The sequence below is a fragment of the Eulemur rufifrons genome, chromosome 30 (genome assembly GCF_041146395.1).
Source record: "Eulemur rufifrons isolate Redbay chromosome 30, OSU_ERuf_1, whole genome shotgun sequence".
NCBI lineage: Eukaryota > Metazoa > Chordata > Mammalia > Primates > Lemuridae > Eulemur > Eulemur rufifrons.
In genome coordinates, this window is record NC_091012.1 from 39,087,177 (window position 1) to 39,221,692 (window position 134,516).

Below are 134,516 nucleotides of genomic sequence, written 5' to 3' on the forward strand. Positions count from 1 at the left end.
CTATCCAGTTATTCGGAGAGTGATATTGAAATCTTCAACTACAATTGTTGATTTGTCTACTTTTCCTCACAGTTCTACCATTTATGCTTCATGTATTTTGATGCTCTTTTAAGTACATAAATATTTAGGATTATTATGTCTTCCTGATAAATTGACCTCTTTTATCAAGGTAAAATGACCTTTTTTACTAGCAGTATTCATTGCTCTGAAATCTATATCAGTTACTAACAGTGTCACTCCTGTTTTCTTTTTTAACTCTTTTTTTTTTTTTTTTTTTTTTTTGAGACAGAGTCTCATTCTGTTGCCCGGGCTAGAGTGCCGTGGTGTCAGCCTAGCTCACAGCAACCTCAAACTCCTGGGCTCAAGCGATCCTTCTGCCTCAGCCTCCCAAGTAGCTGGGACTACAGGCATGAGCCACCATGCCTGGCTAAGTTTTTTTTCTATATATATTTTTTTAGCTGTCCAGATCATTTCTTTCTATTTTTAGTAGAGATGGGGTCTCGCTCTTGCTCAGGCTGGTCTGGAACTCCTGACCTCGAGCGATCCTCCCGCCTCAGCCTCCCAGAGTGCTAGGATTACAAGCATGAGCCACCACGCCCGGCCTCCTGTTTTCTTTTGATCATTGTTAGCATATATCTCTTTCTACTTTTTTACTTTTAATATTCCTTTTTTTTTTTTTTGAGACACAGTCTTGCTCTGTCACCCTGGCTAGAGTGCAGTGGCGTCATCATAGCTCACAGCAACCTGAAACTCCTGGGCTCAAGCAATCCTCCTGCCTCAGCCTCCCGAGTAGCTGGGACTATAGGCATGAACCACCATGCCCAGCTAATTTTTCTATTTTTTGTAGAGATGGGGTCTTGCTCTTGCTCAGGCTGGTCTCAAATTCTTGAGCTTAAGCTATCCTCATGCCTCAGCCTTCCAAAGTGCTAGGTTTACAGGCATGAGCCACCGTGCCCAGCCTTACTTTTAATATTCTTAACCAAAAAAAAAAAAGGAGGAAGAAGAGCAGTCGCACAGTATGCTATTATTTGCATTATAAAGGCAGAAATATGTATGTATATATTTGCTTGTATATACCTAAAATAGCTCTGGAAGTGAGAAAAACTAAGTTTATTGGTGGACTGTTGAGAAGTGCACTGGTTAAATGGGAAAAGGGGATGGGAAGGAAACTTCACAGTGTATCTTTTTACACTTTAAAAATTTTGAATTATGCAAAAACATTACCCATTCAAAAATTGAATTAAAACATAAAAAAGAGAAACAAACATACAGTTCTCTCATAAAAAACATTATATCAGAAAAGGTAAAACAACCAAGTAAATAGCAGATGAAAAAGACACACTTCGTCCAGTGAGTGGGTTAGTTGCTTGGGCTGCCATAACACGTACCGCAGACTGGGTACTGGCTTAAACAAGAGACATTTACTTTCTCACAGTTCTGCAAAATAGAAATCGGAGATCAAGGTGTAAGCAGGGTTGGTTTTGTCTGAAATCTCTCTGATAGGCTTGTAGAAGACTGGCTGTCTCCTCCTTCTGTCTTCACAAGGTCTTCCTTCTGCGTGTATCTGTGTCCTAATTTCCTCTTCTTATAAGGACACCAGTCATGTTGGATTAGACTCCACCCTAATGACCTCATTAATTAAATGACTTCATTGATTAATGATCTCATTAATTAAGTTATAATTACTTCTTTAAAGACCCTATCTTCAAATACAGTCACTTTCTGAGATACTGTGGGTTAGGACCTCGGCATATAAATTTGGCGGGGGCAGGGGGGGGGGGTTGGGGACAGGATTCATCCCCTAACGGTGAGTCACCAGAAAGATTTACACAACTCAATAGCAGACTATACTATTAATAATAGGTAAGATTTATTACAGCAGAAGATACAGGGGGAAAAAGCAGCAGGAAAGAGACACACATCAGAGGAGTCCAGAGAACCCCAGCCCAGGTTTGCAGTGTCCCTCTTCATGTGAGGTGAAGCCACACAGGATGTGCTGTCTTCCTGTCTAGCAGCAAGCCACAGGGCACGCACACGGTGCCTCTGTCCAGGGAGGCCTGTTTTGAGTCTCAGGGTCTGAGGCTCAGGTGGGGGCTGGTCACATATATATTAATACATCCTGCTAGCAACTGGCCATGGCAACTGCAACTCAGGACCCCAACAATGAAACCAGGTTCACACACATCATCAATCTTCGCTGTGTGCAAAGCAACCCTGACAAGCAGGTGTAGTATGGTTTATTGCTCCAGGTGTACACAACAAAATCACTAGTGACAGAAAGAACACTCTGAGGGCCACGTTCCCAGTGGATAGCTGGGGGTCGGTCATGGTTCCCTTGGAGACATGCAAGAAATATGGCAGCAGACCTGCTTTGTTAACTCTTTCCTCACAGCACCCAAACATAAGATTGCTCTATTCCTTCCCACACCACTTGCAAATTGGAGCTGAGGTACAGGATTTAGGGATGGGGAGTCGGGGAGTGGGAGAGCTAGGGATGGGGCACCATTTGGCCTGCAGATTATATATACCAGGAGTCATTTGATTCAATGGAAAGTATTTCCTTCACCATTAAAAAGTATGAAGAATGGATACCTCTACTTTTGTAGGCTTTCTTCCTAATTATGTCAACCTTTCCAGTGCTTAGAATAGAATCCAAAGTCCTTCCCATGACACACCAAACCCTACATGATCTCCCCACCCCCGTTACCTCTGCGACCTCATCTCCCACTGCTCTCCTCCCTCATCCCTCTGCTCCAGCCAGGCTGGTAACCTTGAGGTTCCTCATGTGCACACACACACACACACACACACACACGCCAGGCCCCCTCCTGCTTCAGAGCCTTTGCTGTAGCTGTTCTCTTTGCATGGAGTGTTCTCAGAGGTCCTCAGCGCTCACCCCCTCACTTCCTGCATGCCTGTCCTCAAAGATCAGCTCCTGGGAGGCTCCCTGGGCACTGCATCTAAAACAGCAGCCCCTGCCATTCTCCACACTCTTTCCCGGCCTCAGCTATCTTCACACCTGGAAATATATCCTTAACCTGGATATTCACCTGCCCCTCCCACATCCCCCAAAGAGAATGTCTGCACCGTGGGGGCAGGGACTGCTTCTAGTTCACTGCTGGGGCCCGAGGCCTGGCACCGTGCCTGGCACACAATCGGGGCTCAGTAATTGGATATAGACAGACACTGGGTGGAAGAAGGAAAACATCTGGAGCACAGTAAGAGGAGTCCTTACTTTTAGCTCTAGACTATAAGAGGAAATACTCAACTGAATTATTAACTTTTCTCTCAGGATTTGAAATACAAATATTATAATGACTATAATAAAATTTCTTTTAGAAAGATGATTTTCATTTCCCTGTAAGAGGCTAACCTTGGCTGGGAGCGGTGACTCATGCCTGTAATCCTAGTATTTTGGGCAGCTAGAAGTGGGAGGATCACTTGAGGCCAAGAGTTTGAGACCAGCCTGGGCAATATAGCAATATTGCCACCTCTGTACTTAAAAAGAAGCTAACTCTAACAGTTTCATTCTTTTTTTCTCATTACAAGTAACATATGGTTTTTTTCTTCTGTTTTTTTTTTGTTGTTGTTGTTGGTGGTGGTGTTGTTTTCTTCTTTTTACAAGCAACATATCTGCAAAAGAAAATTAATGCAGAAAGGAATAAAGTAGAAAGTGAAAGTCCTCTAGCCGGGAGGTTAGCAGGAGAGGAGGGCCAGGGATCACACCTTTTCACTAAGGCAGCTGTGACATTGGCTGCATCATAGCAGCTGTATCAGCAGGGCTCATCAACGTCCCCAGGGGTGAATTGGCCACATCATACTGTCTTGCTTTGCTCTTTACGTCCTTTGCCTATTTTTCTAGAAAAATATCTTTGAATGTATATATTTTTTTAAAGTTCTTGCTATATTTAAAAAAATCTTTTGTCTGTCAAATGTTACTAATGTTTTTCTCCAGATTATTACTTCACTTCTAATTTTATGGTGTTTTCCACGATTCAGAAGGGATTTTTATTGTATGGTAAATTAAAAAACATTTTAAGAGACAGGGTCTTACTCTGCCACCCAGGCTGGAGTGCAGTGGCATGATCATAGCTCACTGGAATCTTGAAATCCTAGGCTCAAGGAATCCTCCAGCCTCAGCCTCCTGAGTAGCTGGGACTAGGTGCATGCCACACCTGGCTCATTTTTAAATTTTTTGTGGAGATGAGGTCTCACTACGTTGCCCAGGCTGGTCTCAAACTCCTGGCCCCAAGCAATCATCCTGCCTTGGCCTCCCAAAGTGCTGGGATTACAGGCGTGAGCCACCAGGCCCGGCCTGTATGGCCAATTCTGTCAATCCTTTGCCTTTATTGTTTCTGCTTTAATAGCATGCTTAGAAAGGTCTTCTCCACCCCAGGATTAGAAAAGCATTCACCTGCATTTTCTTCTAGTACTGTCTTGATTTGATTTTATTTTTCATTTAAATTTTCAAGGCACCTGGACTTTATTTGGTGATAACAGACATTTATTGAGTGCTTATGATGTGCCAGGCTCTGTTCCAAGCACCTTACATTGATCATCTCATTTGAAAGCTCAGTAACGCCAGAGGTAGGTGCTGGGAGAAACCTTGTTTTCACAAGTGAGGAAACTTAGGGACAGGGAGGGTGGGCACTTACCCAAGGCCACACAGCTGGTGAAACCTGGTCCATCTAATGCTAAGGCCTACACAGGGTTGTCGTAAGGACTAGAGTTGGTATATGTAAAAATTTCTGGAATATAGTAGGTAGTCAATATATATGATAGGGTTTAATATTATTGCATAGTTCTCATAAACAATTTTTATGGCTACAGATCATTTTTAAAAAATGATTATCTTTTTAAGTTATTTCTAAACTATTATTCCTTCACAAGTATGAAAAGCCTTTAGAACTCCATGGAAATAAATGAAAGTTTTATTTCAAGAAAGAGCTGTCGGCTGGGTGCGGTGGCTCACGCCTGTAATCCTAGCACTCTGGGAGGCTGAGGCGGGTGGATCGCTCGAGGTCAGGAGTTCGAGACCAGCCTAAACAAGAGCGAGACCCCCATCTCTACTAAAAATAGAAAGAAATTAGCTGGACAGCTAAAAATATATACAGAAAAAAAAATTAGTCGGGCATGGTGGCACATGCCTGTAGTCCCAGCTGCTCGGGAGGCTGAGGCAGAAGGATCGCTTGAGCCCAGGAGTTTGAGGTTGCTGTGAGCAAGGCTGACGCCACGGCACTCTAGCCTGGGCAACAGAGTGAGACTCTGTACCCCCCCCCAAAAAAAAAGAAAGAGCTGTCATAAGAAAAAATTTTGGAAGGGTGTACACCAACATGTTTAGTTTCACTGGGTAATAGAATTCCAGGGTTTAAAAAAAATGGTCTCTGTATACCAGTTTTCTAAAAGAGTGTGTGTATATATATATATATATTTTTTTTTTTTTTTTTTTTGAGACAGAGTCTCGCTCTGTTGCCCGGGCTAGAGTGCCATGGGGTCAGCCTAGCTCACAGCAACCTCAAACTCCTGGGCTCAAGCGATCCTCCTGCCTCAGCCTCCCGAGTAGCTGGGACTACAGGCATGCACCACCATGCCTGGCTAATTTTTTCTATATATTTTTAGTTGTCCAGATAATTTCTTTCCATTTTTAGTAGATATGGGGGTCTTGCTCTTGCTCAGGCTGGTCTCGAACTCCTGACCTGGAGCCATCCACCCGCCTCGGCCTCCCAGAGTGCTAGGATTACAGGCATGAGCCATCATGCCCGGCCTAAAAGAGTATATTTTTAAAAAATTTTTCTGATCAAACAGCAACATAACTGCTATATATAATTTCTGACCACAGAGGATTTCTATAGCAAATAAATAAATAAATATAATTTTAAAAGGCTATGAATGGAAGGAGATTCGGTAGTATCTAGAGGGTGACACAGAGTTACAAGGCTTTTTTTTTTTTTGGACCCTGGGAAGAACAGTGGATAGGAAGGATAACATGGAGAGGGTGGCTCTCCAGGGGCAGCAAGGGGGCATGGGGGAGGGAGCGAGGTCTACAAGGAGGCAGCAGGTAAGACGGGGATTATGCACCACTTATACAATTATATGAAAGATAAGGCTGGGTGTGATAGCTCACGCCTGTAATCCTAGCACTTTGGGAGGCCAAGGCAGGAGGATCGCTTGAGCTCAGGAGTTTGATGTCACAATGAGCTATGATTGGGTTATTGCACGCCAGCCTGGGCGACAGAGAGAGACTCTTAAAAAATTAATTCAAAAATTTAAATTTGGCTGGGCTCGGTGGCTCACGCCTGTAATCCTAGAACTCTGGGAGGCCGAGGTGGGTGGATAGCTCGAGGTCAGGAGTTCGAGATCAGCTTGAGCAAGAGCGAGACCCCGTCTCTACTAAAAAATAGAAAGAAATTAACTGGACAACTAAAAATATATAGAAAAAATTAGCCGGGCATGGTGGCACATGCCTGTAGTCCCAGCTACTCGGGAGGCTGAGGCAGGAGGCGTGCCTGAGCCCAGGAGTTCGAGGTTGCAGTGAGCTACGATCGCGCCACTGCACTCCAGCCCCAGCAACAGAGCGAGACCTGGTCTCAAAAAAAAAAAAAAAAAAAAGATGGAAAGACTGGAAGGAAAGATGTAAAAATGTTAACCCTGGTATTAGGGGTAATGGTTGCATTTTATTTTTTCTGTATTTTTATCTTGTGTATGTTTTCTATTCCCTTTATATATTCCTTTTCCCTCTATACAGATCCCTAACTTTTAATATCAGGGGGAAATGTTATTTATCATGAAACAAAAGTAGAAAATGTATTTCCCAGTGCAGGAGGATCATACATTAGAGGCAGCCAGGGATGCCAACTCTAGCACAGAGGCCAGCCTGGAAGAGCATGTGACAGGAACATGCATTTTGCAAAACTTCCTCTCTGCAAACTTCCTCTCTCCAGCGTCCTGTTCTCCAGTGCCCTCCTGCTGCTACTTTCTCTGTCATGCCCTTGATCCATTCCACCTCCCCCTTCTGATTGGCCGTAATTATAGAATTACCCATTGCTTCTAAGAGGGAGACTTACATTTTAATATCTCAGACACTGAGATACCCCTACATCAGTAGCATGTTGTAGTGGACAATGTGGCATGCCACGAGGTCCCCCCTCCTGGACAGCTTTTACTTCCATAGTGGCTGAAAATGCTGCCAGCAGACAACCCTCAGTGAGTGGCCAACTGTCTTTGGAATCACCTCGGTTAAAGAAAGCCACCTCAGCTGAAGAAATGCCCATGCCTGAGGTATCCCACATCCAGTCACCGGTCAAAATGGATATAAAGACACAGCTGACTCACCACAATGCAGGGCTGTGCTGAAGGACCATCCCAGCTTCTCGAGCTCCCTGTGGGGTTGGCTGAGGCCTTTGTTGTGACTACATGGCAGCCCGACCTCTCCCTGTGCTCCACCAACACTGCTCCCTTCTCTCCCCGCAGGAGTGTTGTTCCCAAGAGCTCTCGCTCATAAACTTCCTGCACGCTCACCTCCTTCTTTGAGCCTGCTTCCCACAGAACCCAACCTGCAACGCATCCTAGCTTTGTTGGCAGCATTTTCCCTTTCTTAGTGGTACCTAAAATAATGACACATCTCATTTCTTGGCACTTGAGGCCATCGAGTTATTGCTGGTTGCCTACCCAACACCAGTTCCCACTTCTTCCTCATCGAATACTAATTCTGTTCATTGTGTCCCAAGGGAAATTGCTCTCAGCTTAGCTCCAGAAGTGCACCTGATTGGGCAAAGGGCAATCCCAGCTCCAACCGCCAGTGACTGGTTAAGAAATGGGCATGTGGGCCCACTCTGGCCAGTGAGACTTAAGGAGAGATTTTTCACTTTTTTTTTTTTAGACCAAGTCTCTGACCCCTTCTCAGTCTGGATCTTCTTGAAGCTTGGTACTTCTGAAGTCACCTTTCTGAAAACATTCTGGTAACTGTTGGATCCCTTGTTCCAGTTATTCACGTGTTCTGTGTGGTTTTAACACAAGCTTCACAACGGGCCAACTGGCCTTCAGAACTTGGAGGCAAGAGGCTGCCTTCACAGTTGATTCCCCCATTTCAAAACGTTGGTTTACATATGTTACTTGCAAATCAGGAGCCATAACCATTCCTCGAGCCTTCATAGAAAACAATTGTCTGGGGTCACACAGGTTAAAGGAGCAACCACATGCAGCACTGCCGCTGTTCAGTAGATAATTCTGGGGCCTTCCTGTGTCTCAGGTCCTGTGCTAGTTGTCTGAGGGCTTTGGGTGAATGCTGACTGTGCCTGCCCTCAAGGGGCTTAAGTTCAGGTGACTGTAATGCAAGGCAAGGCTGCATTCAGTGCTGTGAGAAGAGGGCATACCTAATGCTTTGGGAATTCACAGAGGAAGATATCAGACCAGGGAGGGGGAAACTACAGGGGTCACTGTGGGAGAAGCCTCAGGGAAAAGCAACATTTAAAATGAGACTTTGGCGACTGGGGAAGGTTTTGACTGGTAGATAAAGAGGAAGGAAGGCTTGGGGAAAGGTTGCATTCAGCCAGGTCTGCTTGGGCAAAGGTGTCACTAAAAAAAATCACAGGGCAATGTGGGGGACGGTGAGTAGTCTAAGTTGGTTGTGGCACAGAGGATATAGAGGGGAGTGATAAGGGAGAAAGCAGGACAGGTAGATTGAGGTCATCTTCAGGGTCTTTGTACCAGTTTGGATGTTCTAGACTTCCAGCATCACCCTGCTCAAACTGGCTTAGACAATAAGGGGGTTTATTGGCTACCCACGTTAACTGGGAAGTCCAGAGGTAGCCTGATCAGTTTGATCAACTGCTCCTTTCTGATGCCCAGGACTCATGTGATTTCCATCCCAATACTCTGCTGTCCACAGTGCCACCTTCATCCTAAGGCCAGTCCTTGTGGTCAAGGGAGGGCTGCCAATAGTAGTCTGAGTGAAATTTTCCTTGAGAAAGTTTTTCTGTGTCAACTCTCTTAAAAGTAGTGAAAAATCGAGCCGGGCAGTGGCTCACGCTTGTAATCCTAGCAGTCTGGGAGGCCAAGGTGGGAAGATTGCTTGTGCTCAGGAGTTCAAGACCAGCCTGAGCAAATGTGAGACCCTGTCTCTACTAAAAATAGAAAAATTAGCCGGGCATGGTGGTGCATGTCTGTAGTCCCAGCTACTCGGGAGGCTGAGGCAGGAGGATCACCGGAGCCCAGGAGTTTGAGGTTGCTGTGAGCTACACTGACACCACAGCACTCTAGTCCAGGCAACAGAGTGAGACTGTGTCTCAAAAAAAAAAAATGAGCACTTTGACTGTAAAGGCCTGTGGGGGCCCATCATGACAAGGGTCCAGCAGTTTGTATGCACGAGTTAATTTTCCAGGACGACATCAAGCCAGGTTCCGAAGCTATAAACAGGTATTTGGCTTATGGGTGCTGTGAACACTGAAGCAATACATGCCAAGTGCCTACACATAGTAAATGCTTGGTGAAAATGTAACTGCCATGAAAAACGGAATATGGTACTTACAGGGTGGGTGGGAAAAGGAGTAGAAAGTAGGGGTAGTGGGAACAGGATAGGCGGGAACAAAACGCCTCTGAGTAGACCTTTCTGTACAGCTCTGACTCTTACTATGTTTCACTATAATAATTAATTAAAACTAGGATATGTGGGCTGAGGGCCTAATTGGAAATACAAACACTAATGAACCAAACTGCATTATAAATAACAGCCACACTGAAAGAGATGAGGAAGAAAATAAGTAATTTTGGAAAACAGTATTGTGACTGCATATTGTCGGGCTTAGGCCAAAAAGATCTGTACACAATGGAGTCTCGCTGGTAAATCTGTTACAGGCACATGTAACTACTTTATGGTACTAGGGTTGAACAAACAAATGAATAAAATGCACATAACAAGAGCCACATTTCCCACTGTTGAAGAAGTGACAAATAAGGAAAAGGGTAAGATGAAATCAGTGGTGTGGATTAGAGAGGAGACCTGTTTATTTTAATATGTACACAGACAGATAAAGAAATAGATGATGTGTGTGCATGCATGGGTTAGTATGCATGCTTCTATCTCCTAGCTCTGTCCCCTGGGAGGAACTACAAGCAACGACACCCCAGTAGCAATTAGCACAGACCCTGGTTTCTAACAGCATTCTCCAATAAAGGAACCAGGGCTCCTTGGAGTAATGGCTGATTCTGGACCAGGACAGGGAAAATATAATACTAGATGAACCTGTAAAATCTTGTGGTGCCAGAAAATAGGGAAGTGGTTGAAAAAGGGTGGAGGAATGACAAGAGGACACAGGAGGTGATGGGAAGATATGGGGCAAGAAGTTCCAGGCAGAGGAAGGCACGTACGTGCAAAATAACTGAACCTTTGACTTATGTTCGGAGCTCTCGGATATTGTCATAATTAAAGGAACAGAAAAAAATGTTAGGAAAGGAAGTTCTACTGAAAAACTACCAAGTTTGAAAGTCATTTCAGTCATTAATCATGATGACGTCCATTATTAAGTGCACCCATATTGAGTAAAGAGAAAACTTGAAACTTGACGGTGTTTATCAGTAATGCTTGAAGTTTCAAATAATGAAAAACCATTAAAAATCATTACTCTTTCAAGTGGTTTGAAGTGTCTATAAAATTCACATTTAAAAATGGCAGAGCACACATAATCCTTCATGCCAGAAAATTATTTTGTCTGAAGCTGCCCACAGGATCGTAAACTAAACCAGCAGAAAAATTTGAAGAGCGTATTGGAGAAACTATGCAACAGTCTTTGAAGATGTTTTCTAGTGCCAGAGGAAGTCGGTTTACATTCTTAAAGATCAGCTGTGACCTTAAAAAGCTGTGTTTAATGTACAAGTCATTTGGAATTATTACCTTCAAAGAGCTTAATGTTCTCCATGTTATCAGTGTATTCCCTTTTACATAAGAGCTGGGTGGGCACTATGGGTTAAGTGGCAATGAATGAAGAGGGCAGATTCTGGAATAAAATTTCCTGGGTTCAAATTCCTCATCTGCCGCTATCTGTGTGATCCTGGGCAAGTTATGCAACCTCTCTGAACCTGCACGTCTTCATCTGGGATGAAGTTGGGATGATTAAAGAAAACCCAAACAACCTACCTTATTGGGGTTATCATAAGGATTCAAAAGTGCTTAGTACACTCTATTGCATATAGTAATAACTCGATAAATGCTAGCTATTCTTTATAACAAAGGTTTTTTGCTCAACCTGAAATATATATTTTGCTTCTAATTCTAGGGAATACAGATACTATAATTTTCATTTTAATTGCTTTTTAACTTCCTATCATTTATCCAACAAATTTATCCAGCACTACAATTTTTCCAGGCACTCCTGTAAGTGCTGGGGATATAGCAGTGAACAAGACTGGCAAGGTCCTGCCCTCATGGAGGAGGGACAGACAGTAAATAAGTAAAGAAATAAAGGGAAAGACTAATTTGGTGGGTGGCTCCACCATGGATGTCTCCACATAGGCCACACAGACAAGGTCAACTGCAGTCTGACCTGTCTTGGAGAAACGACGCCGTGTGATCCTGCCGGGAACATGGTAACATAAGCAGTCTTGTGAAGTGCTGTCCCAAGCCCATTCGTTACCTCCCTGTGCTGTGGCAGCTGCCATGAGGCAGTTTCTCATCTGCCTCCCTGGTTCCAGTAAGGCATGGGACTTTCAACATTGCCTCCCCACTCAGGGCAGAGCTGTAGGCTATAAAATCATTTAGCTGGAGTTTGGAGCTGATTCCTCCACGACAGAGCAACCCCGTTCATGTCATTTGTGTAAATTATATAGCATGTTATTAGGTTATGCCACTCCAAACTGTCAGCTGCCAACTATTTTTTTTTACCTACAAATATGGTAATTTCATATGGTTCAACCTGATAGAAGGCAGTAAATAAAACCGAGAAAAAGAGAAGGGTAAAGAGGCTCAGCGGTGGGAGGCAGGATACAGTATTAAATAGGGTAGCTGGGTGGACCCCAGTGAGGTGACATTTTGGGGGAAGGAGAGGACTCAGGAGTTATTGTGGATATTGCACTCACATGTGGTAACATCTACCTCAAACTTACAGTGTTATAAAGATCAAATGAAATAACAGAAGTTAAAATGTTTCGTAAGCTAGGAAGTTCTAGCACTATAACAAGTTAATGTTTAGTATTAAAATTTCTTACTTTGTTGCTGGGAATTACAGCAAATTTTTAAAGGAATAAATATAGCTAGATGGCTCACAAATTGCTGTTCATACCTCACTTGGAGCAGAGAAGCAATTAAGATTTTGGCTTAAAACTTTTCTCCTGCTCCCAGAAAATAAAAGGTTTTGTTGTTGTTCTCTGGTCAATAAAGCATTATTTACCCAAAGAAGGTAACACGACATGTCTGAAAACAATCTGTTGAGATGTAGCAGAGAATACAATCCGAACAATTTAACAGAATTCCAAGAGAAAGCCATGTTATTTTAGTGTAATAAAATGTAATAAAGTGTACCATGTGCCTGAAATTGAACGTCCCTGAAATAAGTAAGAATTTTGCTAACTCCCCCAACCCATTCTAACATACAATCATCATTTGCTGTGTTTGGTAAAGATTATAATTAAACTAGCTGCTAAAACTTAACAAACAAGGAAAACATAACCAACAGAAAACTATACTAGGTTAATCTGTAGAGAAATAATAGGTATGCATAGTTTCTTTTAAAGAGACAGCCCTTATTTTAAAGATTTTTACACTGAAAAATTCAAAAAGCGGCAAATTTTTTTAAATTTATTGATTTGCATTTAAAAGTAACTGCTGACAAAGATCTCACTGGTAATAATCTGAACAAGTGGGAAAATACAGTCAACACTACTGAAACACTACTAAAATAATTCTGGGACACCGGTTTATTCAACAGAACTAAACCTCTTAGATGCCGTCACTGATGCAAAAACTGCTTCTTACTTGTCTGAACACATGGTGGTATAATTAAGGATATTCAATCACTTCTGTTCTTTCTTTAATATGTAAAAAATTAAAATACCAATTAAAAAACTAAAATATCTTCTCTTTAAGTGTTTCTTACAGATACAATTTCAATATTTCCTTCAATAGTGGTGTGGTTTAAGAGATTTTTCTCATTCACTAAACAACAGTCCATCCAAAGGGAACTGATAGTCTATAGACTCATAGTGCAAATAAAGAGTTCAGGAATGCAGCAACTGACATTTCTAAAGTACAAAACAGATAAAATTCTTAGAAGGTACATGCAAAAAGCTCTACTAAGCAGCTGGCCACAGAACTAGAACGTTTGATAATTTTACTGGCGATGTCAATAGGACTCCAGATGTTTCCAAACTCAACTTGAACTTTCATCTTAGGCTTTGTATTTTGCTTTTCCAGTTTCACTAATGACACAAACATGCTATAAAAGAAAAATCCAAAAATTCACATTAAAAAACTATATTCTAAAACGAAAGGCAAGAATAGTATTTTGTATATAAGAATAGTATTATGCTGCCAGGGTTCTTGCTAAACAAATAGAGGTAACACTACTACACTTTAGACTAGTAACTTTTCAGGAGTGTGTCTTTTGAAAAGCAGTAGTTTGTCCCATTAGTTTGATTTGTTTCTTGTCAATATGTTAATTTTGAAAGACAAATAAGGTAGAGAATTTTACGCATATCAAAGTAGGGAGCCAAGGTAGTAAAAAAGATTTGGAGTCAAAAACCTGCTTTAGATAGTGCTGATGGTGCAGTCTTCCTAAATCTTCCTCAACCAAGTTCATAAATGCATCCATAGGACTCCTGCCTCCAGAGTAAGAGGCAGGTATTCAAAGAAGAGTGAATTAAAAGACTTAAACTTGATCATTTATTTCTTACTTATGACCACATTTATCATCTGGAATAATAATGGGACAGTTATTGTACATTAAAGCTGTTCAACTATTTCAGCCAGCAAGAAGCGTCACCCTAGCCTGGCCAAGTTCCAGTTCTAAGGACGTCTGTACTTGACTATAGCTTTATGTGACTAATGGGAACCATCAGTCTATTCAAATTATGAGGTGCTGGAAGGAGAAAACAATTCTTCTCTTTCGTAAATTTTCATGTGGGTTTTGAAAAATGAGAGTGAGAAAAAGAAGCATTACTTACATTCAAATCCCTGAAGTATTCATTATAGTCAAGGGCATATCCTACAACAAACTTGTCGGGAATTTCAAATCCAACAACTAAAAAGAATCATAATTCATCATTTAGATACAAAAAACATCACTTTCAAATCTAATACTTACAAATGTGCCTTCTCTACAAATATTCTCTATGTTTTGTTAGGTTAAAGACGGTTAAATAATTGACAAAAAGTAATTCACTTACAGTCTGGCCTATATCCAACACTTCGAGGGGTCCTTTTCACCAGCAAGCTGTTAATTACAAAACATGACACGTGACACATGGAGAGACTACGGAGCATTACAAAACAGAACATTAATGTTTCGAAATACTGTTTCATCTGCACTGAGCATAGCATGGTCACTTTTAACATACCCAAGAGTTAAACCATGGGGATCACTGGGAAGGGGCAGCAATGAGTTCACACTGCAGATGAGGCCCTTGGTTATCTCCACTCGCAATCTATTGATAGACGGTTGCCGCACCCTGACTACTACCCACTTGTCCATGGAAGGGCAGCGAATCAGGAGGATGAATGGGTGGGGAGTGCCAATGAGCAAAGATGAGAAGATAGGGCTCTCAGTCCAGAATCCCTGGAAATACAGTCCCTAAGCTGTAAAGGGTGTGGGAGAAGTGAGCATTACCTTTTATCACAACTTTTACTACTTGGCTTACAAAGAGGAACTTTAGGCTAAAAAATAACTAGTGTGCCAGAGGAACCAGTACTTTTTTGAAAGTAAGAAGTTAGAGGTGAGGTAAGTCAATTCTACCAAAAGCTAATTTTATAACCCAAATGCTACCTGTTGAAAAATTTTCAACCATTAAAAAAAGCTGTAGAAGGTGCTTTGAAAGCCTAATATATGCTAACAGCAGTCCCAATAAAATTTATGATTTCATATCTTCCTAGATATACACATTAGAGCTAGAAAAGGCCTAAAGTGATTCTCAACCTGGGCTTCACATCAGAATCACCTGGGAGCTTTAAAACAAAAAAAAAAACTCTGATACCTAGACCTAGGCTGTTTTTTTAACTCAGGTGATTCCAATGTGCAGTCAAAGTTGAGACCCATTGGCCTAAGCCTTAGGCTCAAAGGGATCATCTAATCAAGTGCCTCATGATTCTCTTTCATTAATTAAGATAGAGGATACACTTCAACTCAATTTCCATTTAGAAAGAAAATAATCCATCATAGCAAAAACACTTCCCTTCACTTGAACTCAGGAACACTCCAGAAAAGATATCACTAAACTCAGTGCAAGCTGTACTAGGAGTTCAGGGGAACTCAGCACCTCACATGCCTATAGATCTGAATGTTTAATAAAGCTCCATCTGTAAGGAATGATTGTAGTTGATTTCTGAAGCATTTCCATACTTTAAATGGGTAACCTCACTGAATGAGATATATGCAAATGGCCAATAAGTGGTTGAAAAGATGCTCAACATCATTAGTCATCAGAGAAATGCAAATCAAAACCACAATGAGATACCACATCATACTCACTAAGACAGCTATAATGAAAGATCGACAATAAAGTGTTGTCAAGGATATGGAGAAGATATTGGAACTCTCTTATTGGTTCCACTGCTGGTAGGAATGTAAAATGGTGCGTATGCCTTGTTAAACAGTCTGGAAGTTCCTCAAAATGTTAAACATATTACCATATGACCTAGTAATTATATATGCCCAAGAGAATTGAAAACAGGTATTCAAACTTGTACGTGAATATTCAAATCAACATTATTCATAAGAGCAAAGAAGCAGAAACTCAAATGTTCATCAATAGATGAACAAACAAAATGTGGTATATTTGTACAATGGAATGTAATTTAGCCATAGTAAGGGATGAAGTACTGATACATGCTACAACATAGGTGAACCCTGAAAACATTTTTCTAAGTGAAAGAAGCCAGATATTGCACAAGTCCATTTATATGAAATGTCCAGAAGAGGCAAATCTGTACAGTCTTTCTGTAGAAAGTAAATTAGTGGTTGCCATAGGCTGGGGGAAGGGAAAATGACTGCTAATGGGTACAGGTTTTTTTTTTGAGGTGATGACAACATTCTATAATTAGATAGTGGTGATCAATACACAACTCTGAAAATACTAAGACCCCACTGGTTTTAGTATATATATTTAAACCCACAACTTTAAAACAGTGAATCTTATGGTATGTGACTCATATCTCCATAAAAAAGAGTAATCATTTCCAGAACCAGCTACATATAACATACTAAAAATCTTACTATCCTCCCTACATTCTAAAAGGTACAATTAAGAAGCTGCTCACTACAGTGAGATTCATCACACTATAACCAAGAGTGAAACAGTGCTTTGCAGTTAAAAAGATTTTCAAAAAAAAAAAAAAAAAAAAGATTTTCAAATACCTTATCTCCTTGAATCACACCGTCTCCCTATGAGAACAAAATATAATAATGACCCCCATTTAAAGATGAGTAAATAAATATGTTCAGAGAGTTTAAGTACGGGAAGGTTGCTCTGGTTAAGTGGGAGTGAAATATCAGACTGATATCCCAAGTCTATCCCTTTCTCACTCTACTGCTCTGCCCAGAACCTGAAAACTAAAAAAGGGAACAGCCTTAGAAGTCATCTAGGCCATTCATTCTCAACAGAAGAGATACTGCCTCCAAGGAAGCCAAAACTAATACTCGGCAGGGAGGGCAAACAACTTAGACATTACAGTGATTTATGACCCTCCAAAACTCAACCCTACCTGACAATCTTATTCCTTAGTATTTAATTTCTCTCTTTGAATTCTCTTGGGTATCATATGATCAGCACTGACATGAAGTTCACAGAAGATACATGAAATGTATGCGAGATCAGTGCTACAAAACTATGGTGAACAGATGGCTGTGCTTAGGAGGACTTTCTCTCATCCACTGCTCTATCATGAAGTTATTGTGAGAGGTACTCTGCGGGTGTTTATTGGCTGCCTTGTGGATGTTGTTTATTTTTTTTTATCTTGAGTCTATATTATTTAATTCCACAAAAGTTATTTGTCCCATCATTAGTTATGTCAAGTGCAGTCATGCACTGCTTAACAACAGGGATATATTCTGAGAAACGCATCATTAGGCAATTTCACCATTGTGCAAACATCATAGACTGTATTTACACAAACCTAAATGGTATAGCCCACTACATACGTAGGCTATATGGTATAGCCTATTGCTCGTACCTACAAACCTGTACAGAATGTTACTGTACTGAATATTGTATGCCACTGTAACACAACGGTATTTGTGTAGCTAAACATCAAAAAGGTACAGTATAAATGTGGTATTATCATCTTATAGGACCATTGTCATATACATGTGGTCTATCGCTGACCAGAAACATTGCTATATAGTATATGACTGTAAAGAAAAAAATGTCAACAAAATATCAATGAATATCTAGAAGTTAATTTTTAAGAAATTAAAATTTTATTTGTTTAACTCTTGCTGGAAACAACAGTTTTGAATCATTTTTTTAAAAATCTGATTATACTTCTATTACTAGGTATTTATATAAATTGCTAATTTGCATATATAATTTGATATATTTACATAAGTAAACAAGTTATATTAAAAGTGACTCAGTAAATAAAAAGTACAAGGTTTTTCAAAATTTTTGGTTTGAAATATTGATTCACAGGAAGTTATAAAAAAATGCATAAGGGAGATCCCATATGTCCTTTATCTAATTTCCTCCAATGATAAAATCTCACATACCTATAGTACATTATTACAACTAGGACACTGATGTTGGTGAACTGACCTTATCCAGATTTCACCTGCTTTACATATGTATGTGTATAGTTCTATCCAATTTTATCACAGGTGGATTCACGTAACCACCACCACAATAAAGATATTATTATACTTTGCATCACATAGGCTTCCTTTTTGCACCCACTAACCCCTGGCAACCACTAATCAGTTCTCCATTTCTATAATTTTGTCATTTCAAGAATGTTGTATAAATGGAATCATACAGCACATAACTTTTTTGTGTTTGTTTTGTTTTGTTTTTTGAGACAGAGTCTCACTCTGTTGCCCTGAGTAGAGTGCCGTGGCATCAGCATAGCTCACAGCAACCTCAAACTCCTGGGCTCAAGTAATCCTCCTGCCTCAGCCTCCCAAGTAGCTGGGACTACAGGCATGCGCCACCATGCCCGGCTAATTTTTCTATTTTTAGTAGAGACAGGGTCTCACTCTTGCTCAGGCTGGTCTCAAACTCCTGAGCTCAAGCAATCCTCCCACCTTGGCCTCCCAGAGTGCTAGCATTTACAGGTGCGAGCCACCACACCTGGCCAATACAGCACATAACTTTTTGATACTGGATTTTATCAGCACAATTCCCTTGAGGCTCATCTAGATTGCTGTGTGTATCAATAGTTTGTTCCTTTTACTGCTGAGTGGTATCGCATGGCATAGGTGTACCACAGTTTAACCATTCATCTGTTGAAGGGCATTTTGGTTGCTTCCAGTTTGGGGCTATTACAAATGAAGCTGCTACGAATATTCACGTACAAGTTTTTGTGTGGATATGTTTTCACTTCTCTAGGATAAATGCCCAGTAGTGCAACTTCTGGGGGTCTTATGGTAGTTATATGTTTAATTTTTAAAGAAACTGCCAAATTGTATTCTAGAGTAGCCATGCCATTTTACATTCCTATCATTTAACAGCTTTTTAATTCTTTAAGTTTAAAAGTTTAGTCACTCTTAATTCTGCATTGAATAAAAAGAATAACCTTTATACTTACCCTTTTCACACATAAAACACAGATACACATATACGACATAATCAGATATATAATGTATCTGTGATATTAAAATTTCATGGTAGAAGAGAGATTAGGAAAAAAAGGTTGAGAATTACTGATTTATGCCAACTGCATTACTAAGAAATGACCCAAGTATTCTTTGAGCATAAACCACCTCCAGCAACACAAAATACCTATCTCAATTCCATAGCACACTCCAGGAAAAATAACAAAAGAGTATCTGGATTATTAAATTCTATGCCACAGTAGGTTGACATTTAAAACCCTAAAGAGAACATAGAGAAATCAAGTACACCAATTGGTTTAAAGAATACTTAGTGGCCTATAATGCATCACACACTTACATAGTGCATGTCCCAAATCCATTTGACACATTAACTGCCATGTGAGTTGTATTTAACTCACACTAGTTTTGAGCCCAGGGCCGTGAAGCTTATGTAACTCACACATCTCTTCACCTTGGGGGCCACATATACTATTTTTCAAGTTGCATATAACTCACACACAGAAAACAATAAAAAATAACAAATTTTTCATTAAATTAGAACGGATCATTTTGTTTTTGAAGTTTTCATTCTATTTTTGTAATAAAGCACCATGTTCCCAAGGAAGAAAATTTTTTTCTAGTGTGGCAATGTGTTAAAAGAAAAACTCAATGACATACACTTGTACCAGCTATTAGCAAAGCCTATAAGTGTGAGCTGACTGTCATGTTCTGATTTGGAAAAAAGAAGAAAAAAATAAAAGCCCATAAGGATAAACGGCTGACATATGAGTCATTAATAGGCTTACTCTGATTCAAAGACACTTGACAGATCCTGTGAACCTTTAAAAGAGGTTTATGGAAACCTGTTAATCATTTAGGAATAAAATAAAAGATCACTACCTGGCCCCTAAACAAAAATTGCAGATTGATCAAAGATTTAAAAATAAAAAAGTGAGCTGGGTGTGGTGGTACACTCTTATACTCCCAGCTACTCAGGAGGCTGAGGTAAAAGGATCACTTGCACCCAGGAGTTTGAGGCCAGCCTGGGCAACACAGTGAGACCCTGTCCCTTAAATCAATTAAGCAATTAATTAATTAAGAAATAAATTATAAAACCAAAAACAAAACAAATTTTGCTGTTTGTTTGATGTTACTATACTAAAAACTTAAGGTACTTTACATGAACTCTGAGCCAGGTTCCCTGGGTTCAAATTTCATTTCTATAGCTTACTAGATCTGTGCCTTTGGGCAATTCCTCATGTCTCAATATCCTTACAGGCAAAGCGGGAATAATAATGCTACCTTGGAGTTGTTAGGGAATAAAATTAAAATTAAGAATAAACACAGGTAGAACTACAAAAAGCAAAAGCCAAACAATATAGGTAAGCAGAAGAGGTGAGGCTGACTTAGACAAAAAGCAAGCAGGCATTGTAAAATTTCACCATGGACACAAAACAAGATACAACATACATCACTCAATTCCAGGAGCTCCAGATCTTCAAGGACCACCACTTCCTACCCCTTCCTCACCCCACTTTGGGATCCTTAGTCTCAATTTTGCAAGGAGGTCCAAAATCCTCTGCCATGCTACTCAGGACAAGTTCACATAATTAGCATGCTGAAAAACTAAGGAGGTGGCAGTAATGAAGGGCTTTATTAACACACAACAAAATTATTTAAAAGGATTATTTCCTGAGTCTCAGTTGCGATTACATTGCTTTTTGAAAATAAAAGAACAGTTGAGAACATTTATCCTTCCAAAGAAGTAATCACTTTATCTTCCTTTAAATGAAGAAAATATCCTATGTCAAAATGTCATACATACCTTGCGACCTTGACCATCTTTGGATTATACTGCTTGACCAAGGAAAGCAAGGTTTGCATTGTTTTGCCAGTGTCAATTATATCCTTTCAAAAAAAAGACATTTAAATGGTAAATAAAACAAGCATAGCTTTAAAGTTCAGAGTCACTATAACTGGAATACTGCCATTGTTTTCAGTGCAGTAATTCTCACCAGAATTCACACACAGATACTCTGAAATCTATAAATCATCTGGCCCTTAGCAGTTATACAAGATCATTGTGGCAGGCTGGAGCAAGCTTCTCCTGCTAGTTTTGAAGAAGTCAGCTGCCATGTTGTGAGAGGGTCATATGCCAGGACATAAGGACAGCCTTTAAGCAGCTGAGAGTGACCCCTGGCCAATAGCCAGTGAGAAAATGGGCCCTCAGTCCTACAATCCTAAGAAACTAAATTCTGCCAACAACTTGAATTTACTTGGAAGACCATGAGCCCCAGCAAGACACCTTGATTCAGCCTAATGAGACCCTGAGCAGAGGACCCAGCTAACGTGTACTTGGGAAGTATAAAAAACATGCATGAGAATGATTATATATATACATATATGTATATACGTGTGTATATATAAGTAACTTTAAGGATACTTGTCATACCTCTAAGAATGAAGGGAAGGTGAAGAAATGAGGCTTTAGCTGTATTATGATGTTTAATTGCTTTAAAAAAAATAAGATCTGAAGCAAATATGGCAAAATGTTAATATTTTGTGATGGGTACACAGGTGTTGAGCATATCCTTTTCTGAGTTCAAAATATTTCATAATTAAAATTAAATGTAGCCAGGTGCAGTGGCTCATGCCTGTAATCCTAGCACTCTGGGAGGCCGAGGTGGGAAGATCGCTTGAGCTCAGGAGTTTGAGACCAGCCTGAGCAAGAGCGAGACCCTGTCTCTACTAAAAGTAGAAAAATTAGCCAGGCGTGGTGTCGCAGGCCTGTAGTCCCAGCTACTCTGGAGGCTGAGGCAGGAGGATCGCTTGAGCCCAGGAGTTAGATGTTGCTGTGAGCTAGGCTGACACCATGGCACTCTACTCAGGGCAACAGAGTGAGAATGTCTCCAAATAAAGTAACAAAATTAATAAAGTTAAATGACATGAAATGCAAAAGGTTCAAGTGAGTTGAGGAAGAAAAGGATATCAGGAAAGGCTTTGTGGAAGTGACTTTTGAGCTGGGTCTGAAAGCATTTAAACATGGAATAGGAGGACATTTCAGGTACAAGAAATAAGCAAAGAGTGGAAACAAACTAAGTGCCTATCAACCAATGAATGGATAAAGAAAATGTAGTACAGACAGTGCCCAGCTTACAATGGTTTGACTTATGATTTTTTACTTTACAATGGGTTTATTGGGGTATTAAATGCATCTTCAACTTAGGATATTTTCAACTTATGACAGGTTTATCAGGATGCAGCCCCATCATCAAGTTGAGGAACATCTGTATATTCATACAGTGAAATACTGCTTGGCAATGGAAAGGAATGAGTACTGACACATTGCACAATATAAATGAACCTTGAAAATTTTGAGCTAAGTGAAAAGAAGCCAGGCACAAAAGGACACATATTGTATGATTTTATAGGCAAATCTTATAGAGCGAGCAAGTAGATTATCAGTTTGCTTGGTGCTAGGGAAAGGGGAAATGGGGAGCGATGGCTAAGGGGATCAGGTTTCTTTGTGAGGCAATGAAAATATTCTAAAATTGAATGTGGCGATGATGGTGCAATGCTGTGAATATAATATAAACCATTGAACTGTACACTTTAAATGGGTGATGGTACGATATGTGAATTATATCTCAATAAAGCTGTTCTTTTAAAAAAGAAATAAGGAGCAAAGAACCAGGGGCAGAAAAATAGAGGTACAGGCTCTGGAAAGCAGTGAAAAGTCTAGACAAAAATGAAAGAAAGTTACTGGAGAATGAGGCTGGTATTGCATATTGAGGTCACACTGAAAAACTAAAGAATTTAGTCTAAAGACTAAAGTATGGAAGAATAGGGTCTGAGTAGGAGCCATGATCACAAGCTGTGCTTTAGAAGTTTGTAGAATTCAGTAAGGCAAAATGATTTGAATAGGAAGACCATAGATGATAAAAATGTGTGTATATATATATGTGGGCTATTAGACAGTGGTAAGTGATCAGGAAAATAAAAGTATTGAAGAGGGGTAGGAAGTTGACAGGGTGGTAATGTGAGATTTTGTATAGGATAGCCAAAGAAGACCTTAATGAGAAAGTGACTTATGAATAAATTCAAGGGCGCTTAAAGCTTAGCATGCATCAGAATCACCTGGAGACTTGTTAAAGCATAGCTTGCTGGGCCTCATCACAGAGATTTTGATCCAGTAGGTTCCTGGCTGATACTTTTTGTCTAGGGACCACACTTTGAAAACCACCGAGCTAAAGGAAGTAAAGATTTGAATCTTCATTCCACCTAACCTCAGGAAACTGCTTAACCTCTCTGTCCTTATTTCTTTAGCACTTAGGAGGGTGTCTGGCAAAGTAAGCAATGGATAAATGTGGCCATTATTATACAAAATACTTTACGACATAATAGCAAATGGAAAATATTAATAGTATTACATAAGATAATATTTAAGTAAGATAATTTCTATACACATATATAGCTATAACATGTTTATAAAGAAAAAATTCAAACCTAAAAGAAAGAGGTAGGAAATACACCAAAACTTTCTATTATCACTAAAAACAAATTACTATGTAGTCTTTACAAAAAACTAGTCTTGCTCCTTTAGAACACAAGCCCACCATTAAAATTGACAAAGAGGAATTTCTTACCCTGGCTTACCTTTAGCATGGTAAACACTAAGTTAGAAAACCATAAACACTATATTAAAAGTAAATGTAGAACTTACTTCAACAATCAAGACATTCTAGAAGAAAAAAGAAATGAAAATCAGTACAGTGAATCAGACAGCATTTCCAATTATAAGTCAAATCACATCATAACAACTCTAAGGAATTATTCAAATTTTTGTTTTTAGATATTTTACCACATCAAACCCCTGCTTTAAACAAGTGGGCCACCTGCTGGGATTTGGAAATCTTTAATACTGAAATTTTCATTGCAATGGAATTTTTAAAAATATAATTTGACTCATGTATTTTTAAAAAGCTTTCATTACTTAACAGGAAGTCTAATCTTGGGTAAGTCTTGAAATTTCTCTGGGCCTTAGTTTCCCATGTGTAAAATGAGAAACTTGAATTAGCCTCTTATTAATATTCTAAGAACTATAATTTGTACAATAACTCCAAAATCACTTAATTTAACTTACCATACGGAATCCAATTCAAAACCCATTTTCTCATTAGGCTAAAACTGATCTGCGTTTCCTGGATGTGTCCATATTCTTGGGCTACACTAAAGAAAACACCAATACTTCCTCCCACCATAAGCCCTCACCCCTCTTTCTGCATCTCAGAATTTTATAGCTGGAAGAGTCTTTAAGAGAAAATACCATGTAATAATAACCTCTGAAAGTTTCTAGAGAAAGGTCCTATTTGTTCTTATGATAGTTATAGGAATGAGGCAGCATTTCACATATTGGTTATAAACATTGCCACAAGAAGATTCATACTATATTATTTATTTGTAGTTCTCATCATACTGTCATATAACTATAGCATCAGAATTTTAAAGTTCTGCATATTATTCTAAGACAGTGATTACCAAGGGAGGGCACACAAGATCCATTGTGTTGCAAGAGCAATTACAACTTTTTTTTTTTTTTTTTTGAGACAGAGTCTTACTCCATTGCCCTGTGTAGAGTGCTGTGGCATGATCACAGCTCACAGCAACCTCAAGCTCCTGGGTTCAAGTGATCCTCCTGCCTGTTTCCCAAGTAGGGGGGACTATAGGTGCACACCACGATGCCTGGCTAATTTTTCTATTTTTAGTAGAGGCGGGGTCTCGCTCTTGCTAAGGCTGGTCTCAAACTCCTGAGCTCAAGCAATCCTCCCACCTTGGCCTCCCAAAGTGCTAGGATTATAGGTGTGAGGCACTGCGCCCGGCCTACAACTTTTTTTTTTAACCTCACCTTGTTTAATCTATATTTTTGTATGTATTTTACAACATATATAATATTACTACTATAATTCATATATAATTTACAAATATATATATTAGGGGCAAATGCTCAAAAAACCTTTTTATAGATTGGGCATGCAAATAAGTTTGGAGATCACTGCTCTAGGTATTAAAAGTAAATGTATAGCCAAGTAAAGCTTCAACCTTTCCATGTCTTGAAGCAGTTTATCACTGCAAGCAAGATCTCTCACAAACCTGAATAGGACCAAGTACAGAATGAAGTAAGGCTAGCCCATAACTTTTGGCAAGCAATTCACACTACTTATTTCACTCTGACCCATTCTCAGTGGAGCAGCTACTACAGACAACTACAGCCTATTGGTAGCCTATTTTACAAGCAGAAAAAAATTACTTTTTATTCAAAGTGGAGCTCGGGAAAAGGAGAGAAAACAGATAGCAAAAATTGGAGCAATCCAAAGGCATATAGCAAAAGGCATAACATAATTCCGTTTTTTCAATTTATTATTATTTTTTTAGAGATAGGGTCTTGCTATATTGCCCAGGCTGGTCTTGAACTCCTGGCCTCAAGCAATCCTCCTGCCTCAGCCTCCCAAAGTGTTAGGATTACACGTATAAGCCACCACACCCAGCCCATTTTTTCAATTTTTATGAGGCTCCATACGATGAAAAAAAGCCACATAACTGTTCAAATGAATCTCACTATAGTGCAAGGAGTGGATACTAGAGTTAGACACTTCTTGATTCAAACTGTGGTTCTGCCATCTAACAGTTGTATGACTTTGAGTTTCAATTTCCTGATCTACAGAATAGGGATGATAATATCTTCTTCATAGGGCAACCATGAGGATTAAATGAAACATAGTAATATGGCAATAGATGCTTAAGAAGTTAGTCGCCTTCCTTTCCTTATATCACAACTAATTTGTCTCTTCAAAAGATACTGCAATTTAAATCTTTAGCAAAACTGAATATAATCAATTAATGGATCAATAATTGTTTTACCACCTACTATGTGGTTCTTTCTCAACATTTACTCTACCCTAGCTAGCATATCCAAAGTATAACATATTCCCACTAGTAACTGTGGCTCAATGCAACAGTGATTTGCACAATGGGATGGAGTTATAGTTTGAAAAACAGTACTGAATTATGAGACAGAGAAACTGAATTCTAGTTTTGGCTCTAACACTAAGTAGCTACATGACCTTGATTAAGTCATAACCGCAGACCTTCTTAGTATAAGACAGTTTACACAAACAAAAGTCTAGAGAGTTTAAATATTTGTCTAATACAAAACTGTAGTATCTAGAGTATAATCCTAATACTGTTTTTAAAATAAAACAATGAGAATTGCTACAACTGTTGACAGTTTATTTTATGTCAAGTAGCTATATCCCTACTTAACAAATGAAAAAAATGTGGCTCACAGGTCAAATGACTTGCCTAAAGTCATAAAAATAGCCAAATAGTAGTAGAGTACAGATTTGAACAGAAGTGTATTCAGGATCCAAAGCCCATATTTTCAAGTACTAACTGAAGGGAAAAAAATTATATGCATATGTATCTGCACACACATAAAATAAATATCCCAAAAAGATAAAAGTAACAAAGTTCAAGTAATCCCATAATCTCACCACCAAGAAATAACTTCACTCAATTTGTATTTATTGATTTTTCCACAAAAAAGTGATTTACCGTGACTATCATGAAAAAAAAAGTTATTTTAGAAACAAATACCTGTCTAAGATCACACAGCTACATAGTAGGAGAAGACATTAGGTGGGAAAGACAAGGTCAAACTAAATCACAGGAAGCCTTGAAGGCTAGGTCCTTTCTAGCACTACAAACTGATTATAGGAGTATGGGATTCAGATGGCTTCTAAATACAGACAAAGCATGCTGAAAGGGAAGGAGGACAGGTCTGGCAGCGGTATACAGAATGGACAGGAGGGGGAAAGAGTCAGTAGAGTCTTATTTCTCCTCTGAAGTTTTCAAAAGATACTGAGGATAACAACATTAGCTTGGTATGACACTGATCCGGGACCACAGAATTTCACACAAGTTTTATATGTTAAAGTTTTCTCATACTTAGTAAGGTAAGATGTGAACATCAAAATCTAAAAGCTAGAAGAAGAAAAGCGCTTTGAAGTCAGACATATCTGCATTTAAATTCAAGCTCTACCACCTACTCGTAGTGTGATTTTGGGCAAGTCCTTCAACCCTGCTAAGCCTTAATTCCTTGATCTGTAAAATGGTGATATCATCTACCTCACAAAATTAATGTGAAACTTTTATGAAATTAATGCCTGCCTGCCATCTATCCATCCATTCACTCATTTAGAGACAGAGTCATTCATTCATTCATTCATTTATTTATTTAGAGACAGTGTCTTGCTCTGTTGCCCAGACTAGAGTGCAGTGGCATCATCATAGCTCACCATAACCTCAAACTCCTGGACTCAAGCAGTCCTCCTGCCTCAGCTTCCTGAGCAGCTGAGACTACAGGTGCGTACCATCATGCCCAGCTAATTGTTAAAAAGGTTTTTGTAGAGATGGCATCTTGCTATGTTACTCAGGCTGGTCTCAAATTTCTGGACTAAAGCGATCTTCCCACCCTGGCCTCCCAAAGTGCTAGGATTACAGGTGTGGGCCACCACGTCCAGCTGAGATTAACGCCTTTATGTTTGGTACAGTGTTAAGTAAACAACAGTGTTAAGCTACCAATAACTGGCAGCTTTTAAAAAAAAGCAGCATTCCATCATTTATCATTGGTTACTCAAAAATCTTTTCAATGTATCATAAGAATATTCAAATATCTTAATATCTCTATTGTTTTCAATTAAATAACATGCTCCTGAACAACCAAAGAGCCAAAGATAAAATCAAAAGAGAAATTAAAAAGTATCTTGAGACAAACCACAACAGAAACACAAATACTGGAATAATTGTAATGTGCTAAGAAAACTGAGATTTCTTAAAATGATAGTATGTTTGAATTTATTGAGTGCATTTATTTACCAGAAACTGTTGTTAAGAGTCCTACATGCATTATATCGCTCAATCCTCATAACTCCATGAGGTGGCTGCCATTATCACCCCCACCCTGCTTATATATGGGACACAGAGAGGTTAAGTAACTTGCCCAAGGTTGCAGAGTTAGGAAGTGCTAAGCCAGGCTTGGAATCAAAGCTGTCAGGCTCCTGAACCCACCATCAGCCACTACATGATACTGCCTTGCTATCTTATAAGAAACTGTGTGTGAGTCTATTTTTTAAAAGAAGGCTTTTTCCCCATCTATATTTTTTGAAGAATCCCAAATTAGACTCCCACAGAGGTAGACAGCAATACTTGGCCATATGGATTTTTAAGTTTAATATTGGATTCTGCTTTTTGCTATATGACCTAGGGAAAGATAATTAACCTAGATTGTTTCCAAGGGTTAAATAGTGCTGTTTAGTTATACTATCTAAACTGTCTCTTAGTGATTGATTGAAAGCACAGTGTTACTAACTGACTCTTGGTATGAAGTGCTCTTTTCTTCCCCTTCGAGATACATACCTTTCCAGTTAAAGTTGAGAGATCATCTCCACCAATCACTTTTATGTCCCCTGTTGACTGGTCATTCTAGTGGATAAAAAAACAAAGTATGTATAAGTATATCCTTATGTATATACACCTCAAATTATCCAATGGGAACTAGAAGATTTAAAAAGTTAGCTATCTAAAGTCCATAGCATTATGATATTCTAAATGGTATGAATTATAAGAATTGTGTTTCCAGAAATAAATGACTAGGTAACTTTCAAGGAGAGATTAGTAAAAATTAAAAAGTCCTAATTGGCCTGAACTGATTTAATATTTTTAAGAATCCTAAAAATAGGGTACACCCATTTTTATGTGGGCTGTATTATAGCAGCCACTCATCTTCACTCATGGTGACTTCTGAATCCTGAGGGAAGTTATTAGCAAGACAGGTGTCTGGTTCTGACCCTGTAGCATTCCCGTGAGTCAAGCAAGTTGTAGGGGGTGGTCTATATTCACACCTAACCCCAACGATATGTTCCTCAAAAGTCTAGTCCAGGGCCAGGTCATCTTCAGCATTGTCTGGGAAACCAGGTCTTATTATCAATAGTCCCTTAATGCACACCTCTTAGGCTCCCACTTTTCTGCTATCACAGAATCCAGTAGAAACCCTTACCAGAGTTTCCACAGGGAATGCTCAATACCCACTGTAGCTGGTGGTGATAATGACTATAATTTGGCAGTGCTGGATTCAAGACAGAAAATTGGTGTGAAAGAGCAGGTGAACAAAAGAGCTTAGACTTGCCCTACCAAACAGCAAACCATACCATAGAGTTGTGGCAATCACAACAGTGTAGTACCAGCACAGTAATTGACAAAGAGATCAAGAACAAAGTAGAGCCCAGAAACAGACCCAGAAATATATGAGGATTTAGTATACAATAAAGATGGTATTTCGAGTCAGTAAGGAAAAGATGAATTATTCAATAAATGATGTTTGGTCAACTAGTTATCCATTTGGGGAAAAATTAAAGCATGGCCCCTACCTCATAGCATACATAAAAATTAATTCCAGATGGATTAAAATCTAAATGTAAAAAATAAAGCCATAAGTAAACTGAAAGAAAATATCAGAGAATTTTTTTTACATTCTTAGGGTAAAAACCTAAGCATGACATAAACCCAAACTGAAGGAAAAGATCTTCTTTTCTTTCAGTAACAAATATTCCTATTAAATATTGGGCTCCAACAATAAGAACCCATAGGAAAATGGAGAATGAACACAAATAGGCCATTTATAGAAGAAAAAGCCATAATATGTAAAATGATACCTGTCTGAAAAACAAAGACTAAAAACAGTGTGATTCTACTGTTGACCCATACACAGTGGCAAAACTTAAGCCTGATACGTTGAGGGGAAACAAGCACTCCTGTTGGTGAGAGAGTATAAATTGGTACAGCCTCTTCTGAAAATGATATAGCAATACCTATTAAAACTGTAAATATGCATGCCATTTCACCCAGCAACCCCATTTCCAGAAATCAATGCTACAAAAACACTTACAAGTATGCAAAGGTACATTCAAGAATGTTCACTGCATCAACTGTTCAAAAAAATCAATGTGTCTATTAACAGGGAACTATTTAATCAAGTTCACTCGTATAATAATATTATGCAGCTATTAAAAAGAATCTGGTGGCCGGGCGCGGTGGCTCACATCTGTAATCCTAAGCACTCTGGGAGGCCGAGGCAGGTGGATTGATTGAGCTCAGGAGTTCGAGACCAGCCTGAGCAAGAGCGAGACCCCCGTCTCTACTAAAAATAGAAAGAAATTAGCCAGACAACTAAAAATATATATAGAAAAACTTAGCCGGGCATGCTGGCTCATGCCTGTAGTCCCAGCTACTCAGGAGACTGAAGCAGGAGGATCGCTCAAACCCAGGAGTTTGAGGTTGCTGTGAGCTAGGCTGACGCCACGGCACTCTAGCCTGGGCAACAGAGTGAGACTCTGTCTCCAAAAAAAAAAAAATCTGGTAATCTAATGCACGTCAACATGGAATGAAGCTTATTAAAAACACCAAGCAGTATAATAATATGTTACCTATGAAACCACTTTTATTAAGCATTTTGAAAAATTTAGAATAGCAATTACCTCTGAGTAGTGAGAATGGGGATAACATGACTTTTTACTTTTATATACTTTCATTTTTGTTATATGCTTCTACATACATGTCCAATTTTAGGGAATGTTATTTATGAAAAACACAACTGGGCCAATATTATTCAGTGATGCAAACTAAATATATGACTTCCAATATCAAACAAACAAACAAACAAAAAAAACCCAAAAAAACTCTTGTATATTACTGCTCATCTTAGGGAAATTACAAACATCCCTTATTCTAACTAATTTAAAACCCAGCATTTCAAATGTACAGAATTGATTAACGGAAAAAGATACTTCAGATGAGAGTGAACATGTTAAATGAGTTACACTGTAAATCTTGTTAAACACTGACATCTTCTGTAAAAACTTGGTATTACAGTCTAATTCCAGTTGATCTTTTTTACAGAGGAAAGGAGAGGAGTAAATACCTGAGAACTGAAAAGTGTGGAGTCATACACACATACATGGAAAAATTGCCGTGATCCAAAGGCTATGGTGATAGGGCAATAGACAAGAGAACTCTAAGCACCAAGACACTGTTGCTCTAGGAGCATCCAAATCTTCGTATTCCTGTTTGTCTGAAGGTTTTTAGCTGAAGTCTCTTCCGAGGCTTTTTTTCATGCAAACAGCCACCTTTTAAATGGAGGCTAATAAAGAAGATTCATTTAAGAGTTAATGGTATAGTCTACTGTTCTGGAATACAGGTATAAGTACCCAGACTGTGCACAAATGGTATCCATGGATAAATTACCCCACCTGGGTGGCCAGAGGAACTGTATGAACCTCCCTTCCTTCCTTCTTGTCTGGAACAAGTTTTCTTTCCACAGTATCCCTTTACTGAGTGCTTCTTATATGGCTCCTTTTTAATTATGGTGAAGTCTGGGATAACAGGACTGGCATGGGTGAGGGGAGAGCCCCCTCCACAGTTGTTCTACCGTCCCATCTCCTCACTCCTTTCAACCACAGTCCAATCTGTCCTTAATTCAGAGTGTCACTGTCAACTACAAAAAATTCCCAGAGAAGTTCTTTGGGTCTACAAATACATATCATTACCATTTATGTTTCTATTTTGTCTACCTCTCCAGTCTAGGTGAAAAATGAGAAGAATAATAGGAAAGAACTTTGTATATGCCTATTTGTCCATCCCTAGGAATTTTGAAAACCTCTAGGTACAAACAAGAAGTGCAGCTTGGTATAGGAAAACAGGAGGAAAAGCTGTGTAAAACTACATAATGAATGGGCTGGAAAAGAACTGCTTGGAACAAATAGGTAGGTTGACATTGTAAGAAGAGAGGCCAGTCACCAAGGCTGGATTCACAAGAGGGCATGACTAAGGTAGGAGGTCCTGGCTCTACATTACCTTAGCACCATATAGCTTGCTTTTGCAATGAACTTCAGATCATTCTTTAAAGACTCTGGAATGGAGTTTCTTATTGGGAAACAGTCATTCTCTCAATTTGCAGCTAGGCCTCAAGTTGATCACACTCAATCATATTTTCTCTTCACATCATAATCTCTCAACCATTCCCTGTCCTTTGTCTTTCTACACCCTGATCAAATACCAACAAAAGTGAAAATATTAGAGTCATATACTTTTAGAGGTAGACTGTGCCTCAGATGAAAATGGCAGATATTCCATTTTCTAAAATATATGCACAGAAAAAACATGTCTGGAAGGATATATGCTCAGGTAATAATTCATTTACCTGTATTTTATGAATTATTTTAAATAAACACATTGCCTCTTTAAAAAAATAAATAGAAGACTGTTATCAGTTTTAAAATGATGCTGATAAAAACAGGGCCCTTACAGATCATCTAGTTCTGCCCTGTCCAATACAGTAACCACTAGCCACATGTCGCAATTTAAATTACTTAAATATTCAGTTCCTGTGTTGCACAAGACATATTTCAAGTGCTCAACAGCCACATGTGGCTAGTGACTCTGTACCAGACAGCATAGACATAAAACATTTCCATTATCGCAGAAAGTTCTGGCCAGGCACGGTGGCTCATGCCTGTAATCCTAGCACTCTGGGAGGCCCAGGTGGGTGGATAGCTCGAGGTCAGGAGTTTGAGACCAGCCTGAGTAAGAGTGAGACCCTGTCTTTAAAAAAAAAAAGAAAGAAAGAAAGTTCCATTGAACAGCACTGCTCTGATTAAATCAAAGACACCATTTAAACGGCATAGTAATAGAAAAGATTGAAGAGGTAGTGCTGATACTTAAAAACCTGGTATTTTCAAATACACTATTCTCAAACCTTCAGAAATTACTACATCACATCTTCATGCTTTTCATTCCATGCTTGGTTTGGGATTAGGATCTGATACAATAAACATGTTCAATATTCAACACAACTACTTCTCATGGCCTAAGATAGTGCCTTGCATACAACAGATGATCAAAATGTGTTTTCTCAAGGAATTAATCAATCTTCTTAATTTTTAAACAAAATTTGTGGTTTTGCAGGACCAAATTTGAACACTACTTCTATATGTTCTAAGACTCGGGGTGCTTATATAAAACCTCAGTTGCTGGATAAGGATTACATGAAAGTGAAAAGCCATAAGAAACAACTAGAAAGTGTATTTTTGATCCTAGTTGTGTTAAAGTTTCTTTATACCACAGATAACACGCCGCCTCATTCCTGTCAAATTCTTACCCTTACTCCTGTCCATGATCGCAATTTAATAAGTAGGAGAAAGGCATGAATCACTTCATTTACACTCTCTCTCTCTCTCTCTGTGTGTACACACACACACACACACACACACACAGAGAGAGAGAGAGAGAGAGAGAGAAACATAGATATAGATAGATTTATAGAAGATAAGGTCTAGGCCGGGCGCGGTGGCTCACGCCTGTAATCCTAGCACTCTGGGAGGCCGAGGTGGGCAGATCGTTTGAGCTCAGGAGTTTGAGACCAGCCTGAGCAAGAGCGAGACCCCATCTCTACTAAAAATAGAAAAGAAATTATATGGACAGCTAGAAATATATATAGAAAAAATTAGCCGGGCATGGTGGTGCATGCCTGTAGTCCCAACTACTCGGGAGGCTGAGACAGGAGGATCCCTTGAGCTCAGGAGTTTGAGGTTGCTGTGAGCTAGGCTGATGCCATGGCACTCACTCTAGCCTGGGCAGCAAAGTGAGACTCTGTCTCAAAAAAAAAAAAAAAAAAAAAGAAAAGAAAAAAAAAAGAAGATAAGGTCTAGATAATCTAGTGTCAACATCAAACTGGTATTCCTACATTTAAAACTTTATTCTGGAGAGAAAAAGCATACTTCAAAGAAATTGACTAAATACATACAGAGGAAAAGGTTAAGCTGAAAGCTACTAACCTCTTATAAGTGTCTCTTATGAAATACAAAAAATACGAGTAAAAAGATAAATAAAGAAACTACTAGGGGCAGGCAGGTGAGGAAATGGGGAGATATAGGTCTGTGGACATAAAGCAGATATGTAGGATGAACAAGTCTAGAGATACAATGTATAACATGAGGACTATAGTTGTACTGTATTTGGGACTCAGGCTAAATGAGATTTTAGCTGCTCTTGTCACCAAAACAAACAAAAAAAATGGTAACTATGTGAGTTGACAGATATGTTAATTTCCTTCATGGTAGTAACCTGTTTGCTCTCTATGTGTATCCCATAACATCACGTTATATATCTTAAATATACACAATAAAATTTGTTTGAAATAAATAAGAAACTACCAATATTTTCTGCATTTTTCTTTAATATGCTCAAAAAAGTCTATGAATTTGCATGTTTGATATGTTAAACACATAGCCTAATCAAGTGACTATCAAGATTAAGACAGAAAGTTAAAGACATGAACCTTGACTGCAACCAAGGAAAAGTCCCATAATTGGCAAAATGAATTCTGTCCACTTGCAAAAGTTCTGACTAGTGGAGAATGAAGAAGTAATAGGAAGCCCATATTAGAGGATCCACATAAGTTAAAAAATCTTCCCAAATAAGACTGCCCTGGGCCAGGTAGAGTGGCTCACGCCTGTAATCCCAGCACTTTGGGAGGCCAAAGTAGGAGGATCACTTGAGACCAGGAGTTCGAGGTTGCAGTGAGCTATGATTATGCCACTGCACTCCAGCCTCAGAAACGGAGCAAAACTCTGTCTTAAAAAACAAACAAAAAAAAGACTGCCCTCAACTGAGAGAAGAGGTTTCAGATGAGAAGAAAAGAGCAAAATAACTCTGGCAACATGAAAAAACAAGTTTGACACCCTCAGGGGATCAAAATGGATCTACAGAAATGGACCCCAACAAAAAGGAAATTGTCAAAATGTCAGGAGTGGAATTCAGAATATAGATGGCAAATAAGATGAATGGGCTTGAGGAGAAAGTTGAAAACCAACACAAGCCAAGCTGTGTGTTTGAAAGAATGAGGATGTATCTTCACAATAAAAATAAAACAAGAGTCAAAGTGAAACTTCAGAGATATCAACTGTCAGACTTAGTACTTAAGGAAATCGGACATTTCATACTTAATAACCTAGTAGCAGTCATTGGAATCCAAGAAGGGGGGAGGGTGAGAGGGGGTAAGGGGTAAAAACTTACCCATTGGGTAAAATGTGCACTATTCTGGTCATAGGCACACTAAAACATTTGTACCCCCTTAACATTTTGAAGAAAACAAAAAACTACGGGAGAAAAAATTAACAATTCAAAATAATAAAATATTGGAAAAAAAAAGTGGTAGTGATATTTGGGATAACTTAATTTCTTTGTAATTTTCCGCAGTTGTATTTTTTAAATGAACATGTATTTTTTTAATCAGAAAAATGCAATTTTTATTTTGAAGACAAAAATAGATGTGTGTGTTGACACTGTAATGCTTCTTTATACATTCTGGAAACATTTAATAGTTCATAGAGCATTTCTTTAGGATTAGTACAGATCAGCCAGCCTTTAATTCACTGTTTCAAATTGGTCAAGATCAGCAAGTAAAATTCATTCTAACACCAATGTTACTGATACTGCAAACAATTTAAAATTTCCATTTTATGGTTTTATCAAATTAAGCTGCCTAGTTTTTTATATGCATATGTGAATATCTTCCATGACAAGCTGTTGAATTATTAAATAGGGTAGAAATGTTACTTCAAATCAACAGATAGTATTCTGGAGTGGTTTCCTGATTTCTACCACTTAATAGTAAATCTACACAGAATTTCATATAAAATATAACATTTTTTCTATGTGAAATTAACCTAAAAACATGCTTTGCTTATGTTTAAGATTTCATGCTTTTAATCAATTGAGGAGTTCAGCTTAATAATCCTCTAAGATCTAAAACTAAGTCAGGAAAAAAACCTAAAGTAGAAAATGGAATTAAAATGTCAAAGTGTTTCTACCACTCCAAATTGCTCTTATAATTATAAAATACTTTTAGAAAGAGAATATTAAAGTCTCCCTGTTTTTTTTTTTTTTGCTTGTTTCTGTTTTTCAAAGAAAGAACATTCTGTGCAAATCCCCAGAGATGAGTCATAAAGTACTGAGTCTGATTAAGATTGATTTGCAGGGTGGGGGGTTGAGAGGGAAGCTACAGAAGACCCAAAAGATAAATCACACCATGTATTGTAAGTACATGTTTCGCTGCATTAAAGGCTGGCCAGCTATAATACCAGAAGCTATACTGACTAGAATTAAGTCCTAGTGTAAACCACCAGTCAATAAATCACTTCTGAACAAAAATTGCAATTTTATATTTAAATAAGTCTTTAATTCAAGTATGACTTTGACAAGTTAAAAGGAACTTCTAAGTAGGAAGTAATGTTATGACACATGGGCATAAAGGGTTTTAATGGGATAGGGAAAATGTCTATGATAATACTTAAATGGTTTGCCCAATCACCCACAGGACTGATGGAAACATGGAAAAGGTCAAAGACTTGGGTCATTCAAACAGATGATTAATAGTGAGAATGAAGGTTCGAAGTTAAATGTAGATAAGTGGTCTTATTCTCAATAGAAATGTGAACATAAGGTAAGTTTCCACAAAAGATGGACTGCAACAATGAATCATGAAACAGCAGAGACACTGGACATTTATTCTAATCTTCAAAGAAGCTAGGAGAAATTCCTATTTTAAAGGAAACGAATAAGTCATAGGAAATACCATCACAACATGAAACCAGAAACAAAGTAATAGGTGAACTAATAAAAATCAAACATTCACAAGATCAAAGAAATTGTGGATTAAATTCACTTGTAAAGATCATACTGATTTTGTTTTATCCCAGAATGTCAATATTCTGATGCATTTCAGATTGTGTGACATGGGCAGAGTGACTGTGGGTCAATAGTGGTTTCTTCAATTTGCCAATGCTCTAGCTCCATGTGTGCTTTCTGGGAAACAAGTGTTGACCCACCTTATTTATCACACCTATCTCCAAATGACTTATAACCCCCCCCAACCAATCTAGCTCTGGGAAGGATATTTGCCACCAGAAAGTATGTATAGTCAAAAAAGCATCCCAAGTCCCAACATCAATTTCTAAAAGGAGTTTAAAGATACCTTTAAAACAAGTATATAGCCTCCAAGGTGAGCAGCTTGGAAAAGACAATATTCACTTTGGTGTAAAATACTACTGAATCTGTTATAAAAATCACACCGTAAGCAAGTGAAATGAATGTGTAAGTACAGTTTGCAGAGCTTCAAAGAATACCTATAGTTGCTACATTTTCTTAAAAAAAAAAATCACATATTAACATACGTACACAGTAGCTCTTCAGTCTGATAAAATCTACAGTCATAGGAATGGATCTATCACTATTTCTATTCAATGCTTTGATGTAATCCAGCAGGTCAGCAAAGAATTTATAGCCCCCCTTGAGCACACAGAGGGCTACGATGTGATGGCCTCCCATCTCCTTCATCACATCTCGAGCAAGTCGTTCAGTCCTACAGAAATAAAATCAGGAATTTAATAGAAAGTTTCATAAACTTTATAATAAACGTCTCTTAAGCATTAAACTTTGACAAACACACCCTTTGCCCCCATGAAGCTTTGCTTCATGAAACAAAAAAATTAATACTTTCAAAAAACCAAGTATACTATAACATCTATCATAAATTTAAAAAATACAAATAAAAACAAGATACCATTTTCATCTATCAGACTGGCAAACTCTGATCAAATGAGATTTTTCTGATAATATCAACATTGGAAGAGACTGACGAGAAGGGCACTCTCATATACCATTGGGAGTATAAAATGATACAACTTTTTGGAGAATAATTTGGCAGCACCAAAACATTCAATAAACACCTTCCCCTTGACCCAGAATTTCTACTTGGATATGGTTGAACAAGTGCTAAAATATGTGTAAAAGGATGTTCCCTTTAGTATAGTCTATAAGAGCAAAATGGTGGAGAGATCTTGAGTGTTTATCAATAATGGGCTGGTTAAATCAGTTATGGTATATCCATAAAATGGCATGCTATACAACTTTTAAAATATGAGATAGCTCTAGATGCACTAATATAAAAAAGTCCAATTATTTTTTTGAGACAAGGTCTCACTCTGTTGCCCCAGCTAGAGTGCAATGGTATCATAGTTCACTGCAACCTCAAACTCCTGGGCTCAAGCAATCCTCCTGCCTCAGCCTCCTGAGTAGCTGGGACTACAGGCATACACCACCATGCCCGGTTAATTTTTCTATTTTTTGTAGAGATGGGGTCTCACTCTGGCTCAGGCTGGTCCCAAACTCCTGACCTCAAACAATCCTCTCACCTCAGCCTCCCAAAGTGCTAGGATTATAGGCATGAGCCACTGCACCCAACCTTCAATAAATTTTAAAACTATATGATAGTACATATGCATGTGTTAAAAGTATATATGTATATATGCACATTTGCATAGCCAGTGCTTAGGGAAGGAATGTGATACAGGAGGCTGAAAGAAGTGAACTTTACTCTTCTCATTTATTGCCTCCATAGTTAGAATGTTTTACAACACAAACATATTGACAATTTTAAAATAAAAAAGAATAGCTAGACACATAAGACAAGCATTCATATGCTAAATAAGGTTTTTCATTGTAATTCACTTGAGGGGAAATTTTCAAGCTAGATGTGCATAATAATCAAAATCTGACCTTGCCCCAGCCCGCTACCCTGTTCAGGATTGAGAAATCAAATACTCTATGACTAGAATTCATTTTTCCAATCTCCCTTTGATATTTACTTTGTTCTACTTCCTACAGATTTCCACTAGACCATGAATTATACTAAGTAATTAGTAAGCACTCCTCTTCTTTTTTTTAACAAAGAGGACTTTAAAAATAGAAACCATCTATTATTTAGCAAGTTGGCCTAATTTATGTTCAAATATCAGCTACCCAAAAGAGTTGTGGATACTTGAAATTAATATTAAAAAAACATCAATTTAAGATCTTACTAACCTGTCCATAATTAGTCCATGAGGAATAAACACCTTTTCCAAATCCTCAGCATAATGATTAGGTATGCAAAATAAATCTAGGTCATAACCTGGTTCATCATCGCTAATCTGAAAAAGAAATATAGCTGTTTTAATGAGAGCATTATAGGATACAAACATTTGTCTGGATTTAAATATTTTAAAAAGCCTTCATCTATCAGAGAAATTTAAGTATGAGATGATATCAAGAACAGTTAACTTTGTAGGTATGATGATGAATTATAGTTATATAAGAAAACAACCATTTCATAGTCAAGAATGTGGAAATAAAATGTTATGTGCTATTTCCTTTAGGTCACAAAGAGAAAGAAAGATTTTAAACGGCTAAGACAAATGTGGCAAAATCTTGATAATATTCTAAACATGGGTGATGAGTATATGAGGATTCATTATACTATTCTCTCCATCTTTGAGTATGTTTGAAAATTAAGTAAAAAAATTTAATACACTGCAGCCTAACAAGTTAAAATATCACACCGAACAAGAAAAACTGCTGTCCTCCACCCTAAATCCAAATAGCCTCTCTCATCTCACAGTAGGGGGGGGAAAAGTCACCCAAAAAAGCTAAGTGATATTTTAAAAACCCAAACTCCTAGAAGTCTGAGATTGTTACAGTCAACTTGTGGAGTTAGACACACTAGATAGTAGATACTCCAAGTTTGTTCAAGTGGGACCATATATTGGTTGTCTTGATATGCCTAGCTTCTGGCATACAAAATATTTAATAACACTGATGATATGGTACCTCTGGTGATAAAATATACTATGATAACAGCTTTATTAATATTATATATGTACCTATACACACAGATAAAAAGACTATAGCAAAATCATAAAAGCTATTATCTTTGAAAGGGGAGTTACAGCAATTTTATTTAGTTCTTTATTCTTTGCTCTATAGTCCAAATTTTCTTCAGTATCACTTTCTTAAAAAATAGTCTTTCATATAAATTATCTTTGGCAGTATATGTTTTTATATATATACATATAATAAAGCATGGGGAAATTTAAAAAGATACATTAAATTAAAACAAAATATATACACAGAAAATCAAAATACAAAAATATAAGAGGGTGAAGGAAGACAGGGAGGGATAGATTCATAAAGGGTAGGTGAGTGTGTAGAAATATACCAAATGATGGTAAATGGGGACTTGTCACTTTCTACACTTTAATATTTGTTTTTTCATTGTCAATGTCACTTTTATTAATGACTAATTTCCATTCACCACTGTATTTAAAGTTTATTCAGAGAAATAAACCAGAAAGAATTGTAACACTTCATCTCACATGATATTCAAGATTAAATTATCTTTCAGATCTCATTCAAGAAGCTGATTATATAAGCTTCAGCAATTTTCAAGAAATACTAGTCAAATCATAATTAAATCTCAATGTATCAGTTAACACCTATTCAGCACCTCCTCTTTCAGTTGGCATTGTATTAGTGCTTAGAGACAAGCAGTTTGACTTTTAATAAATTTCAAAAATATATATTTAATATTTATAATATTACTCACAGAATTCAGTTATATTTTGAAGTTCAAAATTTGAGGTCTATATTGTCTCTCTCTCGGTCCCAAAAGCTCAGAATTTATTTTGAGTTCTCAGACTTTGGTGGAAATCTATTTATTATATCAGTTTGGCCCATAATACCTGTGTACTACTTCGACCCCTGTGCACATGGGCAGGAGGCTGGCAATGAACATTTTCAGGTAAATGGACAGGAGCATGACCCGAGGTATGGCCAGGTGGGGGCAGAGTGCTCTACGGTGTGGGCAGAAGTCAATACTGGCTTGCTTTTAAACATACATGTATTACTTTCATAAGCAGGAAGAAAAATCCATTATTGGGGGGAAAAGGTTATACCAGATCCACTAAGATTAACTGCTAATATATCTGCTAAACCTTTAAATAATGTTTATATCAGAACACATTTACTACAAAAAGAATGGAAATGGAACATTTATGTCACCTATAGGAGCATTCCAAGAATTATTTTCTAATCAAGTATTGTTTTTATAAATTTTATGGACTGAAATTTAGTTCAAGTTTGGGAAAAAAAGACAGACCTTGCTAGATTATTATAAGATGATATAATACACATTCATGTCAGGCTCATCTGAATATATCTGCTGTCATCTGACAAGAATAAAAGTGTACTATTTCATAGTGCTTTAAAATCAGTAAGATCCAGAGTGCCAAAAATGACTTTGCTGAAGCTTACTCACCCTCTTTCTCCTAGTTACTCACTGCTTCTGCCATAAGCACAAACCAGGACCCAAGACTCTTTGAAATACATATTGTAAAGATTACTGTGACTGTCAAAATGGCTCAGTGCCTGGCTACAGGTTCTGCAGGTAGACTAAAATGTCAAAAAGTCTTGTTTATTTCAAAGAAAGCCAATGTGAATTCTGCCCAGGGTTCATTTCAGACATGCAGTTTAAGAATACAGGCAGATCAGCAGCAATGTCCTCAAAATTAGGAATTCTATCTATGTCAACATACCAAATTGATTTCCAACCAAAACAGATTTACATATCACATTTATGTCAAATAGTTGGTTTGTTTTAACTGAACCCTAAATTTTGGTTTGTTTTTTTTTTTTTTTGAAAAAAAATTTTTTTGACACAGGGTCTCACTCTGTTGCCCAGGCTAGAGTGCTGTGGTATCATCATAGCTCACTGCAACCTCAAACTCCTAGGCTCAAACGATCCTCCTGCCTCAGCCTCCTGAGTAGCTGGGACTACTGGCATGTGCCACCACGTCCAGCTAATTTTTCAAAGATTTTTTTGTAGAGGCCAGGTGCGGTGGCCCGCGCCTATAATCCTAGCACTTTGGCAGGCTGAGGCAGGAAGATCACTTGAGCACAGAAGTTCAAGACCAACCTGAGCAAGAGCAAGACCCTATCTCCACAAAAAAATAGAAAAGCCGGGTCTCATGGTCGCCCAGGCTGGTCTCTAACTCCTGAGCTCAAGAAATCCTCCCATCTCGGCCTCCCAAAGTGCTAGGATTACAGGCGTGAGCTACCTTGCCCGGCCAAAAGATTCATCTATGGTTTGTTAATTCAAGTATAAAAAACATGTCAATATAACTTTTCCCAAAAGGCAAAAACATAAATTCATAAAACTTACATCACTTGAGGTATTTTAGGCATGAATTCACAACTTTGTTATAATTCACTATATATACATGGGATATAATTACAGGGGTCCTGGCTGGGCTCAGTGGCTCACGCCTGTAATCCTAGCACTCTGGGAGGCCGAGGTGGGAGGATTGCCTCGAGGTCAGGAGTTTGAGACCAGCCTGAGCAAGAGCAAGACCCCATCTCTACTGAAAATAGAAAGAAATGATTTGGACAGCTAAAAATATATATAGAAAAAAATTAGCCGGGCATGGTGGCACATGCCTGTAGTCCCAGCTACTCGGGAGGCTGAGGCAAAAGGACTGCTTGAGCCCAGGAGTTTGAGGTTGCTGTGAGCTGGGCTGACGCCACAGTACTCTAGCCTGGGCAACAGAGTGAGAATCTGTCTCAAAAAAAAAAAAAAATTACAGGGGTCCTGATTTAATAAATATATAATTGGCTATGCATAGACAGTTGTCAGAACTGGGCAATGGGTACACGTAGGGTCATTATACTATTATGTCTACTTGTGGATTGTGGATGTTCAAAAATGCATCATAACACAAAGTTAAATAAGGGGAAATTCATTTAAATGATGACAAGGCACCAACACCAACTTTTCCCAATTTGACACTTAACAAAAAGTCCTAGTCTTCTTAATTCATATTTAATGATCAAATGTTAGAATACTAATTTTAAAATGTTAAGGACATTATTCAGAACCTTTATCCTCATCACTAATACTCAAATATTTATTGGGTATTTACTATGTTGTACATACTAGAGAGGATTAAATAAATTTGATGTAACTACCCTCATTGAGCTTACAGTGTAATAGATGTCATGAAATGTACATGAATTACTGTGGACAAAGTTAAACTGCTATAAAAAAGATACATGCACGGCCGGGCGCGGTGGCTCACGCCTGTAATCCTAGCACTCTGGGAGGCCGAGGCGGGTGGATCGCTCAAGGTCAGGAGTTTGAGACCAGCCTGAGCGAGACCCCGTCTCTACTAAAAATAGAAAGACATTATATGGACAACTAAAAATCTATATAGAAAAAAATTAGCCAGGCATGGTGGCGCATGCCTGTAGTCCCAGCTACTTGGGAGGCTGAGGCAGTAGGATCGCTTAAGCCGAGGAGTCTGAGGTTGCTGTGAGCTAGGCTGATGCCACGGCACTCACTCTAGCCTGGGCAACAGAGTGAGACTCTGTCTCAACAACAACAACAAAAAAAAAGATACATGCAAAGTGGTAAGGTAGTGTAAGAGAGAACTCTGACTCAGAAGCCTGACTTTGACCTGCACCACTGACATGAAATAACATAAAACAGATATAATTCAATAAATAGGAACTTCAGTTTTAATCATCCCAAACACCAAAACTTCATATTAAACAGGTCCAATAACTTCAATATCTACAAGAGCTAGATAGAAATACACTTAATGGCCTATAATCTTATTAGCTTTACTTGTCCCATCTGATATTGGTTAATATCTGATATTAATTAACCCCATCTGATATGGATTAGTTAAAAATCCAGTGCCTGCTTAGATAGGAACATTTGGAAAGAGTTGGGATCACAATATATTCGATTATACAACAATGCATTCAGCATCTACCTTCATTAAGGCACTGTGCAATAGATTTTATGGGAGGACATAAGGATAATTATAAATTTATAGCCCGTAAAGAGTTTATAATCTAGTGGAAAAGGCATACATACATACATACAACTAACTGTAGAGCACAATAAAGCTCATAATCTGTACCCAAATCTAATTTTACAAGCCCACAAACTTGTGAATTATCAAACAGTTATATATACACAAAAGGTAAACCTAGAACCCAAAGTAACCTAGCAACAATGATTCCCTCCATATTCAATACCAAGCTTAAAGTAGTCATTATATTGTGTTGCCTAGATTGTAAACTGAGTAAAGGAGACCAGCATGTCTCTAACAATGAACTAGCACAACCTTCTAAACCAACTAGGCAGTAGCAGTGCCCAATTTTCTCTATGAATATACATCACATCTGTTTTACTATTTGTGACTTGGTGTTGCCTGTAGTTATTACCAACATCCTCCGAAAGAATTATTAATCTGCTCAGGCTACCATAACAAAACACCATAGACTGGGTGGCCTAAATAAGAGAAATTTTTTTCTCACAGTTCTGGAGGCTGGGAAGTCCAAAATCAAGGTGCCTGCAAGGTAGGTTTCATTCTGAGACCTCTTCTCTTGGCTTGTAGGCCTTTCACTGTGTACTCACATGAACTCTTCTAGCAAGCTCTGGTGTTTCTTCTTAGAAGGGCACTAATCTCATAAGACCAAGGCCCCACTCTCAATTACCTCATCTAACCCTAATTACTTCCCAAAGGCCCCATCTCCAAACACCATCACATTGGAGGTTAGGGCTTCAACATATCAAACATGTATCAGTTTCAGGGAGAGGACGCAAATGTTCAGTCCATAACAAGCACCAAACATAAATACAGTTAGATTAGATCACAAGAAAGGTCCTGGATGGCTCTGGGGGAGGGCCCAACCCCAAAATACTTGAGGATACCTCTGGAGGGGCCTAGAAGTAGTAAAAAAATGAAAATGTGGTTTCTCTCCAGATCCACCTTTCCCACTATTGCCACTTCTGAATGAACTAGAAATCAAAAGACAGGTTAATTAATAGCTCTGAGTTACTTACTCTTTACCAAGACAGTTCAGAAATCTGCATCTCTCCTCAGAGCTCTAGGACACAGCTCTCAAATTCTAATTTATTTGTGATACACTTGTCAATGATAAAAATTTATGCAGGTATTTTTATTAATATGAAAAAGTATTGTGAAATATAATATTAACATTCTACCTTTTGTCTAGAATCAAAATCAATACTTTTGCTATCATAAATTACTGAAGTAATTTTACTTTCCAGTAAAACTGGTATTACAAATTCTTAATAATTATGTGCGTCACATCTGTAACAACAGCCTTCATATTTGAAAATTTTTGTTGTCCACACATAAAATTTCTAATTACAAATCTATTATTATGTAAAATAACAGCAAGCAAGGAAATTAACCCAAGCTAAGACAACACTTGCAACATCAATTCATCATCTGCAACTAGCATTGCTTCAGTCTCTTTGTGTTCCAAAAAATGACAATGTTCCTTAAAAAAAAAAAAAAAAGACAATGTCATGGGTCCAAACAAGACTAAATGGAGGTGAGAAAGTGAGTCTTAAAATGAGCTATGTGAATTAACAGATGTACAATAATATATAAAACACATTTGATTTTATTCCTAGTAACCAACATTTGAAAGCTTCTAGAATGGGCAGAAACTGTGAGGTAGTATATTTTTACCTTTCATATTTAGATACATTAAAATTCTAAAAAAAAAACCCTCAAAGCACATGATACTGCATCCTCTTGGGATAATTTGTGTTAACTCAGGATATCATAAAACCAAAATTATGAATTACTGATGAAAATATTCCTAAATGTAAAAATAACTTAAGCTAGTATGTTCATCTACCAATTTTATATCAGTCTTACAAATAAATTACATACATAACTTGTTTGCCTTCCCTTCTAAGGGTTAAAACTATTACAAACATTAAAATCAGCATTCTTGACTATCCACCCCAAGGAGGGATAAATTATTACCCACTTTAGGCAAGTGGGCTCATAACTACTGTATGTACGAGGCCATGAATTTATTCAACACGGCAATCTTTCCTTTTATTAGTATCCACAGTGGGATAATAGGCACATTCACTCTGGACAACAAAAAAAAAATTATACCTATCAATTATCAGAAGCACAAGGTTGAAGATAGCAGCTCCATAATGATTTGAACTGTTTGTCTGAATTCTTAGTAGCAGTAAATTATTTTAAATGTTAGTAACTTGGTAGTTGCTGGCAGAAAAATAATAATTGAGTCTCAATATTGATGTTAATGGTGGTGATCGATACTTTTATACCATATAAATCTTACTGAATCTACACAACATAAAATTACAGAAAGGAAGAAGAGTATACTAGCACAACTTCAGCATCTCTTCACCAAAAGGTGGAAAATGACATGGCCCAGTTACTGCCCAATGAGCTGCAAAAAAAAAAAAAAAAAAAAAAGAAAGAAAGAAAACTCCAAGACATCTCTTCTCTGCTAATACGGTTGGTCCTTTCCTTACCCTTTGCAATACTCAGATACAAACAATGGACAGAAAACAATTAGTATACATGTCACAGTACTCAATTCACAGAAACCCCCAAACTGAACTGCTCCATTTCTCAGTGGTCAGAAAGAATAATTTGGTCTATACCGACAGACTAACGTCAGTCTAAACCCTGTTGATAACTGTATGGTTGAGGACAAAAAATGCACCATTTAATAAAAAATGTAAAAAATTATTGGCAGGGTGAGATTTAAGTTCAGAGACTACAGGATTGCATTTCTAGCACTACCATCCTGAAATTCAGAAGATATTATATTCACATAAAGCACATCTGATGTTTCACATTAATTACAAAAATCCAGAAGCTTTTCCTGGAAGTTCAAGTGTGTCCAAGTTTACCCTGGCAGTTTAAAACAATAGTTACAAACACCATAGTATCAGGCAGATCTGGGGGCCAATTTCATCTAAGTGATCTTGGGCAAGTTACTTCACCAATCTGTGCCTCCAAGGTCATACTGCTGTTTATCTTCCTAACGGGGTACCTATTATGTAACTTTGGAGTGTTTACATTAGATAATGCCTGCAAAATGTTTACCTCTATGCCTAAAACACAGTAAATATTCAATAAATATCTACTATTTTCATTACTAACTTGAAAGTTTAGAGGTTAACTTTTAAGTTCTAAGGATCTGGGGCCAGACAACTTGGGTTCAAATTCTAGCATTGTTGGGTAATCTTGGGCAAGCTATTTAACCTCTGAGCTGCATAAATTTTTTCTTTCTTTCTTTCTTTTTTTTTTTTTTTGAGACAGAATCTCGCTCTGTTGCCTGGGCTAGAGTGCCGTAGCATCAGCCTAGCTCACAGCAACCTCAAACTCCTGGGCTCAAGCAATCCACCTGCCTCAGCCTCCCGAGTAGCTGGGACTACAGGCATGCGCCACCATGCCTCGCTAATTTTTTCTATATATATATTTTTAGTTGTCCAGATAATTTCTTTCTGTTTTTACTAGAGAAGGGGTCTCGCTCTTGCTCAGGCTGGTCTCAAACTCCTGACCTTGAGCAATCCTCCCGCCTTGGCCTCCCAGAGTGCTAGGATTACAGGCGTGAGCCACCTCGCCCGGCCTGCATAAATTCTTTAAAAAGATCAAATCAGTTAATATACATACAGGGTATAGAAGAGTAGCACATAGTTAGCATTATTTAAGTGTTTGTTATTGCTAACATGCAATTTAAAGGAAGGAAGTTTTTAAAAAAGGAACAGGAATTTGCAAACTAAAAATACAATGAATATTGTGATGTTCAAATAAAACTAACAACAGCCAACTCTAGCAATAACTAACTTACTATATGCTTGGGGCAGGCATCCTACCCCAATGCTAGAAGCACCTAACTTCCTAAGCAACTGAATAAATACATCATCCATTACCATTTTTTGAGTACCTATTGTTAGCATCCGAGTGAGACATAGGTGTGAGTCAGAGCTCTTCCTCTTAATAACTGTGTGACATAGGGTATGTCTGTTAACCTCTCTGAGGCTTCAAAGATTCCTCATCTGTAAAATGGTAATTATCATACCATCGTTACAGGATTGCTTTGAAGAATAATTAGGACTATGTATGTAAACACAATGATAGCTATTACCACTATTCCCAGTCAGGGACCTTGCAAGGGTTGTTTATTCACATACATTGTCTTATAATCCTTTCAATAACACCAGAAGGTAGCCAGCATCTCAGATATACATTTAAAAAACTTAAGGCTGGGCCCAGTGGCTCACGCCTGTAATCCTAGCACTCTGGGAGGCTGAGATGGGAGGATCACTCGAGGTCAGGAGTTCAAGACCAGCCTGAGCAAGAGCGAGACCCTCCGTCTCTACTAAAAATAGAAAGAAATTAGCCAGAGGACTAAAAATATATAGAAAAAATTAGCGAGGCATGGTGGCGCATGCCTGTAGTCCCAGCTATTCAGGATGCTGGGAAAGAAGGATTGCTTGAGACCAGGAGTTTGAGGTTGCTGTGAGCTAGGCTGATGCCACGGCACTCTAGCCCGGCAGAGTGAGGCACTGCCAAAAAAAACAAAGAAAGAAAGAAAGAAAAACTTAAGCCCAGAGAGGTGAAGTAAGCTGCCCAAGGCCACACAGCCAGTAAATAGCCCAACCAAGCAAGATTCAAGGTCAGACTTCATTAATAACACTACTCTTTACCTTAAGTCACAACACTTAATATGAAATAGAAACCTTTCTTTCCTAGAGTTCAAGTGGTTAATTATTTAATGTATTCATTCAACAAACCATTACTGAGGACTTCTGTGCTGCTGTAGTGGTTACAGTGGTGATTCCTGCCCTTATAAAGTTTTAGTGGGAGAGACAATCAACAGGTAACCATGTAATTGCTAAAACGACAAGAATCATAAAAAAAAATAGGCTAAGGCATTTAACAGGCAGAGGGTTTGGCTATTTTTTAGCAAGCACGATCAGAAAGGTTGGGGAGGGAGGGCAGTAGCTTGGCTAGTTGAACAACCATGAAAAAGAACCAATGAGGGTGGAGACAAGATGCCAGACGCCGATATGCTAAGAACGTTCTTGAAGGGAAGAAGCACACTCTCATTTTTATCCCCTGCAGCCACCAGACACCATGAGATCCGGATTATAGCACATCTGACTGAACCCAAGGCCAGCATGAAATGATCTCATGTCTTTCCACGAGTTTCTTCGTGTGTAAAATAGGCATGGCTGCTGCTACCGGAGGTGTCGTGAGGCTTCAATGAGGCAATGCGTATTCCCACAAAAATGAACTATAGAATCGGCAGGACGAAATCCAAAGCCCAGTCCCCCACATGCCTTCCCATGCTGTCGTTTTCCATACCGAAGCCCCATCCAGAGGTGCCCTGAGGACCTCGCCACCCAAACTTCCAGACCAGGGCCTCTCCTGAGAAAGCCCCCATGCCCTCGCCCCGCGCGATCATTCCCGAATCGGCCCACGGCCCCTCCCCACAGCACGCTCGAGGCGGCACATGTCAACCAAAACGCCATTTCCACCTTCCCTTCCCACACGCAGCCCTCTTTTCCCAGAGCTCTCCTGAGGAGGGACCCACCCCAAACCCCGCCATTCCGTCCTCCCTGCCGCCCTCGTGTGACGTAAAGCCGAACCAGGGAAACTGGGGCCGCCCCGGTCCCCGGGGTTCCCGGGGCCCGGCGGCCCGAGCCCGCACTGCGGATCCCGCGCCTCAGGGCCCGGCCGCCGCCGCTCCGCCGCCGGCCGCGTGGGCCTGGTCCGTAAGGCGGGCCAAGCTGCTCACCACGACGCTGGGGCTGCGGGTCGCCATAACGGAGCCGGCCGGCACGCGTGCTGACCGCTGAGGAGGAGGAAGCCGGTGGCTGAGCAGAGGAGGAGGCGGAGGCGCAGCAGGAGGCGGTGCCGCGCGGGAAAGCCGAGAGGTTCGCCCGAACGCTCTTCGCAAGCGCCGAGGCTGCTGGAAGATGAAGAGAAACAGGCTCCGCCCCCGCCGCGCCCCGCCCCCGCCGGCCCCGCCCGCGCCCCCGCCCGCGCGCCTCCGCTGGCGCCTATCGGTTTCCATGCTCACGAGGTGGCCGTGGGAATTTTCTTCCGGAAGAAGGCGAGACTACCCCGGCGCAGCCTCCATCCCTCTTTACCTCAGTCTCCCATTCAGAGGCTCCCGGATCCCCAGACCTACCGCTGTCCGCGTTTCTTCCTAGTGGGCCTAAACTGGGCGTCGGCACTTCGGGTTCCAGTCACCAGGCTCCTTGAGCCAGGCATCCCCTTCCCAAGACCTTGCACTAACTACATTGTGGCTTCCATTTTCCTGACTTGTGGCCCAGTTCTTCCAAAAATCCTTAAGTTGTAAGAGTTGAGACCCAGAGCCCCAGAGTTGGCCAGATCAGGGTATAAATCCGGGGTAACACTTAACTGCTTTGTAACTTTGTGCAAATCAGACTCCTAGCCTCTATTTTTGCCTCAGTAAAATGAGCATATTAACAGTACAGTCTAGGCCTGCCAGGTGGCTCCTCCCTGTAATCCTAGCACTCTGGGAGGCCGAGGCAGGAGGATCGCTTGAACCCAGGAGTTTGATGTCACAATGAGCTATAATTGGGTTTTTGCACTGCAGCCTGGGCGACAGAGAGAGACTCTTAAAAAATTTAATTTAAAAATTTAAATTTAATTTAAAGATGAGAAAGGGCCAGGCATGGTGGCTCATGCCTGTAATCCTAACACTCTGGGAGGCCAGGAAGGAGGATCACTTGAGCTCAGGAGTTTGAGACCAGCCTGAGCAAGAATTAGACCCTACTAAAAATAGAAAAATTAGCTGGGTTTGGTGGCTCACGCCTGTAGTCCCAGCTACTCGGGAGGCTGAGACAGGAGGATAACTTGAGCCCAGGAGTTTGAGGCTGCTGTGAGCTAGGCTGACGACACTCACTCTACTCAAGGCAACAGAGTTAGACTATGTCTCAAAAAAAATGAGAAAAATAATTCCTGATTTGAAGGGTTTTATGAGAATTGTAAAAATCATGTATATAAACACCTATGTGAATATTTGCCACATAGTAGGTGCTCAAGAAACAGTCGCTATTATAATTTTAGCACATATGAGTGTGTGAACTCTACTTCCCTAGTTTGTTTGCCTTTGGTATCTATCATGGAGAGGCAGCAGGCTTTGGCCTGAGAAAGATCTGAGTTCAAATCCTGAGTTCCCCGCTAACTAGCATGACGACCTTGGGCAAGATCCTTGATCTCTGTGTGCCTCAGTTTCTTTGTATGTCCAATGAAGATAATATTTCCATCACAGAATGTGTTGAAGATTAAACAAAATAATGTATACAAAAGTGCCTAGCATAGTTCTTGGTTCAATACATGTTAATACCAATGTTATATGTTCCATAATTTTGCCTTAAACAATTCTTCGCTCTATTTATTATCCTTGTAACCTCTAACACTTCTTATTCATTCTCCTGCTGATGGACATTTGGGCAGTTTCCCGGTTTCAGCTATTACAATAGCAGCCCAAATGCTGCTATGAACATTTTTTGCATATCTTTTGGTGAATATATGAATGCATTTCTATTTGGTACAGACCTGGAAGTTCATATTAGCGCATTTTCATTACTTACCCTTTTAATAAACTTTGTGTTCTACCAGGAAGTTACTTCAGAGAACTTCCGGTTATATATTCAGCCCTGACACATGTGGACTCAGCTACTCACATTTGTTTCTAAATTAAGTATCCAACAATTCAGAATCCTTCCAGCTTGCTTCTGGCTTGCAGTTCCTTTCTCCAAATCCTGTGGCACCATATACTCCTGAATTTTAACAGTAGATTTGAAATAATTAGTGATAGCCAGGTGATTGTAAAAACAAAGAAAAGTACTATTATTTCAATCCTGTCATTCTATGTGACAACTTGGAGTTTTCTTATTTGTGTGTAAGATGGAAAACAGCAGAGTGCAATCTGCAAGATGTAAGAATTTTTTTGATAAGTGAAAATCTGGTTCATATATGAAATGTTTTACTGAATTTGGACATTGTATTTCAAATTGAAATGTATTCTTTTAAAATTTTAATTGTTTTCAAACTAAAAACAAAATCTATAAAATAATTTTTGCTAATTATTACATGATTATTACTGAAAATAATTTTGTCATATAGAGGTGAGGGCTGTTAAAAATTATCTGCCACGAGTGTCAAATATGCTAGGTTGCCATTGTTCTTTACTAGAATATCTGCATGTAGGAAGAAATAAAAAAGCATGGGAATAACCCAAGATTTTCCTTCCTCCTGCCTGTCCAGAAACAATTTTGTAATCTACTTGTTTGAACACAATTATGAATTTTTTGTGTAATTCACAACCAATCCCAACTATGTTTCTGCTCTACAGGTTTCTACTAAGAACCTTGTTTTTAACCATGGTGCTGTGCTCCTCCAAAATTTGTGTTTCTGTGAAAAAAAAAATTATCACCACAAAAATACTTATCTTAAATGTTGAATTTTTAAACTGAGTTGGTAATAGCTTTCTCAATAATGTCAGAGTTTCACTTTGATCAGAATAAAGTTCCATAAACTTTATTTTAATCCACAAATCAGATGTAAAATTGAACCATTATTGGAATTAACTAATATGATGGTTAATTTTTATATCAACTTGGCTGACCACAGTGTCCTGATATTTGGACATTTTTCTGGGTGTTTCTGGAAGGTGTTTTTTGGATGAGATTAACATTTAAATCAGTGGATTTTGAGTAAAACAGATTACCTTCCATAATGTGGATGGGCCTCATCAGCTGAAGGCCTTAATAGAACAAAGACTGACCTCCCCAAAGCAAGAAGGAACTCACCAGCAGATTGCCTTTGGATTAGAACTGCAATTCCTCCCTGAGTCTCCAGACTGCTAGTCTACACCATCAGATTTTGGACTCACCAAGCCTCCACAATTGCACCAGCCAATTCCTTAAAATAAATCAATCCCCCTCCCATATAGATAAAGATCTAGATACGTCTAGATATATCTATATATGTGTATACTTCCTGTTGGTTCTGTTTCTGTGGAGAACCCCAACACAACTGATTTTCTGTTTGAAGCATCTAATGATATCAATATAAAACTGGCATCATTTAACTGTTTGTGAAGTTCTGCTAATAGAGCTACTCATTAGAAGTATTGCCTCACTTTTTGTCATGTACAAGGAAACTTGGAATGGAAAATGAGCAAATGAATTTTCAAGAAATGTCACTTGATCTAAACAAAAGTCCTTCACAGAGCAATATATAAATACCTCCCTGCAGCTGTACCTCATTAAATCGTCATCTTTGGGCACAGTCTTCTTAAAATAACTACAAACCTTTGAGGTAGATGCTGATGTTTTCATGGTATATTTATGTCTTCTGGTTTTCATGTAGTCAGTGACATCACTGAGCCCCAAGAGTGGATGATAAATGTTGACAAATGTTTTATACACATTACACATTCATCATCAACTTTTTTGAGAAACAAATTCGGTATCTAATTCTTCATTAATTATGCACTTTAGGTTTTTTTTTGTTTGTTTTTTGTTTTTGTTTTGCTTTTCTTGTTGAGACAGAGTCTCACTCTGTTGCCCGGACTAGAGTGCTGTGGCGTCAGCCTAGCTCACAGCAACCTCAAACTCCTGGGCTCAAGCGATCCTCCTGCCTCAGCCTCCCGAGTAGCTGGGACTACAGGCATGTGCCACCATGCCCGGCTAATTTTTCTATATATATTTTTAGTTGGCCAGATAATTTATTTCTATTTTTAGTAGAGACAAGGTCTTGCTCTTGCTCAGGCTGGTCTCGAACTCCTGACCTCGAGCGATCCACCCGCCTCAGCCTCCCAGAGTGCTAGGATTACAGGCGTGAGCCACCTCGCCCGGCCTGCACTTTAGGTTTTGGACTCATATGCTTGAAGAGTTGGTAACAAAAATTTTTAAAAAAGCATTACCAAACAATAAAATAGTGGGTAGTAGATTTTCACCATATAATGAATGACAGCATACTTCAGACTACCCGCTATATGTTCTATGGCAGGACTTCTCTGCCTCTATTTCCTGAATATATTTTACATACATGTAAATATATAATTTCCTATATCCACTGGCCTACCAACTGGTGGCCTGGCAGTTTCCTGTATCTTGCAGGCTTTGGCATGGGTACAATTGGCTGGTACATCAGGTATTCAGCAAGGAACACAATTGCAAATACTCCTCCCTCCCCCACCTAGGACTGGAATGAATTCGCTGTTCCTAACTCCTAGTGTCCGAGTGTACTTGCCTTTTTTTTTTTTTTATCAGTGAACGCCTTGCATGGTATCCTTGTTTTATTACATTTGGAAAAGATTACAAAAAGGGAGAAGGTTTATCACTGGTTGTCCTTCAGATTTAACCTTGTATCAAAGCAAGTTGATTCTCTGTATATGTATTTCACAAGCTAGTAGATGAGAACAAAGTGCAGGCTAGAATTAAAAAGTGGTGGTCCAACAGACCCATCCTGGCTTTTTTCGATGCAACTATTAATATTTAAACTTCATTAGAAAATGAAAAATCTGGGACAAATGCTAAATTGGACAAAATGGTGGAATAACAGACATAAACTGGAACTGCCCCAGACAAACTGGCATGTATGGTCCTCCTACAGTGGTGTAAGGTATGGGGATGCTTTCCCATGCTGCTCATGGAAGCTCTTAAACTGCCGTATGCCAATCTCTGATTGTAATTTGCTTCCTCTTCAGTTCTCTCTAGACACCCTAATTGTGCTTCAGACTCATGGACACTTTCAATTCCACAGTCTGTCACCCCGCTCCTGGCCTTCCCGTACTTTCCAGTTCCATTTGGATCCCACCTGAACCACTCTCTCGCCAACTCTTGGTTCAAGCTTTGTACCCCTCTGGTTCAGTTCTGTCAAGATGGCTAAGCTACACCCTGGCTCAACCCCACAGCCTCTTTTCTCTACCCATGCTAGGCTGCTGAGTGCTGCTGGAGAAAATCCCACGACCATGGAGATTGGTACCTGTACAGATTCATGGTCTCAAATCTCAACTGGGCCCTAAACACCCCTCCATAATCCCTTATAAGTCCCTGGTCAGCTCCCCTTTTTATTACCCTCAATAATATTCTGAATATTCATCTCCATTCAACCCCTACCATCCCCACTCTAGAAAGACTCAACCCATTAACTTATGAAGAGATTGAAGGATTCAGGCATGAACCACATCAATGTCCTTCCATCCACATCTACACTACTTCTTCCTCTCTTTCCTACAGGCCCAGAGGTGAAGAGTCCCTCCCCTGGCCAGCAGATCCATCTGTCCCCTGCATTCTGTCACCTTGGTACTTGCCTCCATCAAATACCTATTTTTATTCTCCCATAGCTTTTGTTTATCCTCTCTTCTGGTTTTCACCCTTAGGCTTATAAAGACTCAAGTTTTTTCCTATCCTAAAAATAAATAAAGGAATAATCGAATGAACGAACATGTTTAAAGTCCTCCCTTGATGCTGCGCCTCCTACAGGTAGCTCCTTGAGTTGTCCACATGCTCTCTATCCATTTCCTTCCCATTTCCTCCTCAAACTCAGTGTGGTCTGTCTTCTGCACACACCACTGTGCAGAAACAGTTAACAGGGAACACCTTTGGCTGCTATCTTGACAAATCCAACGGACACTTTTTTGGCCTTATATAACTGTCCTTTCTATTGCTTTTGATATGATGTATCATTTTAATCTTAAATCTCTCCATTTTGTTAGCTTCTGGGACACCATCTCCCTAATTCTCCTACAGTACTTCCCTGTTTCTTCTCTCCCCTCTCTTTCTCCATCTCAAACTTTTCAATATACCCTTCCCCAGTGTTAACATAAATGGAACCACGTTCAGTACAACTACCAAAATCACAAAATTAACATTGACACAATGCTATTAACTAATCAAATTTCACCAATTGTCCTGTTAATGTTATTTTATTTTATTTTATTTTATTTTTTGAGACAGGGTCTTGCTCTGTCACCTGGGCTAGAGTGCAGTGCTGTCATCATAGCTCACTGCAACCTCCAACTCCTGGGCTCCAACGATCCTCTTGCCTCAGCCTCCCAAGTAGCTGGGACTACAGGTACATGCCACCACGCCTGGCTAATTTTTCTAGTTTTTGTAGAGATGGGGGTCTTGCTCTTGCTCAGGTCTTGAACTCCTGACCTCAAGTGATCCTCCTTCCTCAGCCTCCCAGAGTGCTAGGATTACAGGCATGAGGCACCATGCCCAGCCAATGTTATTTTTTTTTAAAGATCTCAATTGCCTTTATTGTGATTCTAGAGTTGGGCAACATTTCATTCCATAAAATAGAATAAGTGTTCCCACATTAGTTTTTTTCTGGACTAGGATCTGATCCAGGATCATGTGTTCCATTTCATTGTCAAGTCTCCTTAGTCTCCTTTATTCCAAAAGAGTTCCTCAGTTTTTGTCTGTCATGATCATGACATTTTTCAAGAGCACTAGCCAGTTATTCTGTAGAATTTCTGCAATTTGGGTTTGTCTGATGTTACCACAAGATTAAAATTTAGGCATTAAATTTTGGGCCAGAAATACAACAGTAGTAATGGTGTGTCCTTCACAGTGCTTCATATTAGGAGACACATGATGTTGATTTGTTGCACTATTGGTGATGTTAGTCTATATTACTTAGTTAAGGCAGTGTCTGCTAGGTTTCTTCACTATAAACATACTATATTTCCCTCAATAAATTAATATGAGGAATGATACTTTGAGACTATGTAAAGATTCTGCTCCCATCAAACTTTTACCTACTAATTTTAGCATCCATTGATGATTCTTTTTTGTGTGCTTTTCAATTTAAGAAGGGAATTATAACTTAAAGTTGTATTGTGAAGCATTTGACAGGAGAAATTGAGAAACAGTGGAATGCACCTGTAATCATTACATTTAGAGTCCTTTGCTGAACTCTACTGTGTATCAGTACTTTACAGAAAGAAAATATTTTTAATCTTTGAAGGCAGAAGTTATCTCCCAAATTTTATATGTATATATGTTCACTGTCATTTTCCTTGAAAATTCTTTTTTAAATTTTATTTTGTTTAACTGACAAATAATACTTGTGTATATATTTATGGGGCACATGTGGTGTTTTGATATATGCTTACATCATGAAATGATTAAATCAAGCTAACTAACAAATCCATCACCTCACATGCTTATCATTTCCATTGATCATTCTTACCTAAAACAACTATTACCGGATCATTTGTTGATTGATTTTTCCATTAAAATCATTCTTCATTTATTAGTTGGAATGTTACTGCAATGAAGAGCTTTCCTTTCTTCCCATTCATTTTTTATGAAATTATCTACATCATCATGAACTCAGGGATTCTGATTTTATCCTATAGGTCCATTAGTAGCATTTTCTACTTTGTTGCCCACGTTGTCCAAGGTTTGGCTATTGGGAGTCCCTCCATGTTGGCTCCTGTGTCCTTTTGATATTTCCCCATCATTCTTTGAGCACTTCTTTTGCTGTCTGGCACCACAGATATTCCAGGCTCATCTTTTACTTTCCCTGCCCTAGCGGTGGAATCAGCCAATTTTACAAAGAGCTCTGGTTCCTTATATTGGAGAGTGATATTATTAGAAACCAAGCTCTGGGCACTAGTTATAACATTTAAATTATAATGGTAAAAATCAACAGTAAACTTTTTAAGAGTAACTATATTTTAAAACTAAGGTTTAAAGCTTAAAGCCATCTATCATTATTTAATATATATATGTTTAAATTTGTATATTTAAATATGTATTTATTGAGGTATATTCTTTTTTAAAAAGGGAAACTTATGTACGATAAAAGAGAATGGGTAGGTCATAAAAAGTTGAGTATGCATTGAGTAAACAGTTTTTCCTCAGTGTGAGACAATAAAGAATTTATTTTCTAAGGTGATGGATATCCCAATTACACTGATTTGATCTTTACAAATTATATGAATGTATTAAACTATCACATGTACTCTGAAAATATATACATCTATTATGTATCAATACAAATAATTCCTTAAAAATTTACTTCTTCTTTTTACTTTTTGTTTTTGAGATGTGGTCTCACTATGCTTCCTAGGCTGGTCTCAAACTCCTGGGCTCAAGTGATTCTCCCACCTCAGCCTCCAGAGTAGCTGGGACTATAGGTGTGCGCCACCATCACCGCACCCAGCAGTTTACTTTCTGCACAGAAAGCAGAGAGATTTTGCTTCCTCTAACTTAAATGTGTACTCTTAAAAAGGCCTGCTAACTTTCATGTTTACGTGCTGCATTTGAGTGCTTCTGCTATAGACAACTGTAGGACTATCAGCAAACAAAACAGAACAGTAAGTGTTCCTCACGTCTACAGAAGCTAAATCCCTAAGGTTGTTACTTTCTCTGGTGGTTTTCAGAAGGCATTGTTAGTTTGGTTATTAATATAGCTAAGGCTGTGGCTACTTGGAGTTCCCAGGTATCTGTATTCTGATCTGATATCTCTATTGAATGTTGCTCTTTTACAGGATAAGTCCCCAAATTCAGAGTAATGAAACTGACACGGTATCTGTGGTATATAAGAAATATATTTGGTCTTTGTCCATAGTTCCTGTCACAGAGATTCTAAAACCCTTGGAATTTCCTGATATTAGTGTCTTTTATTATTTATAATGAGCCCCTTCTGATCCCACCTGAGTGTATGCTAAGAGATGACTTTGGATAGGGCCCCTGGATAGCCGCAGGATGGGGCTGGTCACCGGCAAGTCCAGGTGATTAGAGTTGGAACTTTCAGCCCCGCCCATAGACCTCTGGTAAGTGTGGAGGGGCAGGCTGGAGATCAAGCTCTACAAAAACTCTTGAACCATAAGACTTGATGAGCTTCCGGGTTGCTGAGCACATGGAGGTGCTGGGAGGGTGGTACTCGTTGAGGGCATGGAAGCTCTGTGGCCCTCCCCCTATGTGCTGGATGTTCATCTATATCCTTTGTAATATCCCTCATAATAAACTAGTAAATGTAAGTAACTCTGTCCCTGAGTTCTGTGAGCTGTCATAGCAAATTAATCGAACCTGAGGAGGCGTTCATGGGAATCCCCAATTTAGAGCTGATTGGTCAGAAGTCCAAGTCACAACCTGGGACATGCAATTGGCATTTGAAGTGTGTGGGGGGCAGTGTTGTGACACTGAGCCCTTAACCTGTGGGATCTGATGCTATCTCCAGGTAGTGTCAGAATTGAATTATAGGACATCTAGTCGATGTGTGCTGGAGAATCACCTGGTGTGTGGGGAAAACTCTCACACACATCTGTTCACAGACGTGTTTTGTGCTGTGTTGAGTGAGAGTAGAGGGTAGGAAAAAGTTTTTTTTCTTATTATAGTATCTTACACCCAAACCATGTTTTGCATTCTCCTGGATAGCTGCTAACACCAAAGGCTTGCTCCCTAATCTCCCGACCCACAACGTGGCATCACAAATAAAAAGGGGAGGGGGCGAGGAGGCTGGGGCATTGTTACAAATAATTAGGTACGGTAGGTATGCTTCATATATTCTTTTTTTTTTTTTTTTTTTTTGAGACAGAGTCTCACTCTGTTGCCCAGGCTAGAGTGAGTGCCGTGGCATCAGCCTTGCTCACAGCAACCTCAAACTCCTGAGCTCGAGCGATCCTCCTGCCTCAGCCTCCCGAGTAGCTGGGACTACAGGCATGCACCACCATGCCCGGCTAATTTTTTCTATATATATTTTTAGCTGTCCATATAATTTCTTTCTATTTTTAGTAGAGATGGGGTCTCGCTCTTGCTCAGGCTGGTCTCGAACTCCTGAGCTCAAACAATCCGCCCACCTCGGCCTCCCAGAGTGCTAGGATTACAGGCGTGAGCCACCGCGCCCAGCCTGCTTCATATATTCTTAATGAACTCTACAGTAAACTTTTATACTTCAGGCTCACAATATAGGGAAAGCTGACAAGTCAAAGAAAGAAGCTTAACTTACTTTAGGTTAATTTTGTGTTGGTAAAATGCTATTATAATTAAATTGTATCTTTTCAAGCAGGGTAGTGACGCATTCATCTTCATGTGTAAGGGCTAACAAAGGTAACTGTTAACAAACTGACGCGTAAAGAAGATTTTATTGCTAAGTTTAAAATACTTCTATTGTCTGATATTGGTTATAGTACACACTGTGTAGGGCAGATTTAACACTCTGAAGATTTATCTTGGCCTTCTTTGTTCATAATGTTCTTGTCCTCAGGGTTATCATAGACTAAATAGTTACACATAGTTCTATTCATTTATTTACTATTTCCTAATAGGGTATTTCACTTTCTCCACTCTGATACTTTTGGTTACCAAATAAATGGGCCAGAACCGTTTGGTCTTTCATTAGATGGTCTCTGCTCTCCCTTCACAATTGCTTAAAAGGATCCTGCTAAGAAATTAGACAGAGCTGTGCTGTCCAATATAGTAGCCACTAGCCACATGTGGCTATTTAAATCTAAGTTTAAATTAGTTAAAATTAAATGAAATGAACAATTTGGTTACTCAGTCCTACTTGCCACATTTCAAATGTTCAAGAGCCACTTGTAGCTAGTAGCTACTGTATTGGACAGTGCAGACATAGAATATTTCCATTATTGCAGAAAGTTCTGTAGGACAGCCCTGGGCTAAAGAGTGGGTTTTCTGGAAAGAATGCCAAGGAACAGTCTCAGAGCCTCAGTAGGAAGGACTATCCTAGACACAGGCTTCTCAGTGTAAGCTGATATTGCTACCAGGTGCATCACACTGACAGACTGCTTCAGTGCACCTAAGATTTTGGATTTCCAGGACTATTTTAGCCCAGAGGCAGATGATTTCATGAAGATAGACTGCTACTATAAGTAGAAAACAAAGTAGAACTGAGTAAAATGGATAATAGAAATCCAGTTGTGGTTGTCTTGGAATCTTCCGAGAATTGTTTTTTTATGTCCTATTTTCTGACAGGCATCAACAAAACCCCTGACGCCCCACTTTTTTTTTTTTTTTTAACAGAGTCTTGCTCTGTCACATAGGCTGGAGTGCAATGGCGCTATCATAGCTCACTGTAACCTCGAATTCCTGGGCTCAAGCGACCCTCCCACCTCAGCCTCCTGAGTAGCTGGGACTACAGGCACACTTTACCACACCCGGCTAATTTTTTTGAGACGGGAGGACCAATGAAATTGGTTTCAAACTCCTGGCCTCAAGCAATCCTCCTGCCTCAGCCTCACAAAATACTGAGATTACAGGCATGAGCCACCGTGGCCAGCCTCAAAGCCCCTTTCTTTTTTGCTCCACTTCTAACCCTCAGTTTATCAGTATGTATCAATGTCACTGGGATGAACATTCTCTCAAAAATTCCTTAGCAATAGACCTCCAACTTAAACTTCTAAACCAAAAGCATGATTCCTTCTTTGGTTGGCATGATATTTCAGTTATCTGACTGGTGGAGGGAGTGTTCTTAAAACTTATGAGGGAGGAGGCGAAGCAGGATAGGGAAAGGAAGAAATCTGAGCAAGGATATGGCCTCAAGTAAAGTTTAGCCTTGGCCTGGTGGGGGGGGGGGGAACAACTGCCGTAGTCCTGCTGTGAAGTAGGCCAGAGATTTTGTATTCTAGAATTTTGTATCCATCCATTGTTTACTCAGGAAGAAGGGAGTGTAGACTCCCAGGCTCCCATCAAGCAAGGACAAGCAATCAGAGAAGGCTGCACGGGTAAGCTGGACTTGGAGCAAATGTGGGGTGGGACACTGGCTGGTGAGGGGACCTAAGCAGGGCACCAACAGCACCTACTGCACCCAGGCCCACAGGCTACATGAAATAGATACTAATGAAATTGAGTTATCGTAGTTCTATATTTGGAAATACCTTCCTAATATAAGATAAACTAGTTTAAAGGTATATCAGCATGAATATAAATAATGCTAATAATGACTATGTGTACTGTATAATTAAGCCTATGCCTGATTTCCACCATTTGTTAAAAATGTAAAAAGCCTGTTTAAGTAACTCATTTTAATAAATAATTTGTTTAGCTGAATCCAGATAAAATTCTAAAAACTATATGATACAGAAATGTTTCTACTTCCATTTTGTGTGTGGACTTTTAAAGGCATACTATCTGATATATTTTTCTAATAGTTATTTAACAGTTGTCTTTTATCTCTATTATTTTGATTCTATTTCCTAATATTCTTAAGAGTCTTTGGGATGTATAAATTAGTATAAAACTAGACTAATGAGCATTTGATTTTATATAGTCTACTAGAATTACCTGTAATACATGCCTATATTTATACATATCTTTATATATAAATTATAAGATATATTACATATAATATATAGAGAGTAACCATGTAGAAAGTGAATTTGGACCTCAAGATGATTTCAAACAAAACCTCAACATGCATTTGCTCCCCCCACCATCTGTGGAAATTTAATAAGACCAGCAAACACTTGATGGCATTTACCATTGGAGAAATTCAAGCAATGGATATTTGAAGACAACCAGGGATTATTGTTAAAGTTGGGGGGGTTGATAATAGTATTGCAATTGTATTTTTAACACATTAACTGCCATGTGAGTTATATTTAATTCACGCTAGTTTTGAGCCCGGGCCTCGTGAAGCTTATGTAACTCACACATCTCTTTATCTTGGGAGTCATGTGGTGCGCAGGCAACTCATGCTGCCATGCTGTAGCACACATGTTACATGACGGGTGGCCCCCTGGGCAAAACCCTGCAGTTGGTTCACGGAAATCTTACTTGTTGATTTTCTTATTGTTACAATTAATATTGACAATTTAACTGCATATAATTCACACACAGAAAACAAGAAATAACACATTTTTCATTAAATTAGAAAAGATTGTTTTGTTTTTGAAGCTTTTATTCTATTTTTATAATAAAACACCGTGGCCCCAAGGAAAAAAATTTTTCTCCAGTGTGGCAGTCAATGTGTTAAAAAGTCTTTGTATTTTAGAGATACGTAATGATATAAATGAGGATGAAATTACATCTCTGGGATTTGGTTCAAAATAAACCAGGGTTATGTGTGAAGGGGTCTAGGTTAGAGAATATATGAAACAAGATGGAAGATTAGCTGATAATTGTTGAAGCTGGGTAATGTGTACATGGCAAAAACTTTCTGCAGGGCATTTAGCAATATGAGTCAATGGACTTTCAAAAAATGTGTACAAAACTCTTTGACTTAGGAATTTCTGTTCTAGAAACTTATCTTAAGGAAATAATCAGACAAGGGTAGAAAGCTCTTTGTACAAGAATGTTCATGTAGGCATTGTTTATTTTTACACATTTATTACCCATGTGTCCTATAATTAAAAAGAAATGTCACTTCAAAATGAAAAAGGAATCTAAGATAGATGAGGACACGAGATACAAACAAAACAAAGCAGTGGCAGCTAAAGGGTAAAAGCAGCTCAGAAGGTCACTTTCTTCTATTTTTCTGCTGATGGGTTTAACTTTTAAAAAAATTCAAAAATTATCAAAAAAGTTGCAAGAATAACACAAAAAATGCCTGTGTATCCTTCACCAAGATGCATCAACTTGTAACATTTTGCCTCATTTACTTTATCTCTTTTTATACACACACATTTTTTTTCTAAACCAATTAAATGGTGGACATGACACCTCATCACACCTAAACACTTCAGTATGCATTTACTAAGAACAAAGATATTCTCTTATATAACTACAGTACAATGAGTGGAATCAGGAAATTAACACTGATACAATAACATTATCTAATATTCAACCCATATTTACATTTAGCCATAGTCCCCAAAATGTCCTTCACAGCAAGAATTTTTTTTTTTTTTTCTGAATCAGGATCCAATTCAGGATTGAACATTACTTTTAGTTGGCATGTCTCTTTAGTCACCTTTAATCTGGAGCAGTTCCTCAGCCTTTCTTTGTTTTTCAAGACTTTTTTTGAGGAGTACAGGCCAGTTGTTCTGCAGAATATCCTTCAATCTGGGGGTCTCTGCTGTGTCTTCATGATTAGATCAGTACTATTTGCAATAACAAAATAGTAACAACAAAACCTGGAAACAACTGTCCAATGATAGGGAAATGGTTAAGTAAACTATGATAAACCCATAAAATGGACTATTACGCAGCCAGTAAGAATGATAGCACATATCTGACCTGGAAAGATATTTCCAATTCTTAAGTGTAAAAGCGCATTACAACTTAATAGACATAAGCCCATTTTTGTAAAAAAAAATTATATATAGTCATATATATGCATACAAACGCCTGAAAGATTTCATTAAAAAATATAATGGTGACCTATGGTTGGTAGGATTATGGGAGACTTAAAATTTTTAATTTTACTTATCTGTATTTTCTAGTTTCTATATAATCATCAATTCACCTGTGAATAGTGCAAAAAAAAAAAAAAAAACCTGAAGAAGCTAGCTTCTCTATTTCATACCTGAAGGATGATTGTGTGGAAAAGGGAATACCAATGGCTTCTCTGTTAAAAAAAAAAAAAAAGAATAAAAAGCACTTATCTACCATGAAATAGCTAATTTCACTTATAATCACATTATCTTTTGTTGTACTCCTTAAGATAATGCGGTGGTTTAAGGGCTATTACCCTCATTTTGACAGATAGGGAAGGGGCAGAGGCTGAGACAAGAAAGGTATCTTGTTCAGAGTTACAAGTTAGGAGTGGCAGAGCTAGGATTCAAACCCAGGTCTTTCAGACCATAAAGCTCTTATTTTTTTCCACCTCACATTGCTCCTGTGTAGTCCTGCTGCAGAGCAGAACTAGGAGAATCAACAGGTAGAAGTTGCAAGGAGGTGATTTTTTTAAAAGACAGAACTGAACAATCATGAAATGAGCTGAGCTCTCTGTACCTAGAAGTGCTTGAGTAGAAGGCAGACGTCTTTCAGGGATGTGGCAGAAGGGGCTCCTGAAAGAGAGAGGCAGCACCATTTTTCAGCTATCTGCTGCCTGACTCTATCTGGATAGAGGGCTTGGAATGTTGACTACAATGCCTCAGCTTTTGGTCTCACCACCAATCATCTGGTGACTTTCACATGTTTTATAAGTAGCCATGTGTTTTAACTTTTATTTTTCTGACTAGACAAGAATTATATATATATATATGTATGTATATAGATGCACTTTGCTTTCCCATGTGCCTCGAGCTTTGGTTGTCTTTACCATGTGGCACTTTTCATAGGCAAGTTGGTTAATCACCTCCATCACCCCGGAACATTACTGGCCCCAACCTCCCACTTCTCTCAATTCTCTTCCACTCTTTTGCCTCTCTGGTGCCTACAGTTCACCCCACCTTTAAATCTGGGTGTTTTTTCCTTTGCCAAGGAAATATCAGATTTTGTGTATACATTCCTATTAAATCTCTGCTAGCAGGGAAGGGGGTAGGTAGATAGTTCCATGGCGACTGCCAGCTGATGGAAGGAATTCTCAATCTTGGGTGACCTACAAAAGCAGCTTATCAGAGGACCAAGAGACAGTACTTGGACTGTGAGGGACATCCAATAGAGTCAAGAAGTATGATAAGAACAAAAAAAAAAAAAAAAAAAAAACCCCACTGTTTTTTTCCAACAGTCATTGGTGAACTTTGCTGGAGCAGTTTTAGTGTAGTTGAGAGACGTGAAGGTGGGTTGAGGAACAAGTAATAAAAATATGGAAGTGGAAATGTCAAGTGGAGACTTGACTTTCAAGAAAATTATATGAGAAGAGAAGAAAATTGGGTAAAAGCTAGACTTGGGAACATAGGTATAAGGGCCGGTGCATTGGGCGATGGGAGAGTCTTGAGTCTATGTTCACTCCTTTAATCCTCACAACTCTGTGAGTCAAGTACTTTATTTCTAGAGACAGGGTCTCGCTCTGTGGCCCAGGCTGGAGTGCAGTGGCAGGATCATAGTTCACTGCAGCCTCAATCTCCTGGGCTCAAGTGATTCTCCCGCCTCAGCCTCCCAGGTCTCTCTGCCCAGCTGTGAAGTACTATTTTTACCTGCATTTTAAAGATGAGATAATGGAGGTGGAGAGAAGCTAAATGAATTAATCAAGTTTACATGGAATTTGAACCCAGGCTACCAAAATCTAGAGTCTGTATGCTTATGTGTGTAATAGTTTCTAAGTACTACAATGGGAAAGACAAGTAAGTAAAAAGGACTGAAGATGGAGAACCTGAGACTAACCACCAAAGTATCTATGGTGGCATCAGTCTGCACTGTTGTGATTTTCTCCAGCAGGTCATCTCCCTCAGCTGTAAGGGTAGGGTGAACTCTAGGAATAGGGGAGGTAAAAGGTTGGAAGAGAACTGAGAGAAGTGGGAAAGTTGAGGCCAGTGGTATCAAGAGGTAATGGAGGTAATCAACCATCACATCCAGACTGAGTAGTTAAGGAAGTGAGGCCAATAAAGAAAATGAAGGTCGTGCCTGTAATCCTAGCACTCTGGGAGGCCAAGGTGGGCAGATCATTTGAGCTCAGGAGTTCGAGACCAGCCTGAGCAAGAGCGAGACCCTGTCTCTACTAAAAAAATAGAAAGAAATTATCTGGACAACTAAAAATATATAGAAAAAATTAGCCGGGCATGGTGGCACATGCCTGTAGTCCCAGCTACTTGGGAGGCTGAGGCAGGATTGCTTGAGCCCAGGAGTTTGAGGTTGCTGACGCCACAGCACTCTAGCCCAGGCAACAGAGACTCTGTTTAAAAAAAAAAAAAAAGAAAAGAAAAGAAAAAAAAGAGAAAAGAAAAAGAAAAAGAAAATGAAGGGACTTAATGTCAGATGAACATGGATGTGGAATTGAAGAGTCTGGACAAAGGGTTAAAAAAAAAAAAAAAAAAGAATCCACACTAGCTTATTAGCAGTAAGAATGGAGAAGATGGATCCAAGAAACAGAGTGCTAGATTTGGAAGAACTTAGTGAGTGGATGTGGAGATCAATGCAGACCAATTATAACCCTATTGACTGATGGTGTCATTAACAAATAGATAAAATTCAGGTCAGGACAATTTAGTTTGGGATTCATACTTGAGTAGCCAGCAAATTGGGTGGAAATGTCCAGGAGAACAATTGAGAATGAGCATGAAGCTTCAGTGAATGAAGGACAACCATGTGGAACACACAGGTAACACCTGCAGCAGATTGTGGTGATGGGTGAGAATAATACAAGATGGCAAAGACCAGAACACCAGGGAATACTTACATTAGGGGTAGGGAGAAGAGCCAGAAAATGGGTGGTCGTGAAGGGGTGGTACAGATACAGGAATTAAGGTTTCCAGGAGAGCATCAAAGGAAAAAAAAAAGAACAAAGATGTGACTGTTTCAAGTTTTTTATCAATCTTTCTAGGGGAAGTGGCCTACAAACTGTTGGTTGCATTTCCCAGTTCCACATAATGGAGTGACCCTAGTTATTAAATGCTCCAAAGACCATAGTCAAGGCTGCCTAAACCTTCTCTCTCCTATTGTGCCTCTTTCTGAGGGAGAAAGAGAATCTGTCAAGCCTCCATCCTAAGCAACATGTTTTCTTTACTGCTTTCCCTGCATCCCCAGCACACTGGCTAGCTGCCCTAAGCTGTTTGGGTACATGGGATAGGTTGAAACGCTTAAGAACAACTCTTCCTTAAAGGGATATCTGGAAAGAACGTTATATTTGAGGATAATGCCAAAATTCCAGCTCTCTGATCTGTAAACTTTCAGAAACTGCTTATCTTTTGTGTTTGCTTTCTAACTACGAACATATGAGAACAGGGTCCAAGGAATTATTGCTTCCTGGTAATACTAAATCAATACTAAATATAGAACATAAGCCTATTGGGCTTAAGGATCAGGAACGTTTGAAAATAAGCCTTTGTGTTAAATTATCTGGCTAACCTCTGAAATAAAAAATAATAGCAGTCCCCATGACTGCTGTAGTTCTAAGTTACAAATCTTTTTCAATAAAATACTTTGGCTAATGTTACAAATACTAATTAGCACAAAATGTGATTTTGAGAATTAGAAAAAACTAATTTTCATGTAGCATCAATTCATCTGACTACATTCAATGTATTCTTGATTTAGTAACTTTGATGCTGACTGACCAGCATAATTGAATATCTGTGTTATTTTTACGAACAATTTATTGTCAGATATGCAGGTAACTGTTGCTTGAAAATAAAAAAAAAAAATTCTAGCAAATGAGCTAAAATCATCAGGTCAATTTTTCTGGTTAGTCTTAGATTTTATTCATACAAGGACAAAATGACTAGTTCAGCAACAAAAAGTTCAGATGATTTTATCTTGTTTCACATAATTGACCAGTTGTTAGACACAGTTATAATATTGGGAATAAGGGTCATCACATGACAGATAAAGGTTATAGGAGTTCTGCAACAAAACCGTACATGACCCCTTCAAGTGTACTGAACCAAGCTACATATGACCCTGGACACAAGCAGGCCCATCTGGCAACAATGGACAGTAATGAGCAATCTCTTACTTTTCAGAAAGAAAGATGAAGGGAAATGATTCACAGATTACTATTGTTAATACATACAAAACCTTTTGATTTAACCTTTTCAAGAATGAAATATAGTGCTCAGTTTCCCAAAGATAATTCATAGGCTACTCTGAGCTATAGTATGTATCAGCTTCACAACAAAATCAAAACCCCATAGAATTTTCTGTAGTGTATTTTTCTTTTAAAGGTGCCATACCTCTTTTCATTAAAAAGCACTGTTCTGTAGTGGAGAAGCAGGCAAGTTTAATCCCTGGAGTGGAGGGCAATTTTTATCAAAACTTTATACATACCTATGGCTTAGCAGTTCCACTCTGGAAATTTAGCTTAAGAAACTACTTGGATAAGGACATGAGGATGTATGTGAGACTGGAGAGAACAATTCCAGCTCATCCATACACTGAAATAACATGGAGTTGCTAAAAAGAATGTGAGAATCTAGACGTACTGACACCTTGTAATGTTGTTCAAATGAAAAAGATGCAGAACTGTAGGCATAGCATGATCCTATTTATGTTAAAAAATAAAAGTATACATGTTATATATGTATGGAAGCACTTAGAAGGATATATATCAAATACTTCTGGGGAGTAGGCTTGTGGAGAAGGGGGATTTTCACGGTTTTATTTTACATACCTTTATATTTTAATTTTGTAAATGGACCACATATTACTTTTTTAAAAATCAAGGTTAAAATTCACATAACCAAAAATTCACCCTTTAAAATAGTATAATTCATGGTTTTTAGTATGTTTGCAAAGTTGTGCAACCATCAACCACTACCTAATATTTCATCACCCCAAAAAGAAACCCTATACCTGGTTAACAGTTACTTGTCATTCTCCCATCTCACCAGCCTGACAACCACTATTCTACATTCTACCTCTATGGATTTGCCTCTCTGGACATTCCATATAAATGGAATCATACAATATGTGACCTTTTGTGTCTGGCTTCTTAGCATGTTTTCAAGGTTCATCCACATTGTAGTATGTATCAGCAATTCATTCCTTTTTATGGCTATTACTTTTATAAATAAAAAATGTATAAATGGATCTTATTTTAAAAATACCCAGAAACACCTCACCCTTCTGTACAAATCACTTTTTTTATGAAATGGAGTCTTGCTCTGTCGCTCAAGCTGGAGTGTAGTGGTGCGATCACAGCTCTTTGCATGCTTGAGCTCCTGGACTTGAGTGATCCTCCTGCCTCAGCCTCCTGAGTAGCTAGGATTACAGGCGTGCACCACAGTGCCCAGCAAATTAAAAAAAAATTTTTTTTTTTTTTGTAGAGACTAGGTCTTGCTATGTTGCCCAGGTGGTCTCAAACTCCCAATCTCAAACAATCCTTCCAACCTTGGTCTCCCAAAGTGTTAGGATTATAGGCATGAGCTATTATGCTCAGCCACAAATCACTTTATAGAAACTCAATGACAACAGTTCTAACTCTAGTGTCCATATTAAAACACAATTTATTTCTGTCTCTCCACTACCACTCCCTTAAACATCTGGTCTCTCAGGTCCCATTTAAAAGGTTACCCCCTCAAACTGTATTCTTGTTTTCATTAAGTCTCTTCATTGAAATATTCACACAGTAGACCTAGTTAGCTCTTTGTCCAGCGGCATTTTTTTCCCCTATCTCTCCACCACTGCCCCACCCCCAACATAAAAACACACTTATAGCCACAAGAGGTATAGGCAAAGGTATAATTTGGATGTTTATGGATCTGCTGTCTTTTGACAAGGATCCAGGTCTGGTTGATTGACTTTAATACATTGACCATATGCAGAACAAGTCTGCTACAGTGTAACACTTTCAAATGCCATCATTAACTTTTATAGTAACTGGTATTTTACAGTTTTCATCTTCTGAATAAAAATCACGAATACATTTTTTGCTTCATGTCATTAATATCCGGTTACCTCATTATCTGAACAAGGCAACGTTATGTGATATTGGTTGATGTATAAAGCAGCACTTTGCCTCCACAACTGAGGACTCTTAACATATAAATATAAAGGGGATTGTTTTTCTCTTAAAAAGATAGACTGGCCATTTGCTGGCCATAGAATTTTCCTAAGAAATTCAACTAGGTTTATGCTTTGGAGTGACCTCAGCAATCGCTGGTGACTGCAGCTGGAAAAACAAAACAAAGCAAAACAAAAAACCAGCTGTCGATGGTTTCAATAAGCTTAAAGAGACCACCTAACTCCCCATCTTCATATTTTTATTGTGGCAATTAAAATGAGACTTAATGGATTTTAAACACACACAGGCATGCATGTGCCAGGCACTACTAGGTAATATTTGCAGCCAAACACACCATCCCATGTCCCCGCATTAATCACAACCTGTTACTTGATTTTTTTTTTTCCTCTGAGTAGTAATGCAGGTTAGGAATTGTGTGTATGGAATGAGCATATTCTACTCATTAAAACTTTCATTTCTGCCCTGGATATAACAAACCTCAATGTATGAGCACTGTACGAGAAGTAAGCTGTCCATGGTAATGGGAGTAAATTTAAATCTATAAAGTGGAATCCTTTTATGATGAGGATATTAATCCCTATTACCAATCAGACAAATTGTACCAGGAGTTTCGGTTTACTTTCAAAATCACCTTCTAACTAGGTCCCAGAGGACCCAATTTAAGCCATAGGTAACTGAACCATATAATGAAAGAACCAAAATGTAATGCAGTTCTATTGTACTTAAGAGATTGCTATTTCTCTCCACGATAAAACCTTTATATAGTGAAACTCTGAACCGAGTTCAAATTCACATTTTTTTCTCCCATATTTTTTGAATGACAAGTTATTAAATAAACTAGGCATTTCACCTTGAAATAAAGCAAGATTAAAAAGAACACAGTACTATTGCTATTATCAAATCAGCTTCATTATACATTTTCACAAAAAAGACATACAAATAGTGAAAGTCATAACTCATTTATTGAATGAATAGTATATGCAAGAATACCAATAAAAGGAAACTAATACTACAAACTACAATTTTGAAAATAAAGCCAATATAACAGGAACAAAATATACATAACATTAGAGGAATGTTTGATTTTTGACCCATAATGCATTCCTTATCTTTACAATTAACCTAAATGTCTGTCAGAACAAAACTGTATACCTTGGTCTAACTTTAGCGCTTTTTAAAAAAGCAACAACACTCTAGAACACTTTTTCTTTTGCTTTGAGATATTTGAGATTCACACATTTGTTCAAGTACATAGATTCTGATTCAATAGATCTACAGATTTCTTAATATCTTGAGTAGCATGTACTTCTGAGCAAGTACTATCTGAAATTCTAAAATTGCTGATCCTTAAAATAAAATTTATTTCAGTTGTGGGTTTTTAATAAATTGAGATGAAAGTAAAATTCACCCCCCTTCCCCCCTCCCCCCAGGAACAAAGAGTTCTTATTAAAGTATAGAAACTCAAGTCTATCTTTCTACTCTAAAGAACATTTCTTACTAACATTTCTGGTAAGGCAATAAAATGCTCCAGAATAATCTTCAATATACGCTTGCAAAGATTACACTGTTTAATATCAATAACAAAAAAAAAAAAAACAAGAAAAAAAAGAAAAAAAGAAAGAAAGAAAAGACATTTCAAAATTTCAGGCTAAAATATGCATAAAAGACAGTTATGGCAGTATTTTTTGAAATGATGTAAATGTTATATACTTATCAAATAAGGTCATGCTTATTAAAACTACAGTTAAGGACTTAAGAGATGTACAGTAAATACACTGCTGAGGTCCATTTTTCTAAATATTAATACCACAATGTAATTACTACCCAGAAGATGATGATGCTACTTGGGAACTTAAGTACTGTACAATTTTTACATTGTAAGGCACTTTTACTCAGCATGTGATGAAAACATGATTAGAGAATCAAAATATTAGAGGTTTACAACCAAAAGTGATTTTTCGTGTGACTTTGATTTACATTTCAATTTTAAATGAAAGCTTGTTTAGCCAATCACACCACAGTGAGAAAAACAGGTAGTCAGCCACTATCTAGCCAACCAAAAGGTAAAGTGCTATTCTGGTTGGCAGTGGCAGAAAAAGGGCTGAAGAAACCCATACAAAGTCATACATTTTACTACATAACAAATCCATCAACTGACAGCTATAGTATTTGAAGTCTTTTACATAATTATTGACTGGCCATGATTACCCCTGGCACCTTCCATTTTTCCTAAAAAAAAAAATGATTACAGTAGTTGTCCAAAAATGAAGGAGCTCTGTTGTCCCATGGGTAAGTCTATGGCACACAATGTAAAAAATGATCTAGACACAGTGATTTAAAGATTTTAAAAAACAATGATTTTCAAGCTGTTGTAAGGAAATAAAGTACAGATCCTTTGGGAAAAGTCACATAGCTTGGTAAACAAACATCTAGATCTGTTCTTGCACTTCAAGTCATGATGAATTTTGAAAATTAATCACATACACACAAAAAACCCAATGTCATATTAAGAGCAAAAGGAGAAAACATATAGGGCAACTCACTACTAAAGCTAGTTTCCTTCTAAAAATAACAATAAAAAATGGTTAAAATAAAGCAAGTTTGAGTCCCTTGATTTAAGTAAATGTGTGAAAACACACTTGATAAACGTGATCATAAGGGACTAGCAATTACAAAATCAATAATTAATAAGCACAGTGTAATTTTCCACCTGTTACATTTTTAAAATGCTGTTCTATCAGCTGCAGAATATCTCAATGTATAGCTAATATGTTATTTCTTATTTGCAAATCTGCTTTATTGTGGTAGATTAATAATTCAGAAATCAGAATCCCTCCCCTTGGTTTGAGGTGCTATGGTAATATTAGGCAGACCACAACTAAAGTTTTTTTGGTTTTGCCATAAAGAAATATATAAATGTGCTTCAGCAGGTAAGTGGAAGAAAACATCACTAGCTAGAAATGCCAGTGTGAAAATCCTCTCTAAAAAGCTGGGGTCTTAGGCTTTCAGAAACAATTCTGATGATCAATAAAACAACACTGAGCCCTACCGGAAGAAAAGCAGGGCACAAAAGCCTATTTTATAGGTAATCCAAGCAATGACTGAAAATATTTAAAATATTAAATATAGTTTCTAAAATAGTGGTCACAAAATTAAAAATAAATACTGTTTTATGCAAAGACTGTTTTTTGCTCCTACAGCACACGAGACCTCTTTACACACTTTGGGCCAATATGTAAAGTGTTCCATACAACAGGGCACTTGAGAGGAACAGGTTTGGGACATGGTATCTAAAGTCCTTTAGTGAGTGGTAACCCTTTAAATCTTAAAGAGGTTTAATTTGCTGTTGCCAAATGTTAGTTTAAAGTTGAAAGGATTCAATCATTTTGCCAGAAGCCCTCTGTATGACATGGAAACAGAAGAGGTGTACTGTCATGAGAATTTTGGCATAAGCACTGGAGCTCATAGCTTATAATCACCAGTTGCAGTTGCCTGAGTCCATGCTGGTCAGTGAGAACAACTTTAAGAGGAACCAAATGAAAAGCTTTAGCATACTTCTTGGAAGAGAGTTTTAGCCTGTGCTGTCAAAGCCAAGAGAAAAAGAAGGTTCTCTTCATTTCTAACCTCTATTACTTGAGTGTTAAAAAAAACCCACAAATTACCATGTGTTGCCACCAGTGGCACGTTTGCATTGTAAAGTAAAATTTGCTTATGCTTTCCCTTGAGTATGATTCCACTAAACAAACTTAAACACTCTAAACAGAACTTTGTTCAGTCCAGAAATATAGCTTACTTCATTTCAATGTCTGCTTTAACTGTTGACACTATACACAGGGTTAATAGTGTTTCAATTGCTTCCCAGAAACTGCAAACTACAGCTACGTAATATCAATATGTCAAACTCAGCCTTCTAGTGAAGGCTCATAAAACAAACAAGACATTTTAGGCAGTTCAATGAAGGATCTAATAGTTGGGCAGTAAAAAGTTACAAACCCTTTTCGATTTTAGAAAACAGTGAAAAAAGAATAGTAGTTATGGATGTCTTATTCATTCTCAGTTTTCTAACTCTGTCCCATTGAACCTGTTTAAAAGATGATAAAAAAATGTAAAATATCATGCTTGAGGGGCACAGAATCAATATAATGTTATTGAGGGGTGAGAATATCTTACGGATTTCAACATTACAACTACATTTATTCATAAAGTGGATAGCTTGTTTTTATGATTACAAAATCAGCTAGTTTAAAAAAAAACTACTATGCAAGCCTACAAAATCCTCAGCATTCTAGTAACATGCTCTTAATTAAGTATAATAGGATTAAAAAATCTTACTGCATACCATTACTTCAATGTGTATTTATCAGTGTGTATTGTGTCCTGACAACAGATCCCATATAATTAACTTTCATACCTAGTTTCCATTAAGTTGCTGCTGAGTTAGTTGTTGCTGATCAATTTCTAATTTTCCCCGGCTTTTACTCTCTCGTTCCTCATCTTCTTCATCTCTCTCATCATTTCCACTATGATTTTTACAATACAGTCTACAATGATGAAAGACAAAAATCTCAAAATGCTTTGTCATTGTTGATGAGAATACATTCATGCCATTGTTAGTAAGTGAGGTTGGTGCCTGTTTAAAATATGGGTTTCCTCATCCATACTTAAAAATATTCCACAATTAGTTACAGGTCTATGTCTATCTAAAAATATAGGAAAACATACTATAACTGAGATAAAAGTTCATCGGAAATAAAACCTTTGGTTTAGGATGACAGTTATATGGCAATTCCTCATTTTGCTCAATGGAATTAAAAGTAAAGTTTTTGACCAACTTGAAAATAACAACTTTCAAGTATATGGATGAAATAATCAAATTCTATACATTTGTTTCACATATAGAATTTAAAATCACATTTTAGGAAATATATATTCTGTATATACTGCTGCTTTCTGCTCATATTTCATGAAACAATTTTACTCAAACTCTTCAAATGCCTTTTGATAATTAGTGTTCTGGCTTTCACTGGAATACCTTTCATGAGTCATTCAACTGTTTTCTGGCACTGCATTTAGTTACATCTCTCTTAATCTAGACTGGTCCCTCCAGCTTCTTGTTTTCTCATGACACTGACCTCTTTGGAAGCAATCAGGTCAGACAGCTTGTCAACTGTAGCACACTCTGGATTTGTCTAATTGTGATACTGTTTTATTTGGTTCTCTCTCACTCTGTATTTCCTATAAACTGGAAATAAGGTCTAAGGGCTTGGTTAGCATCAGGTTCAACTTTTCTTTTTTTAGTCCACTTTTTAGGCGATGCTGCATACTTCAGGAAGCATGCAATTTCAAACTGATGCTATGCTTGATCATTTGGTTAAGGTGGTGGTGATGGCCAGATTTCTCCATTGTAAAGGTAGCTTTTCCCTTTAAAACCAGATAGTAATCCTCTGGGAGGCCAAGGCGGGTGGATCGTTTGAGCTCAGGAGTTCAAGACCGGCCTGAGCAAGAGCGAGACCCTGTCTCTACTAAAAATAGAAAGAAATCAGCTGGACAACTAAAAATATATAGAAAAAAATTAGCCGGGCATGGTGGCGCATGCCTGTAGTCCCAGCTACTTGGGAGGCTGAGGCAGAAGGATGGCTTGAGCCCAGGAGTTTGAGGTTGCTGTGAGCAAGGCTGACGCCATGGCACTCTAGCCCGGGCAACAGAGTGAGACTCTGTCTCAAAATAAATAAATAAATAAATAAAAACTACATAGTAATCCCTGGAGTGATACTTTGATACTATGCTGTTCCACAACCTTTTATTTGGGTATATACACTGTACATTTGAAAAATGACCCGCCTGCCTCAGCTTCCCAAGTAGCTTGGATTACAAGCATGCGCCACCAGACCTGGCTAATTTTTCTATTATTAGTAGTGACAGGGTCTTGCTTTTTCAGATTGGTTTTGGACTCCTGACCTCAAGCAATCCTCTTGTCTCAGCCTCCCAGAGTGCTGGATTACAGGTGTGAGCCACCTTGCCTGGCCGAAATTCATTAAGTTTTTAATAAAAACAGTAATGTAGGTGATTTGGGGCTAAGAAGGGTAGGCTGATCTGAGCTCAGTTTTAAGTCAATTATACACAAGATAATAATGAAAAAATGCTTAGAAAACATTCCCTGGATGCCCTCTTGTGGTAACAAAAGATAAAAGATGATCATACAGGAATTTCACATGTCACAAATAGATGATCTAAACTAGGTCTAACATTTGAGTAGAATAAAAGGCAGGGGTGGGGTTGGGGGGCACAACAGTGGAAAACAATAACAACCGACTTCAATCTAGTTTTGCTCATTATTTTTCTTTTTAGTCTTAACATATTTTCAATAGGGAGAATTTGTACTTTTCAGATGCTACACATTGGGAACTATCTCTCTGTTTTTAATCATGTGGGACTTTTACAGGACAACTTATTGGCATTCTTCAACAAGTAGGGGGAGAAAGGAGGCAGTGCAGTAGGAATTGCTGCATATTAAAATAGACTTAAGAGACATATCAAATGCAATGGATGAACCTTGTATGTATCCAGATTTGAAGAAATTAAGTCTAAAATGACATTTTCAAGACAATTGGGGAAACATGAAAATGGATTCAGTATAAGATGATACTAAGAAATAATCGTTAATTTTACAAACTGTGATGATGGGATAGTGACTAAGTAAGAAACAACCATACTTTTAAGAGATACATAAACTGAAGTATGTAGGGATAAAATGACAAGAGATCTGGGACTCTGCTTTGACATACTTCAGGAAATAAAACAATAGCTAAAACAACTGTGGCAATAACTTGGTAACTGCTGATATGGGAAGTTGTTATACGATTCTATTTTTGTTTACATTTGAAAATCTTTTCAATAGAAAGTTTCCTCTAAAAGGACAAGTGCTTTGTTGTTAGAACAAATTTTAATCTTTCTATGGTATTATTTTTCATTTGTAGATTATTTCCCATAGGCCCTTATGTGCCCTTTACCAGTCCAGTCACCAAGGTCAGAGGTTTCAACCAGTCAAACAAAATCCCTTCTGTCACAGAACTCACTTTTCTATAGTGAGAGACTGACATTTAAGAAAAATTGATATTTAAATACTTTTAAAAGTACAATAAAGACAATGAGGGCTGGGCGCAGTGGCTCACGCCTGCAATCCTAGCACTCTGGAAGGCAGAGATGGGCGGATTGTTTAAGCTCAGGAGTTTGAGACCAGCCTGAGCAAGACAAGAGCGAGACCCTGTCTCTACTAAAAAAATATAAAGAAATTATATGGACAACTAAAAATATATGTAGAAAAAATTAGCCGGGCATGGTGGCACGTGCCTGTAGTCCCAGCTACTTGGGAGGCTGAGGCAGGAGGATCACTCAAGCCCAGGAGTTTGAGGTTGCTGTGAGCTAGGCTGACACCACAGCACTCTAGCCCGGGCAACAGAGTGAGACTCTGTCTCAAAAAAAAAAAAAAAAAAAAGATAATGAAACAGGATAAATATAAATAAAAATCATTATATACTCCTCCCTTGCCTTTTGCATATGAATATAGGCAGGATCCGGAAAGGGCTGGTAAGCAACAAAAGCCGCATTTAGGAGATGGGAAAGCCAATTCATTCAGAAATATTCCTCCTTGCATTTCCTCCTATTTTTATCATTCTTCTCTCCCCAAACTACCTGGATATGTACTCTTATTTGAACTCAATAGTCTCTGTCTGGAACCCACATTATAAGCAGATTTTAGAAACACCTGTCAATGTGAAAAAAATTTTTTGAAAAAGCAATTCAAACCATCATGGATCCCATGCAAATACTTTTGTTTAGAGATGGTCACTGAAACATGGTTTTCTAATAGTTAGAAAGTAAAAACAGGTTGGGTGTGATGGCTCATGCTTGTAATGCTAGTGCTTTGGGAGGCTGAGGCAGGAGGATCACTTGAACCTAGGAGTTCGAGACCAGCATGGGCAACACAACAAGACACTGTCTCTACAAAAAAAAAAAATTAGCCAGGTGTGGTGGCACGCACCTGTAGTCTCAACTACTTGGGAGGCTGAGGCAAGAGGATGGCTTGAGCCCAGGACTTTGAGGTTGCAGTGAACTATGATACTGCCACTGCACTCTAGCCCAGGCAACAGAGTGAGACCTTGTCTCAAAAAAAAAAAAAAAAAGAAAAGAAAAACAACCTAAATGTCTAAAAAAGGAACCAATAAAACAAACTGATATACCCATAAAATGGAATATTATACAACCATTAAAACAGATATAAAACTGTTTAATGTCAGAAACAAGGTCTCAGATATAGTAAGTGGAAAAGAGACTATAAAACAGTAGATATAAGAAAACTTTGTTTTTATTAATATACACATATACACAATCATACAAACATCTAGAAGAAAATATTCCAAAAGATTTAAAATTGTTATCTCTCGGTGGTTGAATTAAAGTTGACATTAAGTTTTTTTTCTTATCTATATATTTTTTTCCAAAATAAAAATGGATAATTATTATAATAAAAATATCTAAATAAAGTTAAAATTTAAATACAATAATTCTTCACATAATTTGATTTGGGATGTTTAAAATGGGCCTGTTATTTTAAAATGTTAATGGCTACTTTAAATAATAATATATGGTTCATGAAAATATTCAAACATAACAGAAGTATATAATGGAGAATATAAAATTGCTTCTCCTCCTCCATCTCTATGCAACTAACGAGAGGTAATAACTGGTAAGTTTGCTGAATATGCTTCCAGAGAATTTTCTATGTATACAAAACATACACACACAATGTAGAAGGACACCCCAAGGTTGAGTGAGCAGAAAGATGGTAACTTGGGCCCCTGATGACACTGAAAAACTACGTACCACATCTGGACTGCTTTCCTCTGCACGTCTTTTGGGTGAAAAAACAACCCTCTATTTTGTTAAACTGCTGTTTTTTTCCTCTGTTATATAAGGTAAACCTAACCATTACAAATAGAATATTATATCACATTTACTCTTTTAGATAAAATTATCAAAAAATTTGGATTTGATTAAAATTACATTAAATTTATAGATTGATCTGGTGAGAATAGGTATCTTTTAATGCTGTGTTTTCCATCAAGGAACATAATATATTTCACCATTCATCTGAGTCTTGCAAAATGCATTTTTTTTCTTTTTTGGAGACAGAATCTTGTTCTGTCACCCTGGCTATAGTGTGGTGGTGTCCTTATAACTCATATGAACCTCAAACTCCTGGGCTCAAGCGATCCTCCTGCCTCAGCCTCCCGAGTAGCTGGGACTACAGGCACTCGCCATCATGCCTGGCTATTTTTTTCCTATTTTGAGTAGAGACAGGGTCTTGCTCTTGCTCAGGCTAGTCTCAACCTCCTGACTTCAAGCAATCCTCCCACTTTGGCCTCCCAGAACATTAGGATTACAGGCGTGAACCACTGCATCTGCCCAAAACGCAAATTTTTCAAAGATGTAAAAGGTTCACCTTTAGTGTGTTTATGTATGGGGGTTGGGAACGGTGGACATTTTTCCTTTACATTTTCTAACTAGTTATTACTGGAGCTGTTTTTCTTAAAGTCATCTCATATTCAGCAACTTTACTGAGCTTTTGTTAATTTTCATAAATTCAGAGGTGATGCCTTTGAATTTTCTTGCTAGACAATGATATCAATAACAAAGATTGATCATTTTATTTATTATACGTTTTTCTTTCTTTTCTTGTTGCACCAGCTTAACCCGCCAGAAGAACATTAAAAGTAATGCAAGTAGTTGGTGCCCTTGTCTTGTTCCTAACCTGAATGAGTGTATTTAGCGTAACGGTTCTCAATTACAGGTGAACATAAGAATCACCTGGGAGTCACTGAAATACACAGTTTGGGCCTCAATCCAGACCTACTGAATTTAAAAATCCATGGGTGGGGCTCAGGCATGAACATTTTAAAAGAGGGCTCTATCCACGCCCAGGTGATTCTGTGGCTCACACCCGGTTAAGAACCATTGCTCATTTACTTTAACAACAATAAACAACTATTTGCTGTTGTTTTCTCATAAACACCCTATTAAGATTCCTAGTTTACCAAGCATACTCTTGTTATCTTACTTTAAAATTCAGAAATTGATATTGAATGTTATCAAATGTCTTTTCACCATCTATCAGGAAAGTGATAGGATTTTTCTTTATAAATTATAATAAATCACATTAATGTATTTCCTAATTTTGAACAGTCTTTATATTATTAGAATAAAGAGCTGGATTTAATTTATTATTTTATTTAGGATTTGTGTATATATATATATATATATATATATTTATAAAAGTGAGACTGGTCTACAGTTTGTTTTTCTTTTGATGTATCTTCATTAGGTTTGATATCACAGTTACACAAGCTTTACAGAATGAACCAAGTAGTTTTCCTTCTCTTGCTATGTGCTGGGCCTCTTTAAATAACATTGGAATGACCTGTTCTCTAAAGGCTTGACAGAACTCATTTCAAAAACATTTGTGCCTTTATTATTAAACAAAGTTTGGCAAATTTTATAATACAGCAATAGTACCTTATGCAGGCACTCAAATGACTAGGTGACTGCTTGTGTAAACTGCTTTTTACAAAGAATACTAGACTACTCTGAAGTCATTGGTTTATTGCATACTGGGCACATGAGAGTAAGGAAGTGCTTTACAACTCTGCAAGGCAAATCAAAAGTTCAGGGATCCCTACCAACTTATTCTACATTTAATTAAACAAATGGAACCATTATAGATATACACTGACACCACTAGCCCAAGGCAGCACAGGTAAGCGGAAGACCCATAAAGAAGAGAATGACACACAATCCCAAATCTCCAAACCTGACTCTCTCTCTCATCATCTTTCCAAGAGAATCTTTTGGCTTCTATCTTCACAACTACCTCTTATTTTAAGCTACCAACAATTCTCACCCGGACCATCAGCAATGGCTTCCTAACACATCTCCCCATTTCCACCCTTGCTCTGTCCCACTGGAGAGTCTCACATATGCTGTTCTTTCTGCCTAGTCCACCCCCCACAATGTTCACCTTTGTCCTTCCTATCTCAGCTCAAGCACTATTTCCTTCAGAAAATTCTTAAACACTCCCCACTATATAATAGGTTAGCTCTTCCTTCTTATATGCTCTCATAGCACTTTGTAACTTCTTTAGAGCACTTATGTAGTCTGTAACTGTCTGACCATTTAATTAATAGTCCTCTCCCAATAGACTGTAAGCTTCAATGAGGACACAGTCTATGTCAGTTTTGATCACGAGTGTATGCCCAGCTCCTAGCAGATTGCCCGGCACATAGTAAACATAATCAACATTGGATGAATGAATACTAATCCAGGGATATGTAGTCAGAGGAAAATGCCAATTGCCGTACTCATTCCTTATATAATGTGCTCAGTATTCTATACTTGATTAAATACCACCTAAGAATACAGATCAAGTAAACTTATACCATCTATTTAAGGGCAGTTACTTACTGACATGTTTAGGGAAATGGACAATTGTTTTCTTACTTGTAAATTCCTCGTGACATATTTTCAATGTATTTAGCTTTGTCTTGTACTCCACAGTGGTAATGGTAAGTCTTAACACAGGCTTTTATTTCACATCCAATAGTAGCACCGGGCTGACTGCAAAGTGTACATTTCTGTTTAAGGAAAGAAAGAATAATCATAAGCAGTATTTCAAAGTTCATGCAACCTTATTTATTCTATTTTAGTCATATTTTGCATAAACATTCTAGTTTACAAAGAAAACAGCAGCCATTTCCTATTGAAAAAAGTACATTGAACTTATTATACAGCATATAATTAATGCTGCAACTTAAACTATACTTGATAAACTTAACTAATATTAAGTTATCCCCTGATATTCCCATTATTTAATATTTGTAAACCACCAGCTTGTTAAAAAACTGTATTAACCATCAGGGGGTTGACATCCAAATATAGATAAGATGCACCATAATATCCAAATACACAAAAAGAATGAATATTTTAGTGGTTGACTTCTTTCCTCCCTGAGATCAGATCCTTTTCTCTTATAATTGGGGGAAAGAATGAGAAATCAGGAAAGCAGTCCCCACAGAGAGGAAAAACGAAAGAAAGAAACTAACGGGACTAAAATCCCTTCAAGATTTCTCAATATGGCCTAGATCAGCCTTGCCTGAAGAACGTTCTGAGATTTAAAGGCACCTGTTGAAAAAGCATTTCACAGTCAAGTAAGTTTGAGAAATGGTAGGTTAAGCAGATTGCTTTATTGCAGAACTTCTCACCACCGCCTGTTCTCCAGGAAGGGGGGAAAGGGTGCAAGAGGCATAATAAACAGTTTCCCAGGTTATTGAACTCTAGATGCACTTTTATTTTTGGAGGAGTGGGGAGCATCTTGATGGACTAATTTCCTTTGTAGCACACATGGGGGAAATGCTAGGTTAGTGTTTACCCTAACCCTCAACGGTGCAGAGGTAAACAATAAGGTAATCAAGAGAATTGAAGTATTATCCTAGTCACCGATTTGGACTTTAGCTGTATGATACATCATGATACGATGAAGTAATTTTTCCCTATTTTTTTGGTACTGTGTGTTCCGTTAAGAGTTTCATTTTAAAAGAGAGTAATCAAAGCATCAATAAACTGAACTGGATCTAAATGGAACAGATAATACCAATAATTTTCACACCTTCAAATATGCAGTTCCATAAAGAAAGGATCATTTCTAATGGATGCAGACAACAATCATAAATATCTGAAACCATTACATGAAAGACTGAAGGGGAACTTCACAATGGAGGAATCAGACTCACCACCTAAATCCAAGGATCAGACATTGTGACCTGTCTGATGTAATAAAATATGGATGATATAGTTCCAACAGTGAAGTATTCTCACTCCCCAAAAAAGTTGAAACTGAATCTAACCAAGCCTGTACATATAACTACCACTTTAAAAGAAAATATGGCGGATAGAGGAACAAGTTAAATAGTATAATGAAAAAGCACACAGACAAAAAATGTGGGACATTCTACAGGACAATTCATTTTCTTCAATAAGTCAATGGCATAGAAACAAAAACAAAAACAACACAGAAAGGGAGGAGGGACTGCCCTAGATTACTTAAGGGATATACAAGAACCAAATGTAACATGTGGTCCTCTGTTGGATCTTGAGTCACATAAATCAACCCTCAGATATAGTTTTGGGACAGTTGGGGAAATACAAATATGAACTGGGTATTAAATGACACTGAGGAATTATTGTTAATTTATAAGGTGGAATGACATTGTGGCTAGGAAAGAAAATGTTCAATTATTAAGAGATACAGGCCAGGCACAGTGGCTCATGCCTGTAATCCTAGCACTCTGGGAGGCCGAGGTGGGTGGATCGTTTGAGCTCAGGAGTTCGAGACCAGCCTGAGCAAGAGCGAGACCCCGTCTCTACTAAAAATAGAAAGAAATCAGCTGGACAACTAAAAATATATAGAAAAAAATTAGCCGGGCATGGTGGCACATGCCTGTAGTCCCAGCTACTTGGGAGGCTGAGGCAGAAGGATCGCTTGAGCCCAGGAGTTTGAGGTTGCTGTGAGCTAGGCTGATGCCACGGCACTCTAGCCTGGGCAACAGAGTGAGACTCTGTCTCAAAAAAATATATAAAAAATAAAAAAAAATAAGAGATACATATTGAACTATGTAGAGGTGAAGTGATATGAAGTCTGACCTCTGCTTTAAAATACTTCAAGCAACAAGAATAAAAGGCATAGATGAAATGAGTGCCGCAAATTCTTGGTAACTAATGAATCAAGGTGATGGATAGATGCGTATTACTAGTCTTTCTAATTTTGATATGTTTGAAAATTTTCACAACAAAAACATTGAAAAATTAAAGTCATTCCAACCGACAACTGCTGTCTTAAAGAAAAGACTTTGCATTTCACTGACATTTTATAATATTTAGAAGCTTTAAATGAGTAATTAATAAAAATGTCAATATTTCTTAGAGCTACTTATTAGTAATTCAGTATGTTTAAAAACACGAGACTAAGGCACATTTTACATTATTTTACAAAGGAAACTTAAAAGCTATGATAAACGTTTTAAGGGACATAACCATTTACATGCAATTTAAACAGAAAGTCTTAGAAAAAAAATTAAGCAAGCTTACACAATATAACATTTTAAACTTAACAAAGTTTATCACATTCATATCCTCATTCATTTTATTAAAGGGCTCCCAAATACCTTGAAATACAAATATTCTCAGTCTAATTCTCTTAAGTAATGAAGTTACACAGAAAGAAATAAGTGTCAGTAACATTAGCATCCTTTGTTATATTACAAATAAGTCAAATATGTAATTTGATTTAACATATGAACGACTTTATATTCAATTTTTTGATGACTGGATAAATTTGAGATATGTTCTAAATTTAAAGCAGAAAGTCAGGAGTAATGTTACATAACAAATATAAAAACCACAGACCATTCTTTTTCCTCGCTTGATCTCCTGAAGTACAGTTTTAATATCAAAATCTCCAAATTCTGCTCTTGATGTTGTTGTGAGCTGGACTGTGCCAGAGGAAAACAACTAGAGGAGAAAAATGCAGTAACATTAACATTCAGAATCCTTATGAGAAAAAGATTAAAAAATTAATAACAAATGTGTTATACTATTTTAATTTCCTGAGAAAGATGATTTTACCTCAATAATCAAGTACTAATTCAAATATTTTTAATATATTCACATGTCTGATTAAAATATAACCCCAAATATAGACACTGAAATCAAACTAAGATTGCCAGTGTGCAGCTACGATTAAATAACCTGCTTCAAACAATGAAGATTTCATCGATGTCACCCTATTGTCTCAACTGTTTTACATTTCCACAAAGTTTTAAAAAATAGCTTAAACTGGCAAATTTCATCCATAGATACAGATCAGAATCACCTGGGAATTTTTTCTTCCAAAATAGATAGGTCTCGATCTACTCCATGGGGTCCTAGGTGCAGATATTTTGGCAAAACCTCCCCAGGTAAATCTGATATGCACTCTGGTTAAGAACCTCTGATATAAATAACATAATTTTAAAGGCTAATCATAAATGGGATGAGTCATTCAATATAACCTAATTCAAAAACATTTATGTGTACCGCAAGTTAGGCCTGGATCTAAGGATGCTAAGATAAACACTTATCCTCATATTATTCTTCAAGGAAGATATGCACATAAATGAATAATTGCAATACAGTATGTTAAGTACTGTAACAGAGATATTAGGTTATAGTGGAGGCCTAAAATATCTTTCAGGACATGTTTATAAAGCTGAAATTTCACACTTATGAAATAATTAATTATGGATTATCTTGATTATGGTAACTATAATTAGAATTGCTTCAAATCCTACTAAAACATAAAAGCTATTATTTTTCAAAAGCTAAAGTTTATTAAGATTTGGGATTACCAGACATACTATTCATAACTCTAAAACACTAATGCTGGGGGTAAGTGCTATATCTGGTTACTAGCCAAATGATTTTCAAAAAACTTGGGCTTAAAAGAATATAACAAGAATCATGCTTACCATGCACTTATAATGTGCAGCTGCCTTCTTGGCATTAAATATATGCAGTTTTCCTCTTGCTTCATTTTCTTCCTCCCCTACGTGACAAAATCCACATTTAGGCCTGGTGTCACTAGGGCTGCTTCTGTGTGGAGACCTATCTCTCTGCAAATATAAAAGAAAAAAGAACTTTAAAAAATCCACAAAAATATGCTATTAGTGGGGGTATAACTACATGATGAGTGCAATGTGCTCTGTCAGGGGAATGGACATGCTTGAAGTTCTGACTCGGGGGCATGGGCGGGACATGGGCAATATATATAACCTGAACTGTCATACCCCCATAATAAGCTGAAATAAAAAAAAAATCCACAAAAATATGCTATTAGTATTTCAAGTTTACTTAACATTTCAAATGATGAACTTTACCTATAGACACCGTTTAAATGAAATAGTCATAGTGCTACAAAAAGTAAGAATCCAACACTTTTCTACTTACATAGGAACTACTTTCCATTTCATCTGTTCCATGGGAGGATGTGGACCTGGTATCTTCCGACAGCCCTTTCAAATTAGTTTTTCTTGGCCTTCCTTTGCGACTTTTCTTTTTATTTTTAGGTGATGAGGGCTCTAGTTCATGTTCATTAAAACTTTCTTCTAAATCAGCTGCTTAAAAATGAACAAAAGCTTTTTATAGACCAATCTTAAAATGAACAGTAGTTCCTGGGTCCTTAACTTTATCCTTAGAAAGAAACTGTCTCCAGAAATGAGAAGAAATGGTCTGTGGTATGTTCAATATAACAACCTAATGATTCAGATAAATGTAACAAAAATCAAATCCAAAAAAAATACTTTAATAAATTAATATGTAGAACTAGCTCTTGTATTATTTCTTTTAACCGCAGGTTTCAAAGAGTTTTATATCACACTGTTGGTGAAATTAGAACACTTACCTACAAAATAAACTTACTATAACTTGGAAAACTAAGTGAAAATAAAGTAGGTATATCTGCGCTAGCCAATCCAGTAGCCAATACTAATAAGTGGCTTTTAAAAATTTAAATCATGCCCAGTGTGGTGGCTCACACCTACAATCCCAGCACTTTGGGAAGCTGAGACGGGAAGATTGCTTGGGACTAGGAGTTCAAGACCCCAACTCTTATCAAAAACAAAAAGTTAGCCACTGCTGTGTAGTCCTAGCTACTCAGGAGGCTGAGGTGGAAGGATCACTTGAGCCCAGGAGTTTGCGTTTACAGTGAGTTGTGATCAGGCCATGCCACTGCACTCCAGCCTGGGTGACAGAGTAAGACCCTATCTTCAAAAAAATCGTTTTAAGTCAGTTATAATTAAATAAAATTAAGATTTCAGTTTCTCAGTCACATTGGCCACATTTCAAGAGCTTATTAGCCATATGTGGCTAGTTGCAACTCTATTAAACAGCACAGATAAAGACTTTCCACCATCGCAGAAAAGTTCTGGACAGCATAGCTCTTCAAATGAAAACTGAATGAACAGATTCAACAATGAAGTCATCTACAATTGAACTAACTGATCAAATAATTAAACAAATATTAAGCACAAAGGAAATTTCTAGCATAAGTAGTAAAAAGCTATATTGCAAGTTAGTTGTGTATACTTTAATGGATTAAACAAAATTCATGCAGAAATTTTAGAATTGCATTTATCAGAAATTTGAAAAGAATTTCTATCATTAATGGAAGGTGTTTCATTTAGTTATTCACTATAAATATTTTATTTATTGAGGGCCTACTGTACCCAAAACAATGTATTTAGTGTTAAAAAATGTATAAAAACCAAGTGTTCACTTGTCTTAGGGTCAAACTATAGAAAGTTTTAGGCATAGCTCTTCATTGTTTTTTCCTTTACTGTGTTATTGATTATTATAATTCTAGAGACTAGTTTCTCAATGAGAAAGCATATCAACTCCTATTCTCAGATGCTAATATCTTTCCTAATACTTTAACGGTTTTTTTTTTTTTTAGAAATAAACGCACATTTACTATGCTAAGAAAAGGGCAATTCAATTAGTATACTTGACTATATAAAAACTAAAGGAACTGCAAGTATTAGATTGCTTGTAAAAAAATCAATTTACATGAATGCAACTTCACGTAACTATGGCAGGATTTGAGAGGGTAAAGGGGAAAAGGTAAAAGTTACTGGATACTGTTTTATAGGCAACAAAACAAATTCATGTGAATAACTCTTCCTGTGAAGACAGAGAAGTCAATTAAAGATGTTTTCTGACCTTAACACTATAGCAAATTTCATATCAGAACACACTAAATACATTAATATTCAAACTGACAATTTTTAAGACACAGAATTTCATTAAAGCAGTTATAATTACTTGCACTTGGCCAAAATTAAAAATTCTTAAAATAAAAAATCATAACCAAATGCTTCAATTATTCTGATATATGTATATATATAAAACATTCAGTTATATATATATAGATAAATAACATATTCAGTTATCTATAATAAAAGCAATACCACTAACACCATCATAACAATACATTATTAAACATCTATAAAGAAATTACTTAAGAACTGATTCCATTATCAGGCGAACATGCTAGTTTTCCACATGACATATCTGTCTTAAATATGGAATCATTCAGCATAAAATTTTACTACTTTAAAATTTTTTTATTTTTAATTATTAGGGGTACATAATAGTTGTAGAACAGCATAAAGTTTTAAGGAACTTTAATAGCAATAGTAAAAGTCACAAAGGATTCATAGATTTAACTATATTAGACGTACAAACTTCTGAAAAGTAAAAAAGAGAAGTGGTAAGTTAAAAGGCAAATAATAAACTGGAAAAATATCTGCTGTACCTGTGAGAAAGGATTAATATTCTTATGATATGATAAGCTCATATAAAATTAAGACCAAAACAGAAAGATGGATCAAGGATATGAGACAATTCATAGAATATAAATAGTTAATAGACATACTTTAAAAATATTTAACTCTTCTAGAGCCAAAGTACAAATTAAGTGATATATCATTTTCACCTATCAAAACAGAGCAGACTTTAAATAATTATAAAAAGCTAAAATAAATTCAAAAAATGTATTAGAAATAAAAATATCAAAGAAGTATCCCTTAAATGGAGAGATAAACCATACTTCTGAATGAACAGGATTGATATTAGAAAATCAGTTCTCACTAACCTGACTTAGTAAAAATTCTGATAAAATGGGACTTAAAGTTGATTCTGTGGTTCTCTGGAAAAGTAAATGGACAAGAATACACAAGAATATCTTTAAAAAAAGATATCAAAATATACTATAAAGCAACAGCAGTTGAAATATTGGCACAAGAATAGACATGTATCACTGGACGAAAATAGCAAGTTTGAAAACAGACCCATGTGCATGTGGAAATTTATAGTATGATAATGGTGGTATTTCAGATGAGTGGTGAAAAGACATGATGGCACAAATGGCTATCCAATATTTTTTTTTAAAAAACCTGAGATTCCTTTCCTCATACTATGTAAAAAAAATTAGAGCTAGATAAAAATCTAATCATAAACTATAAATGTAATAGACTAGATGAGAATATTTTTTTATAATCTTGGGCTCAGGATACATAAAAGGCCATAAAGGAAAAGATTGAGAGAGCTAATTAAAAATTAGTAAGTTTTATACAGCAAAAGGTACCATAAACTAAGCTAAAAATAAATTGGGAAATAATTCATATATAGTGACAGTAAATTAATATCTATATATTATAGAGAGTACCTACAAATCAGTTTTAAAAAGACAAACCCCAAGAGAAAAATGCACAAAGGATAGGAACAGGCAATTCACAGAAATATTAATCACTAAAAAAAAACATGAACAGAAGCCCAACCTTACTAGTGATAATGGAAGTGAAAATTAAATGAGATAATCAGATAGGCAAAAATTAAAGACTGATAATATCCAGCACAGGTATTGGAATTAGACACTGTTGGAGGGAGCATAAACTGGGTAAATGGTTTCAGAAGCAAAGTGATAGTACTTATTCCCAATGTTAAATGCACAGACCTTTTGACCTGGCAACCCCATTTCTAGGACTTTATCCTATAGGGTCACTCTTATAAGTACTTAAGTATATATACAAGGAAGATAAGATTGCTGAAGTACTATTTGTAATCATGAAAAAAATAGACACAACTAATTTTTATTAATAGACAAATCCTTCAATAAATTATGGCTCTATTTATTCTATGGAATATATTATAACACAATTGTTAAAAAGAATGAGGTAGACATGTGTGTACCAACAGGGAAGGAGGTCTGTGATATATCACACAATGAAAAGAGCAAGTTATATAACATTATGTGTGTATATATAGTGTGATGCCATTGTATTTTTTAAAAAGTATGCAAATGCATATATATGTAAGTTTATAGGTATGTAAAAGAGATTCTGGTAAGACATACACCAAACTGTTATTACTAGTTACTCCTAGAGAATGTGATTTGGGGGCGAGGAGAGGGCTTTTTAAACTACTTTAATTTTCATAGTACTTTTGTACTATTTAATTTTTAAAATAATGGGCAATATGCTACTTTTGTAATTAAAAGAATTTATAACATCCAAGGTAGTGAAAGGGAGGAGATCATCTACTGCTGATAGCAATTAACCTAGCATAATCTTTCTGGAAAGCAATATGGCAACATGCATCAGGAACCTTAAAAAGTTTGTACCCTTAGGCCCAGTGATTTTATTTATAGGAATTTAACCTAAAAAATAATTGAGAGCCAGGTGTAGGGGCACACACCTAAGTCCCAGCTACTCAGTAGGTTGAGGTGGGAAGATCACTTGAGCCTAGGAGTTCAAGGCCAGCCTGGGCAATATAGCAAGACACAGCCTTTAAAAAAAAATAATTGAAAATGTGAATACAAAGCTAGTCACAGCACCTATGTTTACATTTTCCATGGTTGTAACCCACTGCTTTTTTTCCCAACTTAAAATTGTGAAAATGTTTTACCATTTTAAAAAATTATTTTTCTTTTCTAATTATAAATGACTATTTGCATAAATGAAGTAAGAATCTTCCTTTCACCTCTACTTCTACCTGCTCTGTACTGCCAGCTAGCTTCTTAGCCTCCTTCCTTCCTTCCTATGAGCTATCCTCTCTTCCTCCCAGGTAATCATTATTGATTGCTACTTTTCTCAACCTCAGTGGTGAAGAGCCCCAAGTTTGAATCTTGGATCTGCTATATACCAGGTGTCCTGGGACCTGAGACCTACCTCAGAGGGCCCTTGAATGAATCACATGAGTTAGTTCATGTACAGTACTTAGACTAGTGCCTGGCACATAAGATACTCTAATAAATGTTAACTATTATTTTCTCTGCATGTGCAAATGTTTTTTAAAAGGATACACAAACAAGTGGCATTCTAACCACACTATTCTGCATGTTGCTTTTTCCACTTAATATAGCTTGACAACTTTCCACGTCAGTATATACAAATTCACCTCCTTCCTTGTAAGAGCTAATAATAATCTATTGTAACCAGGCCTCTATTTTGTGACTTGTAAGTTTTCATTGTTTCTGCTACTATAAAGGTGATAAGCATCTTTCTCCATTTATCTTTGCTTATTTGTGTGATATCTTAACAGCTTTCATTTGTAAATATATATACATATATGTAAGTTGGAAATATTTGCAATAAGAGCTAACACTCGAGCTTTTGAGTTTTTACCATACCAGATTTGCTACACAGTTTTTATATGCATTATCTCAACTGAGCCTCACAACAACCCCATTAAATTGTATCAGTCATCTTCCCAATGCTCCTGAAAAGACAGAAAGCTGAGTCACAAGTGACTTGGAGTGTGCACAGCATATTCACCAGGAGTGGATTTCACCACAAGAAACTACTTTGCTCATCCGTAAGAAGCAACTCCTCATCTGTTCAAGTTTTATCATGAGATTGCAGCAATTCAGTCACATCTTCAGACTCTACTTCTTAATTCTAGTTCTCTTGCTATTTCCACTAGATCTACAGTTACTTCATCCACTGAAGTCTTGAACCCCCCAAAATCACCCACAAGAGTTGGAGGAATCAACTTCTTAACTCCTGTTAATGTTGATATTTTGACCTCTTCCCTTGAATCATAAATGTTCTTAATGGCATCTAGAATGGTGAATCCTCTCCAGAAGTTTTTTTAAATTTACTTTTGCCCATATTCAACAGAGGAATCACTATCTGTGACAGCTATAGCCTTATGAAATATATTTCTCAAACAATAAGACTTGAAAGTTGAAATTACTCCTTGATCCATTGGCTACATAATGGATGTTGTGTTATCAGGCATACAAACAACATTAATCTCCTTGTACATCTCCATCAGAACTCTTGTGTGACCAGGTGCACTGTCAATAAGCACCTTTGAAAGGAATCTTTTTTCTGAGCAGTAGGTCTCAACAGCAGGCTTGAAATATTTGGTAAACCATGCTGTAAACAGATGTGCTATCATCCATTTATAGAGGATAAGCAGAGTAGATTCAGCATAATTCTTAAGGGCCCTAGGATTTTCAGAATGGTAAATGAGCATTGGCTTCAACTTAAAATCACCAGCTTAGGGTTACCATTAGTCCCTAACAAGAGAAACAGCCTTTGAAGCTTTGAAGCCAGGCACTGACTTCTCCTCTCTAGCTATGAAAGTCCTAGATGGCATCTTCTTCCAGTAGAGGCTGTTTTGTCTACATTGAAAACCTATTATTTAGTGTAGCCAAGTTTATCAATGATCTTAGCTAGTTCTTCTAGATAACCTGCTACAGTTTCTATATCAGCACTTGCTGCTTCATCTTGTACCTTTCTGATATGGAGACATACTTCTTTCCTTAAACTTCATGAACCAACCTCTGCTAGCTTCAAACTTTTCTTCTGCAGCTTCCTTACTTCTCTCAGCCTTCACAGAACTGAAGAAGTTAGGGCCTTGTTCTGGATTAGGTTTTGGCTTAAGGGGATGCTGTACAGCTGGTCTGATCTTCTATCCAGACTACTAAAACTTCCTCCACATCAGTAATAAGGCAGTTTCACCTAACATTTGTGTGTTCACTGGAGTAGCATTTTTAATTTCCTTCAAGAACTTTTCCTTTGTATTCACAACTTGGCTAACTGGAGCAATAGCAAAAGGCCTAGCTTTTGGCCTGTCTCAGCTTTCAACATGCTTTTTTTACTAAGCTTAATCATCTCTATAATAGCTTTTGATTTAAAGTGAGAGAAGTATGACTCTTCCTTTCACTGAAATCCTTAAGAGGCCATTGTAGGGCTATTCATTTGGCCTAATTTCAATTTCAATATTATTGTATCTCTGGGAATATGGAGGCCTGAGAGGAAGGAGACAGACAGGGAATTGGTCAGTTGGGGGAGCAGTCAGAACATACACAACATTTATCCATTAAGTTCACTGTCTTCCCCCCAAAGCAGCTGCAATAGTAGCATCAAAGATAACTGATCACATATGACCATAACAGATAAAGTAATAATGAAAAAGTATGAAATATTGTGAGAATTACCAAAATGTGACAGAGACACGAAGAAAGCACATGCTGTTGGAAAAAATGGTACCAATAACCTTGCTTGACACATGGTTGCAATAAACCTTCAATTTGTAAAAAAAAAAAAAAAAAAAAAAAAAAAATGCAATATCTGAAAAGCACAATAAAGTGAAGTACAATAAAACAAGGTATGCCTGTACTGAGCACTCACTCTGTGCCAGGAACATTGTTAAGAGATTCACATGCACTATTTTATTTAATCCTTACAACAATCCTATGAGGTAGGTTTTTAAAAAAAAATCACCCAAATTTACAGATGCAGTATCTAAGGCTCTCTTTTGGGAGATATCAAATAACTTGCCCAAGATCACGTAACTAGAAGTGGCAGAGCTAAGATTCAAATACAGACCTCATTTCAAAGCCCATACTCTTAACCAGTTGATAATACCGCCTTACCAATACTTCATAAATCTATTCAATGCTGCTAAACTTAAAGGTTTTTAAAGACTCTAATATCACATTAAAAGCTTCCTAAATTTCTTTTTTTTTTTTTTTTTTTTTTTTTTGAGACAGAGTCTCACTCTGTTGCCCAGGCTAGAGTGAGTGCCGTGGCGTTAGCCTAGCTCACAGCAACCTCAAACTCCTGAGCTCAAGCGATCCTCCTGTCTCAGCCTCCCGAGTAGCTGGGACTACAGGCATGCACCACCATGCCCGGCTAATTTTTTCTATATATATATTTTTAGCTGTCCATATAATTTCTTTCTATTTTTAGTAGAGATGGGGTCTCGCTCTTGCTCAGGCTGGTCTCGAACTCCTGAGCTCAAACGATCCGCCCACCTCGGCCTCCCAGAGTGCTAGGATTACAGGCGTGAGCCACCGCGCCCGGCCCTAAATTTCCATTTAATAAAAGTAATGAAGATTAGAAATTGTAAGTATATTCGAGAGAAACTGAACAAGGAAAAGAAAACACAAAATGAATTTTAAGCAGGCAAAGGCTTCAAATCTATATAAATTATAACACCATTTCAATGTACTTCTAATATAACTATGGTGACCCTGTTTCCTGAAATATAAATAGAGTTATATGATTTGACAAGCAATCTCTAAAGTAAAGTTTCAGAACTGTCCATTAGGAAATCTACCAACTCCTGAACAAAATAAAAGATTATAGCCTCCAAGGTTAGGCACAAAAGATTCCTCTACACAGTCTCAGAAAGCATGGGATTTTATGGTCACTGTAATTCTAGCACTTGTCACCTATGCACCTTTTTAAGTAATTTCAGACTTATAAAAAACTTGTTTAAGGCCGGGCGCGGTGGCTCACGCCTGTAATCCTAGCACTCTGGGAGGCCGAGGCGGGTGGATCGCTCGAGGTCAGGAGTTCGAGACCAGCCTGAGCAAGAGTGAGACCCTGTCTCTACTAAAAATAGAAAGAAATTATATGGACAACTAAAATATATATATACAAAAAAATTAGCCGGGCATGGTGGTGCATGCCTGTAGTCCCAGCTACTCGGGAGGCTGAGGCAGGAGGATCGCTTGAGCCCAGGAGTTTGAGGTTGCTGTGAGCTAGGCTGAAGCCACGGCACTCACTCTAGCCCGGGCAACAGAGTGAGACTCTGTCTCAAAAAAAAAAAAAAAAAACTTGTTTAAAAAATTCCTGTATACCCTTCACCCAGATTCCACAAATGTTAATATTTTATCACATTTGCTTTATCATTCATTCTCTCTATATGTACTTTTCTGAAAGGTTTAAGAGGAAGATGCAGACATGATATCCCTTTATCTCTAAATACTTCCATGTGTCACCATGGTATTTTAATAAGTTTTTCACATACCTGTCACTAAATTATGTCCTCCTCCATCCCCCCCAATGGAAATTATGTTTTTTTTTTTTTTGTTTGTTTGTTTTGAGACAGAGTCTCACTCTGTTGCCCAGGCTAGCGTGAGTGCCGTGGCGTCAGCCTAGCTCACAGCAACCTCAAACTCCTGGGCTCAAGCAATCCTTCTGCCTCAGCCTCCCGAGTAGCTGGGACTACAGGCATGCGCCACCATGCCCGGCTAATTTTTTCTATATATATATTTAGCTGTCCATATGATTTCTTTCTATTTTTAGTAGAGATGGGGTCTCGCTCTTGCTCAGGCTGGTCTCGAACTCCTGAGCTCAAACGATCCGCCCACCTCGGCCTCCCAGAGTGCTAAGATTACAGGCGTGAGCCAACCGTGCCCGGCCCGGAAATTATGTTTTGTTAATTCATCTCACTTTACTAAGACCCAGCACAAGAGAAGCTACCAAAGAAGGAAGTGTCATCCCCAAATAAGTGACACATTAGCTACTGTGCTTAGTTTCAAGTCAAAGAAACTGAAGAGGTTACAAACATTTCCTGAGTATCCATCCCATGCAAGACATTCTATATTGGGTCATTTAAGAAAAATAATAAACCACAAGTTTGGTTCCTTAAAATTTCAAGAACCTAATCTGACCTGAGGTTATGTTTGTGATCATGACTTACATTCTCTACATATTCTTGCTGTGGGTAATTAACACACAGCATCTACTCTAGATACCTTTTTCTATCTCATCAGAGATTATTTTGCCCAGTACAAATTATTAATACAAAGGCCATAACCTCTTGATGAAAATGATTTTAAATAAACCACCTAATCACAGTTCCTTACCTAATCACAGTTCCTTGCAGGTATTCAAATGTTTAGTGATGATAAGCTATCCTATTAAAGTACTTCTACAAAACAGAGACTAGCATCAGTTAGAGCTATTTACTTTTACCAATTTTGGATATCTTTGAAATATTGCTTTAAAAAAGGTAAAGAATATAATTATTACCTAGACACACGGAGAAAAACACAGAAGATATAAGATTTAATTCTGGCGATTCCTGCCCATTTTTAAAGTACAAATTTCCTATTAAGAATAGAAAGGCAAGACACCATTTTAAGTACTCAATAACCATATGTGGCTAGTGGCTACTATATTAGGTGGTACAAATATAAAATATTTCCATTGTCCCAGAAAGTTCTATTAGACTGCATTGTTGAGCCATTATTTCTCTGTCCTCTTGTAAAAAGCCCTGCTTCTTTGAGGTCCATGCTATTCAGCTAAACTACTGCTTCTCAAACCTTAAAGTGAATACAAACCATTGGGGATCTTGTTAAAATGGAGATTCCTATTTAGTAAGTCAAGAGTGAAGTTTGGGCTTAGATATTTTTAACAAGCTCCCAGATGATGCCAATTCTGCTGGTCCACAGCCTACACTCTGAGTAGAAAGGAGCTATACTCTCTCTTCCCCTCTTTATGCTAACAATTACCAACTTCCAATCATTCTACCTCATGCATCAGACTTTCTTTAGCATACAGCTCACAGTCTTTTCTCCATCCCACTCCTGCCATCATCCTGGGTGATTTCACCTGTTCACATGGGCAATCCAAGCAACACCTTGTCACTCAGTTCCTTGATCTTTAATGATGTCCTCCATCAACCGCTGAATTCCTTTAATCACACCAAAACACTTTATTATCACCTAAAATGGTTCTACCTCTGAAATCCCTATGTTACACTTTGGGACTACAAATCCTTGCTTTCCTAAGTACTTTCATTCTCATTGTTCTTCAACTTTATCAGGACCTCCAGTCCTTTGATGCCTTCCTGATTCTTCTTATTCTCCTGACTTCATTTCCCTCCCTATCTAGCTCACTCTTCTCTCTTGCAAATCCTAAACTCCCTTATCCCTTTACTTCTTCGTTGAACCCACTTGAAAAGATCCCAATTCTGATTTAACCAATCAGCCACTTTCTCTACACTACATTCAGGATCCTGAATTACTGAAGAAAAAGTCACACAACCTGGCTGATGGGTACTACCATATAAATTGATGGTTACAAACCACAACTGGGCCCTCAACCTAGTCTGGAAGCCTTACATTTCTCTAGGCAAACTTCCTCTCCCAGTTTTCACAGCTATTTTTCCAAAACCTTCTCTCTCCTTCAACTTCCAACCCTCACACTTCTCCCTACATTCTCCTTCACAGAGAAAATAGATTAGATAGGGGTCGCCTATCCTCTTCCTACCCTCCTGTTACAGTGGAAATGTCCTCCTATCATAGGCTAATTGTTTTACTTGTGTGCTGAATCTGCCTTCCTGTACCTTCAATCTCTTCCTGACCATAGCATCTTTTCTCATAGTGGTTTATGTATGAACTAATTCTCCCCCTTAAAAAAGGAAAAGCCAACTAAGTGAAATAAGCCAAACTGAAAAGGCTATACACTTTATGATTCCAAGTATATGACATTCTGGAAAAGGAAAAACTATGGAGACAGTAAAACTATCAGTGGTTGCCAGAGGGTTTGGGGAAGGAAGGGATGAATAGGTGGAGCACAGGGGATTTTTAGGGCAGTGAAACTATTCTGTCTGATACTGTATAGTGGATACATGTCATTATACATGTGTCAAAACCCCACAGAATACACCACACCAAGAGTATCTTAATGTAAACTACAGACTTTAGGTGATAATGATGTGCCAATATTGGTTCATCCATTGTCACAAATGTACCACTCTGGTGTGGGATGTTGACAGTGGGGAGGCCGTGTGTGTGTGTGTGTGTGTGTGTGTGTGTGTGTGTTAAGGGGGTTGCAGGGGGCAGGAGATATATGGGAACTCTGTACTTTCCACTCAGTTTTGCTATGAACCTAAAATTGCTCTAAAAATAAAGTTTATTAAGGAAAAAACTATCCTTTAACTTCCAACTATTCCCCTGCCCCTTTACAAGCACACATATTAGAAGGCTTACTTATGTCTCTTGTCTCCAATCCCTCACCTCCCATTTTCTCTGAGGGGCGTATTAATGTGGCTTCTTCCCCTACTGCTCTACCCAAACTATTCTCTAAGGTCACCAATGGCTCCACTGTCACTGAATCCAATGGATGCTTTTTTAACAACATACCAAGTTGACCATTTCATTCCTTCTGGAACTCTCTCTTCCTCCTTTGGCTTCTAGGACTTAATGCTAACCTGACTTTCTCCTATCTCTCTAGCCATTCCTTCTCTCTCCCTTTGCAGACCCATCCTTCTATACCCAGCCTTTAATTATTAAAGTTCCTCAAGGTTCAGTCCTAAGCCCTTTCCTCTTCTGAATTCTATCCTTAGGGGATTTTTCCTCCACTCACAAAGATACAATTATCTATATTCACACTTGGCAATTTTCTATCTCTAGCCAAGGTCTCTATCCTGAGAACAAGAACCATATACTCCATCTGCTTATCTGATACTTGGATAGCTCAGAGTATCTCAAACTCAACCTTCCAAACTTAACTCATCAATTTTCCCCATAAGCATGCTCCAACTTTACCATTATTTAAGTAAATGGCACCATCAGTCACCCATTTGCTAATGCCAGAAACCTTGAAGTCATCTCCAATACATCTTCTCCCTCATTCCTATAGCAGCAGATCCACTCCCTAAGTCCTATCAATTCTACTTTCAAATGCTCTCTCAAATCTGTCTATTTCTGCTCACCCCATAGTTACAACTCTAGTCCAAGCCTTCTACTCACCAGGATTCCTGCAATAGGCCATTCTCTCCTGCTTAAAACCTCAATTGCCTCCTGTTGTCTTTAGGATAATGTCCAAAATCCTTACCAATCTGACCCACGCATTCTTCTCCCAATCTCATCATGTGCCACTCTATCTATCCTTTACTTTCATAGCTTTCTATCAATTCCCTGAAAGCATCAAGTTCCTTCCTGTCTCAGAGTTTTCAAAGATCCTGTTCCTTTTGCATCGAATGTTCCTCCAATCCTCTTTAGTCTTTTAAGAACTTAAATGAAATTTCCTTATAGGCCCCCCTAAAACACGTGCTCATAGTATCCTATATTTCTCATTCATTTATTACAATTCTAACCAATTAACCATGCAACTATTTTTTAAATGTGTATTTCTCAAATTAGACTTCAAGCTCTTTGGAAGTAGAGACCAATCTAGTTTATCCTTATATCCCCAATTACCTAACAGGCCTGGCACATAGTGGGTGAAATAAATTTATCAACTTCTGTACAATTCTAGAGGGATCCTGTCCTCGGTTAGCTGCCACCATCAGTAGGGGAGATATTTTTATCAGAAATATTTTCTTATATGTTTCAAATCATTTTTTTAGGCCATCATCACTAATAGGTAAATATATATAGTTCCTGGGACTGGCATTCTATAATGGTCTAGTGACATAGTGACATGGTGACTAGTGACAGCTCAAACCTTCATCCAAATGGCTTAAATACCTTGGGGTATAGATAAAAGAAAAAAATTGCTTCTGCAAACTCATAGTTCATGTTTTTTTTTTTTCCTGAAGCAAAACTGATGGCATGGGTTTTAGGTATTGAATATTCAATAATATTTTATTTATGATGTGAAAATTAAATTACCATATTATGCAATTATTCTCAAATTTAATATTTCAAAGCAGTTTATTTAACATAAAGCTAACAAGGAAAACTTAATTATATAGTATTTATCATATTAAGTATTAGCAAAGTAAGTACCACAGATGGCAAATCATCAAGAAATTGCCACAGGTATTAATTCCTCTTTGCTCTAGAGACTTGTACAGTATAATTCTCTAAGACAGTTCCTGAAATGCAATCCTATAGCCCCCATCATAAATCACAATCATAAAGTAGAACATATGTTTCCCATTAGAACAACAGAATAACTGGAAGTTCTGTTTCTGACAAATCACTCAATATCAACTAAATTCCAGCTAAATGAATGTGATAAAGGCCAAAATTCAAAAAATATAAACCCTGTAATACTTTTAAATTGTAAAATTATGCTTCAGGTTGTACAATATGAGTGAGTACAAACACACTATACGTATCAATGATACAAGGAGCCCCAATGTTCTGTAGATGTATACATTCAGGCCAAAATTCAAATAAATTGTATCAAAAATTTGAAGTTGTAGCAATGCTGTCAGTTACATCGAAAGAAAAGTTGTCTTGAAAAGTATGAATTTAGATCTAACTATGAAATTTTACAGAGCAAAAAGGTGGTCAAAATTATTCTACTTTACACAGTCTGCAGTGACTTGTCTCTACCACTAGATGGTACTATCAGCTTCAGAAATCTAAGGAATAAAATGGGAGCCGTCAATATTATACAGTATATATCAACCATCCTTCTTAAATATCTCAAATGTCCTGTCCCCGTATGCTCATATTCATCAGATCATGAGTCTCAGTCTTCAGCTTAACATATATGGTCACTACAATTAAAATCTGAAGTAATGAAAGGTAGGAAAGCTTAATCTTTCACAAAGGATTTTTTGATTCAATGCTAGAATTTAAGTGAGGAAAAAGAAGAAAAGCACTATAAAGGTTTTTCAGTCATACTTTACCACCTCAAAAACATTCTGTTTTTATTATTTATCCAGTCTGTTTACCTTAAAGACTAGATGTTGCTAATGACTGTATTTTTAATCAGCACTTTAGGATTAATCTGAAGGCCAGACATACAAACAATACTATTTTGTATTATAAAAGCCAAGATCTAAGAGATCAAAAAGGGCCACCAATTTTAATATGCTAACACAAATAATTAGGCAAGTTTTTATAAAAGTAACAACTTCCTAAAACAACAGTGCTCAAACCATTCTAACTCTAAGCAACATGTTCTCAGAAGCTAACAAAAATTTTAAAGATCTCTAATCTAAATGAAGGGATAGAACAATCTCAGATTAAATCTAAGCCATTTTATATTGCTAGTAAAAGTATCAAAAGCATCTATTTGAAAAAGTTTGGAAAAAAGTCAGAATTCAATTTGAGAACCTTCCCATATCTTTTAAAGACCAAGTACAACTTGGATATGTATATATAAACATATACAAACACGATTAACCTGGTTGTGTATCAATTTAAGTGGAAACAACTATAAAATAATTTTAAAAGTTTCTATTTTGAATTTGGTTACTTATTAACATGTCTGTATTTTTTTAAAAGTACTACAATGTGAATAAAAATTTAACAGAAAACCTGTTGATCACAAAATGTACTAGTATTCCCAAGTTCATATTATCTGTAATATCTGACAGTATCAAGGATCTCAAATATTACCCTTACAGAAACATGTAACCACTAGCATCATTTCTTACTAAAGACAGATAAATTTTGAATGTACACCTTACAATAACTTTGGGGTAAAAATTTCCTTAAAAATTCACATCTTGTTTCACTATGCATGTTAGTTTACCCTAACACTTTCCTCAATCATTCAATGTATTTAACATTGAGATATGTCTTGTGGTAAAAGTAACATAGTATAATTCACTCATATTTTACTCAAATTTCTTCTTCGAACTGAAAAATGGCTGAATGACATACCTTCAGAATTATGTGCAGTTTTCTTGTGTTTCCGGCAATAAACCCTATAAAACATTAAGAATTAAAAAATTATCAAGTAAGCAAATTAAACTCATTTTTCAAATTAAGAAAACGAGCAGTACACTTTACCCCATTTACAAGCTAACTTCAAAAAATATTATTAAATGTCCTACACCATTTCTCTAAGTATTAAATTCCTTATCAAATTACCCTTTATGGGATGATGAAATGCTTTGAAACAGGAAAAATTTTTACAAAAGCCTAAATAAAGTATGACTGCTAAAAAAAACTTAAAGAGAAGTTAAATAATTACATGTAAATTCCTTGTGAAGGTTTCTCTCGTATTTGAGCTTTATCGTGCAATGCACAGTGGTAGTGGTATGTCCTGTGACATGTTTTCACATCACAACCAATTGTTGCTCCAGGACAATGGCATAAAGAACACATCTACAGCAAAACAACAAAATAACATTATTAGCATGTGAATTTCTAAGGCTGTGATATCAGGTTAGAGGCATATCAATTTCTGTCAAGGAAAACAAATTGGTTATTGAGAAATTTTGTAATTAATGTTATTTTTCTTGTTTTCTCTCTTAAAAATACTTTGAATAAAATTCTTTTGGGGGTACTTTTTTCCCATGTTTAACACTGACAAAATTAACAGAATATTAATGTCTATTTTGTCATTGTGGTCAAGAGAAAATCTGAAATACTGCAAATCAGGAAAGTGAGAATGTACACAACATTATAAAAGAGTTAGGCCTTTTTTGCATCAAGATTTTCCTGGGTATAACTAACTAGGGAAAATGTCTCATACCAGAAAAAAATTTTCCTTAAAATTTCCACTTAATCAATGAAAATCTTTGGGAAAAAAATCTCACATACTATTTGAGAACCTGACAAAATCAATTTAAAGTGAGGGAAGGAGAGATAATAAAAGAATTAGGTAGTTTTCTTTCTTTTTTTTTTTTTTCGCCCTCACTTCAGTTTGAGGGAAGGTAGTCTTTTTAATATCTCAAGCTCTGAGAATACTTTGTGATGTCAAGTTAATTATACTGTAAAAATATGCTCGTCTACTTCAATTTAATCTGTTACTTACCTCTCGTGTTATGAATTCAGGCAAACAGATAAAAGAACAAATTCTTTCAACATATTTTAATATACCTTACCTTCTGTTTTTATTGGATAATTCATATGGGTTAACTAGCTCATGCTCTAGATTTAGAAAAAAATTCTTTTAAAAGAAGTACATAATAATTGTTAGTGGTTTTGTTTAATACATCACAGTGTACTGCACCGAGTGAACTTTTAATGAGGCTATCTCCTAAGCTATAAATGCCATGCCAAAATATCAATAGATTCACAATAAGTAAATCTTAACTTTTAATTTGTTCCTTGTTTGCTAGATACCTTTGTCTAAACTGTTCTCATTCCTCATTATTAATTTGAACATAAAGAATATTTTCCATCCTAATTTTTAGATTACTTGGCCCCTACGCAATTTTGGTATACCAAAAGACTAATACGAATTCCAATAAAATTTCTTACATTTCTCTAAACAAGTCAAACACTCAAACTCTCATTCAAGCTATCATTTAAAAAATACTCATATATAACTCAGAAACAGAAACACTCTCAATACAGGTACTTCTCAGAAAATAGGAGGGCCAGTGCCCATAATTACTACTCAAGAAATACCCCACCACTTCCTTAAATAAATATAGAAACTTTAAAGTATTACTGTAAAAAGAAACACTGTGTCAGATTATCAAGCAGGGACAGCTTTTGGATGGCTTATAAATTCTTAAAGACGTAGAGCATTTGAACTGGAGCTTAATTATGAGGTTTGATTATTTTAGTAATTACATTTCTGATCAAAAAACACAGACTTATTACAGAAATTCTGAACAACACAAAAGAACACAAAGAAAATCTAAAAATCACTCATACCCATCAAGCAGAGATGCCTTATAGTGTTACAATGCTTATGTGAAAGTATTTTTCCACATGACTCTACACATACTATTTTGCAACCTAATTTTTTGACTTCATAAACGGAACATTACCCCACATCATTAAGAATTCTACTGCAAGTAGTTTATCTTAAAACTTATTCTAAAACAGATTTGGATTGGTACATTTTTCAAAAAATTACCGAATTCAATTAGGAAGGAAAAAACTAAAAGGAGAGGTGCTGTTAAAAATACTGTATTGAGCTCAACATTGGCAAAGACACAGTGAGATGGGCACTCTTGTATACTACTGGAAATTGGTACATGCTCTCTGGAAAGCTATTTGCCTTATTTATCAAAGGCTTTTTAAAAGTTTGTATTCTCTGATCCAGTAATTTTACTTCTATAAATCTAGTCTAAAAAATAATCAGACTCAAGCAATTAATGTACAAGCACGTTCACTGCAGAATTATTTAGAACAGTCCAAAATGTATAATCATTTATGGAAAACAACTGAAAAATGTTTAAATAAATTATGGTACACCCATGTGAAGAAACATTCTATAGTCACTCTTTTCAAAGAAACTCTAATAGTACAGAAAAGATTTATGTATAATGTTAAGCGAAAAAATGAAGCAGGATACAAAACTATGTGAATTACAATCCCAAGTATGTTTATAACATTTATTCTTTAAAAATAGGTAGAAGTAAATATAGCAAAATGCTGAGTGGCTATCTCTGGGTAGCTGGTTTTCTTCACAATTCCCTATATTTTCTTATTTTTCTACAGTGAGAAAAAGTACTTTTATACGCAAAAAATTATTTAAAAAAAACATACTGTGAATACTCTAGCAAATGATTCCAAAACCTGTCTCTCAGTTTGGTGAGAATGAGACGGAAACCAAAAGCCCAAAATATATCAAAATTGTTTGGGGCTGGTTATAAATTCAAATCTGCCCAAAGTAATACGTTTCAGGCTGCTATAGTGAAATAAATCCATTTTGCAAATAATCACTTAACTATAGCAACTTTGGACAGATAATTTTTTTTAAAAGCTTACTGATTTTTATTGTCAGTTTCACTCATGGAAGAAGAGGAGGAGGAAGACATACCAATAAAAATATTTTCAGAGTAGAAAATTCTTTTCAAGGTTAGGAGTAGGAATTTTGCTGAATTAGAATTCATAGGATCTATTTTATGCAACATTCATATACAAGCAAATTTCTGGTAAGATACTAACAAAAATAGCAAAAGGCATCCATAATAAAACCAAAATACAAAGTTTACATTTGCTTGTTTACTGATGAATGCAAAAAGGAAAAATAACTGCTGTGTTTAAGTCTACTATGCTAAATTCCTAAAATAATCCTTTTTATATGAACTCCTATGGGACTTAAGATACATAGTGTTCATTTTGGCTCTTGCCATTTTACTCCCTTATATGGCTAATTATCTTTATAAATGTATAGATTTTATCCATCAATTCCTTCTAGACTGTTTTGTTTTTGAACACTAACACTGTGCCTTATGAAGTAGTACTCAATAAATCTGTTGATTGTAAGCTTACTGTTACTGAAGAATTTTTAATATGGCATGTTTTTCTCATTCATGTTTCTAATACTTGCAGATTTAACATAATTATCTTCGGGTACTTCTAAAAATATTTAAACAGTCTGACCTAGGATTGGGAATGGTGAAATTGGGGAGAACAATCCAGTTGAAGGGGCACAGAGTGAGCAGTAGCAAGAATGTTTGGGGTAAAAAATCAGCAAGGCTGAGAACTAAGGTGAGATAAAAAGAAAAATTAAAGAAGCTGGGGAGGCCGGGCGCGGTGGCTCACGCCTGTAATCCTAGCACTCTGAGAGGCCAAGGCGGGCGGATTGTTTGAGCTCAGGAGTTCGAGACCAGCCTGAGCAAGAATGAGACCCCGTCTCTACTAAAAATAGAAAGAAATTATATGGACAACTAAAAAATATATAGAGAAAAAATTAGCTGGGCATGGTGGCACATGCCTGTAGTCCCAGCTACTCGGGAGGCTGAGGCAGGAGGATTGCTCGAGCCCAGGAGTTTGAGGTTGCTGTGAGCTAGGCTGACGCCACGGCACTCACTCTAGCCCGGGCAACACAGTGAGACTCTGTCTCAAAAAAAAAAAAAAAAAAAAAAAAAGGCTGGGAAACCAGATAGGTGGCTATTATGGGCTTTTTTTTTAACATTATAGGAAATAAAAATAAAGGAAAGAGGCCTTCTCTTGAGAAAAGTAGAATGATTGGAAAATGGTCCTCCTTCTACCACTACCACCACCACCACCAAACACCAGTTGGCTGTACCCTAATAATGATATCCAGTATACCCCTTTACACAAAACATTTGCTCTCCAATTTGCCACATTCCCTGATGGGCCCTCAGCAGAGTGACTGTCAGCTGCTATTTCTCATTATGCTTGCACTGTATCCATGGCTCCCTCAAACGTGGGAGAATCAAAGTTAACCTGACAGAAACATGTCTTTCCAGAGCAATGGTAGACCTCCCCCACCCCCTAAAAAAAAGGCATGACCCACACATCGAATATTCTATTGAGGGCTAATTTCCTACCCCCAACTTAGGTATAAATGTTAATTCTCAGTGTATCCTGTTTGCATCCTGGTATCAAGTTCTTGGTTTAAATAAAGGTGAAAACTTCACAGATAATGATTTTTCTTTTATTTTTACTCCCCTATTCAGTTAGCTACATAGTAGACCCAGTAAACCTCAAGAATTAATTACCAGCTCCAAACGGGAGATTTGGGAAAAAGGCCCTGTCCTATTACAGATATTTGCATGGCATCTCCACAGTATTGTTAGAAAAGCTACACTAACTTAAGGTTAAGTTGTGCCACATAATCACAGTCTCAAGGAGCTGACCCACAGATGAAAGAGGAACTAAGTCACGCATGAGAGGAGACACAAGGAACTAAAAGGACCACGACTTAGTTAAAGTCTGGCAGAAGCCAAAGTCTGGAACGTACCTGCTCCTCAGTCAACTGAACTAGGCCAGGACTGAAATTCAGTTTGCAAAAAAAGCCTTAAAGAACAAAAGGGAAAATCCTGCTTTTTCAGTAGCTATAGGGGAGTAAAAAAATGAGACTGCCAACTTCTAGGATAGGCAGAAAGAGGAGGCTCTCGGGGAAAAGCCGGAACCTGAAGGTCAGATAGAGCCACAGGAAAGGGAGGGAGGAAGGGCTTTCTACAACTTAGCTTTGTCCAGCTTAATTGCCGCATATTTACTATGCATGCTATTAACTGACTAGCAGCATATACATACAAATTCTCACTGCCAAGGAGTCACTACTCTCAAGAAACCTGTTACAAATGCAGAGAGAATGTAAAGGAGGGTACAAAAAGAGGCCAGGTTCTTGAGCCTGTAGGCAAAGAAAAAAAATGCCAAAAGCACTTGGTCCAGGAACAGTGTACCAAGGATATTTTCACAGGAGATACAAACCAAAAATAAAGTGGGAGCAGCTCTCCTTACAAAGGTGTTTTGTTTTATTGCTTTGGTTTTAATAACAGATGGTTTTATTGCTTTGTTTTTAATAACAAATATTATCTCCAGTAAAAACTAGAAAGCAGGACAGTACAATTGGGGCAAGTTTTCAGAAACACCCCCAAAATGCTCCTTAACTCCAGGTTCATTGCTTTATTTATAGTAATACCTCACACATTCAAATAATTAGAGAATACAATGGCCTCTGAATTATCTGGTTAACTGTCAGAGCTGTCCAATTTATCTGTTAAAAATTCCTAAAAAGAATGCCATTTCATGGGAGGGTGGAATATGAACTGATAACTGTTTCTGTTTGATCCTACAGCTACTACTTTTTTAAAATCTTTTTTTTCAGTCTAAGGTATTTGTTATAGCATTTTTTTTTAAATAAAGCATTTTGAGTGAGGTCTCACAAAAACACAAACACTACTTTAAAAGTCTAAATAGAAAGCTAGAAAGCAACAATGAAATCTGAAAGCTGTAAAAGTCATTGAAAAGTGATAGGCTGCTTGAAAAATAGATTAGGACCTTAAATTCCAGGTGATTCTAAGAAATAGGGCCACTTAAAAGTACTTGTTAAGTTTTTACTAGAGTAACGGACTAAATCTAAGCAGTTACTGAATAGATTATTTCAGACATCTTGGAAATTGGAGGGAAATGAACTAAGCCTATCAAGTTCTTAACCTAATCTCCTGAACTTGCTCTGAATATCACATACTCCAACTCCATCCAACTTTCTGAATCATGATTGATGAGGAATATAAATTCTCTTATTGGCACTCTTGAAGTTTCTTTTGTTTATCTGAAAGTTTCAGACAGACATTTTCTGAGCTCAGATCTTTATATTTAGGCTCTTCTCAGGTATGGGTTTTTTCCAGCTGAGGGTACCCTAAACTGCCATGCTCCTTGCGATATTTTATCTGTGAAGAACACCAAATATACATCCATGCTCAAGTATGTACCAAGACATCCCCTAAAACCAAACATATTTTATACTATTGGTTTTGGTTCTCCTCCATTAGCATAAATGAATGAGAATTATTAACATATAACATTTACAGTATTCCCAATTACGAAAAAGTATTTAAAAACCATGCATTTAAAAAAATAAACTGATTCAGTAATAGCCAAAGACCCAATTTTCTCCATCATTACCCTTGAAGTTTCTTTTGACCTTACATCCATTCTACTTAATCACCTCTGACAGGTAAGATATCTGCATACATTAAAATTAATCTGCATGTCATAATTGGAGCTTTCTAAAAAAATCCACATTTATCTGAATACATTCACAATGCATGTTCACCTAGTTACACAGATGACAGTGAGGCCACTGAGAAAATCTTCATGAAGAAAATTTACCCTTTTCCTCCAAAAATACCCTGAGGCAGTTATCCTGTGGGCCCAATCCAACCTGCTACTTGTTTTTGTAGATAGAGTTTTTTTTTTTTTTTTTTGAGACAGAGTCTCACTCTGTTGCCCGGGCTAGAGTGAGTGCCGTGGCGTCAGCCTAGCTCACAGCAACCTCAAACTCCTGAGCTCAAGCGATCCTCCTGTCTCAGCCTCCCGAGTAGCTGGGACTACAGGCATGTGCCACCATGCCCGGCTAATTTTTTTTTTCTATATATATTTTTAGCTGTCCATGTAATTTCTTTCTATTTTTAGTAGAGATGGGGTCTCGCTCTTGCTCAGGCTGGTCTCGAACTCCTGAGCTCAAACGATCCGCCCACCTCGGCCTCCCAGAGTGCTAGGATTACAGGCGTGAGCCACCGCGCCCGGCCTGTAGATAGGGTTTTATTGCAACACAGCTACCCTCATTTCTTTGTGTATTGTCTGTGAATACAACTGAGATCATATGGCTTGCAAAACCTTAAATATTATCTGGTCCTTTACAGAAAGTCTGCCAACCCCTGACCTAAGGCAATGGTCCATAACCAAGGGTGTTCATCAAAAATCACCTGGGAACCTTTTCCAAAAGACACCTGTTTGCAACCTCTACCCTCCATCCCTTTTTCTGATTTAGTAGAGTTAGTTAGGGACCACTGCTCTAAGGATTTATTAGCACCAATAGTCACCTGGCATCTTCTGCTTTTATGAACGCAGAAAGCAAAGTAGCAGCATTCTATATGCTGTGGGCACACCATTTTGCCCTTACTAGATGCTATATGAGCCACACTCTCTACTTCAGGTAGCACTGGCATTTAGTATTTATTTAATATTTTTGACCACTTCCTCCTCCTTAAACTCTTCCCCCTTTGACTTTCACAGTACCACTCTCTTGGAACACATTTCAAATGTCACTTTCTATGGAGCCTTCTGACTTCTCAGAATTAATTGTGATCCTCTTTCCCAGATCTCCTATGGCATTCTTTACATACATCTAAGGCTAAACCATATTTATTCATGTTTACATTCAAAGTGTCTAGCATTATGCTTGGTACAAAGTTGGCATTCAATTAAGTATTTGATAAATAAACAGATGAATTCTAGACTCTATATGATATGGGGCCCTTGACAAATATGATGCCTAAGGAAACAACAAAAATATTAGTAACACCCTACTGGGAGAGAGAAGGTTGAAGAAACATGAGAACCCTCATGTTTGAGGCATACACAGCTCTCCACCATCCAGAAGAAATATCCGACCTGATTTTTCCCTCTAGATTGCTCTCCTCCCTTTTCAAACTGCTAAAAGCTGCAAACAACACAAAAACTTTGATTAACCAAAACAGAGAAATTTTATGCTATGCCATGACTTCCCCAGCCAACTTACTAGCCCATTATTTAAGGCTTCACACTATTATTCAATCGAACCCCTTTCCATCTTCAAATTCAACCAAAAATGAGTGCCGACTTATTAGAATGCTACTGAACGCAAGGGAGACACAAGCACCATGTTTTCCATGCGTTACCCCCACATAATCCTATGCCAGGCAAACAGAATACAGTCTTACTCTCCCAGAGTCCACAAAGCTATAGAGAAGAAAGAAAGGCTTGCGCATGTGTACCAAATACGATGCATATTGTGTTATATTGTATGACAGAGGCAAAGTATGAACTTTGAGCTGGACCCCAAAAAATGTTAAGCAGCAGCTAGGAAGAAAAGGAAATCGTAAGCAGAGGTGAACATCAGTACATGCACAGCAGTGTGGACAAGCAGAGAGAGGATGTTGGAGAAATTAAAAGAAGAAAGAATGAGATAAGGATGGAAAAGGCAGGTTAATATAGGACTTGTGAATGGCAGGCTGAAGTCTCTGGATATTATTTTGTATGCAGTAAGGAATCATTAAGTTTTGAGTCAGGGAATGACTTTAGCTTTTAAAAGCAGAGATCAAGTAGCTACCAGAAGTATGTTGAAAGGATGGGAAGAGGAAGACTGGATATAGGGTAGCATTAACAAAGAAAAAAAGAGGCCGGGCGCGGTGGCTCACGCCTGTAATCCTAGCACTCTGGGAGGCCGAGGCGGGTGGATTGCTCAAGGTCAGGAGTTCGAGACCAGCCTGAGCGAGACCCCGTCTCTACTAAAAATAGAAAGACATTATATGGACACCTAAAAATCTATATAGAAAAAATTAGCCGGGCATAGTGGCGCATGCCTGTAGTCCCAGCTACTCGGGAGGCTGAGGCAGGAGGATCGCTTGAGCTCAGGAGTTTGAGGTTGCTGTGAGCTAAGCTGACGCCACGGCACTCACTCTAGCCTGGGCAACAAAGTGAGACTCTGTCTCAACAAAAAAAAAAAAAAAAAAAAAAAGAAAGAAAAAAAGGCAGAGACATCCCAGAAATAGAATCAACGTGACTGATGTGGAAGGAGGAGGAATTGAAGGCAAAGGATGCAGAAAGAGAATCAAGTTCAGGGTGCAGAGGTGATGAATACTGGTTTAGACAGGTTGAGTTTAAGATGCCCACAGGACATCTATGTAGAGCAGACAAATATGCTGTCATCACACTTCATTTTTTACAGTGACTATTGTATATCATTTGTCTCCTGAAAAATCCTCCTTTTCCCTTCCCCATTCTCTCCTATCAGAGTTGAAATTCCTATCTAATGTTTAAAGATCCTGCAATTATCCCACTTTACTCAACTCTAATCCATTACTGCCTATCTCAATGGCCCATTCTGGTATGGATAACCTATTTCCTAGACTCATTCAATTATTTATTTATTTTTATTTAATTTTAATTTCTTTTAGAGAAAGGGTCTTGGCTCTGTCACCCAGGCTACAGTGCAGTGGTGTGATCATAGCTCACTGCAACCTTGAAGAGGGCTTAAGCAATCCTCCTGCCTCAGCCTCCCGAGTATCTCGAACTACAGGCACATGGCACCACGTCCTGCTAATTTTTTTTAATTTAATTTTTTGTAGAGACGAGGTCTCACTGTGTTGCTCAGGCTGGTCTCGAACTCCTGGGCTCAAGCGATCCTCTAGCCTTGGCCTCCCAAACTGCTGGGATTATAGGCATGAGCCACCGTGATGGCCTCATTCCATTGTTGAAAACTTATCAGCTCTAGGAAGCCATCTTAACTTCCTAAATAGGCAAGACTCCTCTCAAACAGAAGAAAAAGGCATATACTATGAATGTCTTATATGAAGAGTCATGGCATGCCCAATATCTAGATCATAAACTCTCAGACATGCTGTTTCCCTGGGGTGCGAAGTACTCCACTTGTACTGAGTATATAACAAGGCTACGTAGAATTGGTCTTTTTATTTTCAGAGGCTACAAAAAATATCCTGAGGGTAACAATCAGAACATTCTTTCATAGGATGTGTACAGGATTTTTGTCCTAAAAATTAACAAAATAATGCTATTAACAGAACATATCAATTAATGTTCTGATTCCTATCTGATTATGTCCTAAATTCAGCAATATTTTCATCTTTATTAGAAAACTACTTAGGCCCTAATCCCTATATTTTTTAAAAAAGTGATTTTTGGGTTGGGTAGCTTAGAAGATAGTTTAGTATAAGCTGGCGATGAGGAGTTCTGGCTTCGGAGTCAACTGGCTGGGGATTCAAATCCCAGCTCTGCCACTTACTAGCTATATGACCATAGTCGGGTTACTTAACTTCTCTAAGCCTCAGTTTTCTCACATATAAGGTGAAAATGAATACTTTCCTATCTCACAGTATGATTGTGAGGGTTAAATAGGATCATGTATTTAAATTACTTAGCTTATTCACTGGCACATCTTAAGTATCAAGTGTTCAACAAATGTTAGTTATTTCTACTGCTAGAAAAAATAGAAAAAAAAATGTTCACAAAGTTTTGTAAGATATATACGTAAAATTTAGTTTTAAAAAGGGTAAGTTTAGGAATGACCTAAAGACAGTCATCAAGAAAGAAAAAAAGCCAAATATTTCTTTAAGGGAAGGAGACAGACCTAGAATAAATTTCTTTAAATTAAGAGAGATATTTGAGTTATACAGAAGGACGAGTTTCTCAATTCTGAAGAGTTATATATTACTGGTCCTGTTTCAGGTTACTTGGGTAGGAAACACAATTTCTTGACATATTTAAGGACAGGGCAGACAAAAATCTTATCTTGCATAGCTTGTAGGATCTTGCCTGAGGGTAAGGAAGGTGAACTAAATGGCTTTTTGAACTGTTTTTATAGTCTGATATGTATCTACAAGTACCAATTAGAATAGTAACTATCCAAAGAAGATCCTCTTGGTGATCTCACCACCTATCTTCATCCAGAAAGAGTATGTTCTTGAAATATACTCAAGTGTTTCCTTAAACAAATTCAAAAAAGCAATGATAATTCATAATTTTACTTGGAAATTTGCATTTTTTGGCTAGATGTCTGGAGAATAAGAATAGACGGTACAGATGTGGTGTCTCCATATGGATTCAGCAGGAACTGGAAATCATTCTGGAAAAATATATATCTGTCCAAACTGCAAAAACAGGGCCTCAAATGATAAATGCCTCACAGTACTCTGGCCAATTTTTCCTGGTCTATCTTGGTGCTATATATTAATACTCAAAGATGATATAAAAGAAATGAATATGTTCATGCAAAATGGATTTCCTCCACTGATCTTTGTAGCTGATATGAAACCTTGGAAAATTGCCTATGGCAGCAAGAACACAGAAATCACACACCCACACCTCCTGCCCAGCCTCTCAAAACTCTGACCCACCTGGCCACCAACATACATGGGCTTTTGCCTCAAGGCCCAGTTTCATCACTGTTCTTTTCTTTGAGGGGAATGAGCAACTTTGGAGCCAATACCAGGTATAGACTGAAATCTGTCTTGAAAGCACTCAGGGGCCAGAACTCCTGTTTTCAATGATTTTCAATGATTATTCATGACCTACTTTTCACCCAGAAATCCAGATCAACAGGAGCCAGGGCAAACAGGCTCACAGGATAAAATGCCTTAAAAAGTCAATCAGGGAAGCTGATTATCTAGTTTATATGTAGTTTAGTTACATAAAGCTCATCACGTTTTTTCTCCACTCCTATTTGATTTATGGCCCTTTTATTGCTTAGACCAATCTACACAAAGAAAAGTAAAGAAGAATGATATAGTGAAAGGAGCACCACTGAAGGCAAAAAGGAATCTTAAAAATTATTTCACAGTTAAACATATAAATGCTGCCCTCCCATTTCCTATGTAAATTATTTAAATTCTGACATTTTTGGGAAAGGCAAAGGAGCAAAGTAATACACCTAGGCCTGAAAGTTCTCCCCTTCTGCCACTATTCCTCAATGCTAGATGTCCACAGCCTCAAAAATGGCATCTGAAACACCTTTTCTAAGGTAACTCTTTATATCTTTTATAGCACTTTTTAGTCGTGCGACATTACTGTTTAGTTACATAATGTGTTGCATAGTGGCAGCTATTAAAAAAATAGGCCTCATGACTTCCTAGCCCAGCATGCTTTTCCTTAGCCTACAATGATATTAGCAAGGTCTTATTTTTATTTATAAACAGTAACTACAGTGGTGGTTACTATTTATCAAGTCCTAACTATGTCCCAAACACCAGGTTAAATCCTATATATTCTCTCTTTTAATCCTAGCAATAATTCTGGGAAGCAAGTACTGTCATTATCCTCTTTTTGCAAGGGAAAAAAACAGGGCGTAGAGAAGTAAATAACTTACTCAGGGTCACCCAGCTAGTAGGTGACAGAGCTGAGATTCTGTTACTATAGCTTGTGTTCTCAACCCCACAATATTGTTCCACTCCCTCAATCAAGGAACAAGTTTAGTTATTTATAATACATTGCATTCAGGGAACAATATTCACTCCCTATACTATAACATTAAAAATTAATCAAAACAATTTATAACAGCGAAACCTGTATAAAGTTCTGATGTTTTCTTACCAAATGAGTCCAAATAAGTTAAATCTCCATTGACTTTAGCAATGCTGCCAGATGTATGCTGCTGCTTCATGTAACATGTAAAACTAGGCACAGCATTTGTTAATAATATTTCAACATTAGGGGCCCAAACTGCTCCTGTTCTGACTAGAGGAGCCATGTTAAGTGACAAAAATGCTAACAAGTCAGGATACAGGAGCATTTTCCAGGGATATTCAGAATGCTAAGGAATAAATAATGGGGTAATAAGGTTTACAGCACAACCACTTTCAAGTAAATAGCATTCTTTCTTTGTATCTACATTTGTTTTAAGGACTAGGAAATAAAAACATAGTGCTCTGGTTCTCAGAAATCAGCACACCACAGTAACATGAAGAAATCTAAAACCACTAAATAAAAATCACATTTTAAAAAATGAAGGTTTCTCTTACTATCTACAGTTCTGGGGGTGAGGAAGATAAACATTTTCACAATTAAGGTCTTACTACAACAAAAACACTCTGACATCAGGATCCTCATTTGTACCAATACTGGTACTAGGATTTGAGACTAGTTATCCTAAAGCAAATCTCAAATGTTATCTTTGAACTTATATTTCTTCATATTTCTTTTTATCTAATATTAAAAGACTGACTACATTTCAGAACATATTACTCCTGATCATCAAAATGATAGCACCCATCTTCTCATGACCATTTCATCCAAAAACTACCATCTCAAATTCTTTGTGAAATAAGAGATTATTCAGTGACTAAGAACATAGATTTATGTTCTGCCAAACCCATATTTAAAATAATGGAACACTTAATAGTGAAGCTTCTGAAGGTACATTTATGGGTGTAATTTTAATAAAAAGTTCAAATGAGAAAACTAAATGAAAATAAATGTTTCCATTAATTGTTTCAAAGTAAACCACAGTGTGTCATAAATACCAACTGGGATGACACTACATTTCTTTTTTTTTTTTTTTTTTTTTTTTTTGAGACAGAGTCTCACTCTGTTGCCCAGGCTAGAGTGAGTGCCGTGGCATCAGCCTAGCTCACAGCAACCTCAAACTCCTGAGCTCAAGCGATCCTCCTGTCTCAGCCTCCCGAGTAGCTGGGACTACAGGCATGCGCCACCATGCCCGGCTAATTTTTTCTATATATATTTTTAGCTGTCCATATAATTTCTTTCTATTTTTAGTAGAGGTGGGGTCTCGCTCTTGCTCAGGCTGGTCTCGAACTCCTGAGCTCAAACGATCCGCCCACCTCGGCCTCCCAGAGTGCTAGGATTACAGGCGTGAGCCACCGCGCCCGGCCTGACACTACATTTCTTTTTTTTTTTTTTTTTTTTTGAGACAGAGTCTCACTCTGTTGCCCAGGCTAGAGTGAGTGCCGTGGCGTCAGCCTAGCTCACAGCAACCTCAAACTCCTGGGCTCAAGCGATCCTCCTGCCTCAGCCTCCTGAGTAGCTGGGACTACAGGCATGCGCCACTATGCCCGGCTAATTTTTCTATATATATTTTTAGTTGTCCATATAATTTCTTTCTATTTTTAGTAGAGACGGGGTCTCGCTCTTGCTCAGGCTGGTCTCGAACTCCTGACCTTGAGCGATCCACCCACCTCGGCCTCCCAGAGTGCTAGGATTACAGGCGTGAGCCACCGCGCCCGGCCGACACTACATTTCTAATAAAGCATATGATATCTTGCCAATCTGGTTATTGGTAGCAAAGACAACTACAGGAACATTACTCTAGCACAGCTTCACAACAACTCCTGCAATAGTCACTGAAAGTTGTTCAAAGTCACAGATGCTGTGTTATATAGCTCAATCACAGTAAAATACTTTGTTCAACAAGTGCTAACATTTCCTCTTGAGAGGGTACTCTCATCTTCATTTGTAATGACAACAACTTTATGATAGATGAAAACATATCAGAATTATGAAAAGTATACTTGAATGAACACACAATATACTCAAATTAAGCAAACTGCTTGTTTTCTAATAAAGCTTCCAAGAAAATTTTAATTGTTTTTGAAAAAATGAATAATATTGATTCATTCCTTTTTGTTGAGTGATAAGTAAGTTAAACCCAGACTTGAATTTTGCTGGCTCAGAAAAAAAAGCCTGCAATTTAAAATTAAACTCAGTTAATAATGCAATACACTCTAAAATAAGCAATTTCCTCCATAATGAGTTTAAAATAATTTTTATTCTCAAGAGGCAGAAATACCAACTTACCAGCTTCGTGCCTCTTTTAATTTCCTTTTGGACATCTTCAATAGAAAATCCACCAAGACTTTCATTATCAGAGTGTGATGATACCAAAGCAGATGAAAAGAGCTATAAATTACATTTAAAAAAAATTAAGGTTCATATATAAATTAATTACAGCAAAACAGTGAATAAGATGTTAAATTTAAAAGGATATTTTCTAGTAAAAATGGCATAGTATTAGTGATAAACCATTGCTTAAAAATTTAACTGAGTTTTTTTTCTTTTTTAGTATTCCAGAATATTCACGTGTTATTAAGATTCTTGTGAATGGTTTCAAGGTCTCTTGGTTGCTGCCCGTATACTTACCATGCACTTATGGTGTGCTGCCACCTTCTGGTTTTCAGATATTAGTAACTGTCCACATTCCTTGTCTCTATTTGACTTACAAAAGCCACATTTGCGCTGTCTTGTAGGCCCTTTTTTCTGTTCAACTGAGCTTGACATGATTTTTAAATTGCCTTTAGAATGCCACTTTAAGCCTCAAGAAATGCTACAGAGAATAAAAAAGGCAATAAAATAGTTAATTTTGTTTCAAAATCCGTTTATACATATTCATGTAAGTTGTTTAATATTTGACCTAGGTTTTAATATACACATTTTAAAATGGCTATTTAGTATAGACAGACGAATCAATATTAAAACCTAAGATACTTCTATAATAAATACAAATAGATAACTAAATATAGTTTAGAGTAATTGAGAAAAATCAAACTGCTCCCAAATTAGGGGATATGTGAAATAATTAGAACTATTTCTATGGGGCTAAAAATGTACAATGAGAAATCATTACCTGCTGGCATAATTAATGTAAGATATTTTTCATGTATAGCTAGGTGCCCCTTCAAGGAGACAAAGAATTATGTATCTAAGAACAGAGCAAAAACTACTAAGAAAACTACAAAATATTCAGAGGGAACAAATTCTATAATTGCACGATTTTTATCTTAAAGTTCATATGTTGATGCAACAATAAAATTAAAATGAATTTATTTAACTATGACACTTGAAACACTTATTTTTAAAACTGGAATTATTTCTGAGTTTTAAGAAATCATGTATTTGTCTTTAATAAATTATTTTTTACAATTCTATTCCTTCTTCAAGTAAAGAAAAAACTAAGCTTCTAACAGTCTATCCAAGAACGCAGGCTTTAGGATGCAATTATTTATAAAACAAACATATTATATGAGTCTGAGATTTATTCCAAGTCTGCTTATTAATTAAAGTCACAAACTGATAATGGTCTTCTAAATGCAGTAACTTCCATACTTAAATTAGTAATATTGTGTACAGGAAGAAATGTTTTTCGGTCACATTTTAATTATAGACAGCATAGTATAGTCAGAAAAGGGAAGAAAAGCTCTAACACGAAGGTTTCAGATTTAGATCATCAATCGCAACATGGATTCTTCCGAACAATACTAAACAAATTTAAAATCAGTTATTTGATTTGTGTAGCTTTCCCAAATCAACAGAACTAAGCAGTTCAAGACCCACAAACAAAACACTTCACAATCAATAAAATTTCAAACTTTTGTCTTAAAATTAATTTACCAAATTCTTTCCATTTTTCTATATATTTGAACATTTTCATATTACCGTGTTGAAAAAATTGACTAACACTACATTGCAGCTTTCTGGAAGCATTTGCTCACCAACAAGAACCGTAGCAGCTGGATGCCAGCAAGGTAGTATGAACCATTCAGTGCTTTTCAATGTAAAAATTCAGATACTAAATCAAAATTTAACATGAAGCCACAAAGAAAACATGTCTTCCCATCAATTTATATCTAGGATTTTCTTTTTAACAAAACTTCAAAGGCCCTGACAGTCTGCTTTGATGGGTTTAACAAACTCTTAATGCTATCTATAATTTTAAATACCTTAGTTTTCCAAATGGCATAGGATACTTTACAATAGTACTGTATTCATAGCACTGGCTATAAACCGTGAAACTGATTGAAAACAGGCAGCAAATACTTTTAGGATTAAAGGGGGAAAAAGGACATAACAGAGAAACAAAAGAAACAAAAGGGGAAGTGTGTTTGCATTTGCTCAGGCAAGTATGTGTTCAGTTGCTTTATCAAGAATATAGCTGCCCAATTTTTTTAGAATTAACCATGCAAAATACCAAAATTCACAAATAGCACCACAATTTGCTATTTGAGTTCTAAATTAGTTTTCCTGACTACTATGCAATGAATAGTAGGTACTCTGAAATCACTGTAATGTATTCAGCATTTCTCCCGGTCATCCTGGCCATTTGAAAGGATGGTACAGTATAAATCTAATCTGTACAGACACCTTTAATGTGTAATTTCTATACAATCCTAGCACTGGCTATAAAACTGGCTTAAGATAATGAAAACTCCTAGAGTGGAAAAATCACTTGTTATTCTTAATATTAATTCTGAAATGGCATCCCCCAAATTCTATCCACATGAATTCTGCCTCTTTCAATTTATAAACAGGAAAATTTCTCATCCTAATTTTGAGAATCTGCCCTTTTAGATACCGAAGACCCCAAAATCTAAAAAAGAAAAAAGGTACACTTTACTTTGCATTCAAAAATATTCTACTGCATTTTCTGTAATCAGTTTAAATGTAATTTGTAAAGTGAACAGAGCCTCAAAAAAAGTACAATAAACCAATTAAAAACTTTCCCCAATGTGCAATGACTAAATGGATTTTTCCACTAAAATTCAAATAATGCATCTGCGCATATCTTGGTAATTTTTTTACAGCCTCCTTGTAAAACATGAAGTGGAGAACATCATGGAAACAATGACTCCTAGCAAAAATGTCTTTATCATAAAAATACAGATTTTTATCTAATGCTGTCACATTTTGTGGTCTCCAGTGAAGTAGAATAAGGGCATTCCAAGGACCAATACTAAGGGGTTTATAATGTTCCACAGCTATATGGCGTTTTAATTTTAGTCTAAAAGGATTATCAGGGCATTCACAAATCAAAGTTTGATGCTTTCATCCAATGAAACCTTTTCCTTAAAAGAAACATAACATGGAAAATGCTATAAAGCAGAAATAAAGAGGCAACAATAACAGCATGAAAAACATAATTTAAATGTCTGAAAAAAATAAAAGCCAGATTAGTTGGGCTGAAGCAATCAATGCATTTCTGATTTTCCAAGATGCTTTGAAGCACTAAGGTAGAAATAACCTGAAACATCAAAGAGAGTATTCAAGAACCAACTCGAGAGCTCATTCAATGCCTGGTATCTGAAAGAGCATTTTCACGGGGAGGGGACGCGGAGGGGGGGAACCAAAACAAAAACTGCAGTTCCGGAAGATTAAAACATTCCACACGCAAGCAAGTTGAAATATACAGATCAAATATTAAACGTGATCCCCCAAAGAAACAGTATTTCTATCAGGAAAGTTACAGTTGACAGAAATAAACGAATAAAAGATGTACCGGAAGGGCACCTGAATTTGGTTGCACGATATTATTACATGCTTCGCACTGCTTTTTGCGGTTAATCAAAAGGAAACTAAAGGAATTTTCCAGTTGCTTCAAACCCAAGGGTAAAGAATTTGAACTGTATGAATAAGATCTGACATTACGTAGTAAGCCGATGAAAATGAAAGGTTTTTCAAAAACAAAAGATTTTTCAACTTCCACGCAGAATATCGAAACGAATGGAAATTGCAAAAGAATACCGTGCTGTTCGTCCATATAATAAAGGATGGTACACATAACATACCGATCCTCTCCGTTATTTATTCCCCAATACACACTAGACTCCAAGATCTCCCTCTAATCAAGCGTTAGATAAACTCGCAAAACTATCTTCCTCTAAAACACTACAGCAGGTTCCTTTCAGTCGTTAAGTCAGGGTCCCCTAATTGTCCTTTTCCAATCCTCCCAAATCCAGGAAAATATCATCCTACCACTTTCTTTACGCCCCCTCCCCCAGGAGTTCGTCCTCTAACAGTCTTCGCTGTAAGCTTCGCGTTATACCTCAGTTTCACCCCTAATTCTCCCCACTCCAGAGTTTTTATCTCATTCCGTAAGGCTAACCCTCTTGCCATCCTAACAATTCTTCCTCTTCCTCTTCCCAAACTGGGAGTCTCCCTCCTTCCCAAATATGTCCTAAGCAATGGCAAAGACTAAAAATTCCCAGTTTTTTTCCCTCCTCAAATGTTGCGCCCCCTCCCCCGAAGTCTAGGCTCAAGCCTAACCTCTCCTTCTGGACCTTCAAAGCACTTTCTCAGCAGCCTCTTCGCCAAGTGCCTACAATGAGCGGCGCTTCTGGGGTCCCTGACAATAAAGCGAGACCACCAAGAGTCCCCTTTAACAACGGGCAGGGGCGGCGGCCTGGCCACCGCCATCCTCCTTGTCTTCTCCCGCCGGGCAGAGAATGGGGGGCCCCAGGGTTCCGCGGGGACTCACCAGCGAGGCCCAGAGGCGGAAGGCAGGAGAGAAGCGCCAATGAGGGGAAAGAGAAAGAAGTCGGTCTCGGTTCCCCGGCAGTGCCTAAGAGCGGGGCTCTGTCGCCAGAGGTTGTTTCCTTTCATTCGAGGAGAGACGGGCTCGCGGAGCGCCCTTACGTCGCCCCCCTCGCACGCACACGGCCCACACAGCGTTCATACGTCCTGAGCGCGCCGTGGGCCCTCATTGGCCCCAGAGAGGGGGCAGTTGAAGCTGCACAGTCACGACGCATGTGCAGGGACCACCCCTTGTACGGATCCAGGCCGCAGGCCCCGCCTCCTGCTCGCGCGCGTACCTTCTATTCTCCGCTCTGCCGCTCGGCCAAGTGTTTGCGGGCAGGATCCGAGGAGATAGAGAAAAGAGATTCAAAGATATCGATGTGGGTTGGGCGGACAAGGGGCAGGCTTGGGACTAGAAACCGTTGGACAGGGGCCCTGGGTAACTGGTTTTCAACAGTGATTCAAGTGGGTAGGCCTTATCCTTTGCACTTGTTCACTGAGGCCTTTTCACATCCATTATTTCATTGTACTCTCTTGGCATCCCTTTAAGGTCCCCGTTCGCCTCAATTTACTGCCAAGAAAGACTGAGAAGCTTGTAGTGGAGGCAGCCTGCCTGGATTTCAATCCTTGGGCGAATCATTTTAATCTCTGTGCCTTAAAATTTTTTTGTCTTTAAAATGGGGATAAAAATAGTACCTCACAGGTTTATTGTGCAGAAGAAATGAAAGAATGCAACGAAAGCATGCATTAGCGTCTCTGGCATATAACAGGCTCTCAATAAATGCTGGGATTATCATAATCAGAAAAGATAAGTGATTTTCTTTGTAACCCATACAGGTAAACCAGACACCTAAACTAGTGCTTTCCTCTTTGGTGTACTGGAGCCAGATTGCTCGGGTTTGAATATCAGCTCCCCCACTTCTGGCTCTATGACCTTGATTACGTTGTATTACCTCCCCGTCCCTCAGTTTCATTCCATCCAAAATGGAGATCATGATGGTATTCATCTCAAAAAATTGTTCTGAGAAATGAGTTAGTATATGTAAATCACATAGAATAATGCTTGGGCACATAGTATGCCCTATGTAAGGGTCCGCTTTTGTTATTTTCTACTGGTCTCACAGACTTAATATAAAAAGCCCTAACAAATCTGTGAAAATTTAAAGATGCCCTTCAAGTAGGTGTTTTTCCTGCAATGGGGGTGGTTTTCCACTGTTTTGATCCAGTGCTGTTTCATCAATCTTTTTATTTGTCTCTGCAATGTCAACCTTAAAGTGTAATCCCCAAGAAAACAATGACTGTGGTGGTGTAACATTGATCCCTTCAAATAGGTACCTAACAGGAGTGAACAAACCAGCCATTTAGCTGCAAGAAACCCTTAACTCTTACCCAAGGCCCTGTATTGTGAAAGGGAGTGGCTAACGATTTGCATAAGAAGATCCAGAATACATATTCCAAAAATTTATGGTATATATGAAAACAGGTTCCCCAGAATAATTTTCTACCAGCTTTACACACTAACTGATGCCAGGATGAAACAGATGATGGATGTGTAAGTGACAAAATACAGTGCCTGTGCAGTGTGTCATCTTTTTACATTTTCCCCCCACATCCTCACATTTTGCTCTCTTTTGTTCATTCTTTCATCCGTGTATTTATTTCAACAAAATTTGATTTGATAAACATTTGCAAAACTACTAAGTTCCAAATACAATGCAACTCAATCCCTACCTTTGAGCTCATGGTCTAAAAGAGGAGACAGACAAGCAAATGCAGTTTGATGTGATAAATTCTGTGTTAGAGATGTGTGCCTGGTGTAGACATCTGTCTATTATGTACAAAGCACTATGCTAAGGTACAACACAGTGGTGAATGAAACACAGCTCTTGCCTTCAACCGTTTACCATCTAGCAAGAAAAAGATAAATAATTACTATAGGAGATATACTGCCCCAAGTGCCTTTAAAAGGTGGAAAGGAAGTGCAGAGAGAGTTCACAAGAGGGAGAGATCAGTGACTCCAGTTACTTTTAGGCCCCAGGTCTGGTAGCCAGTCCCAATTAGCATGACTGATAGATGCAGCCTGTTATTTCAAAGGCTACCGGAAAGGAGTCAGATTGTGATAACGTGCTCTTAATGCCTGGGGATATAGCATGATATCTATTAATTTCTTATTGATTCACAAGTACACTCCCACCAACACTTTCAGTTTTTTTCTTCAGGCTTCAGGTCCCCCCACCTTTTTTTTTTTTTTAACCTCATTCTTAGCAAAGACGTTAACTTCATGACTTATTTAGAAAAGAGCCATCTAAGCTAAGCTACTTTATCTTGTACACCCACCCTCTCACACTTCCTTCAAGGTCCCAGAGAAAAAGCTGTCCCTCCTGCTTCCTAAAGCTTTTTAAAAGCTGTGCTTTTAATCACATCTCCTCCTCCATACTCTGGAGGAACCAATTCTCTACTTATTCCCTGCTCTCATTTGCCTTCAAACTATAGAATTCATCTACTTTCACTGTCAGATTGTGCCTTTTGCCTCCAATTGCTCTGCAATCATTCATTCAGCAGGCATTTACAGATGTCTTCTATATTCCAAGTATTATACCAGACACTGGAGATTTGAAAAGGAACAAGACACAGCTTCTTATCAAAACATCAAGTAGTGTACCTTAAATATGTACAATTTTTATTTGTCCATTATATCTCAATAAAGCTGGGGAGAAAAAGATACAGCTTCTGCCTTCAAGGAATTTTCAGCCTAATGAGGAAGAAAAACAGGTAAACAGAATTTTAATATAATAGGTGAACTGCTATAATGGAATTACATACCACAAGGATTAATGGACTCTGTCCAGTGGTGTCAGGAAACATATCACTGGAAGGCAATGTTTTGAGTTGGGGCTTGAAGAACGGGCCAGGGCCCATAAAAATCTGTATTTTATTGTCTTATCATCACAACTTTACTAAAAATATGCTCAAAGGCTGCTGTCTTTTTACCATACTCAACAGCTTTTTTTTTTTTTGAGACAGTTTCACTCTGTTGCCTGAGTTAGAATGCAGTGGCATCATAGCTCACAGCAACCTCAAACTCCCGGGCTCAAGCCATCCTCCTGCCTCAGCCTTTTGATTAGCTGGAACTGCAGGCACGCACCACTGCACCTGGCTGATTTTTTCTACTTTTAGTAGAGATGGGGTCTCGCTTTTGCTCAGGCTGGTCTTGAACTCTTGAACTCAAGGCATCCTCTCGCCTTGGCCTCCCAGAGTGCTAGGATTACAGGCGTGAGCCACCGCCCCAGCCCCTCCCTCCCTTCCTTCCTTCCTACAGGTTCTTGCTCTGTTGCCCAGACTGGAGTGCAGTGGTGCAATCACAGCTCACTGCAGCCTCCAACTCCCAGGCTCAAGCGATCCTCCTGGCTCAGCCTCTCTAGTAGCTGGGACTACAAACATGTGCCACCATGCCCGGCTAATTTTTTGTTGAGATGGAGTCTTGCTATGTTGCCCAGGCTGGTCTCAAACTCCTGGGGTTCAAGCAATCCTCCTGCCTCAGCCTCCCAAAATATTGGGATTATAGGCATGAGCCACTTTGTCTGGCCCTGTACTCTTCATTCTGTTACATTTGACACTTTTGGCCATCTACTTGTTCTTAAACTTTCACCTCCCTTGGCTCATAACAGCAGTGCCCTGACTCTGGCTCTCTGGCTGCTATTTTGGTCTCCTCTGTAGGTTTCCCTTCTTCTTCTCACTTTATAATATAATGCTGACCCTTCCCCAGACACAGTCTTAGCCCCTGTGCTGGTCTATTGCTATTCCAGGTCCGGTAGTTCTGAAACTTTGGAAGTGAGAGTTACCTGGAGAGCTTGTTAAAAATTCAGATGCTTTTGGGCACCAACCCATGGAAATACTGAAGCTCTGGATCCAGAAATCTGCCTTGTTAAACTATCCAGGTATTCTGAGGTAGATCTGTCGAGGACCACACATTAAGAAACTGCCCTACATTTTTTTTTTAAGAATTGATACAATCTCTTGACTTTCACTACCCTGTAAACCACCTGATTAGCAATTGCACCTGCTCTTCCTAAATCAATCCTGCCCTTAACCTCAAATCACCAACTCCAGTACAAGCAAATTCATCCTTTCCAGCAACTGGGAAATAACTTCTTTGCCAGAATTCAGTGTTTCCATATAAGATACCACTAGCATTTCTGCTCCTGCCTAAACCAAACACTAAATTCACCTACATGCCTATGACCATTCTGGCTGTAATCAATACCAGTAGATCACTCATTCATTCATCAAATACATATTGATCACCTACTATGTGTTAGATAAAAACAGACATGGTCCATTTTGGTGTAGCAGGGGAGACAGATCTAAATCAAGTAATCACATAAACAAATGTAAAATTGCAAACATAACAAATGCAAAAAGAAGTGTCACTTATATAAAATTGAAGTCTACTTGCGTTTTGTATATTGAATACATTTTGTATTTCTTATTCTTTATTTTTAAAGTAGATGGATTAAGCATTTAAAATGTGTTCATGGAAAAATGCTATTAAATATTTATTTATATGAAAGACCACATACGAATCAAAAGACCTGGGTTTGAATTGCTGGCCTGCCACTAACTAGCAGAGGTTACTTAGGCTATTCATTTGCTACTCTTAGCCTTAATTTACACAGTGGTCAACAGAGAATGATATTACTTGAAAGGCTGTTATGGGACACAGGATAGATAATGATGCATGTGAATGTTCTTGTCTCAACAAATATGAAGGACAGTTGAGTTTTTTTTAATGTATCCCTTGACTGCCCTATCATCTGATTGATCTACCCACTAGTGTTGGCTCACAGCATTTAGCCCCTATGCTGTTCTACTTAGGTTTTGTTGTTTATTTTCAAACTTCCACTTAGTGAACTGGGGAGGCTTTATAACATTCTTAACTCTGTCCAGACTATGGAACTACTCAGGTACCTCACTGAGAAGCTGGGGACCCTGGTGGACCTTGCTGTTAATATCTCTTCATTGTTTAGAAATTTGAGCCTGGGTGTGTGGTATAAATACTGCTCAGGAAACTAGCAACTGTGGCAGGGGAAAATGCTTAGAAACACATGGACATCCCTAAAACATTGCTTATTGAACATTGAATAAGCACAAAAGCTGAACTTAATTTAATATATTGGTAGTAATAGTGGAGCATTAACTAAACTTCACAGTACTGGTGTCTGCAAAATAATGAGTTAACTCTGACTACAGACAATGTACCAGGCACTACTGCTAAGTACTTTATGTGCATTATCTTATTAGACCCTTACAACAGACTTGAGAGGTAGGGAATATTATTAGTTCCATTTTACAGAGAAAGATAGTTGATCAACTGAATAACTTACCCAAGGTCACACAACTAGGAAGAGGAAGAACCATGTCTCAAGTCCATACCTGTTTTAACTCCAGAGCCCAAGCTCTTAATCACTGTGCTGCACTGCCTCTTATTTATTTGTTCATATGTTTATTTTCTGTCTCCCGACTAGAACCAAGCTCCATCAGGGCAGGGCTTTGTTTTGTCATGCTCACTGGTCTACCCTCAGCCCATAGAACTCTGTGCCTGGCCCATAGTAGACACTCAATAAATATTTAATGAAGTAAGGCCCTGGAGAATGGGAAAGAGAATGTAATGAAGAATGGGGAGAAGTGGAACTGCAATGGAATGAAATCATCTCAGGAATTTGTTAATAATATAGCAGCCCAAGCCCTACCCAGATGACTCTGGCATATGTATGGAATGAGACCCAGCTATTATATATTTAAACAAGCTCTGCAGGTAAAACTATGATATACACAAAAGTTTGAGAACCACTGACCTGCAGCCATCAAGGTGAAAAAAGGAAAAAAAAAAAAAAAACAACATAACTTGTGTACTTTGTCAGTTATATTGGAATGCCTGAGAGATTTTTTCCTGCTTAATATCATTCTTAGGCATATATTTTAGCAAGGGCACACAATAATAACTAGCTTTGCATCTTTGTTCCTTTTGGCCCTATTTTGGCTGTTTGTTAAATAACATGATCAGACAGATTTACACTACTCTCAAGTATTATATTAATAATAATAAGTCTAAAACTAGAGGACGTGCATATGCATAAGATTTGTGGGAAGTTAATATTCACAATAAAACATAATATAGACTGGGAGGCAAAGAACTAAATCGACCTGGTCACAAATCCTGGTTTTAGGTTAACGTCTCAGTGCCTTAATTTCCTCATCTTATTTTTATGAGGATGGTATGAGATAATCCACATAAAGCACTTAGCACAGTTTCTGGCTCATGAAGCTCGGTAAATGTTAGCTACAAGAGCTAGCTTTATAGTCAGTGATACAGAGTAGTTTTTATCTTCTTCCACTTAGGAGTAGCTAAGTTAATTGTTTCCAGTTTTTCTGATAAGTGGAATAGGAGATAAAAAGTCTTTGTTTCTTTATTCATGCTGTTCTTGCTTCCTAAAACTCTTTTTACAACTTTCTCAGACTGGTTAAGACCCATTGGCCTTCAAGACTCAGTTCGGGTGTCAGCCCATAGTGTCCCAGAAGCCTTATCTGATTAGGCAAAGCTCTGGTCTTCTTTGCTGCCATAGCACCCTGGCCAGATTTCTGTCTCATCATTTACCATATTATACTGAAATTATATGCATTTCATTCTATCTCTCCCACTAGACAGTGAGCTCTTCGGGAGAAGGGAGCACGCCTTATTCTTTTTATAGCCTTAAGCACCTAGCACAGGGCTGCCCAATAAATGTTTGCTGAAGTTTCTCAAATGAACATGTCAGGAATCTGATGGTTACTACTATTGGAAGCCTTTTTCTTATCTAAGATTGCTTCCTTGTCTCCTGTACCTCCCTGTTGCACTTACAGTCATGCAGTGCAATTTAGCACCTAATTACATACTGTACACTGTATATTATTCTTTAATTGCTTCATATGTTAATCCACCACTTTTTCCCCCTTCCTTCAGGCACTAAGAGAAGAAATGATTGTAAATTGAAAATGGATGATCCAGCTGTAAGCCATGCCCAGCTGTCAATCAACTCTGCTTACTGAATGCCCAGGGCATTATGAATACAACTATTAGTCACCAGAGGTGAATGCCGATGAAAAAGTAGCATGATTTATCACAGGTGGCTGAAACAGTACCTTCACATAGTAGGCACTCAAGAAATATTTATTGAATGAATGAATGAATTAGTGGAAAAGAGCAGTGCACTTGGTTAGGCTAGAGATCAAGAACTCTAACTTCTGATCAAATCTCTATCACTTCATTTTGAACTTGGAAAGTCACTTCATTTTTCTAGGACACACTTTTATGTTCTGTAAAATACACAGGAATTAGACTGGATGATCTTTAAAGTCTCTTCCAATTTTAATATACAATGCTTCCTCCAAATAGTTTGAAAATTCCTCACGAGTAAGCACAGATATATTGCTTATGTATATCTCCCAGTGCTGAGCATACAGGAGGATTTGACAAATACCTGAAAAGTCAGAACCATCACCCTTCATAGTCACCCTGAACCAAAATTAAAACAAAACAACCAAAAGACACCAAACTCTGCTGTGAAACACACCTTATCTCTAAAAACCTAAAGGAAAAGTAGGAGAAAACCTGGAGAGTTCTCCTAATTGTTGCATTTCAAAAATCTTTAAAACATTTGTGATTTAAAATTCTGACTTAGGTTCTAGTTTACAATCAAGTTATTTCATTAATCCAAGTGAAAATTGAGTGATCTTAGGCCCTCTCCTCTCTTTTCCTTGGTAATCATTCACACCTATCACTTTATTTGCCACGTTTATTACCACTGGGACTGATGACACACTCATTTATCTCTCCAGCCAATATCTCTCTAGCCAACATCTCTCTGAATTGTAGGACCTTATATCTAATCACCTATTTGAAATTGCTTAGTCATCTCAAAGGTATCTCAAACTCAATATGTCTGAAAGAGAACTCATGATATTCTTCCTATAAACCTGGTACTGGTCCAAGGTTTCCTAACTCACTGAATAGCACCTCTATCCATCCAGTCCTGCAAGCTAAAGATCAAGGAGTCATCCTTGACATCATCCTATACTTGACTCTCTCCATTCATCTCCACTCCATCATTATTCATGGCAATTTTTCTTCTTGTCTCTTGAATCAGTTCACTTTTCATTATCTCCAGCATCTCTACCATCTCTAATCTGAACCATTCTACTAGCTTACTAACTAGCCTATCCCAGTTTGATTTTTCCCTTCTCCAATCTATTCTCCACATCTATGTGTCATTAATTCATTTATTCATAAAAATATGTATTAAGTGCCTACTATGTATCAAGTACAGAGAATACAGCAGTGAACAAAACAAAGATCCCTATTGTCATGGGGTTTACATTTTAGTGAGACATAGAGAAACACTAAAAATAATATGTAAAATGCATAATATCAGAGATTCACTTCCATCCAGCATGGTGAATTAAGGAAGGTAACAAGTCTTCCCCAAAAGCAACTACTATAAAGCTGGACAAAACTGTCAAAATCCTTTCAGTGCTCTGGAAAGCTAGGATAACCAATCATCCTGATTTCCTTGGCACTATCACAGTTTTAGTCCTGAAAATCCTGCATCCCAGGAAACTCCTCCTGACAGGATGCAAAAAGTCTAATTTTTCAGCAATGGTTGCTCAAGTTTTAGGGGAAAGGTACTAAACCCATATTATGTCTCCCAAAATAGAGGCTGAAAGCAACACCATTTTTAGCATTAAGTGGATGTGGCATAGATTATCCATAGTCACTGTCGCTGTTTGGAACCCTGACCACTTATGTTGGCAACCATGATTTGCAGTTCACAGTCAGGGATCATACATTGTTGCATCACTCTGAGGGATGCAACATTTTACTGCATTGCAATCATGAGCCGTAACATTCTTTCCTTGACTTTGCCTGTGGATTAACTGTTGCAATTTGTATGGAGATAGTGCCACTTTAATTTTTAACATTATGAATATTGTAACCATGCGTTCTAAGTGTTCAGATAAAAAAAGGAGAATGATTACAGTACTAACTCTAGCTTGACTCAGAAATCACAAAAAAAGGAAAGCTAAATGATCATGTTATTTTAATGACAGATAGAAGGACATATACAACTGGATTAGGGAGATAAACAACCAAAACAGAGCATACTGGATAAGCAAAAAACAATTTGGGACTGGGCATGGCAGAGACAGAGATTTGAAAGCACATATGGAAACTGAGTGTCACAGGTGCAGGATGAGATGGATAAGTACTCATAAATCAATCAAAAGTTTTTGATCTCCTCAAAAGACACTAATGTTCAGTTGAAATTGGTGGCCACTGATTTAGCCTAGGTATGCCACATGAACAAACATGCATCGTTGTATCATTCCCTTGATTGTTCTATGAAACTGAATAAAGTTATATTTCCTGATTAAGAGGTTTCAGCTAAAATGTCCTGTGGGCGAACAAAAGGGGAAATTTGGGTAGGAGATGTGTTGGCCTCTTACAGTGTAGAGCTGATTCTGTCAGATCTTACCAGAGATCATGCTTTCTACAATATATCAAGTGATGTGTCAAATCAGCTTCTTCTACCTTTTAGGGACTTTGATTTGAAAAGTAGAGTTTCAAATCACCTTCTTGATTTCTGTGGCACTCATAATGAAACTGCAAAAAGTATAAAACAAAAAAGATTGTGGATATCTTGTCTAAATACAAACTAAACTTTGTTCATCTATTTGCATATTCAGTAGAGAGTACAAATGTAAATTTTGAAAATCAGACAGCTTTAGAACTCAAAATAAAATGTCATTAGAAAAGGGCAGTCAAGTTAAACAGGACTTTCCTAATTTCTTCACTAAAACTCTAACTTGTTTGGAATCTAATTTTGATTTCACAATTTCAAGTTACTTCTGTATTTTAAAGCCATTTTTCTCTGAGAAAGAGAGGCTTCACTTATGGTGACATCCAATGTGCTTTGTAGTGTTTAAAAATGACGGATATTCCAGACATGGATAAGCCTATAATGATGAATTTATAGATGCAAAGGACCTGATTGGAAAACAGCTAGTCTACCAAAAGTAGCCTGAAGATACAAAGTGAATGGACATTTTTCAAGAGCTGGAAATGAATTTCTACGAGTCTAAAAATCTGATATTTTTACTTAATAAAATCTGTATATTCTATGCTCAAACACATTTGAGAGGATATTTTAGCTCTTACATTTAGGTCTTTGATAAATATGGGTTAACTTTTGTATTTAGTGGGAGGTAGGGGTACCATTTTATTCTTTTGCATGTGGATATCCAGTTGTCCCAGCACCATTTGTTGAAAACACCATTCTTTCCCCCATTGAATTGTCTTGGCACCCTTGCTGAAAACCAGTTGACCATAAGTGTGAGAATATTTCTGGACAGTCAATGCTATTCTATTGATTAGTGTGTTTGTCCTTATACCAGTACCACACTGTCTTGATTACTATTGTTTTGTAGTAAGTTTTGAAATGAGGAAGTGTGAATCCTCCAACTTGTTCTTCTTTTTCAAGATTGTTTTGGCTATTGTAGGTCCTTTGAATTTACAGATAAATTTTAGGATCAGCTTGTCAAATTCTACAACAAAGTCAGATGGGATTTTGATAAAAGATGGGGTTGAACCTGTAGATCAATTTGTGGAGTGTTGCCACCTTAACAATATTAAGTCTTCTGATCCATGGTGGATGCTTTTTCATTTTTTTAGGTCTTTAATTTCTTTCAACAATATTTTGTAGTTTTCAGTGTATAAATCTGCACTTCTTTTGTTAAATTTATTCCTAAGTATTTTATTCTTCTTATGCTACTGTAAATGGAATAATTTTCTTAATTTCATTTTTGATGTGTTCATTGCTAGAAATATATAGAAATCCTGTGTCCACCACCTCACCAAACTCATTTATAGGTTCTAGTAGATAGTTCATGTGTTCCTTAGGATTATCTATATACTAGCTCATGTTATTTGCAAATAGAGATAGTTTTATTCCTCATTTCCAACCTGGAAGCCCTTTTTTCCTTGCCAACGCCCAATGTTGAATAGGAGATCAGACAGCCATGTCTAATTTTTCACCATTAAGTATGATGTTAGCTGTGTTTTTCCTTTCACAATTGTCCTTCATCAAGTTGACAAAGTTTCTACAATTCTTAGTTTGTTGAGTGCTTTTATAAGTAAAGGTGGTGAATTTTGTCAAATACTTTTTCCACATCCGTTAAGATGATCATGTGGCTTTTGTCCCTTATTCTATTAATATGGTGTATTACATTAATTGATTTTTTGATGTTAATTTTTGTTTCTATTTTCATAGAGGATTTTGTCTTTAATTTGCTTGCTATGACTTAATCTGGTTTTGGTGTCAGAGTAAAACTGGCTTCATAAAATGAGTTAGGAAGTGTTCCTTCTTCTTTTGTTTTTGGGAAGAGTTTGTGAAGGATTGCTATTAATTCTTCTTTAAGTATTTGGTAGAATTCAGTACAGCCTTTTTTGTGTGGGGGTAGTTTTAAAATTACTAATTTAACTTCTTATTTTAGGTATATTCAGATTTTTTTCTTGCATCAGTTATAGTTTGTGTCTTTCTAGTAATTTGTCCATTTTATCTGAGCTATCAAATTTGTTGGCATACAGCTGTTCATAGTATTTCCTTATAATCCTTTTTATATTTGCAAAGTTGGTAGTAATGTCCTCTCTTTAATTCTTCTTTTTAGTAAATTGAATTTTCTTTCTTTTTTTCTTGGCCAATCTAGCTAAATACTTCTCAATTTTCTTGAGCTTTTCAAAGAACCAATTTTTGGTTTCATTGATTTTTTTCTATTTTTTTTTCTATTCTCTATTTCATTAATTTCCACTCTATTATTTTCTTCTACTTGCTTTGAGTTTAGCTTGCTCTTCTTTTCTAATTTCTTAAGATGGGAAATTAGGTTGTTGATTTGAATATTCTTTTTTAATGTAGGTGTTTACAGCTATAAATTTCCCTCTAACCACTATTTTAACTGCATTCCATAAATTTTGATAGGCTGTGTCTACATTTTCATTCATCTCAAAGTATTTTGCAATTTCCTTTGTGATTTCTTCTTTGACTTATTGCGAGTTTTTTGTTTGTTTGTTTTAGAGACCAGTGTCACTATGTTGTCCAGGCTGGAGTGCAGTGGCTATTCACATGCACTGTCATAGTGCAATGCAGCCTTGGAATCCTGGCCTCAAGTGACCCTCCTCTCTCAGCCTCCCAAGTAGCTGGGACTACAGGCATGCGCCACCATGCCAGGCTTTTGGCCCATTGTGTATTTAGGAATATGTTGTTTAATTTCCACATATTTGTGAATTTCCCAGTTTCTTTATGTTATTAATTTCTAATTTTACTCCATTGTGATCAGAGAACATACTTTGCATGGTTTTAACCCTTTTTTTTTTTTTTTTTTTTTTTTTTTTTTTAGACAGGGTCTCACTTTATTGCCCGGGCTAGAGTGCCATGGCGTCAGCCTAGCTCACAGCAACCTCAAACTCCTGGGCTCAAGCAATCCTCCTGCCTCAGCCTCCCGAGTAGCTGGGACTACAGGCATGCACCACCATGCCCGGCTAATTTTTCTATATACATATTTTTTAGCTGTCCATATAATTTCTTTCTATTTTTAGTAGAGACAGGGTCTCACTCTTGCTCAGGCTGGTTTCAAACTCCTGAGCTCAAACAATCCACCCACCTCGGCCTCCCAGAGTGCTAAGATTACAGGCATGAGCCACTGCGCCCGGCGGGTTTTAATCCTTTTAAATGTATTGAGGTTTGTTTTATTGCCCAACCTATTGTCTATCCTGGAGAATGTTCCATGTGCACTTGAAAAGAATATATATGCTTTTGTTGTGTGGAGTGTTTTCCTCTGCCAGGAACTCTACTGCTTAGTTCAGTGAGGGAGAGCCACACTGCGTTTTGGCTCATGCAGGTAGGTGCCCACTATGGTTTGCTGGCAATCTGGATTGGTTGGACCTCTGACCCCTGGGAAAGTGTTCAGGTGCCATTGGTAGTGGACTCGGTTAGGTAATCCCCAGTTCCCAGGCCCCTGGATGGTGTGCTTGAGTCCTGGGGGGACCAAATGAAG

General features: G+C 37.6%; 2 protein-coding genes across 3 annotated transcripts; both read right to left on the minus strand.

The window, feature by feature from the left end:
- Positions 1-12,773: 12,773 nt before the first annotated feature.
- HPRT1 (hypoxanthine phosphoribosyltransferase 1) lies at positions 12,774-49,786 on the minus strand. Its single transcript, XM_069463187.1, has 9 exons — positions 49,614-49,786; positions 38,982-39,088; positions 37,296-37,479; positions 28,422-28,487; positions 23,671-23,688; positions 20,773-20,855; positions 14,374-14,420; positions 14,152-14,228; positions 12,774-13,424 (listed from the first exon to the last, which is right to left on the minus strand). The coding sequence occupies exons 1-9, from the start codon at positions 49,638-49,640 to the stop codon at positions 13,377-13,379; spliced, it is 657 nt and encodes a 218-aa protein (XP_069319288.1). The 5' UTR covers positions 49,641-49,786; the 3' UTR covers positions 12,774-13,376.
- Positions 49,787-71,279: 21,493 nt separating this feature from the next.
- On the minus strand, positions 71,280-121,491 carry PHF6 (PHD finger protein 6). 2 transcript variants are annotated; one of them, XM_069463282.1, is made up of 11 exons: positions 121,336-121,491; positions 117,228-117,411; positions 116,886-116,987; positions 102,169-102,302; positions 101,856-101,899; positions 86,429-86,595; positions 85,951-86,094; positions 84,851-84,955; positions 81,890-82,023; positions 74,748-74,877; positions 71,280-74,417 (listed from the first exon to the last, which is right to left on the minus strand). In XM_069463282.1, the coding sequence occupies exons 2-10, from the start codon at positions 117,363-117,365 to the stop codon at positions 74,748-74,750; spliced, it is 1,098 nt and encodes a 365-aa protein (XP_069319383.1). In that variant the 5' UTR covers positions 117,366-117,411; positions 121,336-121,491; the 3' UTR covers positions 71,280-74,417. The 2 variants fall into 2 exon arrangements, with proteins under 2 accessions (XP_069319383.1, XP_069319385.1); XM_069463284.1 differs by lacking the exons at positions 71,280-74,417; positions 74,748-74,877; positions 81,890-82,023 and having other exon boundaries at positions 84,676-84,955; positions 86,429-86,598.
- Between the last annotated feature and the right edge of the window lie 13,025 nt (positions 121,492-134,516).

Excerpts from the sequence above, each read along its gene's own strand:
- HPRT1 (XM_069463187.1), bottom strand. The coding sequence starts at position 49,640 with ATGGCGACCCGCAGCCCCAGCGTCGTG. Across the intron at positions 28,488-37,295 it reads TCAGACTGAAGAGCTACTGT|AATGACCAGTCAACAGGGGA; the intron begins GTACGTATGTTA and ends TTTATCCACTAG. Across the intron at positions 13,425-14,151 it reads AATACTTCAGGGATTTGAAT|CATGTTTGTGTCATTAGTGA; the intron begins GTAAGTAATGCT and ends TTTCTTTTATAG.
- PHF6 (XM_069463282.1), bottom strand. The coding sequence starts at position 117,365 with ATGTCAAGCTCAGTTGAACAGAAAAAAGGGCCTACAAGACAGCGCAAA. Across the intron at positions 116,988-117,227 it reads CAGCACACCATAAGTGCATG|CTCTTTTCATCTGCTTTGGT; the intron begins GTAAGTATACGG and ends TGTAATTTATAG. Across the intron at positions 102,303-116,885 it reads TTAAAAGAGGCACGAAGCTG|ATGTGTTCTTTATGCCATTG; the intron begins GTAAGTTGGTAT and ends GTTTTGCTGTAG.